Raw genomic sequence first — 121,161 nt, 5'->3', positions numbered from 1 at the left:
ATATTAGATATTCTTGTTAGAATAATTACGTAAGATATCCACAGTAGTGGATGTTTTGATTTGGGGAGCAGAGACTTGTATTAGACTTTAGCAGAAATATAATGTCTTGGACTAAGGTTGCAGATTGGTAATGGGGAAGAAGAAACACTGAGACATATTAAGGATTAAGAATCCACAAGGGATTCCTGGTGGTGCAGAAGATAGGAATCCACTGCTGGTGCGGGGAACACAGGGTCAATCCCTGGCCTGGGAAGCCTCCACGTGCCTCAGGGCAGCTAAGCCTGTGCCCCACAACTACTGAGGCTGTGTGCCATAGTTTCTGAAGCCCGAGTATCCTAGAGCCCATGGTCTGCAATGAGAAGCCACTGCAGCGAGAAACCGGTGCATCACAACTGGAGGATAGCCCCTGCTTTCTGGAACTTGAGAAAGCCTGTGCACAGCAACCAAAACTCAGAGCAGCGATGAATACATAAATATTTTAAAAAGTATGCATTTGAAAAAACAGCCACCTCTCTCAGTCTATGAAGATTGGCTCTGTGTCCTGGCAGTCCTTCATGGATTAGCTGGTTGTGCCCTGAGCCTAGGGTCTTCACAACATGCCCCTCTCAGCATGGAATCCCCACTTTCATTCTTACCAAGATTAAATAAAAGTTTCTTAAATGAATGTTTTTCCATTTGTTGTGTACCCTGAGGACAATTTCTAGAGACTTTAAATAATTGTTTTTTCAAATAATTTTCTCCAATTAAACTGTGTTGTTGTTGGGGATGAGAGTGCTGAACTCTTTAGTCCACTTTGCTATAATTTTGTGCCCATCCTTTTAACTTTTCTGTATCCTTAAAGGCTAGATATGTCTTTTTGTAAATAGGACTTTTTCCCTAGAGTAACAACCTTAGCTTTTAAACTTGAGCATTGAGTCCATCTACATTCATTGTAGTTACTGGTGCATTGCTTTTATTATTTTTTCCATCTTGTTTTGTGCTTTCTGTTTGTCTGCCTATTAAATTTAACTGTGTTTGGCTTCTATTCTTGCTTTATTTTGATTATTTTATCTCACTGTATTTTTTCATTTTACTAGTTTAGAGCTTATACTCTCTATTTCTATTTTCTTATCAGTTGCAATGCACTTCTTTAAATCTTTTTTAAAAAAATTATTTATTTTTTAATTGAAGGATAATGGCTTTCCAGAATTTTGTTGTTTTCTGTCAAACCTCAACATGAATCAGTCATAGGTATACATACATCCCCTCCCACTTAAACCTCTCTCCCATCTCCCTCCCCATCCCACCCCCATAAAAGCAAATTAAACAATCAACAAAGGATTAATTTCCAAAATACACATGCAATGCACTTTTAACATGTGTACTTAACTTATCAGGCTTCCCTGGTGGCTCAGACAGTCAAGAACCCGAACTTAACTTAATCACAGTCTAAAGTTAATCAATATTATTACTCTCTCAAGGTAATACAAAAAGTCTAGACCACAATAACTTTGATAAGCCCCAAACAACTTGGGTGTTAGTTCTAGAAGGTCTTATAGTTCTTCATAGAACTGTTCAACTTCAGCTTCTTCAGTGTTACTGGTCGGGGCATAGACTTGGATTACCGTGATATTGAACGGTTTGCCTTGGAAAGAACAGAGATCATTCTGTCGTTTTTGAGATTGCATCCAAGTACTGCATTTCGGACTCTTTTGTTGACGATGATGGCTACTCCATTTCTTCTAAGGGATTCCTGCCCACAGTAGTAGATATAATGGTCATCTGAGTTAATTCACCCATTCCAGTCCATCTTAGTTCGCTGATTCCTAGAATGTCGACGTTCACTCTTACCATCTCCTGTTTGACCACTTCCAATTTGCCTTGATTCATGGACTTAACATTCCAGGTTGCTATGCAGTATTGCTCTTTACAGCATCGAATCTTGCTTCTATCACCAGTCCCATCCACAACTGGGTGTTGTTTTTGCTTTGGCTCCATCCCCTCATTCTTTCTGGAGTTATTTCTCCACTGATCTCCAGTAGCATATTGTGCACATACCAACCTGGGGAGTTCATCTTTCAATGTCCTATCTTTTTGCCTTTTCATAGTCTTCATGGGGTTCTCAAGGCAAGAATACTGAAGTGGTTTGCCCTTCCCTTTTCCAGTGGACCACATTCTGTCAGACTCTTGAGAGTCCCTTGGACTCAAGGAGATCCAACCAGTCCATCCTAAAGGAGATCAATCCTGGGTGTTCACTGGAAGGACTGATGTTGAAGCTGAAGCTCCAATACTTTGGCCACCTGATGCGAAGAGCTGACTCATTTGAAAAGACCCTGATGCTGGGAAAGATTGAGGGCAGGAGGAGGAGGGGACAACAGAGGATGAGGTGGTTGGATGGCATCACTGACTCAATGGACATGGGTTTGGGTGGTCTCCGGGAGTTGGTGATGGACAGGGAGGACTGGCATGCTGCAGTCCATGGGATCGCAAAGAGTTGGACAGGACTGAGCGACTGAACTGACTGAAACAATTTGGGAACTACTTTTGTTATAGATTTTGGTTCTGCTTCATGCTACTTTGTTACTCCACAAAAATTGATATTATGTTTTATATTGTCAATGTTTATTTAGATTCCTTCCCCCCAATTTAATTTTCTTTAATCATATTAGTTCTTTCACCTCTGACTTTCTACTTTTTTCTGCCTGAAGTACATCTTTAAGATTTCCTTTATTGAAGATACAGTGGTGGAATAATATGTGTTTTTATATACAGATGTCTTTATTTTCTATTTAAAATGTTTGTATTGGGAACATCATTGTGTGTGTGCATGTGTGTGCTGCTTCAGTTGTTTCCAATTCTTCAGTTGTGTCTGACTCCACGGACTGTAGTCCACCTGGCTCCTCTGTCCATGGGATTCTCCAGGCAAGAATACTAGCGTGGGTTGCTATTTCCTCCTCCAGATAACACCATTACGGGTCAAAAGTTATTATTTCTTAGCACATACTTCTCAAAAGGTATCCCCCTGTCTTTTGTTTTCTGGTTGCTATTGAGAAAACAGCTTCATTTCTTTGAAGATATTTTCTTCAAATATTGTCTTCTTTGGTTTCTTTTAATATGCCTTTGCCTTTCTATATGCAGAGAATGGATATTGAAATGAGTATGGTATGCATTTCATTTTGTTTATATTACTTAGAACTTATTGCATAACCTGAACCTCAACATTGTGTCTTTCTTCAGTTCTTGAAATTTTTAGTTATTATCTTTTCCAATATTGTTCCTACTCTATTCTCTCTCTCCTCTCCTGAAACTCCAACTGGATGTATAACCATAATGGATAACATGTGCCTGATACTTACAGCTAATGGTTTCATGACTAAGTGCTAAGAATTATGGTAAAGAGTTACATTAAATCATTTAATCCTCATGACATTCTCCTTAAGTAGATACTGTTATTTTACCCACCTGATGGATAACGGCTGTGAGGCAGAAAAGAGTTTATCACTTGTCAAAAATCACGGAAATACTAAGCGGCAGGACTAAGATATGAACAGAAGTCATCTAACTCCAGAGTCTCAGCCACAGTGTTTGAAACTGCTTTGTATTTTGCTACTCTTCAGAGTTCATTACTCTTCCTTTGATGTTTAAGGATTTCTTTGTTTTTGTTCATTTTTTTTGCCTTCCCCCCGCCACCCCCTCCCCAGCTCTGGGTGTCAACTGAATTTGGCACCTTAGCAATCAGTTTGCAGTAGTTACAACAAAATTTAAGAGAGCAGTTTTTGATGTCATTACCCAGGTGCTGCAACACACTCAGTAATCATTTTGTCAATGAGGATATAATCCTAATAAATTACAGACATTCGTTCCTCCAGTCCAGACTTTGGGCAGCTGAGGTCAGGATATTTGTGGGCTATGATTCCTGTTTCAGGAATTCGTGTCCTGTTTTATTTCTTTAAATAATGGGTTTGTTGACCTTCAGAAGTGGTACAGATGCTATATTTAATTTGCCTATTTGACTTTCATGTTTTAAATATTGTTTAAGAGGCTAGTCTTCAGACTGAAAAACTTTAGTTGTGATGTTTATTGAAATTAACTCAAACTTAAGTGGGAAACTCATGAATTTTTTTGTTTTGTTTTGTCTTTTAGTTTATCACTCTTTGTCTGATCTTAAAATTATTACGTGCTTATTGGAGAAAATTGTAAAGAAAAATCATCCTGTTATATTACCTATAGAGGTAACCACTATTAACGTCTTAAACTGTTACAATACTTTTTGAAGTATTTATATATAAGCATATATTGTATTCCATAACATTAACATTTTCTGATGTCACCATGTTTTTTCTATAACATTTTAATGTTGCCTTTTATTCATTTACTGGATATAATTTGTAAACTCTCTGTATTCATTGACTTTCTTTCCAAATTTTCATAATGATAAAACAGCACCATGATAAACAATCTTATAGCTGTACTTCTGTATTAATACATATTCATGATTGTTTCCTTAGGATATATTTTTAAAAAGAGGAATAACTCAGATCAAAGAGTACGAATGTCTGAGGTTTTAAAATCCATATTTGTAAACTGTCTTCCAAGAGATAGTAACAAATTGTACCCCCATTGACACAGTGTAAGTGTTCCCTACCCTCATCCTTGTTATTAATACTGGATATAATTATTTTTAAAAACACGTCAGTTTGATGGATATAGCATTTTTTTGTTTCCATTTTCTTTCTTTTTTTGACCACACCACACAGCATGAGGGATTTTAGGTCTAACCAGGGATTAAACCTTTGCCCCCCGCAGTGTAAGTGTGGAGTCTTAACCACTGGACCACCAAGGAAGTCCTGAAACTATCATCTTAATGATTTCAATTAAATTATGATACTTCAGAGTGATTGAAAATGGAAGGGAATGTTTTCTATTTTGAACTAATACTAGTGAGAGAAGAATGTAATACAACAAACTGTAGCATAAGGGCAAATAAATCCAAAGTGAAGTGAAGTCGCTCAGTCATGTCTGACTCTTTGTGACGCTATGGACTGTAGCCTACCAGGATCCTCCGTCCATGGGATTTTCCAAGCAAAAGTACTAGAGTGGGTTGCCATTTCCTTCTCCCGGGGATCCTCCCAACCCAGGGATTGAACCTGGGTTTCCCGCATTGTAGGCAGATGCTTTACCGTCTGAGCCACCAGACCTCAGTCAATTGTCATTATATTTATAACCAAGGAAGCATATGTTTATCCACTTGAATGGACAATAACTCCAGAAAAAATGAAAGTTTTCAAGATTTATTTAAGCATATTTGGAGCCAGTACATACCACTGCTGCTGCTGCTGCTGCTGCTAAGTCACTTCAGTCGTGTCCTACTCTGTGTGACCCCATAGACGGCAGCCCACCAGGCTACCACTGCTAACTCATTTTTATCTTGGTAAATGACACTTTCATTCACTGAAGCCGGAAACTTAAACGTCATTATTGACTCCTCCCTTTCACTCACCCCTCAGGTCCCATCCAGTCTTGCTTGTTCTACATCTCAAATAGAGCTTGGAAGAAATTCTGTGCATCTTCCCTACTGCCGCTCTTATTAAAGTTGCTGTTATCTCTCATATGGAAATCTGTGAACACTTCTTAACTGGTTTTGCAATGCAGCAGCTAAAGTGATCTTTTAAAACAAGAACATCATCATGCCTCTCTCAATGTAGAACCTTTTCATGAATTCCCACTGTATTTAGGATAAAATCCAAACTCTTTTCCCTTCTCCTGCATACCTCACTAGCCTCATCTCTTGTACTCTCCCACTTGCAGTCAGTCACCCAGGACATTTTTCAATCCTCCATGCTTGCTCTTCTCTATCTGGAAAGTTCTTCCTTGGCACTTTCAGGGCTGGTTCCATCCATTCTTGAGAACTCAGCTTAAATATCACCTTCCTAGATTCCTTGACTGCCATATTAGTCTCAATGATAGTACCCTGGCTCTTTCTAGAACTTATCACAAATATGTCATTATGCTATTTATCTGCTCATTTATTTTAAATAATTTATTTATTTGGTTGTGTCTGGTCTTTGTTGTGGCATATGAACTCTTAGTTGTGGCTTGTGGTACCTTGTTCCCTGACCAGGGATTGAACTCAGGCCCCCTGCATTGGGAGAACAAAGTCTTAGCCACTGAACCACCACCAGGGAGGTCCCTGTTCATTTATTTTTTTTAAAGGGCGAATAAATGAAAGTATAAATGAATGCAAAAACCAATTTAGATACCACTTTTCACCCATAGGATGGCTATAACAAAAAAGACAATAGCAAGTGTTGACGAAGATGTAGAGGAATTAGAACCATCATAACACAACTCTTTAAAGAAAATAGTGCCACTACTTTGGAAAACAGTCTGTCAATTTCTCAAATGATTAAACATAGATATACTGTATGACTTAGCAGTTTTACTCCTAGGTATATACCCAAGAGAAATGGAAACTTATGTCCACACAAAAATTTGTTCACAAACATTTATAGCATCATTATGCATAATAGACAAAAGTGGAAATAGTCTAAATGTTTATCAGTTGATGAATGGATAAGTAAAGTTGGTATATCCATACAATGGAATATAATTTGGTAATAAAAAGTAATGAGTTAATGCTACAACATAGATGAATCTTGAAAACACTAAGAGAAAGAAACCAGTCACAAAAGAGTGCATATTATGATTCCATTTATATGAAATATCCAGAATAAGGGAGTCTCTAGAGACAGCAAGTAGGGCTAGGGCTAGAGGGTGTAGGGGTTAGGGATGACAGCTAAAGAGAGCAAGTTTTCCTTTTGGTGTAATGAAAATGTTCTAAAATTGACTGTGTGTATGTTGCATAAATGGGTATACAACATTAAGAATATACTAAAAGCTACTGAATTGTACACTTTAAATAAGCAAAGTGGACGGTATTTGAATTATATCTCAATAAAAGCAGTTTAAAAAGATAAGTGAATGACCTTATGCAGAAAGTGAATAATATCCAATCTGTAGTTTATTTGTGTGTGTGTGTTAGTTGCTCAGTCATGTTCAACTCTTTTGCAACCGCATAGACTGTAGCCCACCAGGCTCCTCTATCCGTGAAATTCTCCAGGCAAGAATACTAGAGTGGGTTGCCATTCCCTTCTCTAGGTATCTTCCTGACAAGGGATCAAACCCAGGTCTCCTGCATTGCGGGTGGATTCTTTACCATCTGAGCCACCAGGGAAGCCCAGTTTATTTTTAGCAGTTACTAAAAGACTGAACTTCAGTTTTAACATATTTCTGTTTAAATCTTATTCTGCCACTTATTGGTTATATGAGACTGGGGAAGTTACTCCTCTGTAAATTGAGGATGATAATCATGTTTTAGGTGAGGGTTAAATGACATAACCTGCATAAAACAATTAGCAGAGTGGTTGGCACTTAGTAAACACTCAATATGTGTCATGGTAAAAAATATTCAGCAAACTAGGAACAAAAGAGTAGCTCCTCATTCTGATAAAGGACATATGCGGTAGACAGAATAATGGCCCCCCCCAAAGAAAGAGTCAGACATGACTCAGCGACCAAACAACCAACCACAGCAAAAATGTCCACATTCTAATACCCAGAACCTGTGAACACATTATGTTATGTGGCAAAGGAAAATTAAGATTGCAGATGGAATCTTTGCCATCTTGTGGTAACAAACTTAAATGTGACAGAAAAACACAAAACATGAAAGAAACAAATGGTGACTTGAACGTCATAAAAATTAAAAATGGTTGAAGATTTTGTTAAGTCAATGAAAAAACACACCACAAACTGGGAGAAAATATTCAGAATCCATATATCTGACAAATGATTTGCTTCTAGAATAATTAAAAAATTGTTACAGCTCATGATTAAAAACATGGACAGAAGATTTGAACAGATGTTTCACCAAAGAACATATTCTTTTGATCAATAAGCACATTAAAAGTACACAACATTGTTAGTCACAATGGAAATGTAGACTATAACCACAATGAGATGCTCCTGCAGGCTCATTAAATAGCTACATTGAAAAAGGCTGATGTGGGACTTCCCTGGTGGTCCAGTGGTTAAGAACCTGCCTTCCAATGCAGGAGACATGGGTTCAATCCCTGGCCTGGGAACTATTAACAAGATCCTACACACTGCAAGGCAACAAAGCCCGCGTGCCCTAGAGATCGCGCATGGAAATTAGAGAAGCCTGCGTGCCGCCGTGAAGATTCTGTGTGCCACAGCCAATAACCAAACAGCCAAATAAAAATAAACATTTTTTTAAAAAGAAAAAGACTGATAATACTAAGCACTGGAGAGGATGTGTATATGGAACTCTCATACACAAAAACAAACTTCAGTAGTTACTAATAAAGTTGAAAACATATAGTTAACATGGGATCCATGAATTCTAAGTACTTATCTAAAGAAAACCTATGTCTTTGTGAAGATTTCTAGGAAATGTTCATAGCAGATTTTTTTAATTTATTTTTTGAAGGATAATTGCTTTACAGAATTTGTTGTTTTCTGTCAAACATCAACATGAATCACCCATAGGTGAGCCTCCCTCCCCTCTCCCTCCCCATTCCACCCCTCTACGTTAATACAGAGCCCCTGTTTGAGCTTCCTGAGCCATACAGCAAATTCCCGTTGGCATCTATTTTACATATGGTGATATAAGTTTCCATGTTACTCTCTCCATACATCTCACCCTCTCCTCCCTCCCCCGCCTCCTGTGTCCATAAGTCTGTTCTCTATGTCTGTTTCTCCATTGCTGCCTTGCAAGTGAATTCATCGGTACCACCTTTCTAGATTCCATATATATGTGTAAGTATATGATATTTATCTTTCTTTTTCTGGCTTACTTCACTGTATAATGGCTCTAGGTTCATCCATCTCATTAGAACTGACTCAAATGCTTTCCTTTTCATGGCTCAGTAACATTTCATTGTATTCCACAGCAGATTTATTCATAACAATCTAAAACTGGAAGCAACCCAAATGTCCATCAATAGATTAGTAGATAAATGGATAAATTGTGATATAGCCATACAATGGGATAGTACTCAGCATAAGAAGGAATAATCTACTGATATGCATAGGGATATGGATGAATACCAAAGCCTTATGCTCAGTGATAGAAAACAGACACAAAAATGTATATGCTTTATGATTCCATTCATATGAAATTCTAAATAAGAGAAATTATGATCTATAGTGACAAAAAGCAGATTGGTGGTTGTCTGGGACCAAAGCTACAAAGAGGCTTGAGGGAAATTTTAGAGTGATAAAAAGGTTCTCTGTTATGTTCATGGTGATCTTTATCAAAACTAATTAGCTGAACAACTTTAAATGGGTACAATTTCATGTATGTAAACTGTAAATCAATACAGTTGATTTGTAAAAAAAAAAAAAAAGGCTATATTGCACAAGGAACTCTATTCAACATCTCATAATAACCTATAGTGAAAAATAATCATAAACATATATGTATAAATAAATCATCTTGCTGTACACCTAAAACCAATGCTGCTGTTGCTGCTGCTGCTAAGTCGCTTCAGTCGTGTCCGACTCTGTGCGACCCCATAGACAGCAGCCCACCAGGCTGCCCCGTCCCTGGGATTCTCCAGGCAAGAACACTGGAGTGGGTTGCCATTTTCTTCTCCAATGCATGAAAGGGAAAAGTGAAAGTGAAGATGCTCAGTCATGTCCAACTCTTATCAGCCCCATGGACTGCAGCCTACCAGGCTCCTCTGTCCATGGGACCAATTAAATGTGGTAAATCAACTGTACTTCAATAAAAAACATAAAGAAAGAGGCAAAGGACTTGAACAGACAATTCATAAAATAGGACTCAGAATTGTCAGTAAAGATGAAAAGAACTCAACTTGACTAATAATCCAAAGAAAAGCATAATCAAGTAATAGTGAGGTGCCATTTTCTATTAATCAGATTAGCAAAGATTAAGTGAATGATAATGCAGTGCCCAATGTTACGGGTTTTGGATGGTTCATCTCTCAATAGTTACATAGATATATCTTTTCTAAAAAACAATTTGACAAATTGTATATCATACATTCATATGTATGAATGTATAATGTATCATTCATATTCATTCATATGATCTATCATACATATCATACATTCATAAGTATGATTTTATTGCACCCAGACTCTTGAATCTCCCCATACATAGTGAAGTGCTAAAACTCATTAATTTGAGCTGTCTGATTTTTCTCTTGACAAATTTTATTTCAAAATCTTTAAAAAGTGTATTTTCTTTGACACCAAATTTCTGTTTTTTAGAATTTGTTCTGGGAATTCCCTGGAGGATCAGTGATTAGAACTTGGCACTTTCATTGCTAGGGTCTGGGTTCAATCCCTGGTTGGGGAACTAAGATCCCACAAGCCATGCAGTGCATCCAAAAAAGAAAAAAGAATTTATTTTAAAAAATGTGCACATTGAGGACATTTATTAAAGATTAAAAACTGGACACAATTTAAATGTCCAGGAGAATGGGTAAGGAAATTGTGGGACATTCATTTAATAAAATGATATACTGAATCATCTTCTTGAGTTATTTCATGATATGGAGGAAAATCTCAAAATTCTTTATGAAGTGAAAAAATCTGTCTGTAAAACAATCTACCATGATCCCAAATGCATATGGTCCTAATATTATATAGATACAAAGATATAAGAAAATATAACTGAAAGGATAACATCTCAAAGTGTCAAGTGATTATTATTGTGAGTGAGGTCTGCGTTTTTCTATATTAAGCTTTTCTATGTCTTCCAAATTTTCTGAAATTAATATGTATTACTTTTTAATTTAAAAATATTTTATAAGGATAAAAGCAGTTTACTTTCAAACAGTAAAAAATATATCTCATTCAGTGCTTGCTGTATTTTCTTCATTGAACCAAAGGTAATCATTTCATTAATTACATACAAAAATGCTTTTGCAGAATCAATTTTTTAAAAATAGAAAACAGTATGTTCACTTTTCAAACATAAATAGCCTAATCTAGGACTACCCTCAATAAAATCTGATGGATGAATTATTTTAGATACTAACCAATTATCCCTGCTCATTTTTTCCTCTCAAGAACTTTCTCAGCGGTCCTGAGTCCATTGACCCAGAAATCTAGAGTGTCTGTGGTTGGGAGGAGGAAGCCCCTCCCATTCAGCTTCTGGAGGCTTTCCTGTAGCATTCAGGAAGTCTGAAGTTCCCAGCCTTCCGTGAGGAGATGGGAGAAGCAGAGAGAGAGCCAGTGTATCAGGCAGGGGTGGAAAACATGCATTCAAAGGCTGAAATGTAAACTGCTAACTTGGAGCAATAGGAGGAAGGAACCACACTTTAGCAGTCTCCTGGCATCAGGCAACCAGACAGAATGCACATCAGGAAATGGAACTTAAACACCCAAAAGCTAAGCACCACACTCAAGGTGAGCGCACCAGCAACATGCTCCATCAGAGGAACTGAGTGGAGGAGAGGATTCTGATCCTCTTTACTGCTGTTAGACGTAGAACTTAGAATACCGCCCAGGAAGGGGAGAGAGAGGAAAAAATACCAACAGGAGTTTTAAGTTGGAATATGACTAAATTACAGATCTGGATAGACTGAGGGTTCATTGAACTGGAGAAGCTTACCTCAAAATGAGCAGATTAGAAGTCTACCATCAACTGAAATGGAGGCTGTATCAGAATAGCAGCTTGATTTATACAGAAACAAAGTTTGCATATGTTCACACCTGAATTTGTTAACTGTGTGATTCATCACTAAATCAAACGAAGGTAGAGTCATCATAGACTTGTTTCAAAATATTTCCATTGTAAAAATGGACTGAGTGGTTAGGGCTGTGCTTTACCTAAAGGAATTATTATATGACTAAGGGTGGACTATCAGTTAAGCCTTGGCCCAACTGTCTTCTGTACACTCTTGCTTCAATTTTTAAGTTACCTGTAGTGGAAAAGTAATTGCAAATTGTTTATGGGACACTGATCAAGTGTATTTACCCAGATGTCCTGCTTCCCGTAACCTTACCACTCTAACTCACAGAATTATAAATTAGATAGAGATCAGAACTAACTCAACTTCCCACATAAGGCAAATGCTAACCTCCTAGAGAACTGATGCCAGTTAATTGCTAAGACAGTACTTTACATGACAAGTACAACAGAACCCACTTCAGTGAGTTTAAGCAGAAAAGGAATTTACTGAAGATATCAGATAACCAACAGAATCTTTAGTGGGGTGCAGAGAAGCAGGCCTGGAAGGCTGTGTAGGCAAGAACAGGTAATTTCAGTGCTGGGTCACTTGGAAACCCTACTGTCTCTACCTCTGGACTCAGGCTCTGCAGGCCAGAGCTGGAGCAACTGTGCCGCTGCTTTCACAAGAGGGCTGTCTCTGTGCTGTTTCACCAGGACGGCTTTCACACCGTAACCCCTTGGCGCTCCATTGTAGTCTTATGTTAGCTTCCCATCAGCAGAACCCTGAGGGTAGGTATGTACTCGCTAACTTCAAGAAACGCTGTGAACAAGGATTTCTGCAGACATTTGGAGACAGTGTGGGACGGTGAGGGTGGGATGATTTGAGAGGTTAGCATTGAAACATATACATTACCATCTGTAAAAGAGATAGCCAGTAGGAGTTTGATGTATGACTCAAGGAACCCAAAGCCAGAGCTCTGCAACAACCTAGAAGGGTGGGAAGGTGAGGGAGGTGGGAAGGGGATTCAAGAGGGAGGGGACATACGTACACCTAATGTCAACTCATATTGATGTATGGCAAAAACCATCACAATATTGTAATTATCCTCTAATTAAAATAAATAAATAAAATTTTAAGGACTTCCCTGGTGGTTCATAGTTTGGGAGTCTGCCTGCCAATGCAGGAGACATGAGTTCAATCCCTGGTCCGGGAAAATCCCACATGCCACAGAGCAACCAAGCCTGTGTGCCGCAGCTACTGGGCTCATGTTCTAGAGCCCATGTTCCACAACAAGAGAATCTGCTGCAGTGAGAAGCCCCGCTCACTGCAACTAGAGAAGACCTGCATGCAGCAGCGAAGACCCAGTGCAGCCATAAATACATACATACATAGAATAGGGAGAATATTCAAAAAAAGAAAAAACTACTTAATAAATAACTTTTTTTTTTTTTTTTAAGAAAAAAGGGTTTCTGGCTTCTGCTTTGTGAAAGTGATTGTCACTCAGTCGTGTCTGACTCTTTGTGGCCCCATATACAGTCCATGGAATTCTCCAGGTCAGGACACTGGAGTGGGTAGCCTTTCCCTCCTCCACGGGATCTTCCCAACCCAGGGATCGAACCCAGGTCTCCTGCATTGCAGGCAGATTCTTTACCAGCTGAGCCACCAGAGAAGGATTTAGGAATATGGATTTCATAATTTGGGAAACTGTCCAATTATTGGAAGGGTATTTTAAAATTCAAGGAGAGTAAAAGGTAATCACCAATTACCCCAAAGAAGTACATTACCCTAAAGAAGTATCTTTGGGCTTCTTGGCATTTTGAATAAGATTCTGATTCCTTGTAAACAGCATTTATCTGTCATAAACATCTGAGACCTGCTCCCTCTTGCCTAGGCCACGTCCCTGCGGGCATCTGAACACAGCTATCATTACCCCCTTAAGGTGTTTTTTTCTTCTTGCCAAATATCTCCAGCTATTTCAAATGTTAATTTTAGGAGAGGATTTCAGTTGCCTTGAAAATCAACAATCAGTCCTTCCACATTTAGTTTCTCTCACTAAAGCCTCTCTTATATTAGTGTATCTGAATTATTAGGCCAACTGTAAGGAGTAAGGATGGGGAATTATAGATTTTTAAAAAATATTTTATGTATATATATAAAACAGAGAATAATAGACACAATATACCCCTACTTCCTAAAGGAGTTAGTCAAGAAGTTTTGACTCTCCTTTTTAAGGCATAAAAGGAAGTTACCAAACATGAATTAGCCCAGTAACTTCCCCTGCCACTGATTTTCTGGGCCAGAAGACTAGCAAAATTCTAGAACAATTAGAATTATGAGTTGCAGGCCCCCAGGGAGAAAAGTATTGTGACTTTTCCTCTCCTTTTCCATCATATTGAGAGTAAAAGCCATGAATATCTATAAATGTTTAAAGTCACAGAATAGCACGCAGGTGGTATTTTCAGATACAGCAGCTTAGATGATGTTCAAAAAGTCCTGGAGCAAGCTGGCTAACCACCATTTTCCTGCTAAGAGGCAAGATGAAACCCACACTTGAATTTAGGTCTTAGCTCCAGATCCCTGGGCATTTCCATTTTGCCACACTCCCCGGAAGAGTAAAGGTTGGGAAGAGACTGGGAAGAAAAGTAAAAGGGCGAGGGACATAGCTCTTGGAACTTCTTCAGGATGTCAAAATTTCTAGTACATTATCCATTCTAAAGCTGAGCTTCCCAGGTGGCACAACAGCAAAGAATTTATCTGCCAGTGTAGGAGATGCAAGAGATGCGGGTTTGATCTCTGGGCTGGGAAGATCCCCTGGAATAGGAAATGGCAACCCACTCTAGTATTCTTGCCTGGAAAATTCCATGGACAGAGGAGGCTGGCAGGCTACAGTCCACGGGGTCACAAAGAGTTGAACACAGCTGAGTGAGCACAGCAGAGCATCCATTCTAAATTTATTGAAAACACCTGACTGCAAATCTGTTTGCAAAGCAAAGTGATGAGGCCATATGGAGGATGTGCTTGAATGAAGGGGGATATCATTTTGTCATTTTACCATGATACACTACAGCATTAGTCTCCTGTAGCTGCTGTAACAAAATAACACACACTAGGTGGCTCAAAGCAACAGAAATTTATTCTCTCACACTCTGGAGGCCAGATGTCCCAAATCGGCATCACTGGGCTGATACCAAGTTGTCAGCAGGACCACACTCCCTCCAGAGGCTCTAGAAGAAAATCCATTTTTTGCCTCCTCTAGCTTCAGGTGGCTGCCAGCATTCCTTGACTCACAGCCGGTCCAATCGCTGTCTCCATGGTCACATTGTCCTTTCCTTTTCTGTTTTGAATCTCCTTCTGCTTCTCTTTTATGTGGACACTTTTTTTAATTGCATTTAGTGCCTACCCAGATCCAGGGTTATGCTCCCATCTCAAGAGCCTTAACCATATCTACAAAGATACAACATTTACCGATTCCAGGGATTAAGACTTGATACATTAATATTTGGATGGCCCACTACAATCACATTTCCACATTCCCTCCTTCCATCCTGTTTTACATCTTTTGTTATTATCAAAGTAATAGGTGTTTGTTAAAGAAAATCAGAATATATGGATAAACAAAAGAAGAAAATTTAAAACTATCCCCAAGAGATAAGTACTGTTTATATTGTTGGTGCCTATCTTTATAGTTTTTCTCTGTGAACATACATTTGCACATGGATTTCATTAAAAGTTCAAAAATCCAGGCTGATAGTGCAGCTCCTGGTCTCACTTCAGAGAAACCCTTCTCATAAGTTGGGAAACACTGTTGTTAATCCCATAGAAAACCAAGAATGTTGAATTTATTTAGGGTAAAACTTCAATGTCCCTCTATATCAGATAAGTTAATGCCAGAAAGCTCTTTCTGAAATAAGTTTTGTAACATAAAAAGTTCCTGATTGTGGCAAGGTAGGGGAAACAGTATGCAATAACGGCATTCTAAAGACAACTGCTGGGGGAAATGTCTCCATTCCTGAAACCTGCTTCCCGGAGCTCGTGCTTACAAGCTCTTAATGTGTATGTACAAGTGGGAGCCAGTGACTCTTCAAAGTCAGGAGGATGCCCTAAATACCATCATGGGATGGATCAACAGTGGTGGTCCATTTGCTCCGTGTTAATCTTGCTCAGGACTCTGGTGACAGAAAGTGTGCATTTGCTAAAGTCTCCTGGAATCCGAGGGCTTCTCAGGTGGCGCTGGTGGTAAAGAAGCCACCTGCCAATGCAGGAGACATAAGAGACATGGGTTCGATCCCTGGGTCAGGAAGATCCCCTGGAGAGGGGCATAGCAACCTACTCCAGTATTCTTGCCTGGAGAATCCTATGGATAGAGGAGCCTGGCAGGCTGCAGTTCATTGGGTCACTCAGACTCAGAGTTGGACACAACTGAAGCGACTTAGCACACACGCACTCTGGGACCCAAGGTATAGATGATAAGTAAGACTTTGGCTGTGGTAGCAATAAATGTTAACTAACTAAATCAGCTCATTTCATTTTTCTTGCTTTCTGTCTTGGTTAACAATAAAATTAATATACATTAAATGTTCAAAACACGGTATTTTCATTTTAAGTTATAGAATAATAAACTAACAGCAACAGGACTCACATTTTGTGAATAAACAGGGAAAAAATGAGTAATTCCTTTCCTGATGTGAATTTCCAGATTTGCATCTTTTAAGCTCATTTCCCTTGTACTTACACTCATCTTCTCTTTTTGAACTGGAAGTTCATACTGTGTCCAAACCATTATTACTATGCTTTGAAGAAAAAGAGGAACTTGTCAGTGTTTGCCCTTCTCTTGCAATCCCCTGCCGGGAGTGGAGAGACTTCAGACCTACAAGAATACTGGATTTTGTAATGAAACAGAAAGCAAATGAAAACAAATTTTATTTTCATTTTTAGCAGCACGATGAGAAACTTTTATTTTAAAAGTGTCTTTTGATCGATCAAGAAGAGGGCAACCGGATTGCTCAGCCAGGTACTGTGGGGACAGAGAATGGGGTATTCAGTGGGTTTTGGAACCAAATATTGAGATTTGGATTTACATTCATTTAAAGTTTGCTTCTGGTGGGTATGAAGCCTTAAGTCTAAAGAGTGCAGTGTTGCATGACTGGTTGGATTTGCAAGCCGGGAGACTTTAGGAGTCAGGAGTCTGGTCTGCTGGGGTTTCATCCAGTTTTTCAAAACTGAGGTTTAAACTAACGTTAAGTCAGAGGGGTGCCTCTGTGTTTACTGTGAGACAAAGTGAGGGGAAGGACTTTAAAAATACTTTGGGGCTTTATAGACATGAAATTTACTCTCATTCATGAGACTTCTGTTACAGTTGCAAAAGTTCAGAGCTGAAAAGCTGTGGGGGCACTGCTCAGTCCATCCACTCCCCTGAATTAGGAGAAGGCTGCTATCTAGACAGAGAAGTGAAGGATGCTTAGAGGACCCCTGTTATTGATAGGGTCTTTACAGACTTTATCTCAGTTAATCCTTACGACCCTGGAGTAGAGAGGTGGAAAATGTAGTCAGACGTCAAGTGACTTGCTGCAGATTATGCAATGATTGTCTAAAGAATTGTCTAAAGATGGGATAGGACCCCACTTCCTGCCACTGTTCTCTTAACAGTTCAGCGACCTTCTATAATACTAATTGTGTTAGCCTGCTCTGGCTGCCATAACCAAATACCACAGACTGGGTGACTTAAACAACAGAAAATTATTTTCTCACAATCCTGGAGGTTGAAAGTCCAAGGTAGACAGAATGTTGGCAGATCTGGCTTCTAAGGCTGCTCTCTTAACTTGCAGATGGCTTCCTTCTCCCTGTGTCCTCCCATGATCTCTCCTTGGGGCATGCATCTCTCAGGTCTCTCTTTGTGTGTCCAAATCTACTCTTCTTATAAGGACACCAGGAAGATTAGAGCTTCAACATATGGATTTCAGGGGGGTGGGGTGAACACAATTAAGCCCATAACTTTAACAGCAACAGTAATCTGTGAGATTGCTGGAGTCTATTGGAGATCTAAGTACATTCTAGACTACAGCCTTTTTGCTCGAAAGGGAGACAGATAATACCCACTGGTCATCTCTGTCCCAACTGCTTTTCTGTTTAATTTTATTTATTTGTTTATGACTGTGCTGAGTCTTCGTTGCTGCGTGGGCTTTTCTCTATTTGTGGTGAGTGGGGGCTACTCTCCAGTTGCGGTACATGGGCTTCTCATTGCTATGGCTTCTCTTGTTGTAGAGCACAGGCTCTACGGCTCTCAGGCTTCAGTAGCTGAAGCACATGGGCTCCGTAGTTGTGGCTCCTGGGCTCTGGAGCACAGGCTCAATAGTTGTGGCTTAGTTGCTCTACGGCATGTGGAATGTTCCTGGATCAGGGATCGAACCCATGTCTCCTGTATTAGCAGGCAGATTTCAATTCACTCTACCACCAGGGAAGTCCTAACAGCTTCTTTCTAATTTTATCCATAAGCTGTAGAATGCTCCATAGACATGAGTTTTATGATTCCTGAGGAAATTCAGTTCTCTAAGGAACTCATGTAACCATTTTGAAGAAAATACGTGTTTTTAGAATTAGTCTAAATATTATTTTCCAAAGCACAAATATAGGAAAAGGACTTCTTCTATGTAATTCAATTATTCTCTGGACATTTTGCTTCAGGGTGAGGGCTGGGGGTGTTCAGAGCCATAGTCAGGGTCCAAGGGAGCCAGATGGTCACAGTCTTATTCTTTATGCCAGTGGGTAACAGAGTGGATGACCTGAGCTTTGGACTACAGGCAGCATTTATTCTTGAGAGAAATAAGTAACAGGTCAATAGTCTGACTAGGTTTTCTAATCTAGTCACAGACTTCTCTGTGGGTAGGAAGACTCTCCAGTATCCAAATTGAATATCAATTTTTAAAATCTTTAAAATCAGCTGAGATTTCTGCCTGATGATCCACGTAAAGTTTTAATCACTTTTGCAGACAAGGTGACTGGATGGCTAACTTTGGGTCTAGTTTATTCTGTTTATACGTGAATATAAAGAACTTCTTGGCTCCTTCCTGTATCTTCTTCCTCTTTTTTCTGTTCTCACTTAAACTTTGACCCATTCAATGGGAGTCTGATCCACCAAGGGCCCTGCAGGAAGCCAAGGAAGAAACTATGGCAGCTGTTATCCTTTCTGTGCACCAGTCACTATCCCTTGATTGAGGATTCCCAGCCTGTCAGTGCTAGAGCTGGAATTTACCTCAATCCAGGCATCAAAATACAAAATAGGCCCTTGATCACACTCAGGAGTTGTCCCAATTCTTGTTTTCAGGCTCTTTCCCCCATAGCTCTTACCCTGTGCAATTTCTTCTGCTTAGAAATACCCTTCCCCTTTCAGTTCAGATAAGTTGCTCAGTCGTGTCCGACTCTTTGTGACCCCATGAATCGCAGCATGCCAGGCCTCCTTGTCCATCACCAACTCCCGGAGTTAACTGAGACTCACAATCGAGTCAGTGATGCCATCCAGCCATCTCATCCTCTGTCGTCCCCTTCTCCTCTTGTCCCCAATACCTCCCAGCATCAGAGCCTTTTCCAATGAGTCAACTCTTCGCATGAGGTGGCCAAAGTTACTGGAGTTTCAGCTTTAGCATCATTCCTTCCAAAGAAATCCCAGGGCTGATCTCCTTCAGAATGGACTGGTTGGATCTCCTTGCAGTCCAAGGGACTCTCAAGAGTCTTCTCCAACACCACAGTTCAAAAGCATCAATTCTTCGGCGCTCAGCCTTCTTCACAGTCCAACTCTCACATCCATACGTGACCATAGGAAAAACCATAGACTTGACTAGACGAACCTTTGTTGGCAAAGTACTGTCTCTGCTTTTGAATATGCTATCTAGGTTGGTCATAACTTTCCTTCCAAGGAGTAAGCGTCTTTTAATTTCATGGCTGCAGTCACTGTCTGCAGTGATTTTGGAGCCCAAAAAAACAAAGTCTGACACTGTTTCCACTGTTTCCCCATCTATTTCCCATGAAGTGATTGGACCGGATGCCATGATCTTCGTTTTCTGAATGTTGAGCTTTAAGCCAACTTTTTCACTCCCCTCTTTCACTTTCATCAAGAGGCTTTTTAGTTCCTCTTCACTTTCTGCCATAAGGGTGGTGTCATCTGCATATCTGAGGTTATGATATTTCTCCCGGCAATCTTGATTCCAGCTTGTGCTTCTTCCAGTCCAGCGTTTCTCATGATGTACTCTGCATATAAATTAAATAAACAGGGTGACAATATACAGCCTTGACGAACTCCTTTTCCTATTTGGAACCAGTCTGTTGTTCCATGTCCAGTTCTAACTGTTGCTTCCTGACCTGCATACAAATTTCTCAAGAGGCAGATCAAGTGGTCTGATCTGCCTCCCATCTCTTTCAGAATTTTCCACAGTTTATTGTGATCCACACAGTCAAAGGCTTTGGCATAGTCATATGCCAAATAAAGCAGAAATAGATGTTTTTCTGGAACTCTTTTGCTTTTTCCATGATCCAGCGGATGTTGGCATAGCTGTGAAAAGAAGAGAAGTGAAAAGCAAAGGAGAAAAGGAAAGATATAAACATCTGAATGCAGAGTTCCAAAGAATAGCAAGGAGAGATAAGAAAGCCTTCTTCAGTGATCAATGCAAAGAAATAGAGAAAAACAACAGAATGGGAAAGACTAGAGATCTCTTCAAGAAAATCAGAGATACCAAAGGAACATTTCATGCAAAGATGAGCTCGATAAAGGACAGAAATGGTATGGACCTAAAAGAAGCAGAAGATATTAAGAAGTGGTGGCAAGAATACACAGAAGAACTGTACAAAAAGAGCTTCACGACCCAGATAATCACGATGGTGTGATTACTGACCTAGAGCCAGACATCCTGGAATGTGAAGTCAAGTGGGCCTTAGAAAGCATCACTACGAACAAAGCTAGTGGAGGTGATAGAATTCCAGTTGAGCTATTCCAAATCCTGAAAGATGATGCTGTGAAAGTGCTGCACTCAATATGCCAGCACATTTGGAAAACTCAGCAGTGGCCACAGGACTGGAAAAGGTCAGTTTTCATTCCAACTCCAAAGAAAGGCAATGCCAAAGAACGCTCAAACTACCACACAATTGCACTCATCTCACACGCTAGTAAAGTAATGCTCAAAAAATCTCCAAGCCAGGCTTCAGCAATATGTGAACCGTGAACTTCCAGATGTTCAAGCTGGTTTTAGAAAAGGAAGAGGAACCAGAGATCAAATTGCCTTTCCCCTTTATAGCCTGGTAACTTTGGTTTCATTTAAGAACATTCAAAACTTACCCTCTCCAGGCAGAATTAAATATCCCTCCATGGAAGACCTTCTGCTGCTGCTGCTAAGTCACTTCAGTCATGTCTGACTTTGTGCGACCCCATAGATGGCAGCCCACCAGGCTCCCCCGTCCCTGGGATTCTCCAGGCAAGAACACTGGAGTGGGTTGCCATTTCCTTCTCCAATGCATGAAAGTGAAAAGTAAAAGTGAAGTCGCTCAGTCGTGTCCGACTCTTTGCGACCCCATGGACTGCAGCCTACCAGGCTCCTCTGTCCATGGGATTTTCCAGGCAAGAGTACTGGAGTGGGGTGCCATTGTCTTCTCCGATGGAAGCCCTACTGACATTCAAATTTTTATTGACTTCAATTCACAATAAGTAAGACATCACTACCCAGTGCCAGGATATATAAATAACTGAAACAAAACTTGCATGAAAAAAATATAGAATAGTTACAGAATTCTGATAGTTTAAATTTTATTTCACTTTTTAAATTATATTAATAGTAATACACTTCAGAAAATATCAGTTCAGTACAGTCATTCAGTAGTGTCCAACTCTTTGCGACCCCATGAACCACAGCACGCCAGGCCTCCCTGTTCATCAACAACTCCCGGAGTCCATCCAAACCCATGTCCATTGAGTTGGTGATGCCATCCAAACATCTCATCTTCTGTCTTCCCCTTCTCCTCCCACCTTCAATCTTTCCCAGCATCAGGGTCTTTTCAAATGAGTCAGCTCTTCACATTAGGTGGCCAAAGTGTTGGAGTTTCAGCTTCAACATCAGTCCTTCCAATGAATATTCAGGACTGATTTCCTTTAGGATGGACTAGTTGGATCTCCTTGCAGTCCAAGTGTCTCTCAAGTCTTCTCCAATACCAGAGTTCAAAAGCAGCAATTCTTCGGTGCTCAGCTTTCTTTATAGTCCAATTCTCACATCCATACATGACTACTGGAAAAACCATAGCCTTGACTAGACGGACATTTGTTGGCAAAGTAATGGCTCTGCTTTTTAATATGCTGTCTAGGTTGGTCATAACTTTGCAAGGAGCAAGCATCTTTTAATTTCATGGCTGCAGTCACCATCTGTAGTGATGTTGGAGCCCAAGAATATAGTCTCCTACTGTATCCACTGTTTCCCCATCTATTTGCCATGAAGTGATGGGACCAGATGCCATGATCTTAGTTTTCTGAATGTTGAGTTTTAAGCCAACTTTTTCACTCTCCTCTTTCACTTTCATCAAGAGGCTTTTTAGTTCCTCTTCGCTTTCTGCCATAAGGGTGGTGTCATCTGCATATCTGAGGTTATTGATATTTCTCCCGGCAATCTTGATTCCAGCTTATGTTTCTTCCAGACCAGCATTTCTCATGATGTACTCTGCATACAAGTTAAATAAGCAGGGTGACAATATACAGCCTTGACGTACTCCTTTTCCTATTTGGGACCAGCCTGTTGTTCCATGTCCAGTTCTAACTGTGGCTTCCTGACCTGCATATAGGTTTCTCAAGAGGCAGGTCAGGTGGTCTGGTATTCCCATCTCTTTAAGAATTTTCCACAGTTTGTTGTGACCCATACAGTCAAAGGCTTTGGCATAGTCAATAAAGCAGAAATAGATGTTTTTCTGGAACTCTCTTGCTTTTTTGATGATCCAGTGGATGTTTGCAGTTTGATCTCTGGTTCCTCTGCCTTTTCTAAAATCAGCTTTAACATCTGGAAGTTCATGGTTCACATATTGCTGAAGTCTGCTTAGAGAATTTTGAGAATTTCTTTGCTAGCATGTGAGATGAGTGCAATTGTGCGGTAGTTTGAGCATTCTTTAGCATTGCCTTTCTTTGGGATTGAAATGAAAACTGATCTTTTCCAGTCCAGTGGCCACTGCTGAGTTTTCCAAATTTGCTGGCATATTGAGTGCAGCACTTTCACAGCATCATCTTTCAGGATTTGAAATAGCTCAACTGGAACTCCATCACCTCCACTAGCTTTGTTCATAGCAATGCTTCCTAAGGCCCACTTGACTGCACATTCCAGGATGTCTGGCTCTAAATGAGTGATCCCACCATCGTGATTATCTGGGTCATGAAGATCTTTTTTGTATAGTTCTTCTGTGTATTCTTGCCACCACTTCTTAATATTTTCTGCTTCTGTTAGGTCCATACCATTTCTGTCCTTTATTGAGCCCATCTTTGCATAAAATGTTCCCTTGGTATCTCTAGTTTTCTTGAAGAGATCTCTAGTCTTTCCCTTTCTGTTGTTTTCCTCTATTTCTTTGCATTGATCACTGAGGAAGGCTTTCTTTTCTCTCCTTGCTATTCTTTGGAACTCTCCATTCAAATAGGTATATCTTTCATTTTTTCCTTTGCTTTTTGCTTCTCTCTTTTCACAGCTATTTGTAAGGCCTCCTCAGACAGCCATTTTGCCTTTTTATATTTCTTTTTGTTGGGTATGGGTTGATCCCTATCTCCTGTACAATGTCACGAACCTCCGTCCATAGTTCATCAGGCAGTCTATCAGATGTAGTCCCTTAAATCTATTTCTCACTTCCACCGTATAATCATAAGGGATTTGATTGAGGTAATATCTGAATCGTCTAGTGGTTTTCCCTACTTTCTTCAATTTAAATCTGAATTTGGCAATAAGGAGTTCATGATCAGAGGCACAGTCAGCTCCTGGTATTGTTTTTGTTAACTGTATAGAGCTTCTCCATCTTTGGCTGCAAAGAATATAATCAATCTGATTTCAGTGTTGACCATCTGGTAATGTCCATGTATAGAGTCTTCTCTTGTGTTGTTGGACGAGGGTGTTTGCTCTGATCAGTGCATTCTATTGGCAGCATTCTATTAGCCTTTGCCCTGCTTCATTCCATACTCCAAGGCCAAATTTGCCTGTTACTCCAGGTGTTTCTTGACTTCCTACTTTTGCATTCCAGTCCCCTATAATGAAAAGGACACCTTTTTTGGGTGTCAGTTCTAGAAGGTCTTGTAGGTCTTCATAGAACCATTCAACTTCAGCTTCTTCAGCATTACCAATCGGGGCATTGACTTGGATTACCGTGATATTGAATGGTTTGCCTTGGGAATGAACAGAGATCATTCTGTTGTTTTTGAGATTGCATCCAAGTACTGCATTTCGGACCCTTTTGTTGACCATGATGGCTACTCCGTTTCTTCTAAGGGATTCCTGCCCACAGTAGTAAATATAATGATCATCTGAGTTAAATTCACCCATTCCCATCCATTTAAGTTCACTGATTCCTAAAATGTCAATGTTCACGCTTGCCATCTCCTGTTTGAACACTTCCAATTTGCCTTGATTCATGGACCTAACATTCCAGGTTCCTATGTAATACTGCTCTTTACATCACCAGTCACATCCACAACTGGGTGTTGTTTTTGCTTTGGCTCCATCCCTTCATTCTTTCTGGAGTTTTTTCTCCACTGATCTCCAGTAGCATATTGGGCACCTACCAACCTGGGGAGTTCATCTTTCACTGTCCTGTCTTTTTGCCTTTTCATACTGTTCATGGGGTTCTCGAGGCAAGAATACTGAAGTGGTTTGCCATTCCCTTCTCCAGTGGACCACATTTTGTCAGAACTCTCCACCATGACCCATCCGTCTTGGGTGGCCCTGCATGGCATGGCTCATAGTTTCATTGAGTTAGACAAGGCTGTGGTCCATGTGATTAGATTAGTTAGTTTTCTGTGATTGTGGTTTTCAACCTGTCTGCCTGCCCTCAGTTGCTATCATGACCTGCTAATGAGTTCAGCAGTTTGAAAAATTGTCCTCAAGGACACTCTTTCATCCTTTGACAGCTTTTCTTGCTTCTCTTGTCTCTGAAAGCCGCAGATGCTTGGCACCTCACACAGGTGCACTGGGCCCAGTTCTCTGGTGTCCCATACATTTGTCCTCTAAGAAGCTCCATTTTAATCTCATTTATTTGTCCAGTGATGAAAAGTTTGGCCCTAAGTGCATGACTATTTGTATCTTAGCTGGGTGTTCGTCACATATTTGATATTTAAACAAATCATTTCAGACACCTCCCTCCTTTATATAATTTAATTTTTAATAATAGTCATATGACAGGATTAATGATAGTAATGGCAAAAAGGAAACTTAGTGACAATTTTCTTTTTTTAAATTTAATGTGGCAAAATACATGTATCATGATATCTACCATCTTAACCATTTTTAAAAAATAGACATTGGATTTTATTTTATTTATTTTTTGGCCACGCCATATGGACTGTAGAGTCTTAGTTCCTGGAACCAATGCCTCTGAAGTGGAAGCAGAGTCTTGACCACTGGACCGCCAGGGAACTGCCCTATCTTAACTAGTTTTAAGTGTACAGTTCAGTAGCAGTTATGTATATTCACACTGTGGTAGAATCTCCAGAACTTTTGCATATTGCAAAATTGAAATTGTCTCCATTAAGCAAGAATGCCCCATTTCCATTCTCCCAACATCTCCTGGCAACCACCATTCTACTTCCTGTTTCTATGAATGTTTTGGCTACTCTAGACATTTCATGTAAGTTAAAACATACAGTTTGCATTTTTTATGACTAGTTTATTTCAGTTAACATCATGTCCTCAAATTTCAGCAGTATTGTAGCTTATGACAGTAGCTTCCTTCCTTTCCTTGGGACAAGATAATCTCTAAATCTGTCCACGTTGCAGCAAATAGCATAATTTCATTCTTTTTTATGTCTGAGTAATATTCCATTGTGTATATATACTACAACTTCTCCATCCATTCCTCTGTTGATGGACATTTAGTTTGCTTAAACCTAGGAATATTATTCAGCCATAAAGAATGAAATGATGTCATTTGAAGCAGTATGAATGGATCTAGAGATTATCAGAGTAATTGAAATAAGTTAGACAGAGAAGACAAATATCATAAGATACCACCCATATGTGGAATCTAATTTTTTAAAAAGAGATACAAATTAACTTATTTACAAAACAGAAACAGACTTACAGGTAATGATGACAAACTTATGGTTCCAAAAGGGAAATGTCGGGTTAGCAGGAGGGAGAAATTAGGAACTTGGGATGAACATACACACCAGTGATCTTCCCAACCCAGGGATCAAACTCAGGTCTCCCACATTGCAGGCCGATTCTTTACTGTCTGAACCACCAGGGAAGTTCCAAACATTCACGCACTACTGTATGTAAGATAGATAACCAACAAGGACCTACCGCATAGCACAGGAGATTCTACTCAATATTCTATGATAATCTGTATGAGAAAAGAATCTAAAAAAGAATGAATATGTGTATATGTATAACTGGATCACTTAGCTGTAGACCTGAAACTAACACAACATTGAAAATGAACTATACTCCAATAAAATTATAATATTTAAAAATAAATAAAATATGATTCCAAGGTTTCAGGCATCAGTCCCAGTGTTCTGTGTCTTGCATAGCCCTTTCTGCCCTGAGAAATAGAAATTATATAACTTGTTTTCTACTACACAGACTAGGGAGGATTCACAAGTCTGGTCCGGTGAGGTTCCAGGAAATAAATTTTAAGTGTTTATATAAAGCTTATTCACACTTTCTTGATCTAGAAGTTACACAAGAAACAGCAGAGAACTGAAATAAACCAGGTTCTGAAGAGAGGGAACGCTAAGTGTAGGCAGAAGGGTTGAACTGTGACACCCCATAGCATCCACAACTTGGAAAACAGGAGGTTTGATTCTAGGCCTTAGGTGATTTAGAAGCTGCATCACTATTAATGTTCGCCATCATTTCCTGTTTCTCTGTTCTGATTGCTTTTGCTATGTAATAAACTGCCCTAACTTGGATGGTAAAAGTAAAACAAAACAAAATAAAATAAATATGGGAATGCAAACAATTCTCAAAAAGAGAAAAATTGAAGAATTTATACTACCTGATTTCGAGACTTACTATAAGGATACAGTAACCAAGACAGTGTGATATTGGCATAAAGACAGACATAAATCAGTGGAACAGAATAGAGTCCAGAAATAGATTCACAAATTCAATGGGTAAAAGATATTCCTCTCAACCAGTCATGATGGAAATATTGTATACCCCTATGGAAAAAAAGTGAAACTCAACTCCTTATCCCACATCATAACCAAGAAAATTATCTCACAATGGATCAATGGGGATTTCCCTGGTGGTCTAGCAGTTAAGAGTCTGTCTGCCAGTGTAGGAGACAGAGGTTCAATCCCTGGTCCAGGAAATAAAATCACACATGCTGTGGAGCAACGAAGCCCATGCGCCGTAACTACTGAGCCCACAAGCTCTGGAGCCCATGTGCCGCAGTAAGAGAAGCCACTGCACCAAGAAGCCCGTGGGTCACAGCCAGAGCGCAGCTGCCACCTGTGAAAACGAGGGAAAGCCTAGGAGCACCAACGAAGACCCAATGCAGCCAAAAATAAGCAGACAAATAAACGAATGGGACCCAGATAAAATCTAAACTTACAAAACCTCTAGAAGAAAATAGGTGAAAATCTTTGTAGCTCAGGATGAGAATGATTTTGTTGATAGGACACAGAAAACATGAATCAAAGAAGAAAAAATTAGTAAGTTGGGCTTCATAAAAATAAAAATGTTTTGCTCCTCAAAAGATGCAGAAGAATAAAAGGCAAACCGTTGTACTAATCACATTTTTAATTTTCCATATTTTATGGAAATAGAAACATATGTTTATAAAGATACTTGTCCATGAATATTCATAGAAGCTTCATTCATGACAGCCAAAAACTGGAAACAAACCAAATGTCTATCAACAGAACTAATAGGTAAATGGAACTTTTCCAACAGTGAAATACCGCTCAGCCATTTAAAAAGGACTGAACTATCAACACCTGCAAACAATAAGGCAAAATTTAACAGCACAATAGTAAGTGAAAGGAGCCAGACCCAAGAGCAACACTACCTTTGTCCATTTACATGAACTTCCAGAACAGGCAGGGGGTTCCCAGGTGGCTCAGTGCAGGAGACTCAGGAGATGTGGGTTCCAACCTTGGGTTGGGAAGATCCCCTGGAGGAGGAAATGGCCACCCATTCTAGTATTCTTGCCTGGAAAATTCTACAGACAGAGGACATAGGTGGGCTACAGTCCATAGGGTCGCAAAGAGCTGGACACAACTGAGCACACATGTCGCCCTAATGGTCCGGTAGCAAGCGATGAGAATGAAAACAGAACACGCAATCCGGTGCAATGGGTCAAGGGACCTGCGGCCTCTACTGGACTGAGGTGCAGAGTCCACTCTGAGTCCAGGTTTTATTCCTAATTGCAGACTACAAGACTTTCTTTGATCTTATCTTTCTCAAGACACTACACTGACATAGTCCGGATCTCCTTGTTTTCCCACCCCAGGCCTTCCCCTTCTCAGCTAGTCTTGGACAATTAGCAAGTGTGTAGGCAGCGTTCACGGAGAAGGCAATGGCACCCCACTCCAGTACTCTTGCCTGGAAAATCCCATGGACGGAGGAGCCTGGTAGGTTGCAGTCCATGGGGTCGCTGAGAGTCGGACACGACTGAGCGACTTCACTTTCACTTTTCACTTTCATGCATTGGAGAAGGAAATGGCAATCCACTCCGGTGTTCTTGCCTGGAGAATCCCAGGGACGGGGGAGCCTGGTGGGCTGCCATCTATGGGGTCGCACAGAGTCGGACACGGCTGAAGCGACTTAGCAGCAGCAGCAGCAGGCAGCGTTCATGCCTGACTCTGACCCGGTGTTCCAAGGTCCATGCTTTCACAATCCCAGTCATACTCCCTTCTGGGTCTGGTCTTGGGGTTTGTAACAAGGCGATTATTCTAAGAAAAACATGAAAGATAATCATTAACACAGTTTTTTAATATATGCCGTTTTCCAGGTGCTATTTCTGTGAAATTTCTCAAGGCTGTGAAAGTACATTATTAGGAATTCCCACTACACACACACGTGCTAGAATGGGCAAAAGTAATTTATAGTTAAAGAAATCAGACCAGTGGTTGCTTTGATGGGGACTATAAAGAGGCACAAGGGAACTTTCTGCACTGATGGGAATTTTCTAAATCTTGACTGGGGTAAAATTAACTTTGGTGTGTACATTTGTGAAAGTTCCTTATATTTTATTGCTTGTAAAGCATATGTCAATGAGATTGATTTTTAAAACGAGGCAGTTTTGGGACTCCCCTGGTGATCCACTGGTTAAGATTTTGCCTTCCAGTGCAGGGAGTGTGGGTTCAAGCCCTGGTCAGGGAGCTAAGACCCCATATGCCTCGGCAAAGAACCAAAACATAGAACAGAAATAGTGTTGTAACAAATTCAGTAAAGACTATAAAAATGGTCCACATCAAAAAATCTTTAAAAAAAAATGAAGCAGTTTAATACTTAACTGGTACAGAAAGGTCTCAAAAACTTCAGTAGATGAAAAAAAACAGATGTCAAACATTATGTAATCTGTGTTCTTCTTGGTGTGGAAAAAAAGGGAAGTGACAATGGTTGCTTCCTGATAGTTTCTGTCTTATTAGTTTTACAGAATGAGGAGCCATTTTACAGAAAGAAGAAGATAATATTGGAGTCATTATTTGATTTCTCCATTTGGAAATAATATTGTCTTTTAGATACAGAAAGCTGGGAAGTTTTTATTCAGAAAAAGTAAGTATACAAAAAATCAAATCTGCCTGATTACATAGTGTGTTTTCAAATATGGGTGGTATTGAATAGAAAAATCGATTTATGCCTTCCTTCAATCAGTTATATATGGAATTCCCATCATATATTCTGTGATTTTGAGAATTCAGTTATAAATATGGTGGCCTGTGATAAATGGCAGAACCACAGATAAGCCACAAAGAGTGATGGTTTTAAAATATTGGTTCCCTGCCATCACCTGCTCTAACATTGTGTAGATCTAAGTGGCAACCAAAATGTAACTCTTTCCACCTTGATGACCATGTCTAGAGTATGCTGTCCAATGTAGTTAGTAGCAAGTAGCCATATGTGTTTATTTAAAATGTGAATTTAAATAAACAAAAATTAAATAAAATTTAAAATTCAGTCACACAGTCATACAAGCCACACTTCAACTGCTCAATAGCCACATGTGACTAATGGCTCCATTACTAGACAGAACAAATATAGAGCATGTGTACCATCTCAGAAAATGTGGTGACATTCCAGCTGAGGTTAGCAGTAGGGATCAGCGACAGAGACAAGGGGGACCTTGGATGGGACTCTGGAGGTCTGAGCACCTGACGATGCAGTTCAGATCAGAGAGGCCCTGGGGTGTTTGGGAGCAGATATCCATGTGGATTTGTCAAGAAAGATTTGAAAAGCAACAGCGGCCTAGCCCAGGAGAAAAGTAATGCAGACAATGTCTGAGAGTACGACATCAGAGAGACATTTCTCAGAGCTGGCAGGGACTGCCTGGGAGAGTTAGATCTTGGCAAGTCAGACATGAGACAGCTTTTCCACAGAACCTCACCATGAGAGATGAGAGTTTTGCAGTGATACTCTACAGAAAACACCAAATTTCAGCTCAGATAAAATGTGCTAATCCTTTGAGTGGTGGCAACAGAATAATAGCTAACAATAGTAGCTAACATTTATTGAGCTATTACTTTCTATGAAATACTATACATGAATTCTCACTACAACTTCGTAAGTAACTTCTCAACTCCATTGTACAGATAAGGAACCAATGGTATACTGGAGCTGGTTCTTACTGTTTTATGAGACCTGATTGCTGAATGTTTATGCTTTATGCTAGCCAGCTGACATCCATTGTTAGCTTGAAATTGGCCACAGTGGAAATATTTATAATGTGCACATTGGTATGTGTTATGTATGAATTTGGGCCTTTACCCTCAGAGAGGCAGTGTTTTCAATGGTTAGCAGCACAGCACTGAAACAGGCTCAGAGAGGCTTAGCAACTTGCCAAGACTTCCCTGTTGGCTCAGATGGTAAAGAATCTGTCTGCCAATGCAGGAAACCTGGGTTTGATCCCTGGGTTGGGAAGATTTCCTGGAAAAAGAAATGGCAACCCACTCCAGTATTCTTGCCTGGAGAATTCCATGGACAGAGGAGCCTGGCAGGCTACAGTCCATGAGGTCACAAAGAGTCAGACTTGACTGAGCAACTAACACTTTCACTTTTCAAGGTTACACAGATGGTAGCAACTGGCAGATGGTATGCCAGTCTCCTTGTTTGAAAGCCCAACATCTTGCCCCTCTGACCTTACTCTCGTACAGCAAGGACAAGATTACTCACTTTACTTTGTCATCAGAGAATAAAACATTTTGTTCACCAAGGACTCTGATGTTAGGAATGAAGGGCTTTACAGAGCTCTGCTTGAAGGCCTGGAATTCAAGTATTCAGTATTCCCATAATTCAAGATAGGTCCAAAGGAGGTGGTGGTGGGGGGACGAATGACCCTAATGCTCTGGCAACATGATGCTAGTATACATATTGTGCATAAATGAATAAATATGTGTATTTCGTCTCACTCCCTCAGTGAATTTCATAAAGGAGAACAGTCAAGTTCTCATTCAAAGGATGGGAATGACTGTGATAAAGCAAATTTTGGATGAGCTATTTGTATGGAATGTTATGAATTATGAAGAAGTAAATGTCATTTGCGGCGAGAAGTTTGAGCAGGACGCTGCGAGAGGGGTCATTCACATGATTTTGAAGAAGGGTTCAGAAGCCTGTAACCTCTTTCTTAAATCCCTTGAAAAGTGCAACTATCCTCTGTTTCAGGAATTGCATGGACTAAGTAAGTATCAGTTTGCTTTTATATGTTCTAGAAATAGAATAAGCCACGAAGAAGATCCAGAATCCCCATGACAGAGCCTCTGCTCTCCTCCCTTTTCATATTCCTGGGCTGTGAGCTTTGGTCACATTCAGGAAAAGCTCAGACACTCTCAGGAAAAAGAAAAACATTCCCACTAGATTACTTGATGGTGAAGCCAAATAAGAAACTCCAAGGTCAGGGAATAAATGATTTAGCATAGTCCGACTTCAGAATCAAACTGGATAATGAAGGTACTTAAGTAGTCAAAGCAGGGACTCCCCTGGCAGTTCAGTGGTTAAGACTCCACATTTCCACTGCAGGGGGCACAGGTTCAATCCCTGGTCAGGGAACTAAGATCCATGATGCCAAGTGCCCACACCCCTAAAAAAGAGGCGTCAATGCCGTAGTAGTTTTCAACATTCCTCAATCTGACGAGGACCATCTTTGGACAAGTGGCCCCGTGACTACCTACTCTGATCCAAGCTCCATGCTAAAGAGAGCCTGACTGACTAAAGCAGCATGATTCTGCTTTTCATGAAATATTAATCAAGGTTAAGTCTTGATTTGCTGGGTGTCACCCCAGGCCATCACTCTAAGCCATTTCCCCACTAGTCTCATGTACTTTCCTTATCCCAAACACTGGCTCCTCTCCTTTCCAATCAGCTGCTACAAAGTTTGGTGGTGGAAATGAAGAAACAGAAGGGGAATGAGGGTAAAGGGTAACAGGGAAAAGCAGGAGTAAATATCTGGAACCCTTTCTGCCAATCCAGAACTGGGGAAGGAAATTAAAGTCAGATTCTCAGCACCAACCTTTCCTTCCTCCTCCTGAATGCTAAGTTCTGAGGAGACACAGAACTGGGTCCTTTTTAACCTCACCTCTTCTCTAACAGGTCTTTTTCATCAGATGTCAGAAGAAGACTTAGATGATTTGGCTCAGGAATTAAAGTACTTCTATCAGAGCCCATCTTTTCTCAACTTCTATCCCCTGGGTGAAGATATTGACATCATGTTTAATTTGAAAAGCACCTTCACAGAACCGGTGCTATGGAAGAAGGACCGACACCACCACCGCCTGGAGCAGCTGACCCTGAGTGGCCTGCTGGACACTCTTCAGAGCCCCTGCATCATCGAAGGGGAATCGGGCAAAGGGAAGTCCACTCTGCTGCAGCGAATTGCCATGCTCTGGGCCTCTGGAGAGTGCCAGCCTCTCACCAAGTTCAAATTAGTCTTCTTTCTTCGTCTGAGCAGGGCCCAGGGTGGACTCATCGAAACCCTGTCTGACCAACTCCTGGATATACCTGATGTGATCAGTAAGCAGACTTTCATGGCCAGGCTGCTGAAGTTACGGCAGAGGGTTCTTTTTCTCCTTGATGGCTATAATGAATTCAAGGCCCAGAACTGCCCAGAAATTGAAGCCCTGATAAAGGAAAACCACCGCTTCAAGAATATGGTTATCGTCACCACCACCACAGAGAGCCTGAGGCACATCCGGCAGTTTGGGGCACTGATTGCCGAGGTGGGGGATATGACTGAGAGCAGTGCCCAGGCTCTCATCCGGGAAGTGCTGAGAAAGGAGTTTGCTGAAGGCCTGTTGCTCCAAATTCAGAAATCCAGGTGCCTGAGGAATCTAATGAAGACCCCTCTCTTTGTGGTCATCACTTGCGCACTTCAGATGGGGAAAAGTGAGTTCCACTCTCACACACAAACCACGCTGTTCTGTGCCTTCTACGATCTGCTAATAAATAAAAACAGGCACAAACGCAAAGGGCTGGCTCCAAGTGAAGTCACTCAGAGCTTGGACCACTGTGGAGACCTAGCTCTGGAGGGTGTGTTCTCCCGCAGGTTTGATTTCGAACCAGACGACTTGTCCAGTGTGAACGAGGATGTCCTGCTGACAACAGGACTCCTCTGTAAATACACAGCGCAACGGTTCAAGCCAAAGTATAAATTCTTTCATCAGTCATTCCAGGAGTACACAGCAGGACGCAGACTCAGCAGTTTACTGACGTCTGGAGAACCAGCGGAGGTGACCAAGGGGAATGGTCACCTGCAGAAAATGGCTTCCATTTCAGACATTACATCCAAGTACAGCAACTTGCTCCTGTACACGTGCGGCTCATCTGCCGAAGCCACCCGGACTGTTCTGAAACACTTGTCATCAGTGTATCAACATGGCAGTCTTCTTGGACTTTCCGTCACCAAGAGGCCTCTCTGGAGGCAGGAATCTATGCAAAATATGAAAAGCACCACTGTGCAAGAAATTCTGAAAGCCATAAACATCAATTCCTTTACAGAGTGTGGAATCAACTTATTCCATGAGAGTATATCCACATCTAGCCTGAGCAAAGAATTTGAAAATTTCTTTCGCGGTAAAAGCTTATATATCAACTCAGAGAATATCCCTGACTACTTATTTGACTTCTTTGAAGACTTGCCTAACTGTGCAAGTGCTCTGGACTTCGTTAAACTGGACTTCTATGGGGGTGCTGTGGGAGACACAGGCGGGAACCAGGATCAAGAGTTCTCAGGAACCTACATTCCCAGCAGGGCTGTGTCTTTGTTCTTCAACTGGAAGCAGGAGTTTAAGACCTTGGATGTCACGCTCCGGGATTTCTGCAAGTTGAGTAAGAAAGATATCAAATATCTGGAGAAAATATTCAGCTCAGCTACAAGCCTCAGGTTGCACATTAAGAGATGTGTCGGAATGGCTGGAAGCCTCAGTTCAGTCCTCAGCACCTGTAAGAACATTCATTCCCTCATAGTGGAAGCCAGTCCCCTCACCCTAGAAGACGAGCAGCATATCACATCTGTGACAAACCTGCAGACCTTGGGTGTTTATGACCTACAGATTCAACGGCTGCCAGGTACTGTGAACACCAGCAGTTTAAGCTATAATCCAACCTGGTTATTTACTGCAGAAATATTAGCCATCATTTGTTTTGCCTGAAATTTCTTGAATTTGCCTGAATTTCCAATAGTTTCTACCAGGAGTCAGGACTTAGAAGGGAAGTGGGAGGGCTTGGGAGAGAGTTCCTTGCTGGGGGAAGGCTGTCAGGTTGGGAGGCCCTAGGGTGGATTCCCAGAACTGAAGCCCTAGAGTCTGACTGCATAGCTATGTGGTAGCATGTATGGTGGTGTGTGAGTGTGTGTGTGTACGTAGGTGTGTGTGTGTGCATGTGTATGTATATAGTAGGTTAAGCTTGTTTTCTGTGATCCCTCCATCTTGTCAGCATCTCTGTCTCAACCCAACACTCACTCCTTTCCTACCAAGTAGCACCTGTCCTTCTTTGAAGTCTGGGAGGAAAACCACCCATTAATCGATCGCCTGCAGAAGCTAGTGGCCAGTCGTGTCACTAGACTCTTAACAGGACATTGCAGCACACACCCAGTCCCACCTCCACCTCAAGTATCATTCATTTTGAAAAAAAATTTGGGGAACAGGTTTTGTCTAACATGAAGAAATTTGAGACAACAGATGCAATATATATGCAGTAAATCTTTCTGGGTAAAGGGGAGTTTTCACCAAATTCAAAATAACACTAAGGGTGAGGGTTACCTGTGTAGACCCTTACCTGTGTAGACCAGCCACACCTGTGTAGATCCCTCCTGTTGACCAGAGCAGGGGCTGCTGAGTTCTGTGTAGTTATGGGTCGACAGGAACCTTGCTTTATGTGCCTGTAATCTAAGATTGGTTTTCATCCGCAAATGATTTCCCTTTTGCTCTGCCTCACTTGTCACCATGTAGGGGATAAGCTTTGCAACCTTCTACTCAATGCAAGAGTCCCTTCTATGAGGTTCTGGATAGTTACTCAGACTATTAATCTACCTTCTGTGCTAGAAGGCTTACCGTCTCCTCTTGATGGCAATTCTTTTGTGCCAATTTGGCAAACTGGTCACTTACAGGCTGAATTTGATCTATGTATTATTAAAAATTTCTTTTTTAATGTTGGCCAATATTTTGTTCTTAATATTTTACATTTTTTTTGAGTAAGGTGTTCACATGGTCCAAATTATAAAATAACCTATAATGAAAAGCCTCCTTCCTTCCCCTCTCCCCTCACAATGATTCTTTTCCTTGAAGGAGCTGTCACCATTTTGAAGTTGGGAGATGTCATATGAAAACACAGGATTCTCATTTCTCTTGAAACTTGCAGACTTGACAACTGCGCTTGGTAACAACTGGCTAGAGCTTCATGATCTGATCCTATGCTCTTTGGACAAGACACATAATCTCCAGTAAGACACAGAGGTCACCTGTTCTACTTCTTGTAATAACATCATCTCTCTCACCCTCTCTGACATTTGAGTTTGTAATCAGCACTTATTTTTTCTTACAGCTAGGACCTAGTCACTACTGAAGGGCATGTAGGTTATTTTCTGCTTGGGCAATTATAAGTAAAGCTACTATAAACATTATTATGCAAATTTTTATGGAAAAATACGTTTTCAATTCACTTGGGTAAATATTTAGTGCTGGAACTGCTGAACCATATGACAAGTGCTTGTTTAACTTTTGAAGAAACTTCCCAGCTATTTTCCACTGTGTACCTTTTACATTTTCAATAGCAATACCTGAGAATTTTAGTTGTTCTGCATTCTCACTAGCACTTAGTATTCTTGCTATTTGTCTCTTTTTTTCATTTTATAATAATAATAAAAAAGGAAACAATAATACCAAGTGCTGCTGAGGATATGGAGAAACTAGAACTCTATGCATAATGTTGTCTCATCAGAGTTGGCTGATAAAAGTTGAAAATTTTTCATGCGCTTATTTGCCAACTTAGTGAAATGTCTGTTCAAGTTTTTCCCCATTCTTAATTGGGTTCATTTGTTTTCTTAGTGTTGAGTTTTAAGTGTTTTTTTAATACATTCTGGATATAAGTCCTTTGTCAGATAAGTGATTTGAAAATATTTTCTCCCAATCTGTAGTCTTTTCATTCTTTAACAGTGTCTTTCATAGGACAAAAGTTTTATTGCCGTCCACTTTTTCTCTTTGTGAATCACGCTTTTGGTGTCATGTCTAAGAACTCTTTGTATAACCCCAGGTCAACATGATTTTTTCCATATTTTCTTTCGAAGTTTTACGTTTTACATTTAGATCTGTGATGCACTTTGAGTTAACATTTGTGTAAAGTGTTAAGTTTAGATCAAAGTTCATTTTTCTTCCCTATGGATATCCAGTTATTCTGTTTATTGAAATAACAGTTCTTTCATGTTTGAATAACCTTTTTATCCTTGCCCAAATTATTTGGCTATAGTTGTATGGGTATAATTTTGAATACTATTTTCCATTGATCTTTCATTTGCCAATACCCATGCCTATTTCTTGTCAATACTCCATTGTCTTAGTAACTTCTGCTTTATAGTAAGTCATAAAATTGGATAGTATTATTTCTCCAAATTAATTTTCCTTTTTCTAAAAAATTACAAAATATTCCAGTTCCTTTGTTCTTCCATATAAATTTTAGAATCACTTTTTTTTTGGCTAGGGCGCGTAGCCTGTGGGATCTTAGTTCCTCAACCAGGGACTGAATCTGAGCCCTTGGTAGTGAAAACATAGAGTTCTAACCACTAGACTGGCAGTGAATTCCGAAGAATCACATTTATATCATCAAAAATTCTTCCTGAGATCTTGGTTGGAATTACATTGATCTATAGACTAATTTCGGAGAAGGCAATGGCAACCCACTCCAGTACTCTTGCCTGGAAAACCCCATGGATGGAGGAGCCTGGTAGGCTGCAGTCCATGGGGTCGCTAAGAGTTGGACATGACTAAGCGACTTCACTTTCACTTTTCACTTTCATGCACTGGGGAGGGAAACAGCAACCCACTCCAGCCTGGAGAATCCCGGGGATGGCGGAGCCTGGTGGGCTGACACGACTGAAGCGACTTAGCAGCAGCAGCATACACTAATTTGGGGCTTTCCAGGTGGGGCAAGTGGTAAAGAACAAGCCTATCAATGCAGGAGATGTGAGACACTGGTTCAATCCTTGGGTCCAGAAGACCCCCTGGAGGAGGGCATGGAACCCACTTTAGTCTTCTTACCTGGAGAATTCCATGGACAGAGAAGCTTGGAGGGCTACAGTCCCTAGCTTCATGAAGAGTCAGATATGACTGAAGTAACTTGGCACACACATGCATAGACTAATTTATAGAGAACTGACATAATTTTTATGTTGGATATTTCAACCTATGACCATGGTTTCTCTTTCCATTTATTTAGATTTTTCTTAATTTTTTTTCATTATTTTGAATTTTTCATCATGTTGATCCTGTATATGTTTTATTAGATTTATACCTTTTACATTCTTTTGGAGCTATTGTAAATGGTATTTAAAAAAATCTGGTTAATGGGATTTCCCTGGTGGTCCAGTGGCTAAGACTCCTTGCTCCCAATGCAGGGGGCCTGGGTTCAATCCCAGGTCATGGAACTAGATTCCAAGTGCCACAACTAGGAGTCTGCAGGCTGCAATGAAGATCAAGATCCCCTGTGCTGCAACTAAGACCTGGTGAAGCCAAATATAAATAAATAAATATTTTTTAAAAATCTGGTTACCAAAAAAAAAAAAAAAAAAAAATCTGGTTACCAATTATTTATTGCTACTACAGAAATTCAGTTCAGTTCAGTCATTCAGTCGTGTTCGACTATCTGCCACCCCATGGACTGTAGCACACCAGGCTTCCCTGTCCAACACCAACTCCCAGAGCCTGCTCAAACTCATGCCCATTGAGTCAGTGATGCCGTCCAACCATCTCATCCCCTATCATCCTCTTCTCCTCCTACTTTCAATCTTTTCCAGCATCAGGGTCTTTTCAAATGAGTCAGTTCTTCACATCAGGTGGCCAAGGTATGGAAGCTTCTGTTTCAGCATCAGTTCTTCCAATGAATATTCTGGACTAATTTCCTTTAGGACCGACTGGTTTGATCTCCTTGCAGTCCAAGGGACTTTCAAGAGTCTTCTCCAACACCACAGTTCAAAAGCATCAATTCTTCAGCACTCAGCTTTCTTTATAGTCCAACTCTCATATCCATACATGACTACTGGAAAAACCATAGCTTTGACTAGATGGACCCTTGTTGGCAAAGTAATGTCTCTGCTTTTTAATATGCTGTCTAGGTTGGTCATAGCTTTTCTTCCAAGGAGCAAGCATCTTTTAATTTCATGGCTACAGTCACCATTGGCAGTGATTTTTGGACCCCCCAAAAATAAAGTCTGTCACTGTTCCCACTGTTTCCCCATCCATTTGCCATGAAGTGATGGGACCAGATGCCATGATCTTAGTTTTCTGAATGTTGAGTTTTAAGCCAACACTTTCACTCTCCTCTTTCACTTTCATTAAGAGGCTCTTTAGTTCTTTGCTTTCTGCCATAAGGATGGTATCATGTGCATATCTGAGGTTATTGATATTTCTCCTGGCATCTTGATTCCAGCTTGTGCTTCATCCAGTCCGGCATTTCACATGATGTACTCTGCATATAAGTTAAATAAACAGGGTGACAATATACAGCCTTGACATACTCCTTTCCCAGTTTGGAACCAGTCTGTTGTTCCATGTCCAGTTCCAACTATTGCTTCTTGATCTGCATACAGATTTCTCAGGAGGCAGGTAAGGTGGTCTGGTATTCCCATCTCTTTCAGAATTTTTCAGTTTATTGTGATTCACACAGCTAAAGGCTTTGACATAGTCAATAAAACAGAAGTAGATGTTTTTCTGGAACTCTCTTGCTTTTTCAATGATCCAATGGATGTTGGCAGTTTGATCTCTGGTTCCTCAGCCTTTTCTAAATCCACTTGAACATCTGGAAGTTCACGGTTCACATTCTGCTGACACCTGGCTTGGAGAATTTTGAGCATTACTTTACTAGCGTGTGAGATGCTTGCAATTGTGCGGTAGTTTGAGCATTCTTTGGCATTGCCTTTAAACTGATCTTTTCCAGTCCTGTGGCCACTGCTGAGTTTTCCAAATTTGCTAGCATATTGAGTGCAGCACTTTCACAGCATCATCTTTTAGGCTTTGAAAGAGCTCCACTGGAATTCCATCACCTCCACTAGCTTTGTTCCTAGTGATACTTCCTAAGGCCCACTTGACTTCGCACTTCAGGATGTCTGGCTCTAGGTGAGTGATCACACCATCGTGGTTATCTGGGTCATGAAGATCTTTTTTTGTATAGTTCTTCTATGTATTGTTGCCACTGCTTCTTAATATCTTCTGCTTCTGTTAGGTCCATACCATTTCTGTCCTTTATCGTGCCCATCTTTGCATGAAATGGTCCCCTCGCTATCTCTAATCTTCTTGAAGAAATCTCTAGTCTTTCCCATTCTGTTGTTTTCCTCTATTTCTTTGCCTTGATCACTGAGGAGGCTGTCTTATCTCTCCTTGCTATTCCTTGGAACTCTCCATTCAAATGGGTATCTCTTTCCTTTTCTCCTTTGCCATTAGCTTCTCTTATTTTCTCAACTATTTGTAAGGCCTCCTCAGACAACCATTTTGCCTTTTTTCATTTCTTTTTCTTGGGGATGGTCTTGATCACTGCCTCCTGTACAATGCCACGAACCTCTATCCATAGTTCTTCAGGCACTCTATCAGATATAATCTCTTGAATCTGTTACTGCCCCTGTATAATTGTAAGGGATTTGATTGAGGCCATACCTGAATGGTCTACTGGTTTTCCCTACTTTCTTCACTTAAGTCTGAATTTGGCAATAAGGAGTTCATGATCTGAGCCACAGTCAGCTCCTAGTCTCATTTCTGCTGACTGTATAGAGCTTCTCCATCTTTGGCTGCAAAGAATATAATCAATCTGATTTAGGTATTGACCATCTGGTGATGTCCATGTGTAGAGTCTTCTCTTGTGTTGTTAGAAGATGGTGTTTGCTATGACCAACGCATTCTCTTGGCAAAACTCTGTTAGCCTTTGCCTGGCTTCATTTTGTACTCCAAGGCCAAATTTGCCTGTTATTCCAGGTATCTCTTGACTTCCTACTTTTGCATTCCAGTCCCCTAAAATGAAAAGGACATCTTTTTTGGGTGTTAGTTCTAGAAGGTCTTGCAGGTCTTCATAGAACCACAACTTCAGCTTCTTCAGGGTTACTGGTTGAAACATAGACTTAGATCACTGTGATATTGAATGGTTTGCCTTGGAAATGAACAGAAATCATTCTGTCATTTTTGAGATTGCACCCAAAAACTGCATTTTAGACTCTTTTGTTGACTATGAGGGCTACTCCATTTCTTCTAAGGGATTCTTGCCCACAGTAGTAGATATAATGGTCATCTGAGTTAAATTTGCCCATTCCAGTCCATTTTAGTTCACTGATTCCTGAAATGTCGATGTTCACTCTTGCCATCTCCTGTTTGAACACTTCCAATTTACCCTGATTCATGGACTTAACATTCTAGGTACCTATGCAATATTGCTCTTTACAGTATCAGACTTGACTTCCATCACCAGTCACATCCACTGCTGGGGGTTGTTTTTGCTTTGGCTTTGTCTCTTCATTCTTTCTGGAGTTATTTCTCCACTCCTCCAGTAGCATTTTGTGCACCTACCAACCTGTGGAGTTCTATCTTTTTGCCTTTTCATACTGTTCATGGAGTTGTCAAGGTAAGAGTACCGGTGGCTTGCCATTCCCTTCTCCAGTGGACCATGTTTTGTCAGAACTCTCCACCATGACCCATCCATATTGGGTGGCCCTATACAGCATGGCTCATAGTTTCACTGAGTTAGACAATCGGAGAAGGCAATGGCAACCCACTCCAGTACTCTTGCCTGGAAAATCCCATGGATGGAGGAGCCTGGAAGGCTGCAGTCCATGCGGTCGCTGAGGGTCGGACACGACTGAACAACTTCACTTTCACGCACTGGAGAAGGAAATGGCAACCCACTCCAGTGCTTTTGCCTGGAGAATCCCAGTGGGGTGCTGTCTGTGGGGTCGCACAGAGTCGGACACGCCTGAAGTGACTTAGCAGTAGCAGTAGTAGTGGTCCATGGGATCAGTTTGATTAGTTTTCTGTGATTTTGGTTTTCATTCTGTCTGCCTTCTGACAGATAAGGATAAGAGGCTTATGGAAGCTTCCTGATGGGAGAGACTGACTGTGGGAGAAACTGGGTTTTGTTATGGTAGGCGGGACCATGCTCAGTAAATGTTTAATCCAATTTTCTGTTGATGGGCAGGGCTGTGTTCCCTCCCTGTTGTTTGACCTGAGACCAAACTATGCTGGAGGTATTGAAGGTAATGGGGACCTCCTTCAAAGTTCCCATGCAGCACTGCCCCAGTCAGCACCCCGCTACCCTGCAGCAGAAATACAATTGATTTTTTTGTGTGTTGGTATTGTACTCTGTATCTATGATAAACTTATTTCATGTCCCCTCCAAAAAGAATATCTTTATTTCTTCCATTCCAATTTGTATACTTTTTATTTCATTGTCTTGCCTTATTGCATTATGACTTGCAGTACATAGTGTTGAACAGAAGAGATGAGAGTGAACATCCTCCCTTGTTTCTGATCTTAGGGAGAAAGCATTCAGACTTTCACTATTAAGTATGACATTCATTAATTGCCATTTTTTGTTTTTTTTTTAAGATGCCTTTTGTTAGGTTGAGGAAGTTTCCTTCTATTCCTAGGTGGCTGAGAGTTTTTCTCATAAACAGTTATCAGATTATGACAAACATTTTTGCTGTGTCAATTTATATGATCATTTCATTTTTCTTCTCTAGACTGTTAATATAGTGAATTACATGGATTGATTTTCAAATATCAAAACAATCCTGCACTCCTGTATGAAGCTCACTTGGTGGTAGTATAATATTCTTTTTATGCATGACTGGACTCCTTGGTAATATTTTGTTGAGAATTTTGGCTTCTATGTTCATGAGTGATACTGCTTCAAAGTTTTCTTTTGTTTTATTTTCTTGGTCTGAGTTACACATTGGTTAATGGTAGCTTCATAAAATGAGTTGGGAAGTGTTGCCTGTGTTTCTGTTTCCTGATAGTTATTGTGTAGAATTGATGTTATTTCTTCTTTGAATGTTTGGTAGAATTTGCAAGTTAAATTATCTGTGCTTGAAGCTTTCTTTTTTGAGAAAATTTTAAACTACAAATTCAATGTCCTTAGTTACATAGGACTATTCAGGTTATTTATGTAATGTTGGATGAATTTAATAGCTTGGGGCTTTCAAGAAATTGTGTAGTTTTCAGTGCAAGGTTGATGTATGAAGCAGGGTACTCAAAGTTGGTGCTCTGGGGTGAGGTGGGGAGGGAGGTAGGAGGCAGGTTCAGGACAGGGAGACACATGTGCACCCATGGGTGATTCATATTGATGTATGGCAAAAATTACCTCAATATTGTAAAGAAATTATCCTCCAATTAAAATAAATTAATTAATTAAAAAAAAAGAAATTGTGTAGTTTTATCTATAAAAGTCCTATGGACAGAAGAGCCTGATGGGCTACAGTCCATGAGGTCACAAGAGTCAGACACGACTGAGCGACTAAAACACACACATCTGTGTTGTCAAATTTATGCATATTTTTCTTTGTTCTTTTAACATCTGTGATTTCTGTATTGTTATCTTCCTTTCCATTTCTGATCTTCGTAATTTGTTTTTCTTCATTTTTTATTTATCAGTCTTGCTAGAAATTTATCAAATTTATTGATATTTTCATGGATACAGCTTTTAATTTACATTGATTTTCCCCTATTGTTTATGTTTGCAATTTTTTATTGATTTCTGCTCTTTATTATTGCATTGCTTCTTCTTCCATTGGGTTTATGTTGCTCTTCTCTGTCTAGTTTCTTAAGTAAGCTTAGGTTACTGATTTGAAAATTTTCCTTATTTCTAATATAAGTATTCAATGCTCTAAATCTCCCTGTAAGCAACTGTTAATCTGTGATTTTGATATATTTTAGTTTTTTAAAATTTTTTTTCAAAATATTATCCAATTTTCCTTGAGACTTATTTGATGCTTGTATAGAAGTGTGTTGTTTAATTTCCACCTGTTCGGAGATTTCCCAATTACCTTTCCAGTGTAATTCCATTATATTGGGAAGACATGCTTCTATCTCTGACCAAAAATTATATATTTGTGTTTCAATTTCATGAACATTTCTTGTCCATGGTAGAACTAAATTCTTTTGATTGGTCACAGAAATCTAGTAAATGACAGCTGAATACCAATCCCTTTTCTTTTGGCAGGTGGTCTGACTGACAATTTAGGTAATTTGAAGAATCTTATGAAGCTCATACTGGATAATATTAAGATGAATGAGGAAGATGCTTTAAAACTAGGTCAGATTTTTGTTTTATCTAATATTTTTATTAATATAAGTTTAACAATAAGAACGGTTAAGACTCTGACACTGACTGTGTTTATACAATGCAAGAAGGCCTTTATGTACTTGGTGTCCTAATGCATTTCCTTTCCATTGGTTTGCAGCTGAAGGTCTGACAAATCTGAAAAAGATGTGCTTACTTCGTTTGACCCACTTGTCTGATATAGGGGAAGGAATGGATTACATAGTCAAGTCTCTATCAGCTGAACCCTGTGACCTTAAAGAAATTCAATTAGTCTCCTGCTGCCTGTCAGGAAATGCTGTGAAAACCCTAGGTAACTGCTGCCTATAACTGAATGAAAACAGTGTAAGAAAATATGTGATATGTTTATACTAAGGCATGCTAAATCTCTCAAATGGAAATTTAGTCTTTAGAGAAATTAGAAAAGATAATAAAGACTTCTAGGTAATATCTAACCTATTTTTATGATCTCTGTGATTGGAATGAAAATTTATTATGGATGAATAATAGGAGAGAATTTTGGGAAAATTGAAGATGTCATTTTAAGAGAGGGTAAGTGAAAGTGAAAGTCACTCAGTTGTGTCCTACTCTTTGAGACCCCATGAACTATATAGTCCGTGGAATTCTCCAGGCCAGAATACTGGAGTGGGTAGCTGTTCCCTAGAGGATCTCCCCAACCCAGGAATTGAACCCAGGTCTCCCGTACTGCTGGTGGATTCTTTATCAGCTGAGCCACCAGGGAAGCCCAAGAGAGGGTAAAGAGGAAGAAAATAAGAAATGAGTGATTGAAACTTGGCACATTCTGTTATATAATAACTGCTTAATAAAATTTTGATTGAATGGATAAATAAGTGATTGAGAAGCAGAGAGAGAAGGATTTTCTTAAATGTTCTCTGTCCTAATTCTTACCTATTGCCTGGTTAAGATGGAGGTAACATGCATCAATGTAAGAGCTGAGTCTTGAGTTCCTAAAGGGTGTATATACCAAGTATGGAGAAACTTTTGCATATTTCTGGATAAACTAGATATGGTCAATTTAGATGTTTTTTTTAAATTTAGGATTTTGGGGGAAAGATGGTCTAGCCCTTTAAAAAACAGAATAAACAACTGCTAAGAATCTGCAAACTTTCCTAAGAAAATTATGTATACACCAATGTAAACCAAAAGTTAGAGATACCTAGGGATTAGAAAAGGCCAGACAAACAATGAAAAGCATAAGAATGATGAGCACACTCCTTTACTTCTTCACTTGCCCTGGGGAGAGACAGGTTTAGAACTGAAAATACTAGCTGTACCCTTTTTAAGAGGAGCTCTGCAGGTTTTAAAAAATTATTTATTTATTTAGGCTCTGTTGGGTCTTTGTTGCTGCTTGGGCTTTTCTCTATTTGCCATGAGTAGGGGCTACTTTCTAGTTGCTTTCTTACTGAAGTGGCTTCTCTTGTTGAGGAGCACAGGCTCTGGGGAACACAGGCTTCAGTAGTTGTGGCTCCAAGGCCCTAGAGCACAGGCTCAGTAGCTGTCGTGCACGGGCTTAGTAGTTCTGTGGCATGTGGAATCAACCTGGACCAGGGATGGAATCCATGTGTCTTGCATGGGCAGGCAGATTCTTTACCACTGAGCCACCAGGGAAGTCCCAGGCTTTGTATTTGAAAGCAAATCACAGAAGATACTTTACTCTAAGAAAAGGGTTCATATGATTGATTAAAAATAATAACAGCTAATATTATAACAAGAGTATGTATTCATTAAAAAACTGACTAATTTCTAACGGGGATATTTCCAATCAGTCTTGATAGGAAAAACTTCAACTAAATTAAACAACCATGATAAATATCTGAAAATGAAGAAAGGAATTAAGCAGTTCCTCACTAGAATGATAGTGTCAGGAGAGTGTAATTTCGTCAGTTGTGTCTTGCCGCAACAAAGATTTGAAATAGTGGACCAGTGTTACAGCTCAGAGTTGTATTCAGCAAACAAAGGATAGTACACCCTCGAGGCGTGAAGGCGGGCTGACCCCAGTGGAGAGGCCCCACCTGTTTTGACTCCCTCTTTTTTACATTTTTGTCTCCTACCTTCTGAGCCTGCCATATGCAAATTAGGGCTAGCCAGGAAGCGGGTGTGTTTGTTTCACCTGAGGTTCTCACTCCAGTCCTCAAAATTTTCCTTTGTTCCTTTTTCATGGGCTTTCCCCTTTCTTTGTCTTTTAGCCACTGCCATTTTGGACTCCTTTTTCCTATTCTAACCGCCTAACAATGGCATTTATGATTAATGTTTACATGTAATATAGTTTCCCAAAATTTTAACCTCAATATATTTGTATTTTTGTTATTAAAATACATCTCCTATAGATAGCATGGAGTTGGGTCTTGCTTTAAAAAAGAAAATCTAGTTGTATTCATCTTTGTCTTTAATTGGAATGTTTAATCCCGTTAATATAATTATTTATATGAAGAGATTTCCAGCTGCCATTTTGCTATTTATTTTCTGTTTTTCTCATCTGTCTTTTTTAATTTCTAAGTTTTTATTATTAGCATCACACCTATGATATTAACAAAATTATCTAAACTGAGTACACAAAGAACAGCTCATCTTATCTGGTTTTTGTTCCTTTGTTTCTCCTGCATGATAGGGTATTTAGAATTGTAAGCAACCTCAATAGTTTATCCATTTCAACTTCCTCATTCTAAAGATGAAGCTGCTGAAGCCTAGAAAAGCAGAGTGACTTTACTAAAATGACATAAAAACTGTCTTCCAGGCTGCATTAGGCTTATGGTGAATTGAAGTTTTTTAGTCAGAACTTAGGACCAGGAAATATATGTGCATCAATCATAGTTGTGGCAACTGGGGGTTAAATCTTTCCAGAGACTTTTTTGGAATAATTATATTAATCCAGTGAAATAATGTTTTGTATGCTGCCAACAAAGAAAACAAGGACTCAGAATTCTTCTAAGGATATTTTAAAATGCACTTATAGTTCCCTGAACGTCTTGTTTTGGATTGAAATTTCTTTTTTCCAGCTCAGAATCTTCATAACCTGGCCAGACTGAGCATTCTTGATTTATCTGAAAATCATCTGGAAAAGGATGGAAAAGAAGCTCTTCAGCAACTAAGTAAGAATGACAATTTAGCCAAAACCAAATACTCAAAAGGTCAGAAAAGCAGAGCCTGACTCCTGCAGTTTCGTTTATCCACATATGCCTTACCAGGTGGACCTCAGTGAAAGTGAAAGTCATTACATAAGTCAATGTAGCCCTTTTTTAAACTACTCTTGAAGAATACAGGCCAATGGTTTTTGAGTTATTAGTTCTTCCATATCATTGCACCTGAGATTCCCACTTGCTTGCCTCCTTCCAGGGAGCTAGTATCTGAGAGTGACATTCAAGGCAATTTTGCTTAAGAAGTTAGTGATAAGATTTTTAAGCTGTGATAACAATTCTGTGATTATGTTAAAATAAAACAACCTGGTACTTACTGTCTGAGATTTGTTTCAAAATAATATAGAAGGGAAGGAGTTTGATGACAATGAAGCAAGATTATCCATGATTTGGTTTTTGTTGAAAGTTGGCATATTAGTACATATAGTTTTATATATTTTTGTATATTTTTGAACACTTCCCATAAAAATATTAACAAAAAACAAGTACATTCTTGTTGCGCACTGAGCAGGCTTCAGAGATAATCGTCATTCCTTCTCTCACATCCCTTCATCCTTTATCAATTTTGAGATGGATCCAATTTCTGAAACTGCTCCCTGGTTCTTCAAGTTGACAGGCTGCACATCTTAGAACAGCTAACCGTTCTGATGCTGCCCTGGTGTGGTGATGTACGAGTCAGTCTGGCCAGACTGTTGGAGCAACTGGAGAGGGTCCCACAGCTCGTCAAGCTTGGGCTGAAAAACTGGAGACTCACAGATGCAGAGATTAGAATTCTAGGTAGGTATACATACAGAGCTGAGAGAAAGCAAGTTAACCCTCACAAAGTTCTTCAATTGGCTTGTTCTATTTAGTTAGCTAGCATCTGATTTGTTTATTTGACTCCTCTTTTTTATACAAACATATTGAAAGAGTGTTCACATATGTTAAAGAGTAAAATGATTGAAGACACTGGCCTGTCTTCAAGCATTTCACCTAAAGTGTTTAAAGGAAAAACATTCACATTATCTGATAAGATGTATTATGTTAGGAATTGCTCTTCCTGGCCTTAACTATCTGAAATTCAGCAAGGCCCCTCCAATCTTGGGAAATATTTTAAGTCACTTGTTGGGTATTCAAAACAAGTAAGGAAAAGAAAGAAAGAATGTGTTAGTCATTCAGTCGTGTCCAATTCTTTGTGACCCCGTGGACTGGAACCCCAGCCTCCTCTGTCCATGGAATTCTCCAGGTGAGAATACTGGAGTGAATAGCCATTCCCTTCTCCAGGGGATCTTTCCAACCCAAGGATTGAACCTGCATCTCTTATGTCTCCTGAATTGCAGGCAGATTCTTTACCATCTGAGCCATCAGGGAAGACCAAGTGCAATTTTAATGTAAATGGGATCATGAAATACATTTAAGAAGCTGCAAAATAACCCAGGAACAAAAAAAGATACATAGATGACTGAAGACACAACAGCCTCAGGCAGTTGAAGTGTCCCCACGCTCTCTGTATTAGTTATCATGTCTGTGTAAGATGACTCCAAAATTTGTGGCTTAAACCAACTATAAAATAAACAACTATAAACATTACCTCACATTGCTGTGGGTCAGGAATTTGGAAGCAGCTTAGCTGGGTGGTTCTGGCTTTGTGTCATGAGGTTGCAGTACAGATGTTGACCGGGGCTGCTGGAAATCTGCTTCCACGGTGGCTCCTCACTTGGTTGGCAGGTTCGTGCTGGCTGTTGGATGGGGCATTAGTTTCTCATCCCTGGACCTCTCCATACACTGCTTGCATGTCCTCAGAACACGGCAGCTCACTCTCTCTAGAGCAAGAGATCCAGAAGAGAAATCAGTTAGACGTTGCAATACCATTTATGACCTAGCCTGGGAAGATCATTCTGGGGTCATCTCTGCTGTGTCCTATGGTTACTCATGTCAGCCCAACCCAGTGTGGAAGGGGACAACACAAAAGAGTGGATACTAGGAGGTGAGGATCACTGGAGCCAACTTGAAGGCTGACTACTATATTACCTAAGGCAAAGGATTGGTGAAAACAGCCTTGACTGCCTTCATCTCCTTCACAGATTGTCTAGAAAGTACTTATAGGATACATATCATAAAACTTACCATTTTAACCATTTTAAAATCTACAGTTTTGTGGAATTCACGTTCTTAAGCAACCACCATCACCATCCATCTCTAGAACTTTTTCATTTTCCCTGGCTGAAACTCTCTACTCATTAAAGACTAACTCTCTCTTTTAAAAATTTCTCTTAGAGATGTGTATGTCTTTAATTCCTTAGGCTGCCCAAAGGTTCTGCAGTTCTTAGTGGTGCTGAGACTCTGGGTCTTTCCTTCCCTTAATTCTTTTATTTTTGGCTGCACTGGCTCTCTGCTGCTGTGCTTGGACTTTGGGGCTACTCTTGGTTGCAGTGCATGGATTTCTGATCATGGTGGCTTCCCTTGTTGTGGGACACAGGGTCTAGGGCACAGAGGCTTCAGTAGTTGCGGCTTGCAGGCTTAGTTGCTCTGCAGCATGTGGGATCTTCCTGGATCAGGGATTGAACTGTGTGCTCTGCATTGGTAGGCAGATTCTTAACCCCTGGGCCACCAGGGAAGTCCTCTCCTTCCTTTAATTTCTAACTCCACTTCCATCTCCTCTACCTGCCCCCTTAACCATCAAATCATATCATCCTGGGTGTCATTCTTTCAGGACCTTCTGCTATTCTGGGTGATATTGGAAGCAGGTGGGGTTTCTGTGACAGGCTAATTAGCTAATAAATAATCCATCTCAGGTAACCTCATACCTAAAGCAAGTAGGAAAGGTTATGTCTTTTCAAGGAGGCTGTTGGGAAGTGTGTAGAATTAGAATTACAGGTGAGGGAAGGCATTTTTACATAGAGACCCTTTATCATCTTTCAAATCTGTAAGTGGGTAGTTGCTTAACTTGCCCACTTCTGAGGCTGACTACTGAGACCAGAGAAGGAGATGCTGTGGTGGGTTTATTAAGAACTAAGCTAAGGGAGTAATTTGCCATTTCACTTTAATAGCCTAGTGCCTAACAGCGTCCATATGTAAATGAGAAATATAAATATAACAGAAGACAGCTGACTCTTGGGAATTTACCTGTAATGATGTACCCCAAGATGCAAGTGAAAAAATGACAAAATGAAGGACTAATTTATTCTCAAAGTGTTTTTAAAAAGAATCTGTGGAATTACCATTATATACCTAGTAAAACATAACTACTATCCCTGTTTTATAAACAGAGACATGGAATCTCCTTGGCAGTCCAGTGGTTAGGACTCTGCGCTTCCTCTGCAGGGGCCACCAGTTCCATCCCTGGTTGGCGAACTAAGATACCTCATGCCATGCAGCAAGGCCAAAATTTTTTTTTTAAAAAAGAAGCAGAGACATAAGAAAGTTGTCAGACCAAAGCAGGGAGAGGGCTAGAAACAGAAGAGTTGATGAAAGGAGCGAGAGAGTGCAGGTGCTGGCATGGCTCCTCTCCAGCCATTTCCTCCACCCCGCAAAGGTATAAGGGCTTCCCAGGTGGCTCAGTGGTAAAGAATCCACCTGCCAATGAAGGACACCCAAGTTTGACCCCTGGATCAGGAAGATCCCCTGGAGTAGGAAATGGCAACCCACTGCAGCTTCTTACCTGGAAAATCCCATGGACAGAGGAGCCTGGCAGGCTAGAGTCCTTGAGATTGCGAAGAGTCAGACACAACTGAGTGTGCACACACATGCAGCCAGAGGTATAAAAAGCAGTCTGCTTGGATGTGAGGCACTAGCTGACGAGTGAGAGCCAAGCATTCTCTGCCTTTGGTCTCTAGCCAGGTGAAGAGACTGCTGTCTGTCAGTCCCCTCTAGAGGCTCCATCATTATGAAGTGGCTAAGTGAATTAGTTTTAGAGTCAGACAGACCTACCCATCCCTTCCACTTGATAGATGTATGGCCTGCAGCAACTTCAAACTGCTGAACCTCAGTTTGCTCATCTGTCAAATGGGGATAATTACAATGCCTACCATATGAGAGGTTATCATACTAATCCATAATTGAGCTAATGAATAGTAAGAAGTTCAATATTGATTCGTTGTATATACTCAATAAATGGTACTGTGATCATTATTCTCTGGCAGCTTCAAGGGGAACCAGATGCTAGGGTCATCTTCCTTTAAAAAAGAACTTCTTCAGGCTGCTCACTTTTGATGTATGAAATCCTTCACAATAGAGCCCCAGTCCACTTTCCTCTCCACCTTCATCTTCTGCATGCCTCCCCACCTACGTGAGGCTTCATCCTCATGAACCTCTTGCTAGTCCTCCAAAATGCCTTTGTACACGCACTCCCTCTAGGAAGTCCTTCACCTCCTCTACAGTCCTTTAAGACCTAGCTGATGTATCTCTTTCTTGGTGAAATAGTCTCCTTTTAAAAAAAATTTTATTTATTTTTAATTGGATGATAATTGCTTTATAATGTTGTGTTGGTTTCTGCCGTACATCAACATAAATCAGCCATAGGTATACATATGTCCCCTCCTTCTTGAGCCTCCCTCCCACTCCATCTCACCCCTCTAGGCTGTCAGAGAGCACTAGGATGAGTTTCCTGTGCTACACAGAAGCTTCCCACTAGCTACTCCTGGTAAAAAGTCTCCTTATGCTCTCTCTTCTGCACCCCTAAGAGTAACCTAGACGTTGTTTTAAGCCTCTTGTCCAGAGTCTTTCAAATTTTTTTGACTATGACCTGTATTTTAAAAGTATATTTTATCTTGCTATCCAATGCACACATACACATACATTTTTATACTATTTACATATACTTTAAAGTCTTCTTAAAACCACTAAAAAAAGAGAAAAAGATGTGGTACATATATACAATGGAATATTAGCCATAAAAAAGCATGAAATGCCAGTGAAGTAAGTCAGATAAAGAAAGACAAATATTATATGACATCACTTGTAAGTGGAATATAAAAATGATGCAAATACTTACTTACAGACTCTCAGACATAAAAAAACATCCTAAAGAAAACAGCAGGATTGGGGGCAGGTGGAGAATTAAATTGGAAGTTTGGGATTAACATATACGCACTGCTGCTGCTGCTGCTGTTAAGTCACTTCAGTCGTGTCTGACTCTGTGCGACCCCAGAAACAGCAGCCCACCAGGCTCCCCTGTCCCTGGGATTCTCCAGGCAAGAACACTGGAGTGGGTTGCCATTTCCTTCTCCAATGCATGAAAGTGAAAAGTGAAAGGGAAGTCACTCAGTTGGGTCCGACTCCTAGCAACCCCATGGACTGCAGCCCACCAGGCTCCTCCGTCCATGGGATTTTCCAGGCAAGAGTGGGGTGGGGTGCCATTGCCTTCTCCGAGCATATACACACTACTATATATAAAATAGATGGGCAACAGGACCTACTGTACAACACAGGGAACTTTCAATATCTTACAGTAACCTATAATGGAAAAGAATCTGAACAGGAAAAATATATATACAGAATTAAGTCACTTTGGTGTACACCTGAAACTAATATATTATAAATGAACTATACTTCAATTTAAAAAACTATTAAAAAAACTGCTCTAATCCATATGCTAGATCCAGGGCTCGGTTTCCATGGTCCCTTCTGGCTCTGCATTTCTGTTTTTGTGTGACTCTGGATCTGTGTCAACTTACCCCTTGTGGTGTCCCTTTCCCTATTCTCCAAGTTACTCAAATGGGGAGAATTCACTTATCTTTAACATCTACAAGGAGGTCCCAGTATAATTACAGATGTAGCAGATTTACTGAATGCTTATAAGTATTTGTAAAGGGTGGGCTTACATGATAGCTCTGAATAGCATTTAAGTTTAATATTGGCACTTCCCCTTTCTCAAATAGATGCAAGACCATTTCTGCCAATTCAGGCTCCAGTTGCCTGTCAATTGCCCTGTCCTATTTCATCACCATCTCTTACAATCCACGCCCCCCTGCCCCCCAAAAAATCCTTCTATGTGATTATGAAGAGTAACTCAATTACATCTAGCCCCCTAATACCAAACTCAGTTCAGGACCTTTTTTCACATTGTTGTTCAGTCGCTAAGTCGTGTCCAATCTTTTACCACACCATGGACTGTAGCCCGCCAGGCTCCTCGGTCCATGGGATTTCCCAGGCAAGAATACTGGAGAGGGTTGCTAGTTTCTTCTCCAGGGGATCTTCCTGACCCAGGGATTGAACCCGGGTCTCCTGCATTGACAGGAGGATTCCTTACCACTGAGCCACCAGGGAAGCCCTTCCTTCACATAGCCAGACTAATGTGCTCTATGAATAACAGGCTTCACATTCAGGTTTCTCCTCTTCCCCTCTACTGCTGGGCTCTATTAACAGCAGAGAGAAGAACAGATTTATTTCTTCCATAATACGAATCATGTTAAAAGGCAGAAGAAGCCAAAATCAGGGTTCCTTTTGGTTTTGTGTTTTTTAATTGATGTGTAACACACCCACAGAAAAGTGTACAAATCCTAAGTAGATAGTACAATGAATTTTCATAAGGTTCATATACCCATGTAACCAGTACCCAGATCAAGATGTGGAAGAATAAAAAAAAAAGAAAGAAAGAAACAGAAGATTCTCAGCTTTGTAGCTCGCTTCTCCCAGCTTCCTAACTTCTAACATCATAGATTAGTCTTGGCTGCTTTTTAATTTTACATAAATGGAATCATATACTGTATATTCTTTTGAGTTTTCTTTGGTTCAATATCATGTGTATGAAATTCATCCATATTATGTGTATGCAAGATTCATTCATTCTCATTGCTGTAAAATCTATTGTGTGAACATACTTCAACTGGTTTTTCCCATTCTACTGTGGATATTTGAGTAATTTTATCTTTCGAATACTATAAATAGTGCTGCTATGAACTATGCTATCCTTGTGTACATCTTTTGGTGAACATATGGGCACAGTTCTGCTGGGTGTCTACACAGGAGTGGGTTTGGGTTACAGGTAAAGCATATGTTAAGCTTTGGGCTTCACTGGTGGCTCAAATGGTAGAGTCTGCCTGCAATGTAGGAGACCTGGGTTTGATCCTGGGTTGGGAAGATCCCCTGGAGGAAATGGCTACCTACTCCAGTATTCTTGCCTGGAGAGTACCATGGACAGAGGAACCTGGTGGGCTACGGTTCATGGGGTCACAAAGTGTTGGATGCAACTGACTTTCACTTTTCATATGTTCAGCTTTAATATACATGTCAGTCTTCCGATGCACTTATATTCAATTCTGGTTTAAAAAAACTGTGGTTTTTATTATTACACACAGATAGCCATTTATTTTTGTTAGCACACTTACCATTTGAACTTAGAGAAGGTATTCATATATCTATCTGCCCCACTTAACTGTGAGATCTTAGAGAACAGGGCTCAGGCCATTAGACTTGGTATTGAGTGTATATCCCACACTCAATAAATATGTTGTATAAAAGAACGAAAGAACTTATAGCACCTCCACTATTTGCCATGAGATATAGGCTAGCTTGGGTTCTTAGAAAACCCATTATAGTAAATGCTATTTTCTTATATATAAAATATCCCCAAATTCTAAAATACATTTGTATGATTTCACAAACTCTTTATGATATCTGAACCAACCAATTCTTCAAACCTCTAGCATAAGTTTCTTGACTTTGGTCCATCATACTTCTCCTGGCTTAGATCTGGCTTTGGGATTCACATCCCTATTTAGTGATGGTATATGTGATGAATGAGATGCAATTATGCCTTGAGATGGGATAATAAAATTCAGGCTAGTAATAAGAGATGGGGAGTCTAATGAAATATAGGCTACAAAGGAAGAAGCAGGGAGGAAATGTCATAGGAAGTGTTTAATGAAATATGTGGTAGATAAGATGCGCTGGAGACATAAGGTGTACTTTCAGAAAAGTACCTTTTTACCAAGGGTTTTAGACACCTCCTGGTCCTAACTGAAACCTGGCTCTCCCCTACAGCTCTCTTAAACAGTCACTTTTATTCTCTTGATCTTTATGCCTCTCAGAGTCCAAAAGGCAAGGTCAGTTTCTCCTTGATTTTCACTGTCCTTCCAGTCCACACCTCCAAACTCATGAAGGATTCCTACTTCCATGTGGCTTAGGCCATTTAACTGAACTATGGCTTGTCCTTATTGCTATGAAGTCTGAATTTACTGTCATGTTTTCTTATGCACTGAAGCCTTTGACAACTGTCTTACAGAATTCCTTACCCTCTAATTTTGCTCATCAACTGAGAAGACTTCATTTCTTATGTGAAACTACTCAGCCAACATTCAGGAACCTCCTTTTTTGTCCTTCTCTTCTATTATCCTTTACCCATCTGTGAGGATGGAATTATCAGATTATGATAACTCCACTTAAAACTGTTCTACCTCTAAGATATTAAATCCAGATAATTCATTCTCAAACAGCCTTCTAAATTTCCATCTTAGTTACTTGGTGACTCATCACCAGTTCATTTTATTTCACTGGGACATCCAGTCCATTGAGCCCACTACCACTTACCTACTAAATAGCTCCTGTTTGACTCTTCTTCCCACCTAGTTTAAACTCCTTCGTTCATCCTGAAAACATTCTTGTCAAAATAGCTGAACCTCTTATGGCCCACAGTATGACAAGTCAATTTAGGCAATGACATTTAGTGATGGCCTGTGTGTGTGATAGATGCAAAAGCGAAATGAAGAAAGTGTAATGAGAGATGGAGCTTCTAAATAAAGACTACTTAATGAGATGCAGGAAGAAAATGAGAGTGGAGGTGAGGCGTGAAATTAGATACAGTGGTTAGGGTGTATTTGCTGGCAAAACTGAAAGCCTGGATTGTCCTCAATTTTCCACTTGTTCTGTACCTATACTCAGACCACTGGGAAAAATCACACAATTTGGCAGATAGGTACATTTAAGGTTTATAGTAACAAATTTCAATGAAAATACTTAGAGAAAATGGTAAGAAAGCATTATATATAGAAACATAGCATGCAGCAAGAGCAGGGCTTGAATAAAATGCTTGTAGTCTTAAATACTTACATTAGAAGAGAAGAAAGGCTGAAAATTATTGTTTCTAATTTAAGAAGCCAGAAAAAAAGTAAACTCAAGATAATAACATAAGAATATAAATCAATGAAATAAAAGACAAAAATACATTTAAAGAAAGATTCAGTTCAGTTCAGTTCAGTTGCTTAGTCGTGTCCAACTCTTTGCAACCCCATGAATCTCAGCATGCCAGGCCTCCATGTCCATCACCAACTCCTGGAGTTCACTCAAACTCATGTCCATCGAGTCAGTGATGCCATTCAGCCATCTCATCCTCTGTCATCCCCTTCTCCTCCTGCCCCCAATCCCTCCCAGCATCAGGGTCTTTTCCCATGAGTCAACTCTTTGCATGAGGTGGCCAAAGTACTGGAGTTTCAGCTTTAGCATCAGTCCTTCCAATGAACACCCAGGACCAATCTCCTTTAGAATGGACTGGCTGGATCTCCTTGAAGTCCAAGGGACTCTCAAGAGTCTTCTCCAACACCACAGTTCAAAAGCATCAATTCTTCGGCACTCAGCTTTCTACACAGTCCAACTCTCACATCCATACATGACCACTGGAAAAACCATAGCCTTGACTAGATGGACCTTTGTTGGCAAAGTAATATCTTTGCTTTTTAATATGCTATCTAGGTTGGTCAAAACTTTCCTTCCAAGGAGTAAGCGTCTTTTAATTTCATGGCTGCAGTCACCATCTGCAGTGATTTTGGAGCCCCCCAAAAATAAAGTCTGACACAGTTTCCACTGTTTCCCCATCTATTTCCCATGAAGTGATGGGACCAGATGCCATATCTTCGTTTTCTGAATGTTGAGCTTTAAGCCAACTTTTTCAGTCTCCTCTTTCACTTTTATCAAGAGGCTTTTTAGTTCCTCTTCACTTTCTGCCATAAGGGTGGTGTCATCTGCATATCTGAGGTTATTGATATTTCTCCTGGCAATCTTGATTCCAGCTTGTGCTTCTTCCAGACCAGCATTACTCCTGATGCACTTTGCATAGAAGTTAAATAAGCAGGGTGACAATATACAGCCTCGATGTACTCCTTTTCCTATTTGGAACCAGTCTGTTGTTCCATGTCCAGTTCTAACTGTGGCTTCCTGACCTGCATATAGGTTTCTCAAGAGGCAGGTCAGGTGGTCTGGTATTCCCATCTCTTTCAGAATTTTCCACAGTTTATTGTGATCCACACAGTCAAAGGCTTTGGCAGAGTCAATATGGCAGAAATAGATGTTTTTCAGGAACTCTCTTGCTTTCTCCATGATCCAGTGGATGTTGGCAATTTGATTTCTGGTTCCTCTGCCTTTTCTAAAACCAGCTTGAACATCTGGAAGTTCATGGTTCACATACTGCTGAAGCCGGGCTTGGAGAATTTTGAGCATTACTTTACTAGCGTGTGAGATGAGTGCAGCTGTGTGGTAGTTTGAGCATTCTTTGGCATTGCCTTTCTTTGGGATTGAAATGAAAACTGACCTTTTCCAGTCCTGTGGCAACTGCTGAGTTTTCCAAACTGGCTGGCATATTGAATGCAGCACTTTCACAGCATCATCTTTTAGGGTTTGAAATAGCTCAACTGGAATTCTATCACCTCCACTAGCTTTGCTCCTAGTGATGCTTCCTAAGGCCCACATGACCTCACATTCCAGGATGTCTGGCTCTAGGTGAGTGATCACACCATCATGATTATCTGGGTTGTGAAGATCTGTTTTGTATAGTTCTCCTGTATATTCTTGCCACCTCTTCTTAATATCTTCAGCTTCTGTTAGGTCCATACCATTTCTGTCCTTTATCAAGCCCATTTTTGCATGAAATGTTCCCATACTTGGTATCTCTAATTTTCTTGAAGAGATCTCTAGTCTTTCCCATTCTGTTGTTTTCCTCTATTTCTTTGCATTGATCGCTGAGGAAGGCTTTCTTATCTCTCCTTGCTATTCTTTGGAACTCTGCATTCAGATGCTTATATCTTTCATTTTCACTTCTCTTCTTTTCACAACTATTTGTAAGGCCTCCTCAGATAACCATTTTGCTTTTTTGCATTTCTTTTCCATGGGGATGGTCTTGATCCCTGTCTCCTGTACAATGTCACGAACCTCAGTCCATAGTTCATCAGGCACTCTATCATCTCTAGTCCCTTAAATCTATTTCTCTCTTCCACTGTATAATCATAAGGTATTTGATTTAGGTCATACCTGAATGGTCTAGTGGTTTTCCCTACTTTTTCACTTTCAGTCTGAATTTGGCAATAAGGAGTTCATGATCTGAGCCACAGTCAGCTCCCGGTCTTGTTTTTGCTGACTGTATAGAGCTTCTCCATCTTTGGCTGCAAAGAATATAATCAATTTGATTTTGGTGTTGACCATCTGGTGATGTCCATGTGTAGAGTCTTCTCTTGTGTTGTTGGAAGAGGGTGTTTGCTATGACCAGTGTGTTCTCTTGGTAAAACTCTATTAGCCTTTTCCCTGCTTCATTCCATACTCCAAGGCCAAATTTGCCTGTTACTCCAGGTGTTTCTTGACTTCCTACTTTTGCATTCCAGTCCCCTATAATGAAAAGGACATCTTTTTGGGGTGTTAGTTTTAAAAGGTCTTGTAGGTCTTCATAGAACCATTCAACTTCAGCTTCTTCAGCATTACTGGTTGGGGCGTAGGCTTGGATATTGATTTTTTTTGGTGGGGGGGGGGGTGGCGGCAAAAATACTGGAGTGGGTTGCCATTCCCTTCTCCAGAGCTTCCCGACCCAGGGATTGAACCTGGGTCTCCCACATTGTAGGCAGATGCTTTACTGTCTGAACCACCAGGGAAGTTCAAAAGAAAGATTAGTAAAGCTTAAAATGATTCTTTAAAGAGTAACAAAGGAATAGAGATTAAAAATTAAGCAAAATTAATCACAAAAAAGCAGAGCTACATAAATAATTTTATTAATCAAAGTGGAGACCTAGGCACATGAATGTTTGTAGTGGCTTTATTCATATCACATATCTGATAAAGGACTACTATCTAGAATATATAAAGAACTCCTACAACTCATTGATAAAAAGACAACTTGATAGAGTTTAGAGAAGACAAAGAATCTAAATATGCATTTCTCCAAAGAAGATATATAAATGGCTAATAAACATCAGAAAAAATGTTCAGTATCATTAGCCATCAGGGAAATGAAGCCACAGTGAAATGCCTCTTACCATCCACTAGGATGGTTACAATAAAAAAAGGACAGGTAATAAAAAGTGTTGACAAGGACATAGAAAAAGTGGAGCCCTCATATGCTGGTGGTTGGACTGTTTCCTACTTAGGAAAACATTCTGGCACCTCTCCAATGGTTAAACATAGGATTACCAATTCCACCCTGAGGAATCCAAGAGAAATGAAAATATATGTCCATATAAAAGCATGCATAGCAATGTTCATCATATATTTTATAATCCCAAAGTGGAGACAACCCAAGTGTCCATCACTGCTAAATGGATAAACAAAATGTGATATATCTACAAAATAGAGTATTATTCAGCCATAAAAAGGAATGAAGTGTTAGAACACACTATAACATGGATGAACCATGAAGATATCATACAAAGTGAAAGAAGCCAGTCAGTCACAAAAGACCATATACAGTATGATTACATTTATATGAAATGTCCAAAATGGGCAAATCCATAGTGATGAAAAGTGGATTAATGGTTGCCAATGTTGGGGGGTTGGGTGAGAATGACTGCTAATGCTGTGGAGTTCAGTTTTGGGGGTGATGAAGATGTCCTGGAACTAGATAGTGGTGTACAACTTTGTGGATATACTAAAACCCACTATGCTGTTGCTGTTTAGTTGCCCAGTCATGTCTTTTGAGACCCCAACCCCATGGATTGGGATTTTTCAGGCAATAATACTGGAATGGGTTGCCATTTCCTTTTTCCAGGGGATCTTCCCAACCCAGAACTGAATGCGAGTCTCCTGCCCGCATCTCCTGCATTTCAGGTAGACTCTCTACTGCTGAGCCCGTGGGGAAGCCTCAAACCCACTATAAGTTCAGTTCAGTTCAGTCGCTCAGTCGTTTCTGACCCACTATAGTTATACTTTAAAATGTTGAATTTTATGGTATATATATTATATATCAAAAAGACCCTAAAAGTATATCCTAAGCAACTGTATTTACACAGTACTTGTCAAAACAGTATTTTTAAAACTACAAAAGAATGACAAACTCTAAATCAGAACAGTAGTTTCCGTGGGTCAGCGGGGACAGATGTGTACAACAGGAAGATACCACATAATAGATCCAAGTTTTTATCCATGTTCTTATTCTCAGGTTAAGTGATAGATTCATGAGTGAATAGGTGAAATTAGTGATCTATCCACTTCTGAATAAACAATAAACAACCTGTCAACATTTTCTGACAATCTTACTGTGCCTCTGTATGCAGCTGTCTCTATATAAACAATTTTAAACTTTATTCTCCTTAATCCATGTCTTTCTCTATTTCACAATGAATGTGATTTCCGCCCCCCACCCCCCCGCTCCTTTTCTTATTACATTATAGTAGGTCTCTCCCCCTTTAAGGGTAGACTCTCTGCTCTAGCCTTGATTGAGATCCCATCTCTGCCCTCATCCCTGTTCAAGATCATTTCACCAATTATGCCCTTCTTTACTTTTTCCTATCAGTTTTTAAAGGTGCTCAAATCTCTCTCATTTTATATAGAACTCTTCCTGACTCCTATCTTCCTCCTATGACTGTCATCCTCTCCCTCCTTTCCTTCAAGGCAAAAATTTATGTACCCTCAACACATCTCCACTATCTGACCATCCTCTGCTTCCTACTTATTCCAGCTGACTCTACACACTTGCATAGGACTCAGTGGGTATTTTCCCAAAGTGTTTGACTTACCTATGTAAAAGTTGACACTGAGTACTCTCTCCTTTTCAAAATGTTCTCTTGACTTCCATGCTACCTTGGTAACGTCTGAGTTTCCTTTGCCATGGCAGTTTCTCCATACAGATGTTAAGTGCTCCCAATTTTCCTTAGAACCTGGTCCTAGGTTCTCCACTCTTCTTCCTTAGAGATTACACTTCATCTTAAAGCTGTAATTGCCATGTTTAAATTTTGACTCCCCAAATTTTGTTTCTTCCTGATCAGCAATCTGGGACTATTGAATAGGAATCATTGTGAGCTCAGGGATCTACTGCACCTGTCCTCACTTATTTAGATGACATAGTTTGATTTAAATGTTTGAGGCTAAACTCACAATCTAGCATGTTCTCAGACAGGCATCACATCTGAACTCCATTATCCCATTTTTTCCTAAAAAAAAAAAAAAAAAAAAAAAAAAAAAAAGAACCACCACAGACCATACTTATGTTCTATAGCTCAGTGGTAAGTTCTGGGCCAAATCATTCTGCCAAATGGATCCTCAGAATTTTCCAAGTGCTCTGTTTTGCTATATACTTGTAATTTTTTAAAAATAGCATCTTATTTTTATTGTTAGACACAGTAACTTTTGGGGGTCTCTGAAAAAAACTAAATTTATGAAGTTTGTTTTTCTTGATCCCTATGTTGCCTCATTTCTTGGGAGCTTTTTGTTCGACTCTTTGTCTGTCTTTAGTTCCTTGTTGGAGGCTATTCTCAACTGTCTGGTATTCCTGTTCTCTTCACATTTCAGAGTGAGGCACAAGTTGGTAGGAAGCTCCCTGCACCTGAGGGAGGGGCTTAGGTTCACCGTGGGTGGTCAGGAAAGAAAAATAGCTTTCCCTGTGTAGGGCCTTTCCTTGGAGGCAGTTCACTTTTCCCTGAGAAGGATCCTCGTCTTTCTCCTGGAGCATATAAGCGCAGCTGCCACTGCTCTGCAAACAAAGTGGGGCTGGAAGGTCTATTGCCTTTGTGTGTTCCCAAGGCACCTGGACCTCCCACAGCACCTATCTTCCATCCAGTTACTTCATTATGCATGTTTTCACTACATGTAAGCCCAAGGAGACAGAGACCAATGTCCTTTTATGTTATCCCCAGCACCCAGCACAATCCAGGATACATGGTAGGCACTCAAAACTGTTTGTTGAATGAATAAATGGTAAGAGTTCTGGCTCAGGGGAACTACAGGGTGGTCTCTGCCACACTAGAGCTTTGTTTAGGTTGTAGGAACCCTTCAAGGATCAGAATCCTTCTACCCAGAGAATCTGAGATTCTGCCTGGAATTAGGATCAAGCCACTTGCATTCTCCACAACCCACATACAGCCTACAGAGCTAAATGTCACTGACTCCTCTTCTCTCAGTAGTCTGCTCCTCATGATGACAAAAACGCCAGATTCAATGAACAAAATGCGTGCCCTTGTGGATTACATTGCTTGTTCTTGGTTCCTGTGCTTGTGCACATTCTGGTAATTATCCAAAAATCTCTCTAATTGATACCATTCTTTAAGCCTGGCAGGTAGCCTGTATAAATAGCTTACCCTTTGAGGGTGGGGTGGGCTTGAAATTCTTCGTTAAAGTTCCTTTCAGGTGATGCAATCTGTTCTGGTAATTGAGAAGGAGAAATGAAGTTGCTTTTTGTGGAGGAAGGAGCTTTATATGCAGACATGCTAAATGGAAACCAGTATTTTGACTGAGCACATAGTCTGCTGGGAAGAACCTGGGAATGAGGCAGAGACAGAAAGGACTTGAGAATGAGGTGTAAGAAGAGAAGGGAGAAACCTATGAGGAAGAAAGAAGGGCTCATTATGGGAAGGAGGAAGAAAGGAGAAAGTGAGGCCCTATGTATGAATGAGGCTGGGCACAGGCTAAGCTGGTCTAAGGAGACCCAGCCACACCTTGGCTTACAGAGCAGAGCTATATTCCCCTCTCCTGTAACACTCAGGAGTGTGCAGTCCAGGCAGGTGGAGTGGCTTTGCTCTGTGCAGCCTTTCAGACCCAGAAACCTACATATTCTTTACTCCTCCGTTACTTAGGGTGTTACCTTTGACTTCATGGTAATGGCTAGGATATTTACCTTTCCATTGTAGGAGTATTTTTTTTTTAATAATTTTAAACATTTATTTATTTCTTTATGGTTGTGCTGGGTCTTTGTTGCTACACAGGCTTTTCTCCAATTGCAGAGAGTGGGGACTACTCTCTAGTTGCAGTAAGCATGCTTCTTCTTGCAGTGGCTTCTCTTGTTGCAGAGCATGGACTATAGGGTGTGTGGACTCAGAATTTGTAGTTGGCAGGCTCTTGAGCACAGGCATAACAGTGGTGGCGTATGGGTTTAGCTGCTCTGAGGCATGTGGGATCTGCCTGGACCAGGGATTGAAACCCTGTCTCCTGCATTGGCAGGTGGATTCTGATCCACTGAGCCACCAGGACAGCCCTGTTCAGTTCAGTCACTCAGTTCTATCTGACTCTTTGCAACCCCATGGAGTGCAGCATGCCAGGTCTCCCTCTCCATTACCAACTCCTGGAGTTTACTCATGTCCATTGAGTCAGTGATGCCATCCAACCATCTCATCCTGTCATCTCCTTCTCCTCCCGCCTTCCATCTTTCCCAGCATCAGGGTCTTATCAAATGAGTCAGTTCTTCACATCTGGTGGCCAAAGTATTGGAGTTTCATCTTCAGCATCAGTCCTTCCAATGAATATTCAGGACTGATTTCCTTTAGGATGGACTGGTTGGATCTCCTTGCAGTCCAAGGGACTCTCAAGACTCTTCTCCAACACCACAGTTCAAAAGCATCAGTTCTTTGGTGCTCAGCTTTCTTTATAGTCCCAACTCTCACATCCATGCATGACTACTGGAAAAACCATGGCTTTGACTAGATGGACCTTTGTTGGCAAAGTAATGTCTCTGCTTTTTAATATGCTGTCTAGGTTTGTCATAACTTTTCTTCTAAGGAGCAAGTGTCTTTTAATTTTATGGCTGCAGTCACCATCTGCAGTTATTTTGAAGCACAAAAAAAGAAAGTCTCTCATTGTTTCCATTGTTTCCCCATATATTTGCCATGAACTGATGGGACCAGATGCCATGATCTGTTTTCTGAATGTTGAGTTTTAAGCCAACTATTTCCCTCTCCTCTTTCACTTTCATCAAGAGGCTCTTTAGTTCTTCTTTGCTTTCTGCCATAAGGGCAGTCCCTGGAGGAGGTACTTTAGAGTGCCCTATTCTATAAGGTGGAGAAGGCAATGGCACCCCACTCCAGTACTCTTGCCTGGAAAACCCCATGGATGGAGGAGCCTGGAAGGCTTCAGTCCATGTGGTCGCTAAGAGTTGGGCACAACAGAGCGACTTCATTTTCACTTTTCACTTTGATGCATCAGAGAAAGAAATGGCAACCCACTCCAGTGTTCTTGCCTGGAGAATCCCAGGGACGGCAGAGCCTGGTGGGCTGCCATCTATGGGGTCGCACAGAGTCGGACACGAATGAAGCGACTTAGCAGCAGCAGCAGCATTCTATAAGGAAATTCCTTGAAGAGTTTAAAGAGGGTGAAAAATAACAACCCCAAAACTCTATCTTGAGATACTGAAGGAGTTTACTTACTGAAGTTTACAGTTTGGAACATTTCATACCCAAAGAAACAATTGTTAGGTAGCGTATGCTTCTCCAGAAGAGGAAATGATGTAATGTTGCCAAAGTCTGACTCCAGTTTTGAAAACAGGTACTGAATATTTCAATTGTATCTCCCACATCTCAATTTTTACACAATCTTCCATTACTTGGAAAAGTCAGAAGAGAAAAAGTATGTAAGTCATTTATATTGGTTTCCTATAATTTCTATTTATCAGATTCCCTTACACTTTAGGAAAAATATATTTTGTAAATATAATGAACCAGGTTTATAATCACTTTTCTAACTACACAGAGAATTTCTTTCTTAAGCAAAGCACTGGTACAAACATAGCCATTTCTCTTAAAAAAACAAAACAAAACAAAACAAAAACACCTTTTTTCCAGTTAATGGATTTATTTCTGTTTTTATTCAGGTGTATTTTTTGAAAAGAATCCTCTGGAAAACTTCCAGCAGTTGGATTTGGCGGGAAATTGTGTAAGCAGCGATGGATGGCTTGCCTTCATGAGTGGATTTGAGAATCTTAAGCAACTCGTGTTTTTTGACTTTAGTACGAAAGGACTCTTACCTGATGCATCATTAGTCAGGAAACTTAGCCACGTGTTATCCAAACTAACTTTTCTGCAAGAGGTTCAGCTTGTTGGGTGGCAACTTGATGACGATGATGTCAGTGTTCTTAAAGGTGCTTTTAAACTAGTAATTGCTTAAATAAAGGGTACCCTAAGCCTCTGAATGCTCTGGGGACTCCATTACTTTCAGCCTGGTGATTTAAAAATCTTTGCTCAAAAAAACTGCCCCAGGTGCCCTGCAGACTTATAAGAAATGTATGCTTAATGTTGTAAGTTACTGAGATGTTTGGATTGTTTCTTTAAATTGCATGATTGCAATAAAGGCCTGGCTAATAAAAATACGAAACAAACTTTGCTCATATACTTCAAGGGTCTGAAAGTAAACAGCAATCCACTATATATCTAAAAATTATCCTTCTCAAGAGTGTCTGCCTAACTCACCCCTTCTAAACGTTTTCTTCTTTTACGGATATCAGGATGATGTAGGGCATCATCACCTTCTTAGCCGGTCTCTTCCATGGAAATCAACTTTCTTAATTTCATCACTCAAATAAAAAGGAGACAGTAAAGAGGAGGATGCTAGGAAAATGAGGCCAAAGAAGAGGAAGTGGGAGGGCGTTTAACTTGATGACATGTATAAACGGGTGAATTTAACTCAGATGACCATTTTATCTACTATTGTGGGCAAGAATCTCTTAGAAGAAATGGAGTAGTCATCACAGTCAAGAGTCTAAAATGCATTACTTGGATGCAATCTCAAAAATGACAGAATTATCTGTTCGTTCCCAAGGCAAACCATTCAACATCACAGTAATGCAAGTCTATGGTCCGACCAGTAATGCTGAAGAAGCTGAAGCTGAATGGTTCTATGAAGACCTACAAGACATTCTAGAACTAACACCCAAAAAGATGTCCTTTCCATTACAGGGGACTGGAATGCAAAAGTAGGAAGTCAAGAAACACCTGGAGTAACAGGCAAATTTGGCCTTGGAGTACAGAATGAAGCAGGCCAAAGGCTAATAGAGTTTTGTGAAGAGAACGCACTGGTCATAGCAAACACCCTCTTCCAACACAAGAGAAGATTCTACACATGGACATCAACAGACGGTCAATACCAAAATCAGATTGATTACATTCTTTGCAGCCAAAGATGGAGAAGCTCTATACAGTCAGCAAAAACAAGACCAGAAGCTGACCGTGGCTCAGATCATGAACTCCTTATTGCCAAATTCAGACTTATATTGAAGAAAGTAGGGAAAACCACTAGACCATTCAGGTATGACCTAAATCAAATCCCTTACGATTATACAGTGGGAGTGACAACTAGATTCAAGGGATTGGATCTGATAGACTGAGTGCCTGAAAAACTATGGATGGAGGGTTGGTGACATTGTACAGGAGGCAGGGATCAAGACCAAGAAAAAGAAATGCAAAAAGGCAAAATGGTTATCTGAGGAGGCCTTACAAATAGTTGAGAAAAGAAGAGAAGCTAAAAGCAAGGAGAAAAGGAAAGATATACTTATTTGAATGGAGAGTTCCAAAGAATAGCAGGGAGAGATTAGAAAGCCTCCTCAGTGATCAATGCAAAGAAATAGAGGAAAAGAATAGAATAGGAAAGACTAGAGATCTCTTCAAGAAAATCAGAGATACCAAGGGACATTTCATGCAAAGATGGGCACGATAAAGGACGGAAATGGTATGGACCTAATAGAAGCAGAAGATATTAAGAAGACGTGGCAAGAATACACAGAACTATACAAAAAGATCTTCACAACACAGATAATCATGATGGTGTGATCACCTAGAGCCAGACATCCTCGAACACAAAGTCAAGTGGGTCTTAGGAAGCATCATGATGAACAAAGCTAGTGGAGGTAATGGATTCCAGTTGAGCTATTTCAAATCCTAAAAGATGATGCTTTGAAAGTGCTGCACTCAATAAGCCAGCAAATTGGGAAAACTCAGCAGTGGCCACAGGACTGGAAAAGGTCAGTTTTCATTCCAATCCCAAAGAAAAGCAATGCCAAAGAATGCTCAAACTACTGCACAACTGCACTCATTTCACACACTAGCAAAGTAATGCTCAAAATTCTCCAAGCCAGGCTTCAACAGTACGTGAACCGTGAACTTCCTGATGTTCAAGCTGGATTTAGAAAAGGCAGAGGAACCAGAGATCAAATTGCCAACATCCACTGGATCATCAAAAAATCACGAGAGTTCCAGAAAAATATCTAATTCTGCATACTGACTATGTCAAAGCTTTTGACTGTGTGGATCACAACAAACTGTGGAAAATTCTGAAAGAGATGGGAATACCAGACCACCTGACCTGCCTCCTGAGAAATCTGTATGCAGGTCAAGAATCAACAATTAGAACAAATGGACATGGAACAACAGACTTGTTCTAAATCAGGAAACGTACTGGTTCCAGTACGTCACCCTGCTTATTTAACTTATATTGTCACCCTGCTTATTTAACTTATATTCAGAGTACATCGAGAAATGTTGGAGTGGATGAAGCACAAGCTGGAATCAAGATTGCTGGGAGAAATATCAATAACCTCAGATACACAGAAGACACCATACTTATGGCAGAAAGCACAGAAGAGCCTCTTGATGAAAGTGAAAGAGAGTGAAAAAGTTGGCTTAAACCTCAACATTCAGAAAATTAAGACCATGGCATCAGGTCCCATCATTTCATGGCAAATAGATGGGGAAACAATGGAAACAGTGAGAGACTTTCTTTTTTTGTGCTTCAAAATAACTGCAGATGGTGACTGCAGCCATAAAATTAATAGACACTTGCTCCTTAGAAGAAAAGTTATGACAAACCTAGACAGCATGTTAAAAAGCAGAGATACTATTTTGCCAACAAAGGTCTGTCTAGTCAAAGTCATGGTTTTTCCAGTGGTCATGTATGGATGTGAGAGTTGGACTACAAAGAAAGCTGAGCGCTGAAGAATTGATGCCTTTGAACTGTGGTGTTGGAGAAGACTCTTGAGAGTCCCTTGGACTGCAAGGAGATCCAATCAGTCCATCCTAAAGGAAATCAGTCCTGAATATTCATTGGAAGGACTGATGCTGAAGCTGAAACTCCAATACTTTGGCCACTTGATGTGAAGAACTGACTCATTTGAAAAGACCCTGATGCTGGAAAAGACTGAAGGCAGGAGAAGACAGAGGATAAGATGGTTGGATGGCATCACCGACTCAATGGACATGAGTTTGAGTAAACTCCGGGAGTTGGTGATGGAGAGGGAGACCTGGCGTGCTGCAGTCCATGGGGTCACAAAGAGTCAGACTCGACTGAGCGACTGAACTGAACTGATAAATAGGTCACTTCTATCAGCTACTTGAAGGGGATTCCTGTTTATCCTTGTATTCTCTTCAGTCTCAAGAATAGCAGGTCACCAAAATTTATATACTATATGCACATTTACTTAGTACAGTGCATGGCATGTACTATACTCCTGACGAGCATTTGCTGAATATGAGATAAAGTTACCAATAAATAGCTCTTGAAACAAACAGGCCAAAATTATTTAAAAGCAGAGAGAAAAGTTCACGAATGTTCTTTATTCAAATAGTTTAATTCAAACAATTTGGAATGTAAAAGTATTTTCTTGTATAAAAAGCAGATCAGGCTCCCCCCGCAAAATCAGCAATCTTTAGTTAAGCAAAAAATTGGCAGTTTATGAGTAGCTCAATCAGATGCTTGAATGAGTAGCTAAACCAGTTGCTGATACATGTATGCAATTCCATCTGTGACTTCAGAGATTAAAGAAGAAAAAATGGATCCCATTCTTTCGTACCCTGTGAAAGGTAAGAGTACCCTGTCCTAATCTTTTCCCCAACACCTCCCAAAATAATCCTTCCTCACAAAGAAAGAAGTCTAAGAAAAATCTGTTTAAGCTAAACAGATTTAAGTTGAGGCAACTCTGAAATACACAAAACCAAATGTCAGCCTTTAGTTTACTCTCTGTTCTCATGGCACCTCAAATTAATGGCTTGGGTGTTGGCATAGGTAACACTAGGCCTGTATGTTGAGGTAGTCACTAAAAAGAAATTCTTGGTACAATATTCTATTTCACAAGTGGATATATTTTCTGCAGATTTAGTAATACAGTTTTAGAGCTGACAATTTACAGATCAACTACTTCATTCCCCACCCTAACTTTACAGATGAGAAAGCTCAGAGGAGTTAAATGACTTACCCATGGTTATAAAACTACTCAACAGTGGCAGCATCAGGACTGGAATCCAAATCTCTTGTCTTCCAGCCCAGTGTTTTCCTCCATATAAAACAGTAATTTCTCAAACAAGATTAATCACACTCCATGGAACTTGCTCTTAATCACAAACCATGGGTCAAGTTTTTAACTCAAACGTGCTTCTTGGTCTAGCTTCATGTAACTCCATGGCAAGATTTACCAGTTAGGCTACTGAATCTAGGCTTACGCTGGCCAAGTTTCTTATTTTCATATCCAGAACCTATCCAACGGTTGGCAAATAAGACTTCTTTATATAATAATGCCTGGAGCAATGTCACCTGCAGCAGTTGGCATTATCAAATTTCGGCAAGTAGAGCCAACCCTTCAAGAACCCATATGCAATTTCTCAAGTAGTGCAGTCGGTTATCAAAGCACCTTTGGAAGGACAACAGAATAGATGTAATCTCTGAATGAGTGTTGAGGAAACAGGCATTTAACCTTGCACAGAACTGTGTTTAGTGCCCGGGCACTTTAAAAATCCCCTGGAGATGGAGAAGACATGCATAGAGTGGCAGCACATACCTCTTAATCATCATTCAGTACAAGGCAGTTCTTCAGATTTCATGCATGACCCAAATTCACATTTAGAGGAGATCAATGGACGAAAAATCACCCTGTAATAGTAGACCAATAATAGGTATAGAAATAGTTGGAGAATGAAAGACAAATGTCAAGGAACAGGTTGCCTTATCACATTTACATTTCATGTTCCCCAACGGTCAAGGTGGCATGGGCTCTATTTCTTCAGCAGGTCAAATGGCTGAACAGGGCTGCAAATGTCAAAGACAACAATCAACTCCTCATCAAGCAAAAGTTACTTGGGACCTGGTCACTTACTGTCACAGCGTGACTACAATTCTACTTGACAGAGATGGCTTCTTAGATGTTTATTATTACTCCACTGTAAAGAAACAGGAATTTGGGAGGGTTGCTTATATTTAAAAGAGGATGAGTTGATTGAAGAAAGTTGCAAATTAAAAAACAAACAAACACTTCTCTAGATAGTTGCTGATGGCTGGAAATGTCACAAATCTCTAGGAGTACTGAATTCTAGAAAAGCTGAATCCACTCTCAAAATCCATTTTTAAAACCTAAGTATAAAATGCATGATAAAACGAGAAAAAAAAAAAATCATAGATAATTTGTGACTGTTGCTTGTTATACTTTTTATAAGTAATACTGGCCATGTTGGAAAGTCCTTAACATTTGCATTTGGAAAATAATTTAAAAATAAAATAATCTACATGATTCTCACACTTCATTATAAATGTTAACAATTCACTATTTTCAATAAAGCAGAACAAAATAAGTTAGAAACTGCCTACTGCAGATCTAACCAATACTTATAAATCTAAGGTGCACTAGGTTTTGGCAAAATTATATAATTTAAATTCAAATTGTTCATGCAACTTTGAAAAAAGGATCAAAAAGTACTACACTGTGTGGAATTCCACATATGTGATATTTTGTTAATAAAATGAAAAATTAAAGTCAACCAATAAAAAGGTGACAGAAAGGATAAAAATCTATCATTATCTCAGTATTTAATTAAATGTAAGACTGATTGGGATTCCTTCACTGCATATCACTTAAGGATAAGATGTTTATTTAACCAAAATAAGACATTGTGAGACTGATGGGTCACTTACAAATGTATTGAAATTTTTTAATGAGAAAAACTATTAAAAAACTGATAATTAAAAATTTTTAACTGTGCCAGATAGTAAAATATGTTTCAAAATTTCTGATAAAAATGTTTGCTCTTACTTTGCATACCACAGGAGGACCTCAAAGAAAAATGTAGCAATTAAGTTTGGAAAACCTATAAAAGAGACTTTTACTTTTAGAATAGACCTTTTTTTCCTTTCCTAAAATGTGTACTCAAGAAGCAAGTTTATAAATTTCACTGAAGAAAGCATTATATTTTTAATAATGTGACAAATCTACTCCATCAAGTGGTTCTCTTATAAAGGTAATGTTATATCACACTGCAGTCAACTACAAAACCAAAGATAGCAAAATTCAAATTTAGAGAACACGCTTTCTAAAGGAAGCCTATTTAAAGTCTATAACATTTAAAAGGTTCTCACTGCCCCAAATGTTTTACAAAAATATAGTTTCATTGGTTTCATGAAATGTGAACAAGCCTACTACTCTCTAACTATTTAGAGTAAATGATTGAACAGTCGATGCAAAGTGGATTACCAAATAAACTGAAACTCAAGGAGTCAATATTCCTCATAAAAATAAATTAAATTATAGTACATCATGGTCTTGGTTGTCCAATTCTATTGTTAGTTCCATATCTACTTGGGATATTTGTAAAACCAGTCCTGAATCCTTGGGTTGCTCCAATGCCTGGAACTCCAAGTCCTTGATTAAGCACGCTGCTATAAGGTGCGTGTCCATGATTAAGACCCAAACCGTAAGGTCTTGTTTGCGTATTTAGAAGAATAACTGGGCTCACATTTTTTCCAGGGGTGTTAAATGAAAATTCTGGAGGTGGACTACTAGGTTTAGTTGGAGTTGATGTGACAGGGTTTGAATCATCAGTACCCTTCAGAGGAGGCATTGGGATTATGTGATGATCTGTAAAGTTTAGGACATTGGCTGCAACAGGCCCAGACAGTAAGGCAGGCCTGATCCAATCATCCTTGAATATCTGAACAGTCAGAGTAGATACAAGCGTGTACAGCCTGTTGGTCACATGAGCAAGAACCATTTGTTCATTGGCATCTCGTCGAATTCTCACGTGAACTGATCCAGCCTAAAAGGGACAAAATCATAAGAAAAAGACTGCTTACAATTATACTACTGAAAATTCCATTGGAAAGAAACATTTTATTGATATTCCTTAAAAACTACTTTAGTAGTAATTGTTGATGTAAAGAGTTAATAAAATAATTTATGACTCTAAATAAAATGTAACATTAAAATATTAAAAAAAGAAAGAAATCCATGTAGGAGGAAGGCAGGTATATAGCAATAGAAGGCAGAACACAAATGAAGTATATGGAAAAATGCACTGAAAGGGCAGAGAAGGTAGCTATTAATTCCAGTTGAGGAAGACTTCAAAAGAAGATGGCACCTGATCTAGGGCTGGGGATTAAATGAAATCTCAAAAGGTAGAGACAGGCATTCTAAGCTGGGGCAACAGCACTTGAAAACATGGCATGTTTGGGCAAGAATAAGCAACATTACTATATAAAAGAAGTACAGTGTTTCAGGAGGCAGAAAAGAAATGAAAGAGAAAAGACAGGAAGAAAAGGAGGAGGAAAGGAGGAAGCAAATAAGGACAGGAAGAATGTAAAGAAGAAAGAAAGTTTAGGTAATAAAGCTAAAAAGAAAGGTTAGCTGTGGGGTTCTAAAAATCATGAATAAGGAGTTTTAGTTGCAGCAATCCAACAGAAGTAAGATAATCAGAGTTCAGAAAAATTACAGTTATGGATAACTGCTAATTATTTAGGAATTGACTAAAATAGTCTAGGTTAGGAATGGAGAGGCCAAGATAGGACAGATATAGTGGGACTACAGAGGGACAAATGATTTCATGATATCCCAGGGGTTAGAAGTGGGAGACTCTGATTTCAACTGGATATAAATAATGAATGAGGGAGATGAGCTTATCAAAAGACAATCTCAAGGTTTCTAGCCTAGGTTACCAGGAGGATACAGAGCCCAGGCATTAGAATGACAGTCAGAAGTATGTTTACTAACTTGATAAAATGGTCATTACACATCTTGTCTTCAAAAGATAATAAAATAGTAGATACAATAATTATATTTTGATTAAAACAAACAAAAATATCAAGAATGGTATCATATGATCATCTTAATAGATGCAGAAAAAGCATTTGGCAAAATTCAACACCCATTCATGATAAAAACTCTTGACAAAGTTGGTATAGAGGGAACATACATCAAAACAATAAAGGCCATTTATGACAAACATGGGGGCTTCCCAGGTGGTGTAATGGTAAAGAATCCACCTGCCACTGCAGGAGACACAGGAGATGTGGTCCACAAGATCCCCTGGAGAAGAAAATGGCCACTCACTCCAATATTCTTGCCTGGGTAAGTCCATGAACAGAGGAGCCCGGTGAGCTATAGTTCTCAGGGTTGTAAAGGGTTGACATGACAGTGACTGAGTGTGCACGCATGCATGCACACATGCATGACAAACACACAACTGACATCATATTCAATGATGAAAACCTAAAAGCTTTTCCTCTAGGATCAGGAACAAGATGAGGATGTCCACTCTTGCCACTTGTATTTAACATAGTACTGTAAATTCTAGCCACAGCAATCAGAGGAGAATAAGAATAAGAGGCATCCAAAATGGAAGAGAAGAAGTAAAATCATTACTGTTTGCAGAAGACATGATAATATATATAGAAAATCCTAAAGAGTACACAAAAAACTATTAGAACTAATAAATGAATTCAAAGTTTCATGATATGAAACTAATATAGAGAAATCTGTTGCGTTTCTATATACTAAAATGAACTATCAAAAAGAAAAATCAAGAAAATCGTATTTACAGTTGAATCAAAAAGAGTAAAATATCTAGGAATAAATTTAACCAAGCAGGTAAAAGACACATACTCTGAAACTACAAAACTGATTAAAGAAACTAAAGATGATACTAATAAATGGAAAGATAGTTTGTGTTCATGGACCGGATGAATTAATATTGCTAAAATGTCCCCACTACCCAAAGCACATTCAGCCGTGACATTTTTCACAGAACTAAAACAAATAATCCCATATTTTATGTAGAACCACAAAAGACCCCAAATAGCCAAAGCAATCTTGAGAAAGAAGAACAAAGGTATTATGCCCCTGCCTTCAAACTGTTAGGTAGCTAGAATAGGAAAAAGGAGTCCAAAATAGCGGTGGCCAAAAAACAAAGGAAAAAGCCTGAAAAAATAGAACAAAGGAAGGTCCAGGGACAGGAGTGAGAACCTCAGGTGAAACAAATAGCCCTCCTGGCTAGCCCAATTTACATAGGGCAGGCTCAGGAGGAGGAGAAAAAAACATAAAAAGAGGAGCCAAAATTGAGCTCCTCTCTTCTTTTGGGTCGGCCGGCCCTCACATCTCAAGGATGTGTTTTCCTTTGCTTGCCAAATAAAACTGAGCTGTAACCAAGCTGTAACACTGGTTTGCCATTTAAACTGAGCTGTAACTGAGCTGAAACACTGGTCTGCCGCTTCAAATTTTTGCTGTGGTGAGACAGAACCGAGGAAATTATACACTCCCCCAACATATCTGGCTCCGTGACTTGGATTTAATTTGGCTGAAACAATCTTGGCTCGGTCCCCGCAAGGCGGAGGCCAAGCACACCAGAAGCCCAACTTGGTGAAAACTCACGTGATGGATGCTGAACATGAAGAAAACCCAGCGCAGTGGCAGTGACAAGAAGCCTAGCGTGCTGGAAAACAGGACAGCAAAAACAAACTCGACAGAAAGCTCAAGCAGCTCAGTCTCAGATTTCAAAAGACCTCTGGTTAAGGAGGTCTTTGCTCCGATGGCTGGAAGGACATATGGCTAACAAAATCTAAATTCCTTTACAATCTCTAATTTCTTGTTTCCCCGAATCCCCTGAATGGCAGTGGGTGCAACTGAGGGACTCTGCTAGGGGCTAGTCCCCAGTGTGTCCTGAAGGCTCTACTATCGGTTGCACCTTAGTAGCTGTTGCCTAAGCGGGTGGGGTTTCTTCTGTCCTTTATCTTTTTTGTGCCAAGGATCAGGCCAATGAAAACTGTGAACACAGGTCAGGTACTTAGCAGATTTTCCAGCAGGTTATGAAGGGGATTCCTCCGCATGTTTTTCCCACTGCTTTTTTCCTCCTGTCCTTCAGCTCCTCTCTTCATCTATGCCACTGCTTACAAAGTATTGGGTAGGTCATCATCTTTCCATTTCTGAAAGTTGTGTTTGAAACTGTTTACCTAAGACTGGGAATCAAACCCACATGGCAGGGATTCTGTGCTATGCTTAGTCACTCAGTCATATACGACTGGGACTTAAGCCCAGCCAAAACCCAGGGTGCCTGGTTTCAGGACCTAATGAAGCTCAGGGTCTTGATGTCTCATTGCAAAAAATTCAGTGAGAGACACAGCAATAGGTAAGAGGTAGATTTGTTCGGATTCAGAGAGAAGCACAGTCCAGTGTGTGATTTCTTATGCTAAAGAGGGAGGGTCATTCTAACAATTGGAGAACGACCCACTCCTCGGTCTTTTGATAGTGCCTTGGAACTGTCCTGGTGCCTCTGGGTGTGTCATTAAGCTTGCAGATTGAGAATCAAGGTTTAGTTAAATTTGTCTTGGACCCATTTAATTTTAATCAGTTTATGTTATGCCCTTGGGCTACGTCATTCTCTCAAAAGTTGCGCCCTGCCCCCTTCCCTCCTGTTTCATGCTCTTTTCCTGAGCCCTGTCTGCACCCACAATGTTGCCTCTACTATCTTTGGGAGAGACAACCAGAAAATAGCTGGCCCTTGGGAGGGAAATACTATATAATATCTAATCCCTCTAGATAGTCAGGCCTTCATCTTCCATGTTTCCTACAAAATGTGCAACAACAGCAGCTCTCAGTGAACCTGCTAGGGCTAGGGCTAGGTGACAGGTGCCTGCTAGAAGTCCATCTGTTGGCGGTATCTCTTCAAGGGCAATTGGGCTTCCAGGGACAATGTCTGCCACTTTGGGAGTTAGCCCTGTAGGCCATCTGGCCCAAATCCTTATCACCCTTGTCCTAAGTTACAAACATAGCCCCAGATCAAATCTACACTCTACTTTTATGGAACATCTAGTCTATTGCTTCTTATCAATTTGTTCTTAAAACAACTTACTAACTCCTACAGCCAGGACTCTGCCTCCTTGTAGGTAACATAACTCCATCCCACTTATATTAAAATACTCTTGATGAACTATGGACGGAGATTCGTGACATTGTATAGGAGACAGGAATCAAGACCATCCCCAAGAAAAAGAAATGCAAAAAAGCAAAATGGCTGCCTGAGGAGGCCTTACAAGTAGCTGTGAAAAGAAGAGAAGTGAAAAGCAAAGGAGAAAAGGAAAGATATACCCCTCTGAATGCAGAGTTCCAAAGAATAGCAAGGAGAGATAAGGAAGCATTCCTCAGCTATCAATGCAAAGAATTAGAGGAAAACAATAGAATGGGAAAGACCAGAGATCTCTTCAAGAAAATCAGAGATACCAAGGGAACATTTCATGCAAAGATGGGCCCAATAAAGGACAGAAATGGTATGGACCTAAGAGAAGCAGAAGATATTAAGAAGAGATAGCAAGAATACACAAAAGAACTGTACAAAAAAGTTCTTCACGACCCAGATAATCACGATGGTGTGATCACTTACCTAGAGCCAGACATCCTGGAATGTGAAGTCAAGTGGGCCTTAGGAAGCATGACTACAAACAAAGCTAGTGGAGGTGATGGAATTCCAGTTAAGCTATTTCAAATCCTGAAAGATGATGCTGTGAAAGTGCTGCACTCAGTATGTCAGCAAATTTGGAAAACTCAGCAGTGGCCACAGGACTAGAAAAGGTCAGTTTTCATTCCAATCCCAAAGAAAGGCAATGTCAAAGAATGCTCAAACTACCGCACAATTGCACTCATCTCACACGCTAGCAAAGTAATGCTCAAAATTCTCCAAGCCAGGCTTCAGCAGTACGTGAACCATGAACTTCCAGATGTTCAAGCTGGTTTTAGAAAAGGTAGAGGAACCAGAGATCAAATTGCCAACATCTGCTGCATCATCGAAAAAGCAAGAGAGTTCCAGAAAAACATCTATTTCTGCTTTACTGACTATGCCAAAGCCTTTGTGTGGATCACAATAAACTGTGGAAAATTCTGAAAGAGATGGGAATACCAGACCATCTGACCTGTCTCTTGAGAAACCTATATGCAGGTCAGGAAGCCACAGTTAGAACTAGATATGGAACAACAGACTGGTTCCAAATAGGAAAAGGAGTACGTCAAGGCTGTATATTGTCACCCTGCTTATTTAACTTCTATGCAGAGTACATCATGAGAAATGCTGGGCTGGAGGAAGCATAAGCTGGAATCAAGATTGCTGGGAGAAATATCAATAACCTCAGATACGCAGATGACACCACACTTATGGCAGAAAGCGCAGAAGTAAAGAGCCTCTTGATGAAAGTGAAAGAGGAGAGTGAAAAAGTTGGCTTAAAGCTCAACATTCAGAAAACTAAGATCATGGCATCTGGTCCCATCACTTCATGGCAAATAGATGGGGAAACAGTGGATACAGTAGGAGACTATATTCTTGGGCTCCAACATCACTACAGATGGTGACTGCAGCCATGAAATTAAAAGACGCTTGTTCCTTGAAGGAAAATTATGACCAACCTAGACAGCATATTAAAAAGCAGAAACATTACTTGCCAACAAAGGTCCGTTTAATCAAGGCTATGGTTTTTCCAGTGGTCATGTATGGATGTGAGAGTTGGACTGTGAAGAAAGCTGAGTGCCGAAGAATTGATGCTTTTGAACTGTGGTGTTGGAGAAGGCTCTTGAGAGTCCCTTGGACTGCAAGGAGATCCATCCAGTCCATCCTAAAGAAGATCAGTCCTACGTGTTCATTGGTAGGACGGGTGCTGAAGCTGAAACTCCAATAGTTTGGCCACCTGATGCAAAGAGCAGACTCATTTGAAAAGACCCTGATGCTGGGAAAGATTGAGGGCAGGAGGAGAAGGGGATGACAGAGGATAAGTGGTTGGATGGCATCACTGACTTGATGGACATAGGTTTGGGTGACTCTGGGAGTTTGTCATGGACAGGGAGGTCTGGCGTGCTGTGGTTCATGGGGTTGCAAAGAGTTGGAGATGACTGAAAGACTGAACTGAACTGAATGCCCCTAACAGGCCAAGATAACTCACTCCTTTGTCATTACTTCTGTTATTACCTAAAGTGCGTCTATGACACTGAAATGTTTACCATTGGAAATACCCTAAACTGCTCTTATGGAGGACTAAGGGAAGAAACCAGTGACTTACATTCCCTCAGAGCAATAAGAGGATAAGGCTAATGGCTGTTTCACCAGGTTTCCAGTCTCAGGGCACAGGCTTGGATTGCTTTACATCATGATATCTATTCCCATCTGCAGTGGACAAACCAGTAATGAGTTAAGATTACAACCCCTTAATCCTACCCAGCACTGGTCACGCTGGAGACCTTGGGGATGCCCAACCCCAGCTCGGTGTCCCACGAGGTTGACCTACCTCGACCTGCCTAGGGATTTGGTCCTTGGGAGGCTGTCATGCCTCAACCTGCTTGGAGATCCACCAGTTCAGGGGTCCCAGGAGGTCGACATGCCTTGACCAATGCCAAGGGACCCAATTCTCAGGAGGCCAACCTGCCTCGACTTGCCCAGGAATTTGATCTCCAGGAGACTGTCATGACTCAGCCTGCAGGGGATCTGCACCCTGACCTGGGGACACCCGGCTCTCAGGTTGCAACAATACTGAGTAGGATAGGCTTCAGAAAGACTCACCCCTAAGGAAGTCCACCCATAAAAATAGAAGGAGGACTATTAGTTTTTTGGTTTTTGTTTTTTTTTTCTTTTCCTCTCTCTGTCATCACTGTCTTTCAGATGGAAAATAACCAACCCACTTCCTGACAGACGCCCTTGAGATGCCTTCTTGATAACTGGAATCTATTCCAATCCTCAAACTCTAAGGAGAAGTCGCTTAAAATTCTTTTGTGCCACTGAGTGGCCATGTATCCTCTGGGGGATAAGGAACACTGGCCTGAGGATGGGAGTTAAATTACAACACCATCCTCCAGCTAGACTTATTTTGCAAAACATAAGGGAAATGGACAGAGATCCCCTATGCCCAAATTTTCTTCCAAGAGATATGAAGGAACTCTGTGTTAAGTATGGGATTGTTGTATGGCCTAAAAGTGAGCCTACCAGGCAAATGGTGTTAGGCACAGACAACCAAGAGAAGGAAGCCCCCTGTGAAGGCTCACCTCCCATGGCTCCCAAGTTGCCTGGTGCTCCTTCCTTCTATCCAAATGTGCCCCCATATCCGGGAGCACCCCCTCCACAAAAGCCAACTTGAGTATGTCCCTTAGTTGAAATTAGAGAATTCGGACCAGTCCAGGTCCATAAGCCCTTCTCCCTCTTAAAACTAAAACAGATCAAACAAGACCTGGGAAGCTATACAGATGACCCAGCAAATATATAGAGATATTGGAATGTGATACATTCCAACACATTACCTTGGCCTTTGACTTGATGTGGAAGGACATCACGGTCATATTTAGTCAAACTTTATCTGACCCTGAGTATGCTAGGGTCTTAAAGGAAGCCCAAAGGTATGCTATGGGGCTTCACATGTCAAGCGATAATACCCAGTGGGGGAAACTGTGGTTCCTTCTTCAGATCCTAATTGGAATTATAACGACCCTGAGCACATCTGGGAAAAGGATCATTTTCTGATCTGTGTAAAGGCAGGACTAAAAGCAGCCCAGCAAAAAGTAATCAGCTATGCCTGGGGGTCAGCAATAACTAAGGAGCCCAACAAGAACCCCACTTACCAATCTGGACTGAGACTCTTAAAGAGGAACAGGTGATATTAAAGGACAAATTCCTGTCCCAGTGTGGATCAGACATCAGGATAAAGTTACAAGAGCTACAGCAGCAGGACTCTGCTGCCTCTTTAAATGAGATGGTCCAGACTCCAGCCACCAGACTCTAGCCACCAATACCTTTTATAACAGAGAACAACAGGAGAGGGAGGCCAAGGCCCAGGAAAGGGAGAAAAGCAAAGAGACAAGGCATTCCCAGATTCTGGCTGCCCTCCAGGGAAGCCCTATGGCAAACTCTGAGTCCTTAAAGGACAAGGCACGAGGCAAATGCCTAATCTGTAGACAGGCGGGACATTGGGCCAAAGAGTGTCCAAATCCTGACAAGTCTCCTAAAATGGCTTGCTACAAATGCCATCAATTGGGACACTGGGCGGCACACTGCCCTCAGGACCCAAGAGCCTCAAGGTCAAGTGCCAAGCCTTCCCTCATGATGGTTCAACAGGACTGAAGCGGCCCGCTCCAGCCAGCCCTCCTGTCACAGATAACCATCACAGGGCTGGAGCCAAGGGTGCAACTGGATTGGCAGGTAGGTCCAAGAATCTCTTGGTTGACACAGGGGCTACCTACTCTGTCCTGACCTCCTACTCCAGAGCCTTCTCCTCCCAAACCTGTACCAATTACAAAAAGATTCACCCGAGCACTTCTTTGTTGCTGGGGTGGACAAATATTTTCCCACCAGTTTCTGGTGGTCCCTGTGTCCTAACCCCTTATTGGGAAGAGATATACTCACTAAACTGGGGACCACCCTTGTGATGGGAAGCTTTTCAGCCCCTAGAGCCCTACAGTTCCTGGTTACTACTGAGGAACCTGTTACACCCTCTCCAACAGGGAGAGACCAAAAACTATGGGAGGACAAAATTAACCACAAGGTGTGGGACCAGGGGACTCCTGTATGAGCCCACAAAGCTGAACTCCAAGGACATCACTGTCCTCCAAGATCCCACTCGGTTTCCAAACCAGAAACAATACCCTTTCAGAAGAGAAGCTCGAGGACTACAGCCTCTAAAATAAATAAATTCCTTGCCTGTGCGCTATTGGTCCCCACCAATTAGCCATTAGTGGATTAGTAACACCCCAATCCTCCCTGTAAAGAAAAAAGATGGGACCTGGCAAATGGTTTAAGATCTCCAGATCATAAATGAAGCTATAGTCACTCTCTATCCCACAGTACCCAATCCCGATGTAATCTTGGGAGAAATCCCACCCAGTGCCAAATGGTTTACAGTCTTGCATCTCAAGGATGAATTCTTTTGCACACTACTGCCTAAAGAATCCCAGTATCTTTTTACCTTCCAGTGGGAATCTCCAGGAGAAAAACACCAACAGATGACTTGGACAGTATTACCTCAGGGGTTCAGAGATAGCCCCTACCTGTCTGGGCAGGCTCTTAGCTGGGATCTCCTAGATCTGGACCTGGGACTTAATGGGAAAATACTACAATATGTAGATGACCTACTAATCTGTTCTCTAGATGAGAAAAATGCCCAACATGCAATTCAGGATCTAAACTTTTTGGCAGAGAGGGAATATAAAGTCTCCTGTGCTAAGGCACAGATGATTGAGACAAAGGTCACTTAGCTGGGAGTTCAGATTACACATGGGTACAGGAGGCTGTCCTCTGATCGAGTACAGGGAATCCTCCAGTTGCCCTCCCCCACAACTCGAAAACAATTGTGAGCTTTCCTGGGGCTAACTGGGTATTGTAGAATCTGGATACCCAACTATGGTCTAATTGCCCAGCCCTTATATGAAAGCTTGAAGGGACAGGATGATTCAATCCCACTGATATGGGGAACTCTTCAAAAGAAGGCAGAGGGTACACTAAAACAAGCCTTAACTCGAGCACCCGCCTTGAGGTTGCCAGAGCTAGAAAAAGCATTCCAACTTTACATCCACGAAAAAGAAGGAAGAGCCTTGGGAATGCTAACTCAAAGACTGGGACCTGAGCCCCAGCCTATAGCTTGCTTATCCAAGAGGCTTGAACCAACTGCCTGAGGCTGGCCTTCCTGCCTTTGAAATCTTGCAGCTATTGCAGTCCTGATAGAAGATGCTTTAAAACTCTCTTTTGCGGGAAAACTATTTTTACCAGCCACCAAGTGAAACAACTCCTGAATGGGAGAGGCTATTTATGGATGTCTGATTAAAGGATCCTCAGATACCAAGTAGTGCTGATGGAAAATCCAGGTCTTGACTACATCCCCTTGTGAGATTCTTAACCCAGCTACCCTCCTGCCTACCCCTGAGGACTGTCTCCCCTTCCACTCTTGCCTGGAAACCTTGAGAGGGATTGTCAGAAGACCCTCTGACCAATCCTGAGGAAATCTGGTACACTGATGGAAGCAGCTTTGTCTTGGATGGAAAAAGAAGAGCTGGATATGTAGTAGTCTCCAATGTTGAGACCATAGAGGCCAAACCTTTGCTACCAGAAACTTCAGTCCAATTAGTTGAGCTCATGGCCCTGACTCGAGCTTAGAGCTGGGAAAAGGAAAAAGAGTAGCCATTTACAGACTCCTATTATGCCTTCCTGGTGCTACATGCACATGCTGCTGTTTGGAAAGAAAGAGGCCACTTGATCATCTGAGGGTCCCTAATCAAATATGGTGATCAAATCCTTAGGCTCTTGGAGGCAGTCCATCTGCCCACTGGGGTTTCAGTCTCCCATTGTAAAGGACACCAAAAAGGGAGCACAGAAGTGGCACGAGGGAACCAAGCAGCTAATGAGGCAGCTAAGAGAGCAGCATTATAGAACAATGTCCTAATTACAGAACAATGACCTAATAGGGGTTGCCACCCTAGTTCCACAGACTAATTTGCCAGAATCTCCTTCATATACTGAATGTGAGACTATTAAAGCTAAGAGTGAGGGCTTTCAAGAAGATCATATGGGGTGGTTCCAAAAGGAGGGACTTCTTTTTTTGGTTAACTCCTTACATGCCACCACTCATTTAGGGGAGAAGGCCCTCCAAAGATTACTAGAAAGGTCCTTCAGAGGAATAGGCCTCCAAACAACTATAAGGCAAATGGTCTCCTCTTGTCCCACTTGCCAATTAAACAGCCCCCAAGGAGCGCGAAGACTCCAACTGGCCCAGCCTGTCCCAACAGCATGGGACCTACCCAGGAAAGGGCTGGCAGATGGACTTCACCCAGATGCCAGTTTCTCAAGGGTATAAATATCTACTAGTCATGACAGATACAGTCACAGGTTGGATTGAAGGCTGAGGAGGTGGCAAAAAAAAAAACAACCATGAAATCATTCTGGCATTTGGCCTGCCCAGGTCATTACAAAGTGACAATGGGACATCATTTACTTCTAAGGTCACCCAAGGGGTCTCTAAAACATTAGGCATTACTTATTATCTCTATTGTGCCTGGAGGCCTCAGTTTTCAAAAAAGTAGAAAGAGCCAACCAATTCTTAAAATCAGTGATAAAAAAGATAACCCAGGAGACCTCCCTGGGATGGAAGGAGGTTTTACCAGTAGCTCTTCTCCACACCCGTATTGCCCCTAAGGAAGAGGTTGGTCTTAGTTCTTATGAGATGCTATATGGGAGACCTTTTGTTTACGTCAGTGACCTCTTCCTAGATCCAGAGGCTTAAACCCTCTAGTCTTATACCATGGCCATCAGGCAATTCCAATAAGATATATGCTTTGTGGGGTGTCAACCAGGACCCAAAAGATTCTAAAGAGTCACCACTAAATGTTCCAGGGACTCAAGTCGTAATTAAAGTCTGGAAAGATGGGTCCCCAAAGGCTCAACTCCAGCCCACACAGAAGGGTCCCTACCCTGTAATACTTTCTACACCCACAGCAGTCAAGGTACCAGGACACGACTCCTGGATTCACTACTCACGAGTCAAGCAGTGGAAGAAAACACAAGAGGACACTCAATACACCTGTGAGCCCCTGGGAGATCTCAGATACCTATTCAGAACTACAAATGAGGGTCATTCTAATAAACACCCCCAAAATCAAGTTTTTGGGGATAAGATTTCTCAAGTCAGCTCTAAAGAGCCAACACAGCTTGGCAGAGGTTGTACTCTAAAACAGACAGGAGATAGATCTCCTGATCCCTGAACAAGGAGGGACTTGAGCCATCTTGAATGAGACATATTGTTTCTGGGTAAATACCTCCAGCTAAGTTAAAGAAAGTCTCACAGTCCTCAAGAAAAACACAGTCCTCAAAAAAAACATCTCCTACAGAATCTCAAAGAATGAGCTAGAGAGTTCCTGGGGTGGGTGGCTCCAATCCCTCTTTGGTGGATCCTTCTGGCAAAGGGGAATTTGGAGTTGGCTACTAATCCCTGTTATCACCATATTGATGCTGCTTATAATTGCTCCATGTATTATCAATTGTCTAACCCATTTTGTCTCTGCCCAGGTCAACAAGCTACAACATGCGGTGCCAGTTCAACAAGGATATATAAAACTACACCTGACCATGGAAAATATCACTCACCCTTAGATGGATACTGCTATAAGGACTCTGAGGCTTGAGATTAGCAAGAGGGGGAGGCCCAATGCCCCTCACTGTCCCAGCTCAGCAGGAAGTGCCACAGAGACCTTGATGCCCCTATTCCTAAAGAATTGGGCCTCCCATCTCTTGAGGGGGGAATGTTAAGTAGCTAGAATAGGAAAAAGGAGTCCAAAATAGTGGTGGTTAAAAGACAAAGAAAGGAAAAAGCCCACAAAAATAGAACAAAGGAAGGTCCAAGGACCAGAGTGAGGACCTCAGGTGAAACAAACAGCCCTCCTGGCTAGCCCAATTTACACAGGGCAGGTACAAGGGGAGGAGAAAGAAGATAAAAAAGGAGCCAAAATTGAGCTCCTCTCTTCTTTTGGGTTGGCCCATCCTCCCGCCTCGAGGATGTATTTTCCTTTGCTTGCCAAATAAAACAGAGCTGTAACTGAGCTGTAACACTGGTCCACTGCTTCAAATTTTTGCTGCGGCGAGACAGAACTGAGGAAATTACACACTCCCCTGACAAAACTGGAGAAGGCAATGAATGGCACCCCACTCCAGTACTCTTGCCTGGAAAATCCCATTGATGGAGGAGCCTGGTGGGCTCCAGTCCATGGGGTCGCTAAGAGTCGGGCATGACTGAATGACTTCACTTTCACTTTTCACTTTCATGCGTTGGAGAAGGAAATGGCAACCCACTCCAGTGTTCTTGCCTAGAGAATCCCAGGGACGGGGAAAGCCTGGTGGGCTTCCGTCTATGGGGTCGCACAGAGTTGGACACGACTGAAGCGACTTAACAGCAGCAGCAGCAGCTGACGAAACTATACTACAAAAACTATAGTAATCAAAATAGCACCGTACTGGCACAAACCAGACACACAGATCAATGGAACAGAACAGAGAACCCAGAAATAAATCCACACACATACAGTCAATTAGTCTACAATGAAGGAGGCAGAAAATACAAAGGGGAAGAGACAGTTCCTTCAACCAGTGGTGCTGGGAAAACTGGATAGCTACATGCAAAAGAACAAAACTAGAACATTTTCTCATACCATGTACATAAGTAAACTTAAGAAAACACAAGCAGTAATAAGCTCCTTGACATCAGCCTTTGCAATATTTTTTTGATCTGTCTCCTCAGGCAAGGGCCACAGAAGCAAAAATAAGCAAACGGGACCTCATAAAACTAAAACGCTTTTGCAGTGATGGAAACCATCAAAGGCAGCCTACTGAATGGGAGAAGATATTTGCAAACAGTATGTCTGATGAAGACATAAAAGAACTCATTCAACTCAACATCAAAACCCCCCATCCCCAATTAAAAAATGGCCTCGATCCTGCATGCTGCATAGCACAGCTAAGGAAAAAACAAACAAACATATATTAGAGGACTGATTAAATAAAATATGGTATATTCATATATTGTAAAATTCTGCAGTCATTATCAATTATGCTGGGATTCTTGAAAGACAGAAGCATTGGTAGCATTTTTTGAAATGTCCCAAATATCCCCATAAAAACAAAAACTAAAATAGCAAATTCAAATACCTATGGACAACACCTACCAAAAAAAACAAAACAAAAAACACAACACCCTAAGAAAACCCAAATACAAACTGTAAGACCTGTAAGGTATCAGCATCTGTGGAGGAGGATACAATAGGGCATCTGATTGACCTAAAAACCTCACAATAGGTAACTAGCTCTTCATGGAAATCTAGGACAGTGAATTTGAGAAAGGCAGCCGGGAACTGGAAGGTGTTTCACACATTTCAGTACCGGGTGAATGCACTGGGTCTTCAACAAGATATGAAGAACTGGAGTAGTATGACCCTGTGAGCTCTCAAAAGTAACCAAGCAAAGCTCCCTTCCAGCACAAAGCCCCATATTAAGAAGAAACAGCTGGGAAGAGAATCTAAATTGAGCAGCAGAGTAGAAACAGAGGATAAAGAAGGTTCAGATACAAATGGGAGAGGAACAGAACCAGGAGGAAAAAAACTTTCACTTCACAGACTCATCAGAAGAGGGAAGTCTAGAACCATGAATTTAGATACACTACCTTAAACCATTTTTTTATTTTAAAATTCAGGAAAACGAATTTCACATAAAAAGGAGCAAAAGAAAAGAACTGAATCCAAATCCCACACATAGTTATTATAAGAAAAAAGGAGAATACAGAATAGATTATAAAAGATTGGAAAGATTTACCTACAAAACTGATGAGAACTATGACTTTCTTTTTCAAATCAATTTTTGAATTGATTAAGAAGAATATAAATCAAAATAGAAATCCTAGAAATGGAGTGCCAATTAAAAATACATGAAAAAAAAATTTTTTTCAGGGAATTCCCTAGTTGTCCAGTGGTTAGGACTTGGTCCTCTGACTGCTGTGGGCCTGGGTTCAATCTCTGGTCAGGGAACTAAGATGTGGCAAGTCATGCAGCAAGCCCACTCCCCAAATTTCTGAAACAAAGATTAAGCTAGAAAAGCAATAAACATACAGGTATATTATTGAAAAAAAAAAAAAAAAAAAGATAAAAAGAGAAGTTTTAAAAATCAAAGGAAATTGAGATACTAAGTAACTGAAAGAAAATAACAAATATGAAAGAAAGGTAAAGCTCCACCATGCTTATAATAGCCATTTCCAAAGAAGAAAATCAAAGCAAGAGAAGAGAATATTAAGAACTTTAATTAAAGAAAACTTTCCTGAAAATTTTAAAGAACTGTTTTTGAAATAACATTATAGAAAGGTATACTGCATCCCTGAAATAACTGACCTTCAACACCAAGACACATTCTAGTAAAATTACTGGACTGAAAAAATATTTTAGGCATCGAGGTAAAAAGATCAAGTCACATATCAACGGGAAAAAATAAGACTATGAGTCTTCAGGGTTTATCACAGTAACTTCTTATGCCAGAGGTAAGAAACTCAAGAAAATATCTGCTCAGGATGTTATATCCAGCCAAATGATTTTCAGTAATGTTCACAACTGTTTTCAACATGCAAAAATTTAGGGAATATTGTTTGCAAGGGCCTTTTCCCTGAAGAAAATTTACTGAAAATTTATTGAATTTACTAGAGAATGAGTTTTAGATATCCAAAATAATGAGTGAGAGAGGGGAAGAGGAGAAGGGAGAGATGAAGTAGCCATTTTTCCATTAAAAGAGTGTAAGTCTGAACTAAAGACTGCAAAGCAGTGATATCATTGAGCTGTTGTACCAACCCTAATCTGCCTCTAAAATCTATGTTACAAAAGTCAAATCCTATTTGTTTTTTATTTAAAACTGGTACTGTAGAAGAGTAATATTTAATAACATGGAGAACTGTTTATGATATATTAAGTGAAAAGAACAAATTATAAAACAGCATGACCTCATTTTCTAAAGAGTTTAAGTATGTACGTATTAAACCAAAAAATCAATGGCAGTTTTCTTCACATGATACGATTATGGTTGTTTCAATTTTTTTTTCTGAGTACTTTCCTATATTTTCTTCATCATTCCTGACATAGGAATAAAATCATGCCATAATAAAATCTCTTTGGTAATGAGGTCAAAACTGGATTAGAAAAGATGGAATTTTATGCTGAAACAGCTATTATTATAGCTCTTTAACATATTCAGCAAAAATCTCCAAAATCAGAACTGTAATAAAAAAGAAAATAAAAGCACATTTTACTTTTGTAACATTTTCATATTTAGGAATGTCTGACTACGGATTTTTCTCTTTTGAATAGCCCAGTATTAAGATCATTTAGTTTGAAAGGAAAAAAATGAAAAAAAAAAAAAAAAAAAAATCCCTTAATTAATCTCAATTAGGTTACTGAATCCATCTGCATATTTTACTTTATTGAACAGAAATGGGAATCAAAGGACCCATAAAAATTTTAAAGAAACACTTTCCTTAGTTTTAAAAATTATAAACTATGCTTTAAATTATAACTAAAGTAATATATATAGTCCATGGAATTCTCCAGGTCAGAATACCAGAGTAGGTAGCCTTTCCCTTCTCCAAGGGTTCTTCCCAACCCAGGGATCAAACCCAGGTCTCCCACACTGCAGGCAGATTCTTTACCAGCTGGCCATGAGGGAGCTGGTAAAGAGCCTAAAAATTATAAACTATGTTTTAAAATATAACTAAAGTAATACATAGAAAGCATACCAATGAGCCAAAACCTAGGGTCCAAAAATGCTCATTTCGGACTTCCAAAACTCCATCCAAGGTAGATACCTAATCCAAAACATAGAAATATGGTTTTTGTATTTGACATATCCAACACAACTCAGTCAATTTATGGATTTGCTCTACACCTAGGAATGACATGGTCAAACCCTGCATGAAGACACTCATTAGCCAAAAGAAGTGCCAGACCATTCACTCAAGATATCATTTCTTCTTGTTCCATACTGAGCCAAGCTCTGTTTTTTTTTTTCCCCCAGTTTCTTATCTGCACCAATCTCTCTAGAATTAGATCTTTACTTCCCTCACCCACACCTTGTTCAACAGTGTGTAGTTCTTTTCATCTTATTAGTATAGTATATGTTTATATCCAGTACTTGAGGTATCAGAATCTTTGTCTTCTCAATGATTTCTTCCTCTGGATTCTCTTTCAACACATTTCTGTACAACACAGGATGTTATTTGGATTTGAGCCAAAAAGAAATTCCAAGGACAGTGTGTAGCCCATTGGTGCAGTGGCATAGACTCAGTAGCTGAGACAAGTGGTCAGCTACACTGATCAAAGTGACCTCTGTGACAGTGACAATCAATAGTTTTAATTACTCTCAACAATCAAATAATTTGATTATCTTATTCCTTCATTAGTTAACAAGTGGAATTTTCTAACAATACAAAATCAAAACCTACTATGTGGTGAAGCAATCATCATGTCAAAGTGGCCTCTGATTTAATCAAAATCCTAAGTTTGAATAGGCTTTGTGTGTGTGCATGCTCAGTCTTGTCCGACTCTTTGCGACCCCATGGACTATAGCCTCCTCTGTCAGTGGAATTTCCCCAGCAAGAATGGAGTGGGTTGCCATATCCTCCTCCAGGGGATCTTCCCGACCCAGGGATCAAACCTGCATCTCCTGTGTCTCCTGCATTGGCAGTTGGATTCTTCACCACTGAGTCACCTGGGAAGCCCAGATTTGAATACAGAATCATACAATTAACAGCTCCTTATAACAAATAGTGTAATCTTTAGACAATTACCATCTACATTTATTTCAAGTGAATTTGGCTTCCAGACTGAGCAAGTGGTCAAAGTTTTCTATTTTTGTCACTCTGTTACATAAACTTCCCTAAAATTCTAGAAAGAGCCTGAAATTATTTGTACCCACTCTTTGTATTCTCTAATCATAAATTAAAATGATTTTATTTATTATTCCATCTTACCTCTCTGATAAGTTTGTCCAACTGACCAATAACATGGGGTGGTGTTGTCTGGGGGAAAAAAAAAAAATAGAACATGAATCTAGAGAGAGAAAAAATTTTCCAACAGTGGTCCTGACAGTAAAAAAAACAAATGCATTTTATACCAGCCTTGGCTTTGTTTCACATGTGCCTTCACATGGTTTAGGAAAGAGAGGTTTCAACTGACTCACTCATAAAGCAACATCAGAAATCCACCCACGCTTATTTCTTATTTTGCAAAGAAGCTGCTATTTCTGTAACCAAATAAGCTTTAAAGGACCAACAAATCAACAAAAAAATCTTTAAGAAAGTAAAATTTTGTATAAGATAGAGCACTAGTAAACTAATTGTTATTGTTGCTTCTCGAGAGGGAGATACAACCCATATGTTTTAGAAAAGTACATGTGGGAAAGGCATAATGAGAAGCAGAGCCTATATATTCATCTAGTCCTGGGAAACCATCTTTCTAGTCAGGTGTTGTATACAGGTGTTCCTATTGTTTCAATAAGGAGTGATTTTAAGTTTGAAATTTAGAAGTCTCACTAATTCAAGAATAGGAAATAAGAAAACAATCATAACTGGATTATATAATAGCCAAAATACATTTATCAGGGGAAAATAAGTATCTAAAGAGATTTTAATTGTTTTTACTTGAAATATTATTAGAGGCAAAGTTTCTCATTTATGCTTTTGTCTTATATATAAATATATGAAGACTCATTTGTGCCTATTTTGTACACCAATATAATTTCATCTGGTTCTTACTATACAAATTTCAGAGGTTATTGTTTGGCTTCATCTCCAACAGGACCCTCCAGTAGCTAAAAATTTCATAATCTGGCAGATGAACACGTTTATTTTTATAATCTGGTAAAAGAACATAGCTAATTTTAAGCATGCATACTGAAAGATGACCATTACCTGGAGTAACACTTTCCCACTGTACACGCTCATGGGATACATAGTGCCAAACGTCATCAGAGCAATGGCAATGGCTGATGCAGTGTCTACAGCAAAGTAATTACTAAAAAGAAAAAACAATTCTAAATCTTAAATGTATCCTTCACTAAGCTTCTTACAATTTAATCCACCAAACTTTAATTATCTCAAGCAACAGGACTATTTTAACACAGCTGGCCACTACTGCAATGAGAGCATCTCAAAGGAAAAAAGAAAGTTTTCAAAATCCTTTCTTGCCAAAGTTGAAGGGAAAATAACTAATAATTATGTTAATTACTGTGAAGAGAGATGATGAAGAAAAAAATATATTTCCCCACAATGTACTTTTATCTACTTCTCAACTGTAAATATGTCGTATATATTTATCTGCTGCAACAAATAAAAACCTTTAACTAGTAATTTCTAATAAAGACCAATGAATTCATCTGTGATTCTATCAATTTGCTGTAAACATTAACTTTCCAATAATTAGTATTAAAAAATGTCAAATTCCCCAGGAATTTCATAAGATGAGATTCTTCAGAATCTGTTACAGTGAACACTGTGACTTTAGTACAACGGCTCATCAGTACTTCACAGCTCTATTAACAAGAGAGACCAAAAATGCCAAAGGTTACAAGCTAGTCATGTACTCTTTCACTTTTTCCTATCAGCTGGGAATAGAAACAAGAGTAAAGACATAGTTCCTGCCTTTGAAATGACAGGAAACACTCATGTGAAAAATACAAGAAATGACTTTGAGTACAAAGAAGCCCTACAGGGTATCATGGCTGCACAAAGGAGTGAGTAGTGAGCCTACAGGGGTAGGATAATCAAGAAAGGCTAAATCAAAAAGAGGTGACATCTGAGCTGAGCCTTCAAAGATGGCCAAGATGAGGGGGGCAGGATACTGTAGACAGTGACAGCAGCATGTGCAAGGGCATGAAAACCCTAACGCAGGGAAGAAACTATGAACAGTTAAGTATAGGCAGATGGATGGCTAGTAAGGTTGATATAGGCTTAATCATACTAACAACTTTTAATTTTGTTAGGTATACAAAGGAGAGGATTTTGAAACAGGAAAATATTATGTCTAGATTTGCAACTTTTAATGATCACTTCAGTAGCAAAATAGCAGGTAACTAAAGATGTGTGAGAAGAAAAATTTTGAGATCAGGAGACTATTCTAATTAGGTCAAGGAAATGAAGATAAGGGCCTCAATTTAGGGAACATAATGGGAAGAAGGGAAAGATAAAAAAGGAAAGATTAAACAAGAGTAGGAGATAAGACTATCATTTAAAACAGCCAAGACACGGAAACAATCTACATGCTTGTTGACAGATAAATGGAGAAAGAAAATGTGGCATATAGAAAGTGAAAGTGCAAGTTGCTCAGTTGTGCCCGACTCTCTGCAACCCCATGGACTATATAGTCCATGGAATTCTCCAGGCAAGAATACCGGAGTGGGTAGCCTTTTCCTTCTCCAGGGGATCTTCCCAACCCAGGAATCAAACCCCGGTCTCCTGCATTGCAGGCGGATTCTTTACCAGCTGAGCCACAAGGGAAGCCCAAGAATAATGGAGTGGGTAGCCTATCCCTTCTACAGAGGATCTTCCCAACCCAGGAATTGAATTGGGGTCTCCTGCATTGAAGGTGGATTCTTTACCAACTGAGCTATCAGGGAGGCCCCGTGTGGCATATATATATATATATATATATACACAACTATGTACACTAGTGGAATATCATTCAGTCCTAAGAAGGAAATCCTGCCATTTCTGGCATGGATGGATCTTGAGGACATTATGCTAAATGAAATAAGCCAGATACAAAAGGACAAATACGTACGATTTCATTTAAATCAAGTACTCAGAATACTTCATAGTGACCAAAAGTGGAAGAGTGGTTGCCAGGGGCTGGAAGGAGGCCAAATTGGTAGAAGTTATTTAATGAGTACAGGTTCGGCTGGGGAAGATGAAAAAGTTCTGTAGATGAATCATGATGATGGTTGTACAACAAAGTGAATGCACCAAATGCCTGTGAAAATACTAAACTGTATGCTTGAAAATGGCTAAATGGTAAATTTTATTTTACGTATGTTTTTTACACAATTTAAGAGTGGAAAGCAGGGCTTCCCTGGTGGTTCAGGGGTAAAGAATCTGCCTGCCAACACAGGAGACACGGATTTGATCCCTGATTCAGGAAGATCCCACATGCTGCAGAAGAACTAAGACCATGCACCACAGCTACTGAGCCTATGTGCCGCAACTATTGAAGCCTGTGCGCCCTAGAGCCCATGCTCCACGACAAGAGATGCCAATGCAGTGAGTAGCCTGAGCACCGCAACTAGCCCCCACTCACAATCAGAGAAAAGCCTACAGAGCAATAAAGACCCAGTGCAGCCATACATAAATAAATAAAATTAAAATGAACAAAAAAAAAGTAGAATGCAATGGAACAGATGGTGGTAGCAGTCACTCTCACAGGAAATACAAAAAAAAAAAAAGCAGTTTAGCGGATGGGGAAAACAGGTTCAGTCGAGATGGACATGAACAGAAGACAGGCTTTGAGATATAGAGATCTGGGCTAGAAATAAAGTGAAGGAATCACACAAAGGTAGAAAATACAAACAATGGTATGTGATGTCCTAGGAGAGTAGGCAAAAGGGTAGGGAGTCAAAGAATAATGTCATAACATTAAACTTAAGCTTGCTAAAGACTATTTCTTAATAGGCTTGCTTTAAAAAAAAAATTGGTTCACATCTACTCCTCTTTCCTCATTCAGCAACAGTAGCTGTGATTTATGAGTCTCTTACTCTCCTCTTCTGTTTCACTCATCTGGCCAGCAGAAGGGAATTTAAATAGCTTTCCCATCTGCATTATAGATTGTAGTGAAGATTTCTTATTGAATCCAACCCCCTTAATTTTTTCAGATGAAGACACTTGAGGACGAGACTTGACCAAAGTCGCACAGGTCATAAACATGCTACAAACTTAATCCGCATGCGTCCTAATGCCCTTAAAAATCAGACCCCAGGAATGGAAATCCACTTGAGAGCAATAAAAAATACTTACTTAATTTCAATTAGCATATAAGTAATACAAAGAGCAAATGCTCCAGCAAGATCAATCAAAACAAATGGATTCATTCGGGGAAGGAAGATACTGCTAAGTCCTGGAATAATTCCACACAAGCTATGAAAAAACAAACAAAAAGAGTACTCATTACCAAAACTTATGTAATAATAATGAAAACTGTATAAAAGATGACTTGTATTTTAGTATCATAAATAGTTTAACAAAGAGGATTTGGGAACAAATCTCTCACTTGTAAAGTTCTCTTTTGTATCATCAATTAAAAAATAAGAAAAAGTGAAGGGAAAAGAAGAATCTGATCTGTGAGATTCATATAGTAACCTCAGCAACGAATAATGTTAAGTTCCCATAATAGATGTGTTTCCTGTGCATTCCTTTAAAAATATGTATTTTATGAAGCCCCAAACATCTTACCTTCTACTAAGATCTGCAACATGCTCTTGAAGCCAACTCGTACTTGCAGCTTTAAAAAGAAAATACTTAAATTATTAAAATTACCAGAAATAATTATTAGATTACCAGAAATACTTGATTCTTAAATTTAAAAAATAAATTTCATGATGACTAGGTAACAGTACAAAGGGATACATTATACCTAGAACTTTTTTTCTTTTTTATGCCTTTAGGATACTAAATGAAAAGAAGTTTCAACTACAATACATAGCTGATCTGATGGAATCAATGAACTTACACATGTCATCGTTACTATTAATTTGAAGTTTTAAAGGCTTATTACACTGCAAAGCAAAGCTTCCTAACCAGTGTGTTGAGAATGAGTTGCAGGTCCACCAATTACTAACTCTCTTAGCTTTCAGAGAGGCCAGGTATCTGGCTACATGCAGATGCCAGTCAGTGACTGACCCTGGACATGTAGCCTCCAGGTGGAAGCATACTCTTACATTTACCCCAGGGTGCTACAGAAATTCTCATTTATGTGCACCATGATGTAGAAAAGATTGGCAAGCCATATAAAAAGTGGCCTAGAACAGCAGTTAAAGCAGACTCTGATGCCAGGATACTTGGCTTCAACCTCAACCCTGCCCTTGACTAGATATATAGCCTGAGACAAGTGACTTAATCTCTCAGTGCCTCAGTGTAAAGTGGGGAGAATAAAATGATTTACCTTATATGGTTATAGGAAGAATTAAATGGGTTCTGTGTAAAGTATTGAGCACAGTGCCTGGCAGAAAGTGCTTTAATATTTTTTTTCACTCAAATTTCAACTCATGTTGTAAATCTTGATATTTCTGCAAACTTTCATTTCCAGCTAATAAAAATACAAACTAGATGATTTTTCTGGAAATAAACTTGGCAATATATATCAAACACTTAAAAAAAATACTGTATCTTTAACCCTTTTATAATTTTTTCTCTGAGAAGATTAGAAATACATACAAGAAATCTGATAGGAAAAAGGTGGTTATAGTTAAAAGGAAAAGTTGAAAATGTACAATAGACTAATTTTTCTAAATATTCATGACAAAATGTTATGCAAGCATTCAAAAATTATTTTTCAAAGATTATTTAATGACAGGCAATATTCAAGACATAAAGTTAAGTGAAAAAAGCCAAGCATAAAATTTTTAACTGATACAATTCTAAGTCTGTACAAAAACATACCTATGTGCACAGAAAAAAAATAAAGGAACAAAACGGAAATGTTAATAGATGTTATCTCTGGCTCATGAGACTACCAGTACTGTTTCCTTCTTGTATCTTTCTGCTCTTCAGGGAAACATAGTTTGTAAATCTTTGTACCTTCTTAAAATTTCAAGAATGAGCATAATAGTATTTTAATAAAGTTTTTTCAAAATAATTCTGATGATCATAAATATCATTATTTAATTTTCCAGTTTATGCAGTAATTCTTAAACTCTAATTCATACAAATAAACTCATACTTCAGGACACTTAGGAAGTTGTTTAAGCTTGAATGGGTATTTCAGAAAGCTTTCTTTCCCTGGTTATCTTGGTACTCAAGTCAGTGAGACTTAAAAAGACCTTCCTCTATTTTTCCTTCAAAGTGTAGGTGTGTGTACACAGCCCACTTTTGTTTTTATCTCAGTGTAAAGTGAGGTAAAACTCCTCCAGCCATCCAACAGTGGTTAACCTGGTGTGGGGGAGTAGGATTCCAAAACACTGAAATTAGTGAAAAATGTCAATACTTTAGACCACTAAAATGAAAATTCTGTCTGAATTTTTAAAGACTTGAAAGTAAAAGAATTTATCAAAAGGACTAAAATTTGGCTACTTTCAAATATATGCCCACCCATCATCGCCCCAGAGAGTTCCTGGGAATGAAGCTAATTAACAAAGTACAATTATTTGCAATGAGCACGTCAACTATATGTACGCTGATGCTTCTAAAATGCATTCTTAGGTAGTCTATACACTTAAAATTTCATTCATGTTATCTGGTTAATGTAATTTTTTATCTTATGTAATTTAATATGTCAGTTCTGCTTGTTTTTAAGGAATATGTTATTTTAAAGCTTAAAAGTTAGATTCTATTTCTTAATTTTCTGCTTCATAAGTTTCTGAAGACTTTAGAACTTTAGGGGGAGGTAGTCCTCTCTTTCCCTCAGGATACACTTTCTCATTGATTTATGAATCAATGAAACAAACAAAAGACTTGTTGCTATCAGAAATTAATTGGGTTTTTATTAATGGTAAACAAAAACATACCTTCAGAAACATAAGCAAAAGGTTTATTCCGAATTGAAAGCATTGTGAACAGGTTGAAGGAAAGAGCCACAAAAGTACCAACTAATAATCTTCCCCTAAAAAGAATAACACTCATTGTTATTTTTTTCTTGGTAATATTAATATGTAATTTCAGCATGTAGCAAGACTAGATGAGGGAGCAGAGTAGTCTGCTTCAGTATTTGCAGAGTCAGAATTTGAACTTGGTTTCTAGCTTCATGACCCATGTTCTGCATATGGTTGCTCCATCTTACATGCGATCCCACCCCTCCAAAAAAGACCCTTAGCATTAACAGTATCTTCTTACAGGTAATTGCTGTTATAAATCTTTAGAAATGCTACAGATATTTGGTTTATAGTCTGCTGGCTAAGTCAAACTGTCCTGAATGAAACTGATCAGAACAGATGCACACAGTTAGCATCTTTGTTGCAGCTAATAACACTTCCATCTCTTCTAGAGATGCTACTAAAAAATTTGGGGGATCTAAATTATAGAAGACAAGACAGGGCTGGTTTAGCATGTTCGCCTGGGTTTGGAAATACTGAGGGACCCGACATCAAAGTAGAGAGGCCTTTTTGTTCCGTATAACGTAGGGGCTTGGGAACAGTTAAGGGTGAAAAGAAGGAGTCTTGGGATTTGGGGATTTTGCTTGTGAAATATATATTACCACACTCTGAACTCTAGTATGGGCCAAAGTAATCACTATTTCACAATATACCAATTAATCACTGGGAATCAAACTTAATAGTATATTGTATGTCAAAAGTAGAATCTTACGTGTGTATCTCGGGCTGCTCCAAAAAGCGTTCTGCACTAAAAGAAACAAATAATGTTAATGTATTAAAGAATTAAGTTTAAAAACTTTATTAAATACATAATTAATCTAATAAATTCACAAAACTTTTAAATATGACCTGTTGATTACTAGTAGTGATGAGACTACTAGTAGAGACACTCAAGGTGCAATGTCCAATCTTTCTCTAACAAACCTGAACATGTCTGACTGAATCCCTTCCTTTTATTCACATCTACTTATGACTGGATTTAGTAGTACCAAAGGTAATAAAAGCAGGGTATAAAGAGGTAGAAAAGTCTGAAACATGAAGAAATTGTACTATCAAATCTCCAGCATTGTTCATATTAATTTGTACACCCTTTTAACCAGAATGTCTCACTGGATTCTTTCATATTTCCAAAGGTAGCACAGGTAGAATTTGCAGAGACAGAAACAGCATATACAAATGTACCTTTCTTTTAAAATAAAGAGAGCTCCCAACTGTGCCAAGACTGTGGAGGCAAATACAGCCAGGACTTCTAATCTTTCAAATCTGAAATTGGAAAATTAATTAAATTAGCATAATTTTTTCAATTCAAAAACTAGCATCTATAAAACACATTCACTCACTCACTACAAGTGTAACTACTATAAGCCAAACACTGTTTAAAAAATCTAGTTTCTAGAATGATAATAACCAGTGAGTATCTCAGATTTCAGAAAGAGTACCTATTTATACAACATATATTCTTTATGGCTTTTTTTCTCTAGAAATATTCATTATCATAATAACAGCTAACACTTAATTGACCCATCTTATGTTAGACACCAGTCAAAGTACTTAACACATTACCTCATCTAAATCCTTATGAGGGGTTATTCTATCCCTCTTTAAAAAAATAAATAAGTAAGAGATAAGGAACTTGAAGCCCAAGAGTAAGAGTAACTGTTTAGAGTCATATAGCTAGCAAGTGGAGGAGTCAGATTTCCAAACTCAGACACTCTGGCTCTAGCGTTCATGACTTTAATCACTACTATAAAGAGGAGAGTGAAAAAGTTGGCTTAAAGCTCAACATTCAGAAAACTAAGATCATGGCATCTGGTCTCATCACTTCATGGGAAACAGATGGGGAAACAGTGGAACAGTGTCAGACTTTATTTTTTGGGGCTCCAAAATCACTGCAGATGGTGACTGTAGCCATGAAATTAAAAGACGCTTATTCCTTGGAAGGAAAGTTATGACCAACCTAGATAGCATATTCAAAAGCAGAGACATTACTTTGCCAACAAAGGTCCGTCTAGTCAAGGCTATGGTTTTTCCTGTGGTCATGTATGGATGTGAGAGTTGGACTGTGAAGAAAGCTGAGCGCCAAAGAATTGATGCTTTTGAACTGTGGTGTTGGAGAAGACTCTTGAGAGTCCCTTGGACTGCAAGGAGATCTAACCAGTCCATCCTAAAGGAGATCAGTCCTGGGTGTTCATTGGAAGGACTGATGTTGAAGCTGAAACTCCAATACTTTGGCCACCTGATGTGAAGAGCTGACTCATTTGAAAAGACCCTGATATTGGCAAAGATTGATGGCAGAAGGAGAAGGGAACGACAGAGGATGAGATGGTTGGATGACATCACCGACTCAATGGACATGGGTTTGGGTGACTCCGGGAGCTGGTGATGGACAGGGAGGCCTGGGGTGCTGCGGTTCATGGAGTCACACAACTGAGCGACTGAACTGAATTGATACTGCCTGTCACATCTACATATAATTGCAGTTAATTGAATATGTCTTATTATCCCTAAACTATCAGCTGGAGGCCATGGACTGCTGTCTTATTTATCTTGGTTTTCACCAGTATACATAGTTTAATGGCATTCAACATTTGTAGTATGTACATACACTAAAATTTCTCGAGGAAGTAATTATGTTCAGAAAAGATAATAAATAATTAAGGATGTTCATCACATTACTTTTTTCTCCTCAAATCAGCTGGTTTAATTCCAGGAGGTACAAAATTCAGGAAAAAATAAAATAATTAAGGACATACATCACGTTGCTATTGGTAATGGAAAAATGTTGGAATCAACAAAAGACCATTATGTATTACTAAAAATATAACAAATGTATTTACTGACATGAAAGGAAATAAATGAAGAAAAGTGGGTTATAAGAGGGTATGAAAAAACAGTATGTAAATGCAGCATTATCTGTAGATATTGATAAGTTGATACTAAAGTGCACATAGAAATGCAAAAGGTGAAGGAAAGCAAAGGTCTAAAGAACAAAATAGGAAGATTTCCACTACAGTATTCCACTGCAAGATTTCAAACTACAGTAATTAACACAGTACGGAACTGATGCAAAGACAGACAGATACACCTTGAAGAGAAAGGGGAATCCAGAAACAGACCAACATATACATAGTTACTTGATTAATGAAAAAGTAGCACATAAAAGCAATAAAAAAGAAGAAACTTGATTCAATTAATGTTTTATCAAATTGAATAGCTGTATAGAAACCAATGTGCCTTGACCTCTACTTCAAACCATATACAAAAAGCAAATTCTAGTTTGATTAAGCCTATATGTGAAAGGTCAAATTGTAAAACTCCTAATGACAGCGAAGAGTATCTCATGATCTTGGGCCAAGATTTCTTGACAAGTACACGGAAAGTACTAACCGTAAAGGAAAAGACTGATCAACTGAATTTATCATTGAAATTAAAAACATTCCATGCATCAGAAGATAGCTTTAAGAGAATGAAAGAGAAAGAATTCCTATGGATCAATAAGAAAAAATGAGCAACCCAATATAAAAATGGATAAAACACTTTAACAAGCACTTCAGAAAAGAGGTAATCTGAATGGCTAATAAACATAAGAAAAAGTGTTCAAATACTCATCAAGAAAATAACTTAAACCTACAATGAGATACCACTGCACATCCTAGAATGACTTTAAAAAAAAAGGCAATACCAACAGTTGGTAAGGACCTGAAGCAACTAGAACTCAGATATACTGCCAGTGGAAATGTATACTGCCAGCAGAAATGCAAAACCACTCTAGAGAACTGCTTGGAATTATCCTATCTTCTAATGACAAATATATGCAAGTCCTATGACAGTAATTTCACTCAAAGACACATGCCCAACATAAATGAGCACATACGTATACCAAAAGAAAAGTACAAAATGAGCATATGTAGTTTTATTCATAATAACAAAAAGGTAAAAATTACCTAAATTTCTTTCAATAGTTTAACATATAAACGTATGTTGGCATATAGGAATATTAGAGCAAAGAACAAGAATGAATTACTGCTATATGATGATACATATAACAATCCCATTTATATGATTTCAAAACTGGCAATAATAATCTGAAATGACAGATCGGAATACTGGTTACTTTTCTCGGCATTTGACTCAACTTTAAGTCATTAATGGAGGCTTTGGGGGAACTTATAATGTTTTATATCATGATCCAGATAGTAGTTATACAAGTATATTTATCTGTTAAAATTCATCAAACTGTACAAGGATATAAGAAAAGAATAAGATAACAGTCCATGCTACCAAGAAATTTATATTTTAAAGGGGGAGACAAAAAAACAAATAACTGATAAGTTCTATACAGAGAATTATAGTAGTCTGATGTGTAATGTTAGTCACTCAGTCGTGTCCGACTGTTTGCAACCCCATGGACTGGGTTGCAGCCTGCCAGGCTCCTCTGTCCATGGAATTCTCCAGGCAAGAAGACTGGGAGTGGGTTGCCATTCCCTTTTCTAGGGGATCTTCCCAACCTAGGGATTGAACCTGGGTGTCCTGCATTGCAGGCAGAATTTTTACCATCTGAGCCACCAGGGTAGTCCATCCTGATGTGACAAGAGACTAACTAGGTGATCTATTTTAGAATTCATTGTAGACTGCGCCCAGTCACTCAATGATATTAGCACTTGGTAATATTAAGACTGGAATAACAAAACTGGGCTTATCTTGAAAGAATCAGGTGAAGAGCATCTCAAGGAGAGAGAACAGTCTGTATACAGATCCTAAAGCAAGAATAAGTTATATTCAAATTATAGACACAAAGACAGAGTGCATGACAGTGGTAACTTGAAAAGAAGTAGGCTGGGTCTAAGTCATACACAGCCTTTATTAACAAGGGAAAGGAGTCAGGATTTTATTCTCAATGTGATAGGAAACAACTGGATGGTTTTAAGGAGTAGAATGATAGCATGATTTAGGCTTAAAAAAACAAACACTGGTTGCTACACAGAGAATGGACTCCAAGGGTTGGTAAAAGTGAAGTATGTGGACTAGTTAAGATTAGGATACAGGATGTTGATGAAGGCAAGAAATGAAGATAGCTTGGTTAGGATGGTAGTACTGGAGACAGAAATGGGGGTGGAGGCAGATGCTGGCTGTGTTTGTAAGTTATCCTGACATAACCTCTGGATGGATAAATGTGGGTGATGAGAGAATAATCGAGGATTTTGCCTGAGCAACTAAGTGGCTGTGTATTTACTAAGATGGGAAAAACTACAGAGGAACAGATTTTGGGGAAAGAAAACAAAACAGGAAATTCAGCTTGAATTTAAGACATCAATTAGGCATCCATGTGAAGTTGGCATGAAGGGAACACTGACATGAGATACATCTCAGTGCTGCAGAACTGAATTTTGGAATTATCAGATATAGATGATACTTCAAGCCATGCAACTGACTGTAATTATATTTAATTCCTCTCTCGTTACCTATTCTCTAAGCAATGAGACCAAAATGGGAGCTGTCATGTCTTTATTAAACCTTGTATCCTGGCCACAGGAGCTGAACTAAAAAGACTAACATCTATACCAAGGCGGAAAAACCAACAGCTCTTTCTCATTAATTTTCAGAACTAGAGCTGGGGAAGAGTCCTTTCCTCTCTAGGAGGAAGGTGAGAAGGTTCCAAGTCTTGCTAGAAGTTATCATTCCAGCAGAGTGGAGAAAAATGGTTTGAGAAACCGAACCTGACATGCAGAGAAAAGCAGGCCACTGAGGTAAGAGAAAGACAATGTCCTGAGTGTCCCTGTGCCAGCTTACCCTCAGTCTTTACCACACTTTGAAAAAGTATATTATCATTTTCCCACCAAATTAGTTTGAATTGGATTTCTGTCACCACCAAAAGCCTGACTCAAGATTTCCATATACAGATATCTATTCTCTACAAATGGTTATCATAGTAACAGTCCAACTCTATTAAATTTCAGTGACACATAAATATTTTCATTTTGCATTAAAATTTCATGTTCACTCTGTCTTATTATTTAAGTAAATAAAACCTGATTTTGTTCAAAAGAATATAATCCCAATGAATGGTATGGAAAAGAAAGGTTAAGTTTGGTTCGAGAGTTTCTTCACCAAGGTTAAATTTTTCTTTCTAGTTCTTTCCTTGAATCTGAAAGGAATTCATTTCTTTTCCTAATATAATAAAAACATCCGGGACGTCCCTGGTGGTTCAGTGGCTAAGACTCCGCACCCCCAATGCAGGTGCCCTGAGTTCGACCCCTGGTCAGGAAACTAGATCCCACATACTACAACTAAGACTTGGCACCGCGAAATAAATGAATAAATATTAAAAAAAAAAAAAATCCTCTGATGTAAAAGATTATTTTCCAGCTTTCAGCAATTTCTAAACTATAGACACAGAAATCTCAAAACCTTTGTCAGTTTGTTGCTATCACAAATCTAGTCTTATGGAAAAAATACACCTCTACCACTGCATTAATGCTAAAGTGTACCCCACTTACTTTAACATCTAGAAGATACATATACGAAAATCCTTTGTACTTTCTCTAACTGAAATAAGAAATTACCAAAGACCTTAAAATGAACATTTTATGTTAAGATTTGTTTTGTAAAATAGCAAAGAACCTAATGTGAACATTTTACTTTAATATGATTTAAATTTAATCATCTATGTTTCTTATCTAGAATCCTCTTAGAAGATGCTTTTTAAAATCTAATTTTACTATTTATCACTATCACACTAAACAGGCAATACTTATTTTATAGAAATATTCAAGCTAGCTCTTTGTTCAAGCTAGCAATAAGTTAGCAGAAAATATAGTAAATTGAACTTACCCAAATGAATAGGCAGGGCTAGGTTTCCTCATCATCACCCAGTAACTTACTAAACAAGTTATCAAACTAAGTAAAAAGGCAAATAAATACAGCATTAGAACAAGAGCTAGAGGACATACAAAAAGAAATTTGGCTTCCAGAATACCTAAGTTGCTAAAAGTTAACAGTGTTCACAGGCTAACAACAAATTATTCTAATGATTTATAATCTAATCACAATAAACACCCTAACATGTGAGTTTTAACATGGGGAGAAACAGAAGAAGTTATGATATACCATTAAGACAGTTAAATAGAATACTTTAAACTCATATTTTCTCTACTCAGTAAGTTATCCACCCTAAATGGTTTCCATAACTGAGCCTGCAAAAAATAACACAGTAATAATTAAGAATATTTACTTGATTCTAGGCATAAACTGGAGAAGGAAATGGCAACCCAGTCCAGTGTTCTTGCCTGGAGAATCCCATGGACGGAGAAGCCTGGTAGGCTGCAGTCGATGGGGTCGCACAGAGTCGGACACGACTGAAGCGACTTAGTAGTAGTAGTAGGCATAAACATTCCAACTTTGATAAACTTTATTTAATCTATGTTAAAAGTTAAACTAAATATTAATAACACCTTGACAATATTCTAGATGAGGTAAAGTTATGGTTGCTTTCCAGGTATAGTGGAAATCCACTCTAAAACAATTGACTACAGTGTGAAATTCAGGTAACAACTATCTGTTTTAGATCCATCAAGAAGATTTAGTTATGTGACTGATGAAAAGACATCCTATAACACACCTATGGCACAGATATTGGAGACATCATTGTCCAAGCACTTTGCAATCTTTACTGGAAACATGGGGCTTCCCTGGTGGCTCAGACGGTAAAGAATCCGCCTACAATGCAGGAGACCTGGGTTTTATCTCTGGGTTGGGAAGATCCTCTGGAGGAGGGCATGGTAACCCACTCCAGTATTCTGGCCTGGAGAATCCCATGGACAGAGGAGCCTGGCAGGCTATAGTCCATGGGTCTCAAAGAGTCGGACACCAGTGAGTGACTAAGCACACACACACTGGAAATAAGAAAGGTCCCCAAAAGCAGGAGCCGACAGGTTGTCTCTCGATCTCACAATCACATACATGCTTTGCAGTTATTAATACCCCTCATTTCTTTTCCCATCTACACAGTTCCAGTGGGAACTGGTATGCTCTTACATGTTCCTGCTCCCTAGCAGGAACCTATAGCTGACTCATCTATAGGTAGGCAACTGACCTAACGTCTGGATATTTTTCTGTTGCTATGTAAATGGGGTATCTTCTTCCAGCATATCTTCTAATTGTTTTTATTTGTATACATGATCCATGTTGATAATTTTACTTATTTCACAGATTGCTGCTACTGCTGCTAAGTCGCTTCAGCTGTGTCGGACTCTGTGCGACCCCATAGACGGCAGCCCACCAGGTTTCCCGTCCCTGGGATTCTCCAGGCAAGAACACTGGAGTGGGTTGCCATTTCCTTCTCCAATTTCACAGATTACTTTCCTTTAATTAAAGAAAATTTCATAAATTCAGTGCAATAAACTCTGCTTTTATTTTTACTGTTTTTTTCCAAATAGGACATTTATACAGCAATGTGCATAAAGCACATATGTACATTTTAACAAATAGAAAAAAAAAACCACCCATGTAACCACAAATTAAGGTCAGGAGTAAAACAACGGGGAAGTTTTCTGGACATCTTTCTTTTTTTTTTTAAATGAAGTATAGTTGATTGACAAATTCTATATAAGCTTCAAAACATTAAGGAGAATTTTTAAAACTTACCTAAAAAGGTCAAAAATGGTCAGGTAAGTATAGGCAGTTAAAGCTGTAAAACAACAGAAAGACTGATTAAAATGTTACTGAATCCATGGTTAGGAAATACAACAAATAATGGTACATAAAAATATAAGAGGTTTTTAAAAACACAAGAAAGATATTAAGAGGTTTTACCTTTTAAGAAAAACTCAACCTCAAAATCTTATTTATACACTGCATAAATTGAAGAACTAATCTATCACTAAAAATACCTCACAAAGATACATGCACCCAGTGTTCACAGAGGCACTAGTTACAGCAGCCAAGACATGGACGCAACCCAAGGGTCCATCAACACACACACATGCAGGAAGGAGTATTACTCATCCATAAAAAGGAATGCATTCTGCCATTTGCAGCAACATGGATAACCCCTAGAGTATATTCTGCTTGGGGAAATAAGTCAGGGAAAGACAAATACTACATGGTATCACTTATATATGAAATCTAAAAAATAAAACAAACAAATGTATTAATATATAGCTTCCTCACCAAGGGAAGTCCCTATAGTAATTCTGAGTGGAGTATAATCTCTAAAAATACTGAATCACTATGCTGTACACCTGAAACTAATAACACAGATCAACTATATCTCAATTAAAAAATAAAAAGAAACCTCTGTTTTTCAAATAGATTTAAATCTTTTGAAAAAGCTCATTTTAAATAATGCCTAACAATTGAACCAAATCTTACAGTTCACAAGGTGCTTTTGAGGGACTTCCCTGGCAGTCTAGTGGTTAAGACTCCGCACTGCCACTGCAGGGAGCAGGGGATCAATCCCTGGTCGGGGAATTAATATCCCACATGCCAAGCGACACGGCCAAAACAGAATATAACAAGGGACTTTTGGAATAGATTCCCTCATTTAAATCTTTCAAGTTATATTTCAGAATAATATATTCCATGTCAAGGAAGACATGCCTTTATTTCAGATGAGAACAATAAAAGTGAAATTAATAATTAACTATAAAAATAAGAACAGTGACATACCTATACTATTAGTGGAACTGCACCACATTAGCAGGAAGCCAGTACATGTTAAGTTTATTGCACCAAAGAGCAGTATCTTCCAGGACTGTGAAAAGGAAAATCATTCTTACTTGTACAACACTGATAAACTTCTTTGGGTCCACTCAAGTTTGGGGATTCATACTCTAATATTCAAAGGAATAAGCACAACCTGTTTTAAAAAACTGAAGGGTTACAGTTTCTAAAACTTCCCAAAAAATTCATCAACCAAGTTATTATCATAATATATAAACCTAAAAAAATTCGAGAAGGGGAATTATTCAAGAGAAAATAAATTCTGACATATAAATTCTCAAATAGTTGAGAAAATACGATGACATTTGAATATAATTTTGACTCTATAAACATGTATTATGGAGACAATGATAAAACAAATGGGGCAAAATATAAAGCAACTGATGCATCTGAATAAAGGGTATAAGGGAATTCGTTATACTAATCTGAAAACTTTTCTTTAAGCTTGCAATTACATGAAAATAAAGTTATCCTGCCCATCCACCCACCAAAAACAGAACAATGCTTGGTTATTTACCAAATAGGTCATAAGAAACAGGACTGCTAAAAAAAGGAGATTATCGCAGTTTAGAAGTTCATAGAAAAGGGAGGATTTGAGATACACCTTGAAACAGCTATGGTTTTTCCAGTGGTCATGTATGGATATGAGAGTTGGACTGTGAAGAAAGCTGAGCGCCAAAGAATTGATGCTTTTGAACTGTGGTGTTGGAGAAGACTCTTAAGAGTCCCTTGGACTGCAAGGAGATCCAACCAGTCCATTCTGGAGGAGATCAGCCCTGGGTGTTCTTTGGAAGGAATGATGCTAAAGCTGAAACTCCAGTACTTTGGCCACCTGATGTGAAGAGCTGACTCATTGGAAAAGACTCTGATGCTGGGAGGGATTGGGGGCAGGAGAAGGGGACGACAGAGGATGAGATGGCTGGATGGCATCACCGACTCAATGGACGTGAGTTTGAGTGAATTCCGGGAGATGGTGATGGACAGGGAGGCCTGGCGTGCTGCGATTCATGGGGTCGCAAAGAGTCGGACACGACTGAGCGACTGAACTGATCTGAAACAGCTAGGATTTAGTCAGAGGAAGGAAGAATAGCATTCTAAAAATTAAGGAAGACGAGATCAAGTGAAGTGTTTTTTACTTTGTTCTGCTCCAATCCCTACATAGGGAAACCAACACTTGTTTCAAAGTATAGATGAAATAGTGGAAAGGTTGTTATTTGGAAATGTTAAGTTTAAATATATAATTTATATTTAAATATATAATTTAAATTTAAACATATAATTTATATTTATATATTTAAATATATAAGGTCAAGTAAGGTATGGGAAAGGTATGGGATAGGATGGTTTTAGAACACAGATGAAAGCTGTAGGTCTAGAAAGGAAGACCACAACCAGAAGTGAGAAAGATAAGAAGGTAACTCAAGAAACAGAAATTATAAGGCAGAAAGAAGTGACAGTGATAGAGCACAGAGGTAATAGGCTATAAATCTAAGGCAGAAACAAGCCATTTCCTAAAACTAAGGCATATGGTAAAGTAGGCTGGAAACTTAAATACAGAAAAAATCTTCACAATAGTTGTTATGGTGAATACATTACTGAAGCATCAAAAAGAAGAACAATAATTCCCAGCATGAATTTATGGGAGACACCATTATCGAACTTCCTCCTTCAGGAGGAGCAAAACCAGAAGAGCAGGTGACATGGGGATGTTAGAAACTTGAGAACTGACATGACAGGTTAACAGGACGAGGGACTGTATGCCCAATGAGGACATGACTGGACAAGGGGTCTAGTCAGGACAGGGATTCAGTAACAGTCAGAAAAGGCAGATAAAGCATGTAATACACGCTGTTCTCATGCCGAATCAAGCTGTTAATCAAACATTTGAGTATCTATTTTGTAACAGATACCATTTGAGGCACTGGAGATACAGCAGTGAATGAAACATGGACCTTATAATCCAGGTGGGGTGACAGACAAGAAGCAAATATAGAAAGTCAGGTGGTGGTAAGTGCTAGAAAGAAAAAATAAAGCATAGTAAGAACACAGTAATGGAAGATACTAAAGAGCTGCTCATCTAGATAGGGTGGTCAGAAAAGAACTCTCTGATAAGGTGACATGTGACCAGAAATCTGAAAGAGGCGAAGATGCTAAGCATCCAGACATCTAGGAGAGAAAATGGAAACCACGGTGCAAATACTTTGAGATAAAAGAGGGGCTGAGGACAGCTAGACAGGAGAGGTGAGAGGAAGTCTGGGGCTACATTAAGCAGTGTCATGTATGCCAGGAAAAGAACTGGGATGTATTCCAGATGAGATGGAACAGTGACTTAGCTTTCATTTTAAAAAGCTCATTCAGCTTCTCAACCTGGAATATACTGCACAGGGGCAAGGATGAAAGTAGGAAGACCATTAGAATGTGCTTGAATAAACCATGTGGGGATGATGGGAGCTTTGAAGGTGGCTGTTAGAAGAGTCAGATTCTGGGTACTACGAGGACAGAGCTGGCAATTACTTATAAAACAGCTGTGAGGAGTGAAGGAAAGAGAGGGGTAAAGGTGACTCCAAGGTTTCTGGCCTGAGCCATTTGGTGAAGAAGTGATAGAAAATCAAAGTTCGGGTTTGATCTTACTAAATTTGAGATGGCTATTAGATATTTGGGTGAAAATGTTGAGAAGGCCATTATATATAGGAATTGGAGGTAGGGAAGAAGGTAGAGGCTGAGATATAAATACGGGGTCATCAGCATATGGTAGTCAAAGTCTCACCAAGATGGAATGAGGCAAACAAGAGAGGCCAGAGTTCTGTAAGTCCTGGGCACTCCAAACTCAGAAGTCAGAAAGATGGGAGGCAAGTAACAAAGGAGACTAAAAAATAAAGACTAAGAAGTAAGTGGGCCCCCTCAGGTGGCACTAGTGGTAAAGAACCTGCCTGCCAATCCAGGAGACATAAGAGATGTGGGTTCGAACCCTGGGTCAGGAAGATCCCCTGGAGGAGAGCACAGCAACCCACTCCAGTATTCTTGCTTAGGGAATCCCATGGATAGAGGAGCCTGGCAGGCTACAGTCCATGGGGTCACAAAGAGTCGGACATGACTGAGTGACTAATACTTTCACACTTTCAAGAAGTAAGTAGGAGGAAAATCAAGGGTGGCAGTTCAGAGTCAAGTGAATAAAATGCTTTAAGGAGGAAGACTGATTCAAATGCCACTGAAGGCCAAATAAGATGGGAAATGAGGATGACCATTGCTTTTGGCAACACAGAGGTTATTAGGTACTTGTAAAAGCAGTTTCTGTGGATAAGTGGGGACTAGAGTTAGACTGGTTTTGCTTAACAGAAACAGTGAGAAGAGAAACTGAACAAAGAGAGTAAAGACAAATCTAAACAGTTTTGCTTCAAAAGCAAGCAGAGAAAGGCAGCAACAGCTGAGAGTGGTATTTATGGCATGTAATTATGATGTGAGAAGGAGAAAGATTAAAGAAGGACCAACAATGCAAGAGAAGAAGGAATGGTCCTAGGAACCCTGGCTCTGAGTAAGGCAACAATGGAGGGACTGGCCTTATGGAGCAGATCAGACAGTTCATTCAAAGAAATGGGAGGGAAAGCAGAGTGCTGGCAGATGTGCTAATGACAGGGTGCAGAAGTTTTCTCCTGATTGCTTCTTTTCCTTCAGAGAAACAGGAAGCCAGACCCAACAGGTTAGAGTGAGGATGAACAAGTTTTGGGAGTTCGAGGATAGAAGTGAAAGAAAATGTCACTTAAGAACGTGGGAAATTGAATAAACTAGGAAGATACAGTATGGGCAGTGCAAATGGCATACTTGATCATGAATTTAAAGTGAGACCAGGGGCTTCCCTGGTGGACCAGTGGTTAAGACTCTGTGCTTCCACTGAAGAGGGCACAGGTTCAATCTCTGGTTGGAAAACTAAGATCCCACATGTGGCAAGGCGTGGCCAAAAAAATTAAAAAAAAAAAAAAACAAAAAAAAACAAAGTAAGACCAGTCAGTATGGTTTTGTGTTTAAGGCTACACTCAGTTGCTTGCATGAGGTACAGAGTAGAGTGGACTTAATAAAGTTGAGGATTTGCCAATAAAGTATGATAGACAGAAGATGGAAACAAAGGGGTTGAAGGCATGTGCAAGAAAATGAAAATGATGGACCAGAGAATCTAAATTGATAAGCAAGCAATTGACAATAAGAGACGTGAAAAAACAGTGAAAACACAGCAGAGTCAATGAATAGGAGGTCCTGGTAAGAGAAGGGGACTGGAAAGACAAGAGACGGTTACTGATGAGTAAAATGCTTGTAACTGAGACAATGGGAAGATAGTTATTGTGAATGATAAAGTGTATGGCATGATCAGGCTTCCTTGGTGGCTCAGTGGTAAAGAATCTGCCTGCCAAGCAGGACTCGTGGGTTCAATCCCTGAGTCAGGAAGATTTCCTGGAGAAGGAAATGGCAATCCACTCCAGTATTTTTGCCTGGGAAATTTCTTGGACATAGGCATATAGTGGGCTTCACAGGGTCACAAAAGTGTCAGACATGACTTAGTAGCTGAACAGCAGGAGCAGCATGGTATGATCATACGAGTGGGCAGTTGAGAGGAACACAGGACAAGATTTGTGGTGAGGAATTGAGAGGTAAGGATCTTTCACATGAAATATGCAATCACTAAGAACTAAGACAGGAGAAGTAATGAATAGCGATAAGCCAGGTGGATCTCTTCAGATTTAAATTATGATAGAGGTTGTCTGTATAATCCAGGTGCTCCTGTATCAGTTTTGCTCCTACTACCTATTGTGGTGGACTGTGCTTCACTGAAGTTACTTCTGCAATAGAGCTGTTTTCCATCAACATCATAACTGTCTGTTCTCAAGAGAGCATCCTAAATGGACTAGATACATAAGTAGGTGAGTTAGTTCCCTACCCTTGGCTCTTGAACTTTAACATCTAGAGGTGAGAATATTTCCAAATACTAGAATTACTGGCTTCTGATTATATCCCAAGGTTTTATAAACAGGAGATAAAAGGGTAAAAAACAAAGAAAAGAAGTCTTTAGTATCACAAGACATGGTCAATATTATTGCTTCTGCATATTATGTTACATAAAGCTAGCATTATTTAAAATTTTATTTTATACTTTTATTAAAAATGTGAGCAAGAGACACATAGTCACTACCCTCAAGGAACTTACAGTATAAATGAGACAGTAATGAGAACAATGAAAACAGAATAATAACTAGAAAGTCTACATTGGTGACCAAAATGGGTACCGATTATTTCTTTATAGTCTCAAAGTTTAACTTAATGAAAAAACCTGTTTTCTGCCTTACATTCAAAATGAGAAAACATGGCTTCAGACCACATCCACTTAATTTGTGAAAAAACTAACAACATAAGGCAATCACCAAACAATTTTTCTTCAAAACTCTTTAAAATCAGAAAAAAAACTAATAAAAGCTGAGTTTCCTCCCAGGCATAACAACTGTATACTAAAGTGCTGTGATTTTACATTAACAAATTACTTATCCAACAAAAAAAATAAAAACACTGTGATGAACTGAGAGTGATTTATATTTGTCTTAAAAATTACCTTTTTCAACTTTATAATATTGTTGATACAATAAATAAAATTAGGATTAAGAAATAAAAATAACTTACCCTTCGATCAGCTGCTACAAGTCTAAATTCCTGTAATAACTTGCCAAAAAAAGATCTTTGTGGTTTTCTAAACAGATGAATTGTCCCCTTTAAAGTAAACAAAAAGTATACAAATCAGCATTTAAGTACCTAAGCTTCTGCACTCCTGTGATATAGTAAATCACAACTAACATTTCTTGAATACTTGATACACGACAAGCAATTATTCTAGACACCTTACATGTATTTATCTATTTAAGATTCACAATAACCTATGTGGTAGAAATAATTTTTAGTAAACTAAGTACACTTAAAACTCAACATTCAGAAAACGAAGATCATGGCATCTAGTCCCATCACTTCATGAGAAATAGATGGGGAAACAGTGGAAATAGTGGCTGACTTTATTTTTGGGGGCTCCAAAATCACTGCAGATGGTGACTGCAGCCATGAAATTAAAAGATGCTTACTCCTTGGAAGAAAAGTTATGACCAACCTAGATAGCATATTCAAAAGCAGAGACATTACTTTGCCAACAAAGGTCCGTCTAGTCAAGGCTATGGTTTTTCCTGTGGTCATGTATGGATGTAAGAGTTGGACTGTGAAGAAAGCTGAGCACTGAAGAATTGATGCTTTTGAACTGTGGTGTTAGAGAAGACTCTTGAGAGTCCCTTGGACTGCAAGGAGATCCAACCAGTCCATTCTGAAGGAGATCAGCCCTGGGTGTTCTTTGGAAGGAATGATGCTGAAGCTGAAACTCCAGTACTTTGGCCACCTCATGCAAAAAGTTGACTCATTGGAAAAGACTCTGATGCTGGGAGGGATTGGGGGCAAGAGGAGAAGGGGACGACAGAGGATGAGATGGCTGGATGGCATCACTGACTCGATGGACGTGAGTCTCAGTGAACTCCGGGAGTTGTGATGGACAGGGAGGCCTGGCGTGCTGCGATTCATGGGGTCGCAAAGAGTCGGACACAACTGAGTGACTGAACTGAAGTACACAGTGCTAGTAACATCTGAGCAGGAATTCAAACCTAGGAGTTTTAGCTCAGGACCAAAACCTCTGCTGTAAAACAGATTGCCTAGGCAATTTTGAACCGGAAAAGCAGTTTCCAAGTAGCTCTAATTTCCAAGATATTATACCATTTACCTAATTAAAGCTTTATATATGAAAGGTTTGGCAACTATTACTAGAATCAAACCTCTGAGTTTCTCTCTTAGGCATTCAAAGTATGTGACATCTATCTAGCTTCCCAAATAAAGATCAGGTCCCTGCTAGTATGCAGTACGGTACTAGCAGAGAAAGAACACGGCAGTGGTGAGCACTGAGGGATTTGCCACTCGAGCTCAGGAGCTCAACCACATATAGGAAATTAGCCTGAAATTAAGGTAGTATCCAACATCAGTAGGATAAAGTATGGGTTATTCAATAAATGGTATTTGGAAAAAGGCAAAGATGGGTCCTTACTATACTTCTCAATCTAAGTTTTCAAATATAAAACAATAGAACATTTGAAGAAACTCATGGATGTATAAGAAAGAAAACCCAAGAACAATAAACTGAAGATCTTTGTTATTACAAAGGTAAAGTAATTGTTTCTAGAGAAAAAATATCCTTCACAATTTTCAATGGGTCATACACAGTAACTTGACTACTAAGTGCCATGCACTTAAATATTTGGATTTCAACTTTAACAAAACATTTTCCTAGATGGTAAAGGCCACAATCACTATACCACTATACCATAATGAGGCATTTCTATCTCATTAAAGTGGGCCAATTTGACTCAAACACTGGCTTTTCACAGATAGCAGAGGAAATGGGAGTTAACAGATAAAAAATGTGAAGTTTCAGATCCAATTCAAGCAGAAGTATGATTTGCCTACAGGTAGCATTTAGAAACATCTCGGTAGCTATAAAATGATATATTCCATTTCTTTAAGTTTGACATGTCATTAGTTGCAGTATGTTGAGACTCAGCGAAGGCAGAAAATAGGCTGAGTGCTAGAAATGTGGCACAACAAAAACAGCAAAATGCTGGTAACTGTGGAGGCCAAGTTACGGCTACATGGGGACTTTATGATATTCTCTCTACTTTTCTGCATGTTTGAAAGTTTACACAATAAAAAGTTAAAGATATACTTTAAAATGTAAAAATAAAGCATCAAGAAAAAGGTATTACCAATAAATTTTTTGATACCCAAATAAAGATCAGTGTATGTGAATAACCTAAGGCTCTGCTAAGTCAATTCAGTTGAAAAGGAACAATATGCTATTTTTATCCGAGATGTTACTAAATGTTAATGTTAATAAACATACTTAAAAGAATTATGAGTGGGATATTTTGGTCCCAAAGATAAATTCTGCTTACTACTAGTATTCTTGAATATCTTCTAACTTCTAGCTCATTTAAAATTATTTCAGTTACTTTAAATTTCAGGTTAAGACAATCAATAAGGTTTCTAAAAGGCAGAGGTCCATTTCTGATGCCATTCTGATAGTAGAGGAACAACTACAAATTCCCTAATCTTAATGTCACTCTTTCTAAAATTATATTGGCTCTCCACTGTTATCAAAATAAACACCAAATCTTACAACCTGGAACTCAATGTGTTCAGTGAGTTAGCCTGTTTCTTTCCATTTTCTCTCTTGCTCAATTTCCACTATTGAGGAAATTGCTCTCCTCAATTTCCACTATATTGGTGTACTCCTTGTCTCATGATCATATTGATAATTCTAGAGTGAAAAGATCAGACTGGTCTAACCCAGGCACTAATAGCCCTATAGCACTTAGCAAGTTATCTGACCTCTCTGTTTCCTCACCCAGAAGAGAGTAATGAATAGTAGACTAAGAGACTGGAATAAAGGGACAAAGTACTCAGTTCACTGGTTCACTTCCTGCAAGAAGCCATATTACGTTATTTAGATGCCACTTGTTTTGTAATTCACCACAGGCTAGCCTTCATATTGTCATCTTGCATGGTAAGTTCATTTTCAGTAACTTCACCAATAACAAGGGCTATATTTTCCCAACATTTTCTAAGACAGCACTATGCTTTGCACATAGTATATGTTATTAAAATGAATAATGGGCAATTTTAAAAATAAAACTTAAATGCTAGTATTTCCCTTATTACTAATGTTTCAAATATAAAAATTTGCTGCCAAGGTTACTTATTCATCATTCTCTGAAACAGATATTTATTGAAAACTTCCTCTGGGCCAGCACTGTACAAAAGACTCTGGGAATATGACAGTGAATACATAGATTCTGCTCTTAAAGAGCTTATAGCCTAAGAAGTGAGAAAGACAAGCAAGTAAATACACAATCGTAACACAGTCTGCTAAGGGCTACAGATGCTACTGGTAAAAAGCAGCCTCACAGGAGCCTAAAGGAGGCACTTAATAGGACCTTGAGACATGACAGAAAGGCTCAGGAAAGAGACTAAAGGACACGTAAGGGATGGAGAACGATTCTTGCAGATAGAACAGCACATATTAATTCAGTGCAAAGGTCTAATTCTTAGAGCACAATCCCCAAGCTGTTCCTGGTAGCTGGAATATGGATATATGTATGTATGCGTGAAAAAAACCTGCAAAGGTAAGAAGCTAGACTACAGATGTCTTTGCTTGCCATACTAAATAGGTCTTTAGCTTGTGGGCTAAAGAAAAAAAAAAAAGGAAGAATTTTAAGCAAGGGACTGGTATGGTCAAGTTTTAGAAACTTAATTCTGCTACACAGTGGTGAATGTTCTGATGTTGAACACAGGCTATTTGGTCAGCCAAAAGAGTAAACTTTTACCTATTTTATACATGTTTAAAGGAAAGATTACAGGAAATTTAGAGAATATTTAAGTAGATAAATAAGACATTTTTTCCACCATATTCAATCAAGGAAAAAATGGAATGACAATGCGTAGACACAGAAACATGGTCGTTCTGTCATATACAGGCTATCAATAAGAGATCCATAAATTTTTCTGATAAAATGGTGTGTACCTCTTTTGACACTGAAATCACAATCCAATGCTTACCCTTAGATAAAATTCAGAGAACTATATACTTGATTTATGAAAGAATAAAATAACTAACTTGTCTAACAAAATTTAAACACCACCTTCCTAAAGCCCTAAGGTATACTGGGATCTACAAAAGCACCAAAAAAGCTGCAATAAGAGGAACGACCGACACCTTGACTTTCGCCAATCTTTGGCCTTCTCAAAGTTGTGCTGTACCCGGCTATCTGCACTCAATAAAACCAATTTGGAGAGTGGGGCGTCAGCTTCAATAGCCTATTAATCATGCTGTTCATTAATGCAACGTTATCATCACTGCTGTACGCATCACTAATACGGTGGTCGCTGCTGTGGACTTGTTTTCAGATCTTTTGTCGGTGTTGGGGTTACTGACACCAGCAAAAACTTTTATTTCTATATCAAGGATATCACGGCAGGGAGGAGTCATACACTCATCAGAGCCGCAAAGTCGGTCTGGAGCGATGCCGGTGTCCCGAGAGGCAAAGGAACCGGGTGAGGGAGCGAGGGGGCATCAGAGCTCTGAGGGCACTTTCTCCGACGCTAGAGGCTTCTTCCGGGGACCTCGAGCATAATTCTGACGACCCCTCCTCTGGGCAGCTGAAGCATTTCTAGGCCGCTTCGGAACCACAGAGAATAAGAAGAATCACAAAAGAAACCCCCATTCCCCTGGCCAACTCACCATGATAAGGAGCGGCACAGCTCCCACCGGAAGACGCTCTGGGAGCTAGTGGTTCCCTGGAGCGGAAGGGGCGTGGACATCAGAGGCTGATTGGTTGCGAGCGACGCGGGGGGCGGAAGTGCGTGCACTGGCCTCCTGGTCCGGCTCCCCACTTCCCGGCTGCCCCTGCTTTCTATAGAGGCGAAGGCGGCGGCTAGAGCGACTCTTCCAAGCAGGCGGAGATCAGCCAGCTGAGGTCTTTAGGTTTAAGGAGCAATTTGTTTGTTTGTAACTAGAAAAATTTCTTTGAGTCCTGAAGCTCTTTGACCTATGTTGTGTTTTTTAATTTTTGCAATACCGTATGAAATAGGTAACATTTCCATTTTTCAAATTTTCAAGTGAGGAAACAGGATCGAGAAACTTACCCCGAGACCACCTAGTTTGCCATAGCAGCTGTTGCTCAGGCCGACTAATGGGATTTTTCAGGCAGGAGTACTGGAGTGGGTTGCCATTGCCTTCTCCAGTGACAGAGTATTATGTAGTAATTCCTAAAATAATACTTAAATTTTATAGGATTGATTTTACTTTAAAAAGGAAAATAAAACACATTGAAGTATAATTCATTCAGCAAAAATTGAATATGGAACACGTGTGTGTCAGGTACCGCTCTCATGAAAAGGATATTCTTGTGGTCGTGGTTAAGTAGCTAAGTCGTGTCTAACTCTTGCGACCCCATGGACTGTAGCCAGCCAGGCTCCTCTGTCCATCTGATTTTCCAGGCAATAATTACTGGAGTGGGTTGCCATTTCCTTCTCCAGATGGGTAATAGTAGAGAGTAAGTGCGGAGAAGGCAATGGCACCCCACTCCAGTACTCTTGCCTGGAAAAGCCCATGGACGGAGGAGCCTGGTGGGCTGCAGTCCATGGGGTTGCAAAGAGTCGGACACGACTAAGCGACTTAGCAGCAGCAGCAGCAACAGAGAGTACCTGAGTCGCTGATTTAAAGAGGTAGTCACAGAAAGCTCTAAGAAGAATAAATTTGACTTTCAAATGACAAGTCTTTTTGTGAAGATTTTTGCAGGCAGGATAAGTAGTGCAAAACTCAAGTAAGTGTGTTTTAAGATCTGAAATTAGGTAGTGTGTCTGGAGCGTTGTCTTTGAGGGGAAGAAATGAGAAGATCGAAGTGGTAAATAGGGCCCAGATCAAGCAGAAATTTCTAATCAGGGTTAAAGAGCTTGCTTTTTTTTTTCTACCCCCCGGAGTGAGACAGGAAGCCAGGGGACACTTTTTACAACGGAGTGACCTGCTACATTTTGGCTGTAGTATGCAGAATGGATTGTAGTTGGAAGATAATTGCTAACATTTATTAAAGCACTTATGTAGTAGGCACTAAGGACTTAAAGTGTATTAGCTCATTTAATCCTTATCTTATCTTTTCGGGCTTCCCCAGTATCTCAGTTGGTAAACAAATCGTCTGCCAATACAGGAGAGCCCTGTTGGATTCCTGGGTAGACAACTTCCGCTGGAAAAGGGATAGGCTACCGACTCCAGGATTCTTGGGCTCCCCTGGTGGCTCAGATGGTAAAGAATCTGCCGCAATGCAGGAGACCTGGGTTCGATTCCCAGGTTGGGAAGATTCCCCTGGAGGAGGGCATGGCAACTCAGTATTCTTGCCTGGAGAATCCCCATAGATGGAGGAGCCTGGCAGGTTACAGTCCATGATCTCACAGAGTCCAACAGGACTGAACGCTAAGCACAGCACAGCACCCCTTTGATACAGGTACTGTTGTTAGCTCCTGCTTGGAAAATTGTGTGTCAGGGTCAAACAACAGTCAGGGGTGGAGCTGGAATTCTGTACAACCTAGTTTTAAAGCCTTACCAGCTATCCTGTACTTGCTTCTCTTGGATAAGATTAGCATGGAAAAGGCAAATTAGAACATTATTGCTTCACTTACACTGAGCAAATCGTTTTTGATTCTTGACGTTTCTTTCCAGTCTTCTGAATTTTAACAAATCAGACAGTACATATTCTTTATAGTTTGCCTACTTCATATAAGGATGTACTGTGACTTTTTCTCATGTCTTAATTTTTCTATATTATAGTTTTAGTGCCTTAGAGAATTCAGTCATAGGCATGTGCCTTAATATCAATTGTGTGTTTGTGCTGTGCATGTGTGTGGATGTGTACAGTCACTGTCAAGTTTGACTCTGTAAACCCATGACTGTAGCCCACCAGGCTCCTCTCTCCATGGAGTAATTTTCCAGGCAAGAATACTGAAGCAGGTTTGCCATTTCCTCCTCCAGGGGATACTCGCGATCCAGAGATCAAACCCATGTCTCCTGCATTGGCATTGGCAGGTATCACTGTGCTACCTGGGTATCAGTATAGTTAACTAATTCCTTATTGATGAGTGTAACATGGTTTAGAGGTAAAAAGAAATCTCTCAAAGTATTTTAAGAAGGAGAAAAGAAGACTCTAATACAGGGAATTGAGTAATTGGTATAAAATCATAGGAAACAACTACACAAAAGATCACAGTGAAACTGAAGACTTGAACAACTCTATATACCTGGTAGATCTAACACATCTAGAATACACCATCCAATTTCCATCTGGTGGAAATTAAAAGAACCATATTCTTAGTCAATGGGACAATTAAGAAATCACAAGAGAACTTAGAAAATACATTGAGATGAATGAAAATTAAAACAACATACTGAAACTTACTGGATGCAGCAGAGGCAATCCTTGGAGGAAAATTTATAGCTGTAAATGCCTATATTGAAAAAATAAGAAAAATCTCAACAACCTAACCTTCCACTTTAAGAAACTAGAAAAAGAAGAGCAAACTAAACTAAAAGCAAGCACAAAGAAGGAAATAAAGGGACTTTCCTGGCAGTCTAGTTGTTAAGACTCCATGCTATCTCTGAAGGGGGTGCAGGTTTGATCCCTGCTCAGCGGCACTAAGATCCCACATGCCATGTACCAAAGAAAACACACAAAAAGCAGCCACCTAAAAATATGGCAGGTTGAACTGACTCAGACAGTGGAGAACTTAGAAGACAGGAGTGATATGTGTGCTCATTGCTTTTGGGGTGTAGTTACTCCAAGGCTTTCTCAATGCAAAGAACTTGAGAATATGTGTACACACACAGACACATACTTACATCTACATTTCTTCATCTACTTTTATCTGTCTTAAATTATGAATTCATATTCTTAAATCCAATTCCAACCCAACCATACAGGTTTCATTCTTTTGTATTCATAACTCCTCTCTGCCACAGTGAGAAACAGGGTTCCAATAGAGGTAATGTACATTGACTTGTTTGATCAAGTCTCCTGTATGTAAGCAGTTGTCATCTGTGCTGACACCGTTCCTCCATATATACACCTCTCTATTCTTGAAAATTTATTCCTCATTCCAGATTGCCCCCACCCATATAAATAACTTCCTCAGACTAACTGTCCATTATTGTAGACACCCTCCTTATCCCACTTGGCCTATAACACCCCACATATGTTGCTTTTTCTCATTGCAAAGCCTGCCCTGAACTACGGTGCAGAAAAGAACCAAAATAGCAGGGCTGAGATTGCTATCCTTTGAAAGGCCTTGCCAGCTTGGCCCTTAGTTGGCATCTGGGAACTTGGATTTGTTATTCCCTAACTGATAATGGTTCACTGTGCTTAACGGGGATAGGCCTAATGTTTTCACAGATGTCATAACAATGCTGGAGGAATTAAGCACATCCTGTATAACTCTATTGGGAGAGGACTCTTCAGAGCCAGTCTTTGGTTTCCTCTGGACTTTGCGCCATACCCTTGTTTCCTTCGCCAGGTAAGAGATGCACCATCATCAGTCTGCCTTAATACTATACAACTTTATGTACAATAAACTTATTTCAACCTAATTCCATTTACTGTCCTCTCCCATCCTTTGTGCTATTACTGTTATCTACTTTACTTCTACATATATTATAAATACCACACTGTAAACTTTTTTTAAAAAAACTGATAGGTATTTAGAAACATAAAGGAAAAATTATCTTTTGTATTTACTGACAGTTATATCATTTCCAAGTATGACCTAAATCAAATCCATTAAGATTATACAGTGGAAGTGACAAATAGATTCAAGGGATTAGAGCTGATAGACTGCGTGAACT

The 121,161-nt window shown here is 39.7% G+C and overlaps 2 protein-coding genes across 8 annotated transcripts; one reads left to right on the top strand and one right to left on the bottom strand.

Moving 5' to 3' along the window:
* Window positions 1-30,133: 30,133 nt before the first annotated feature.
* NLRC4 (NLR family CARD domain containing 4) lies at window positions 30,134-65,574 on the top strand. Its single transcript, XM_055539277.1, has 8 exons — window positions 30,134-30,230; window positions 31,503-31,763; window positions 32,672-34,645; window positions 43,982-44,074; window positions 44,223-44,393; window positions 47,098-47,190; window positions 47,845-48,012; window positions 65,198-65,574. Exons 1-8 carry the CDS (start codon window positions 30,134-30,136, stop codon window positions 65,488-65,490), a joined length of 3,150 nt encoding a protein of 1,049 aa, XP_055395252.1. The 3' UTR covers window positions 65,491-65,574.
* On the bottom strand, window positions 48,806-117,153 carry SLC30A6 (solute carrier family 30 member 6). 7 transcript variants are annotated; one of them, XR_008700174.1, is made up of 15 exons: window positions 117,016-117,153; window positions 112,320-112,406; window positions 106,605-106,689; window positions 105,582-105,624; window positions 103,770-103,835; window positions 98,121-98,201; window positions 97,651-97,686; window positions 96,855-96,949; window positions 94,585-94,633; window positions 94,150-94,269; window positions 91,057-91,159; window positions 90,118-90,165; window positions 88,885-88,953; window positions 70,145-72,389; window positions 48,806-49,037 (listed from the first exon to the last, which is right to left on the bottom strand). XR_008700174.1 is itself a non-coding variant. In XM_055539743.1 (14 exons), exons 1-14 carry the CDS (start codon window positions 117,016-117,018, stop codon window positions 71,889-71,891), a joined length of 1,386 nt encoding a protein of 461 aa, XP_055395718.1. In that variant the 5' UTR covers window positions 117,019-117,153; the 3' UTR covers window positions 68,913-71,888. The 7 variants fall into 7 exon arrangements, 5 of the variants coding, with proteins under 5 accessions (XP_055395718.1, XP_055395721.1, XP_055395719.1 ...); XR_008700173.1 differs by lacking the exon at window positions 48,806-49,037 and having other exon boundaries at window positions 68,913-70,236; window positions 70,323-72,389; XM_055539743.1 differs by lacking the exon at window positions 48,806-49,037 and having other exon boundaries at window positions 68,913-72,389.
* Between the last annotated feature and the right edge of the window lie 4,008 nt (window positions 117,154-121,161).

Source organism: Bubalus kerabau, chromosome 11 (genome assembly GCF_029407905.1).
Source record: "Bubalus kerabau isolate K-KA32 ecotype Philippines breed swamp buffalo chromosome 11, PCC_UOA_SB_1v2, whole genome shotgun sequence".
NCBI classification, from domain to species: Eukaryota; Metazoa; Chordata; class Mammalia; order Artiodactyla; family Bovidae; genus Bubalus; species Bubalus kerabau.
The sequence above is the reverse complement of the archived record's forward strand: the minus strand, read 5'-3'. Positions and strand labels throughout refer to the sequence as shown.

Excerpts from the sequence above, each read along its gene's own strand:
- SLC30A6 (XM_055539743.1), bottom strand. Across the intron at positions 106,690-112,319 it reads TTGTAGCAGCTGATCGAAGG|TCCTGGAAGATACTGCTCTT; the intron begins GTAAGTTATTTT and ends TCCTTTTCACAG. Across the intron at positions 96,950-97,650 it reads GAGCAGCCCGAGATACACAC|GGGAAGATTATTAGTTGGTA; the intron begins GTAAGATTCTAC and ends TATTCTTTTTAG.
- NLRC4 (XM_055539277.1), top strand. The coding sequence starts at position 30,134 with ATGTGTACCATCTCAGAAAATGTGGTGACATTCCAGCTGAGGTTAGCA. Across the intron at positions 34,646-43,981 it reads ACAGATTCAACGGCTGCCAG|GTGGTCTGACTGACAATTTA; the intron begins GTACTGTGAACA and ends TTCTTTTGGCAG. Across the intron at positions 47,191-47,844 it reads AGAAGCTCTTCAGCAACTAA|TTGACAGGCTGCACATCTTA; the intron begins GTAAGAATGACA and ends TGGTTCTTCAAG.